Source organism: Eptesicus fuscus, chromosome 12 (genome assembly GCF_027574615.1).
Source record: "Eptesicus fuscus isolate TK198812 chromosome 12, DD_ASM_mEF_20220401, whole genome shotgun sequence".
Taxonomy (NCBI): domain Eukaryota; kingdom Metazoa; phylum Chordata; class Mammalia; order Chiroptera; family Vespertilionidae; genus Eptesicus; species Eptesicus fuscus.
Window position 1 is genome coordinate 2,622,583 of NC_072484.1, and position 121,896 is coordinate 2,744,478.

General features: G+C 50.0%; 3 protein-coding genes across 3 annotated transcripts; 1 reads left to right on the forward strand and 2 right to left on the reverse strand.

Moving 5' to 3' along the window:
- Positions 1-44,227: 44,227 nt before the first annotated feature.
- Positions 44,228-94,805, reverse strand: CDH26 (cadherin 26). Its single transcript, XM_054724236.1, has 16 exons — positions 94,708-94,805; positions 88,715-88,800; positions 87,445-87,553; positions 85,725-85,886; positions 79,996-80,143; positions 76,837-77,003; positions 70,259-70,387; positions 68,419-68,604; positions 67,095-67,366; positions 64,308-64,450; positions 63,359-63,598; positions 62,125-62,349; positions 61,483-61,613; positions 58,492-58,569; positions 47,651-47,725; positions 44,228-44,446 (listed from the first exon to the last, which is right to left on the reverse strand). The coding sequence occupies exons 1-16, from the start codon at positions 94,771-94,773 to the stop codon at positions 44,228-44,230; spliced, it is 2,436 nt and encodes an 811-aa protein (XP_054580211.1). The 5' UTR covers positions 94,774-94,805.
- Positions 94,806-107,941: 13,136 nt separating this feature from the next.
- FAM217B (family with sequence similarity 217 member B) lies at positions 107,942-116,782 on the reverse strand. The gene is made up of 4 exons (XM_008157160.3): positions 116,637-116,782; positions 114,622-114,730; positions 114,439-114,524; positions 107,942-111,732 (listed from the first exon to the last, which is right to left on the reverse strand). Exon 4 carries the CDS (start codon positions 111,726-111,728, stop codon positions 110,580-110,582), a length of 1,149 nt encoding a protein of 382 aa, XP_008155382.2. The 5' UTR covers positions 111,729-111,732; positions 114,439-114,524; positions 114,622-114,730; positions 116,637-116,782; the 3' UTR covers positions 107,942-110,579.
- Positions 116,783-116,888: 106 nt separating this feature from the next.
- Positions 116,889-121,175, forward strand: PPP1R3D (protein phosphatase 1 regulatory subunit 3D). Its single transcript, XM_028133477.2, has one exon. It carries the CDS (start codon positions 117,239-117,241, stop codon positions 118,136-118,138), a length of 900 nt encoding a protein of 299 aa, XP_027989278.1. The 5' UTR covers positions 116,889-117,238; the 3' UTR covers positions 118,139-121,175.
- The last annotated feature ends 721 nt before the right edge of the window (positions 121,176-121,896 follow it).

Sequence of the window (121,896 nt, forward strand, 5' to 3'; positions counted from 1 at the left end):
TGCTGCCTGCCAGGGAGAGAAGGCTGGAAATGCAGGCACCTTATTAAAGGGCCAACACACAAAATTCCCTGTGCAGCCACTTACCTTGTGCTTCAGCAGAGGGAGGGCAGAGTGGTCTGTAGCTGTGTGAGGAGAGTCCAGGGTTGGGGGCTCTGGAATTAGAGCTTAGGAGGCAGTCCCACCAGTTTCCTGTGCTGAGTCATTCCCTCATACTGCAGAGGACAGTCTCTCCAGCAGACCTTTACCATCCAGGCAGCTTTTTGCCGCGGGGGCAGGGGGCGGGGAGCGGGTATGAGGAGAAGAAAGAGAGGAAGCAATTGCCCACCCTATTGAAAAGCCTCTTCCCCACCCTGTGTAGTTTCTGGGGCCCATTAAGAGACTGATAATAACAGTCTGCAGGCAGAAGCAATTGCCCCACACTGTTAGAAAACCCCTGGCCACACCCTGTTGTTGATAGCCTGAAGCTAATCAAGACTGAATAACAGTCAGATTGCAGGCAGAGGCAGGTCTCTGGAGACTTTGAGTCTTTGATCTAATTTGGGAACCTGGGGCTAGTGAAAGCAGACCACGGTGCACATTTTGGTCCTTTCCAAAAGGCACCCAGTCCCAGCAGAGGGAGCCACAAGCAGTGAATTGCTCATAGCTCCAAACAGAGTACTCAGGCCAGTCACAAACAGCATGTGAGACTTTCCTGCACTAGAGATTGTGAGTCATAGCAGATCTACCTAATACATAGTCACAAACCCAAACATGAAGCCAAAATGGAGAGACAAAAAAAAAAGCCCCAAATGAAATAAAAAGAGGATTCTCCAAAAGAATAGCTAAATGAAATGGAGATGAGAAATTTATCAGATATAGAGTTCAGCATAATCATGGCAAGATGATCAACAGCATGAGAAAAGATATTGCAACTATGAAAAAGAACAGTTGGAAATAAAGAATGACATAGCAATAATAAAGAACACATTGGAAGAGATATACAGTAGACTAGGGGAGGCAGAGGATTAGATCAGTGAATTAAAAGATAAGGTAGAGAAAGTCACTCAATCATAGAACCAAAAAGAAAAACAATTAAAAAACAGGAGGACAGCTTAAGGGAACTGAGGGATAATATGAAACCTAACGATATTCACATCATAGGAGAACCAAGAAGTGAAAAACGTGAGCAAGGGATAGAGAACCTGTTTAAAGAAATAATGTCAGAAAACTTCACTTACCTGGTGAAGGAAAAAGTCACACAAGTTCAGGAGGTACAGAGAGTCCCAAGCATAAAGAACCCAAACAGGCCCATGCCCAGACACATCATAAACCAATTGCCAAAAATTAAAGACCAAGGTAGAATTTAAAGGCAGCAGGAGAAAAGCTAACTATTACCTACAAAGGAGCTTCCATAAGGCTGACACCTGATTTCTCATCAGAAACTCTACAGGCCAGAGGGGAATGGCATGAAGTACTCAAGGTAAGGGAAAGCAAGGATCTGAAACCAAGATTACTATATCCAAGAAGGCTATCGTTCAAAATTGATGGTGAAATAAAGAGCTTTCCAGACCAAAAAAAAAAAAAGAAAAGAAAAGAAAAGAAAAAAGCTAAAGTAGTTTATCACCACCAAACCAGCACTACAAAAAAGGCTAAAGAGACTGCTGTAATGAGAAGAAATATATAGAGAGAGAAACATAGGCATAAACATTTAAATGACAATAAATAAGAACCTATCAACAATAACCTTAAATGTAAGCAGATTAAATGCTCCAATCAAAAGACATAGGGTAGCTTAATGGATATGAACACATGACCCAAATATATGCTGTCTATAAGAGACCCACCTCAGAACAAAAGACACACACAGGATGAGAGTGAAGGGATGAAAAAAAAATCTCCATGCAAATGGAAAAGAAAAAAAAAAGGTAGGTTAGCAATACTCATATCTGAAAAAATAGACTTCAAAATGAAGGCCATCACAAAAGACAACAAGGGTCACTACATAATATTAAAGGGATTGATCCAACAAGAGGATATAACCCTGGTAAACATATATGCACCCAATACAGGAGCACCTAAATATATTTTAAAAAAACTTCTAGAGGACTTTAAGGGAGAGATCAACAGCAATGCAATCATAGTAGGAGTGTTTAACACACCACTGACTTCACCAGATAGATCTTCCAGACAAAAACTTAACAAGGAAACAGTGACTCTAAAGGACACACTGAATCAAATGGATTTAATTGACATTTATAGAACATTTCGCCTCAAAGCTGCAGAATATACATTCTTCTCAAGTGGACGTGGATCATTCTAAAAGATAGACTACATATTAGGACACAAAACAAGTCTCTACAAGTTCAAGAAGACTGAAATAATATCAAGCATCTTCTCAGATCACAATAGCATGAAATTAGAAATCAACTACAATAGAAATACTCAAAAACATTGAAGCACATGGAAATTAAATAGCATGTTGTTAAACAATGAATGCGTTACCAATGAGATCAAGAAAGAAATCAAATACTTCCTGGAAACAAATGAAAATGAACACACAACAACCCAAAACTTCTGGGACACAGCAAAAGCAGTCCTGACAGGGAAGTACATAGCACTACAGGTCTAGCTAAAAATAAAAAATAAAATAAAAATAAAAATAATAATAATAATAATAATAATAAACTATTTAACCCTACAACTTAAAAACAAATTAGAAAGAGAACAATAAGAAAAACCCAGAGTAAGTAGAAAGAAGGAAATAATAAAGATTAGAGCAGAAGTAAATGACATAAAAAATACAAAAAATCAATGAAACCAAGAGCTGGTTCTTGAAAAGTTAAACAAGATTGATGAACCTTTAGCCAGACTCATCAAGAAATAGAGAGCACTCAAATAAATAAAATCAGAAACAAAAGTGGTGAAGTAACAACTGACCCCACAGAAATACAAAGGATTGTAAGAAAATACCGTGAACAACTATGCCAACAAGCTGGACAAATTTCTAGAAAAATACAATCTCCCATAACTGAATCAAGAAGAATCAGAAAACCTGAATAGGCCAATAACAACTGATGAAATTGAGGCAGTAATCAAAACACTCTCAGCAAACAAAAGCCCTAGTCCAGAGGGCTTCACAGGGGAGTTTTAAGAAAAATTCCAAGAACTAACATCTGTCCTCCTCAAACTGTTCCAAAAATTAAGAGGAAGGAACACTTCCAACCTCTTTTTATGATGCCAGGATTATCCTAATTCCAAAACCGGATAAAGACACTACAAAGAAAGAGAATTACAGGCCAATATCCCTGATAAGCATGGATGCTAAAGTCCTCAACAAAATATTAGCAAATAGGAGAAATATATTAAAAAGCTCATACACCATGACCAAGTGAGATTTATTACAGGGATGTAAGGCTAGTACAATATCTGCAAATCAATAAACGTGATACATCACATTAACAAACTGAGAGACAAAAATCACATGATCATACCAATAGACACAGAAAAAGCATTCAACAAAATCCAACACCCATTTTTGATAAAAGCTCTCAGCAAAGTGGGAATAGAGTGAGCATAGCTCAACATAATTAAGGTCATATATGACAAACCTACAGCCAACATCATACTCAATGGGCAAAAACTAAAACCATTTCCCCTAAGAATAGGAACAAGACAGGGATTTCTGCTTTCACCACTCTTATTCAACACTAGAGGCCCGTTGCACGATATTCGTGCAAAAATAAGCCTTCCTTCCCCTGGCTTCACTCCCAGCCGCCCAGGAGCCGGCAAGTCCCCGCTCCCTGGCTGCCCGGGGGGCCGGCACCTCCTTGCTCCTGGGCTGCCCGGAGCCGGCAAGTCCTTGCTTCTGTCTGAAGCACCACTATAGTAGCTCCCTCCGTTGCCCCCCTTCCCCCATAGCAGGTTTCACTCTGCTTTGCTTGGCGCCTGCATATGCAAATTAACCTCCATCTTTGTTGGGTTAATTTGCATATTCACTCTGATTGGCTGTGGGCGTAGCAGAGTGATGGTTAATTTGCATGTTTCTCTTTTATTAGGTAAGATAGTACAGGAAGTCCTAGCCATAGTGATCAGATAAGAAGAAAACATAAAAGGCATCCAAATTTGAAAGGAGGAAGTAAAACACTCATTATTCACAGATGACATGATATTGTATATAGAAAACCCTAAAGACTCTACCAAAAATGACTAGATTTCATAAATGAATTTGGCAATGTAGTAGGATACAAAATTAACAGCCAGAAATTGATGGCATTTTTATACACCAATAATGAACTCACAGAAAGAGAAACTAAACAAACAATCCCACTTACCATTGCAACAAAAATATTAACACACTTAGGAATAAACTTAACCAAGGAGGTAAAAGACTTATACTCAGAAAACTACAGGATGTTGAAAAAAGAAATAGAGGACAATATAAACAAGTGGAAGAATACACTGCTTCATGGATTGGTAGAATTAACATAATTAAAGTGTCCATACAACCCAAAGCCATCTACAGATTCAAAGCAGTGGCTATTAAAATACCAACAGCATATTTCACAGATCTAGAACAAATACTCAAAAAATTTGTAAGGGACCAAAAAAGACCCCGAATAAGCACAGCTATCTTGAGAAAGATGAACAAAGTGGGAGGAACCACAACACCAGATATCAAGTTATCTACAAAGCCACTGTAATCAAAACAGCCTGTTATTGGTACAAGAACAGGCATATAGATCAATGGAATAGAACAGAGACCCCAGAAATTGACTCAAGCCATTTTGTGCAATGAATATGTAACAAAGGAGGCAAATGCATACAATAGAGTCAAGACAATATCTTCAATAAATGGTGTTGGGAAAATTGTACAGATACATGCAAAAAAAATGAAACTAAACCACCAACTTACACCATACACAAGAATAAAATCAAAATGGATAAAAGACTTAAATGTAAGACATGAAACCATAAAAATCCTAGAAGAAACCATAGGCAGCAAAATCTCAGACATCTCTTGTAGCAATATATTTGCAGATACATCTTGTAGGGCAAAGGAAATTAAGGTGAAAATAAACAAATGAGACTACATCAAAATAAAAAGCTTTTGCACAGCAAAAGAAACCATCAACAAAATGAAAAGGGATCCCACTGTGTTGGAGATGATACATCTGTTAAAGGGTTAATATCCAAAGTATATAAGAAACTCATACAACTTAACAAAAGGAAGACAAAAAATCCAATTTTAAAAATGGGCAAAGGACTTAAATAGATACTTCTCTAAAGAGGACATACAGATGGCCAAGAGACGTGTGAAAAAAAATGCTCAAGGTCACTGATCATCATAGAGGTGCAAATCAAAACAACAATGAGGTACCATCTCACACCTGTCAGAATGCCTACCATCAGCATATCAACAAATGACAAGTCCTGGTGAGGATGTGGAGAAAAGGGAACCCTAGCACACTGCTGGTAGGAATGCAGACTGGTGCAACCATTATTGAAAACTTCATGGAGTCTCCTCAAAAAATTAAATATGGATCTGCCATTTGACCCAGTGATCCCACTTCTAGGAATATATCCTAAACACCAACCAGGAAGTAGGTATGCACCCCTATGTTCATAGCAGCACAATTTACAATAGCTAAGATCTGGAAACAACCCAAGTGCCCATCAGTAGATGAGTGGATAAAAAAGCTGTGGTACATTTATACCATGGAATACTATGCAGCAGTAAAAAAGAAGAATCTCTTACCCTTTGAGATAGCCTGAGGGACCTGGAGAGTATCATGCTGAGTGAAATAAGTCAGTCAGAGAAAGACAAGTATCACATAATCTCACTCATATGTGGAATCTAAGTAACAAAATAAACTGATGAATGGAGTGGATCCAGAGACATGGAAGCATAAAACAGAGTCTGGAATCTCAGAGGGAAGACCAGGGAGGATGTGTGAGTGGAAGGTGATCAACCAAAGAACTTGTATGCAAATATGCATAACCCATGGGCACAGACAATAGGGTGCTGAAGGCCTGGGGCGAGGAGGGGGCGCTGAAGGGGGCGGGAGGGCGTCAATGGGGGGGAAAAGGGACATATGTAACACTTTCAACAATAAAGATTTAAATTTTAAAAAGTGGTAACTATCTAAGTAGATGTAATACGTGATGCTTCTCCTCCTGAGTTTTTGTTTTGTTTTCTTTTGTTTTTTGGTTAGTCCTCACCAGATACTTTTCCCATTGATTTTTAGAGAGAGTGGAAGGGAGAGAGAAAAACATTGATGTGAGAGAGACATATTGATTGGTTACCTCCTGCACATGCCCGACTGGAGCTGAAGTTTGGACCTGCAACCCAGCTATGTGCCCTTGTCTGGGAATGGAACCCCAACCCTTCGGTGCACAGGATGACACTCTAACCACTGAGCATACTTGCCAGGGCTCCTCCTGAATTTAAAAAAAAAATGTTTGAGGTTGAGAAATAACGACAATTTCTGATGTGTGTCCAGTGCATTTAGATAGCCTATATAATAAAAAGCTAATGTGCAAATAGACTGAACGGTGGAACAACCAGAACAACCGAACAATCGGTCGCTATGATGTGCGCTGACCACCAGGGGGCGTGTGAGGAACATGGTGGGCATTGGCCACAGCGGGATGGTGGAGCAGATGAGTGAGGGCACCAGACCAAGGTGGGGCGCTGGTCGCTGTCATCAGGGCGAGCTTCTGGTGGTTACTGAAAATTCTTTGCTCCTACGTGCCGCGGTCCTGCCCGGTGCTTGCACCTGCTGCCGGTGCCAGTCCTACTCACCCCCACTGCTGGCACTGGAGCCGCCGCTCACACCCACTGCCAGTGCTGGTCCTGATCACTCGGCACCATCAGTGGGTGCGAGTGGCAGCTGCTAGTCCTGATCACCCCTGAGGGCTTCTCCACCTCCCCCTGCTCCTGAGGGGCGATGGAGGCAGCAGCCGCCACTCGCACCCACTGACAGGGCCAGCCCTGCTCACACCTGCTGCTGGCACCAGTCCCATCGCTCTGTGCTGTCAGTGGGTGTGAGTGGGGCCAATGCTATCAGTGCATGGGAGCAGCAGCAGTGGGAGCAGGGCTGCCAGCAGACAGGGGGCCGGGGGCCGCAGCAGGAGGGGCTGGGTGGGGGCACGGAGGATGGGCCGAGACCCACCCCTGTGCCCACCGCAGCCTCGCAGCCCACAGTTCCTTTCAAGGTGCACAAATTCGTGCACTGGGCCCCTAGTCTATATATATATATAGAGAGAGAGAGAGAGAGACTAGGGGCTCATATATATATATATATGGCTAATATGCTAAATGTCTGTCTAACTGGTAGCTATGATGCACACTGACCACCAGGGGGAAGACGCTCAACACAGGAGCTGCCAAGCTGTAGTGACTTGGCAGCGGCGATTCTCGGGTGACGCACCCCGAAACTAGAGAGGAGAGAGTCCAATTTCTCACAGGGCAGTGCAAGTCCACCTTCGGCCGTGGGTTATGTTGTTGCTGGGGCACTGTCGGCCCCGAATCTGGTTCACTGCACACTTGCATTTGCGTTTCACACCCTGTACGACAGCAACTTTGCAGAGTGCCCTGTTACACTCTGGGACCCCTCGGGGGATGTCTGAGAGCTGGTTTTGGCCCGATCCCCACAGGCCAGGCCGAGGGATCCCACCTGCTGGAGGGACCCCGCTCACTCCACAGACACCCTCTAGCCACAGCGTCACCCCAGGTGCGGCCGGCCGGGGAGAGACCATGGGAGGTTGGCTCCAGGGCATGTCCGGCCCATCTGGCCCAGTCCCACCCCGCCGGCCACCTTCTAATTAATTTCCTTTCAATGTGCACGAATCCATGCACCGGGTCACTAGTAATATATAAAACAACTGACAAAGGGGCAGGGGTAAGGAAACCCAGACAATCTTCTGAAGTCTGAGCAAGTCACCTGTTTAGCAATGACTCACCAAAGTATTCTACTGCATTCAACTGCAGGCACGCTGTGCCCTGTCCCAAGCCCCATGCTGGGAAACGGGGAAACTGAGGAACCCACAGGCTGGTCTGTGAAGGCTCAGAGCTCCATCCCTGATGCTTGCCCAGATCCTCCCTGAGGGAATAAAGCCAGGTGCTTCCTGACTGGGAGCCCTGAGTTTTGGAGGGGAACAGCTTTTGCCTCTCCCTTCTCCTAAGCACCTTCCCCTAAAAGCAAGCTCGCAGAGCCCTGGTGGCCACAGGTAGGGCGGGAAGCAGCCGTTTTGTTTATGTAGCCCACTGTGTTTTCGTTTTGTAGATTCTTGGTCAGAGAGCCTTTCCATCTCCTACACCACATCTCAGATTGATTGATGAGCAGAACATATATAGATACAGCACACACACACACACACATGCACACACATACACACGTGTATGTGCGCACATACACATATATATGCACATGTGTGTAGATGTGTGCACATGCGTGCATGTATGCACACATGTACATACAAGCATGCACATACAGAGAGAAACACACACACACACACTCGCGGCTTGCTGGCACTCATTAGCTTCTCTCAGAGGCTAATATCGCTGGCGTGGCCATCTGGTCCCCGGGGCCCTGGGACCAGAGTGTTGCACTCACAGCCAGAGCCTCTGCCTCCCTCCCGGGGAATTTTCTCGCTGAGCCAGCACCAGCAATAAATGATCTGATTTGCAAGCTGTCCCTTTGCTCTTGGGACCATAAGATGCAAAGGGCTGAGCTGTCCCTGGCCTCCCAGCAAGCAGCTGCCCAAGGCTGTAATTCCACCCTCTCTCCCATTAAAAGGCAATTGAAAGTGAACCAGGGAGAATGAGGGCCCTTGAACGCCCTGGTGAAGGGCAGCTGGCGGGCCAAAGGGCCTGTGCTAAGGGAATGGGAGAAAAGAAACCATTTTCAGAATAACAAACTTGCAATAACAACGGTAACAACAGCTGCAGCCACAATAACACAGCTGTGTAGGGACATTTGTGGGTCGTGGGCTCTGTTCTGAGGGCCACAGGTTCATGACCCCGTTGGTCCTATGAGACCTATTTGCAGTGGGAGAATCCGGCTGAGGTCTAGTGAGTCCCGTCGGTAAGGCAGGAACCAGGAGATGAGTTTGGCTCTCCCCGACTCTAAAGCTTATGCTCAAAACTGCTGTGTTTCTACCTGCGGAGCCTGCCGGGGTCAGAGTCACCTGCACTCCCTTCTTAAGATGCAAAAGGAGCCCATTTCCTGCTCGGCATCAGCCTGCATTGCTCCCCTGTCAGCAGGGGACCAGGGTCCCGCCGCCACCAAGGCCCGTGTCCTCTCCACTCCTCCTGCCGCCAGGACTCCGGGGCCCCCCTCAGGTTCCACAGATGCCATCCAAGGAACTCACACCCAGAGCAAGCTCACAGCAGGTGGGGATGCACGTGGGAAGGGGGACTTCAGGCAGGGGGCAGCTGCAGGACAAGTGGGGACAGGGACTGGTGGGCCGCACTGACACCCACGATTCAGACCAGGAAATGTTGGCGGAATTGCCAATACTTACAGACTCAGCTACACCTCATGCTGCAACCATGAAGCAGAGAATTTTTTTTTAATTGATTTTTTACAGAGAGGAAGGGAGAGGGATAGAAAGCCAGAAACATCGATGAGAGAGAAACATCAACCAGCTGCCTCCTGCACACCCTCTACCGGGGATGTGCTCGCAACCAAGGTACATGCCCTTGACCGGAATCGAACCTGGGACCTTTCAGTCCGCAGGCCGACGCTCTATGCACTGAGCCAAACTGGTTTCGGCCAGAGAATTTTTTTATATCAGCAAAAATGTCCAGGAATAGCGCAGGGAGTGAGAACAGGTTCCAGTCCGCACACGGCTGCCCCAACCTTTCTCTCTGCTCCGAGGAACTCACCTGGCGAGACTCTGGGCTCTCACCTGTGAATCGAGGATAGGTACCCACCCAGCTCGGTGGATGTTGTGAGGAGTCGATAAAAAGTGGACATAAAATGCCCTGGCCAGGTGGCTCAGTGGGTTGAGTGATGTCCCATACACCACTTCGGCCCTGGTCAAAACGCTGCAGGTTTGATCCCTGGTCAGAGTGCATATGGGAGGCAACTGATTGATGTTTCTTTCTCATCTTTCTCTCTCTCTCTCTCTCTCTCTCTCTCTCTCTCTCTCTCTCTCTCTCTCGTTCTCTCTCTCAAAAAAAAATCAATAAAAACATAGCCTCGGGTGAGGATCTTTAAAAAGTGCACACACAGTGTCCAACACAGGAAATGGGACGCGTGCGCAGCACCGTGAACGCTAGTGGCCCTTCGGACCTTTCCCCTTTTCTCCCGTCGCAGGCTGGTGAGACACGGCTAGGTGTCCGGTCCCTAAGGAGGGCGGCCCTAGCGAACCCCTTCGCTGTAAGCTGCGCACAGCCGGAGGCGACAGGCCGCAGCTGTCTCTCTGAGGGGGCTGAGAAGGGCGGGGTGGCCTGCAGAGCCCGTGACACCTGCAGCCTTCCCCACAGCCCTCCCTCGCAGGTGCCCGGGTTGGAAGGAAAGCCACCCACCCTTGTGCAGGGGAGAGAGCTGAGGCCCAGGGCGTGGCTTGCTCAAGGTCTGCGAACAAATGAATGGGAGAGGTGGGCACAGGACTGACGTTACTGATGCCAGCTGAGGTCCGCCCCCCTCATCCCGCTGCCCGGGTGACCCCATTTGTGTAAGGGAGACATATCTGTTAAGATGCTTTCTGTTGCAAGTGATAAAACCCAACCTAGACTGGCTTGAGTTTGAAAGGGGAAGCCCCTGGTGTGCATTCAGCGAAGTCAGGAGACCTGTCATCAGGACCAGCCGGGCCCGGTGACAAACCGGGACACGGCTCGGAGGCAGCCCCTGGTCCCCGTCAGGACACCGAGGAGAGGAGGAGAGGCAGCGCCCCGTGATTCAACAAAAGACAGAATCCGATTTCATTGCTTCTGAGCAGCTTCCTAAGTCATGTGTCCTTCCCTGGGCCAATCACAGCTGCTGAGGGGGGTGTGGCTCTTGACTGACAGGCTGGGTCACGGCTCGGCCTGTGGATGGTCAGGGTCAGTTCCGGGAAATGCAACAGCCGAGGTCTTCCTTGCCCTGGCTTCTGGGCAGGCCCTGCCGAGGGGCAGCGGCCTCCACTGTTTCTCTGAGTCGCTCCTCATTCTCTTGGCTCCGCTGCTCTTCATCCTGGGGAATAGCCCTGGGACTAAGGAAACCGCAGGGGGTGGCATTGCCCGGACACCCCCACCGAGGCCGCCTGCTGAGAGAGCGAGCGGAGGGTGCGGCCCCCTCCTTCCTCCCTTCCATTCGCCACATGGCTGGGAAATGGAGCCCCTAGGGATGCCGGTGAGAGCAGGGAAGTGGATCTGAGAGCAAGCAGGCAGGTGGGCAGCCCGACAGAGTGGGGCGTGGGGGCGTGGGTCCCCAAAATAAACTGGGGCCCAGTCTAGAGCCAGGAAGCCTGGGCATGGCCTCCTGGTCACACAGAGGCCGGAGGCGGGGGAGGTCCCGGAGCAGTCCACTGGTGCCCAGACAGTCAGGCCTCAGCGAGCCCCCGACCTCCGGCGGCACCAGGGGCGGGAGACTCCTCTCCAAAGCCACTTCCGGGGACACACCCTGAGGTGCCACTCGGGAGCCAAGCGGCCTGAACTCCACCCAAAGGCACAGCGGGCCTGGGCGTCCTCCTGTGGCTGTCCCATCAGGTTCTGCGCCTCCCCTTGCCTCGTTGCGGGAGTGACTGAAAGAATGACCGAGAGGGTTTCGGTTTGTAACCTGTCTTGCTGAAGAAAGGACACGGTGCCATGAACGTCACTCTGCTGCCAGCGTGGCGACGCCCGCCCACCTCGGAGTCTGACCCAACGCCCGGGGCCTCACAGAGCCGGGCATGTGGCGCCCACCTCCCGCGCAGCAGAGCGAGCCTGGCCCTGCGGCTCGGCCTCCCCTGGCTCCTCTGAGCTCCGGCTCACCCCGCACGCACGTCAGAAAAGCAGCCACGTCCAGCGGCGGGGCTCTCTGCGGTGTGTGCCCGTGCCCGGCCTCCCCTCATCCCTGCAGCCAGGGCACGGGGCCGAGTTGCCATCATGAAAGTCCCCGAGCGAGGGTCCTCGCAGTCCAGAGCACAGGCCTGGCACCTGCAGGCCCAGGCTCCAGCACCCTCTGCCACCTCCCAGTAAGGGGCAGGCTAGGAGACAGCGGGCCTCCGATTCCTCTGAAAGCTGGTGGGGGCTTCCTGCCGCGCTGGGGTCCACCTGAGATGATGGCTACAAGCTCGTAGCTCGGTGCCTCAACAGAGAGCCACCCATCTGAACAGACTTGTCCGGGGAGGTCCCGACAGCCACCCGTGCCCGCAGTTAGGCAACCTCATCTCCAAAGTGCACGATGGCAGACATGAGCACCCGCTGGCTGCGTGCCCCGCTCCGCACACCGGGTGCAAAAGTGGCCTCGGGACAGAGAAGTGCCAGCCCAGCCTTGAGGCTGGTCCCGGCCGATCCGTCTCAGGACTCACAGCAGGCCTTTCTTGTTTTATTTGGCTACAGGCATTGTGAGAGCGCAGTACCGCTACCCCAGGTCACCCGGCACCCAGGCACATACATGAGCTGCATGTTCTAATGAAAGGTGCCTCGGGCCACCTCTGCTCGGCCCAGTGCTATTCATTATCGAGTTAGAGTCTCCTGTGAAGCCGCCCCCGGGAGAGCTGGCTGACTCTCCCTCCCTGTGCACCCCAGCCACCCCTCCTGCACGCCAGCTCTCGCTGGACAGGCTGGGCCGTGTGGCCCTGAGGATGGATCCCCTTTAATTTTATTTTATTTTGGGCTTTTTTTTTTTTTGTCTAAAGTTTTACATACGTCTCCTTTTTCCCCAATTGACACCCACCCACCCCACCCCACCCCCGAGCCATTCCCACCCTGGGCAAGTAGATCCCCTTTTAAAAAGGCACCCACTCTGGGGGTGTCCCCAGGGACTGCAGGGGGGAGGCCAGCATAACTGAATAAGCATGCTGACCACGGTCACTAACAGGGTGACCCCGCCAAGGACCAGCTCTCCCTGTGCCCCTGCCCTCTCGTCACCATGGAGCCCCTCAAAGGTGAATGGCAAAGTGCCCTCTGCTGGGGAGCCGGAGCGAGGGTGGTGCCGGCACTGGCTTCCCCTGAGAAGAAGGGTCCCTGAGGGGACATTACCTGTCCCATCCTGGCCACATGGAACCCTGAGGGAGAAATGGGAATGTAGTTGGATCGGGAGACTTGGAACTGGAAGGAGGACGGCACCTGGGTGAACAGGGCGTGGCCATCACCGTGCCAGCACCTGCTGTGTCCCAAGCCCTACAGAGGCACCGGGTTCCAGAGATGGGCAAACGTCAGGGATCCCCGGACCGCGCCCCAGTGTCCCCAGTCTGCCCTCACATACAGAAGAGCTGACTGCGTTCCCCAGGCGTCGTGGCTGAGCCCGAAGAGCCTGACTTTCCTCCCCTCCTATCCTCACAGTCCGTTCGGGTGCCCGCAGCCTTGGCGCTCGGCTTCTACCCTCGGCCGCCCCGGGAAGAGGGCGACTATTAAAATCACGAGTGCTCTCCTCCAGCTCCATCGCCCCAACTCCATTTCACGGTGGTTGCGACATCAAGGTCAGGCAGGACGGGCAGGTTGTGTGATGGGCAGACCCTCCCAGCTCAGCGTCGGAATAGGCCTCCCTCCGAGAGGAAGGGCCTGGACTGTGGGACGTAGAGTCCTCCGCCGCGGTGCCGTGTGAGTTCACTCCAGGAAAGCAGGCTTCTCATCTCAGAGTGACCCCTGGTGGCGGGGGACACAGATAGGTCATTTAGTACCCCCTCAATTTTCTCTGCTCTCAAGTGAGGTATCAGGAAAGTCTCAAAGAGTCTAGCTGCCAGATGTCCTATCGTATTATTATTGAAAGAATAAGCTTAATAAGACGATAGTTAAATAACTTATTTCTTCCATGTATCTGTTTTTTTAAATATATTTTTATTGATTTCAACAAGGAAGGGAAAGAGAGATAGAAACATCAATGATGAGAGAGAATAATTGATCAGCTGCCTCCTGCACGCCCCACACTGGGGATCGAGCTTGCAACCTGGGCATGTGCCCTGACCGGAAATCAGACTGTGACCTCCAGGTTCATAGGTCAGCCAATGCTCAATCACTGAGCCATGCTGGCCAGGCCCATGTATCTATTATCATGTCATCATCAACTGTTTATTTGAAAAATAACTAATCTTTTTTTTTTTTTTTAAATAACTAATCTTTAGAAAAATAGAGCAACACAGAATTGCTGGGCTCTGGTATATCTTAACATGGACTCTAGATAAAATATTAAAAATTTAAAAATCAATGACACAGGTAGGAACATTAGGTTTAAATGACTAATAACTTAAAACAACTTGTTGCCTTTGGGTAAATTTTACTTATTAAATGGAATTATTTGCAATCTGTTGCAGATAGATAGCCATTGACATCAGTTTAAGATCTGGAACCTAAAATAACACAAAGGATAAGAAAGCCTAAATGAGCAGACCTCCAAAACTTGGTCCCCCGCGGGCTCTGCCACACTGGGTGCTCCCCACCTCCCGGCTGTTCTCCTAACTAATTCCTGCTCACCCTTCTGAGCAGACCATGCATGCGGACCTAGCAGTGTCTGCGACAGGTGAATATCTAGGTGCATTCCTTAAACAAAAACATCAATGACATGAATGACGCAATAACAAAATGTAACATCTAGCGAGTGGCCAGAGCTGCTTCATATTCACGACGGGGGACTCCGAACCCTATTGTAATGACTTCCATCAAGGAGGGACTCTGAGAATGCTCAGCCCCAATCAATCATATCTCATCACCAGCCCTTCTTCATTCTACCCATGCTCTTTGCAACCCTCAGCCCCTGCTTCCACCCAGGCACCCAGAGGACAGTGGCCCACACCTCTGTCTGCCCGACCGGCCCAGCCCTGCTCTGGAGCCACGGCTGCCGCTGCCCCTCTGTCACAGCTCACCATGGCAGGTCAGCAGGTGGGGCCGGTGTCTGCGGGCAGGAGCTGTGGGCACCTCTGCCTCCACCTGGTGAAGTTTCAGACCAGGAGCCTCCCCCAAGGACTTCATTTTAATTTATTTTAACAGCCTCAAACGTGTTCTCTAGTTTCTCTAAGACTTTCATTTGATTAGGGAAGAGGAACAAGAAAGATGGCTTCTCCCAGGACCTCAGTACCCGTACAGGTTAATGAGCTTGGCCCCTGGGGTCAGACAGGCATGTGTTCAATTCCCTGCTCCTTCCCGTGTGCCTCGAGGGACCGTGGGCAGCTACGGCCCCCACGCTTCTGGTCCCTCTGCCGTGGGATGGAGATGAGGCAGGGGAGCTTGTGAGGGGCTGAGACTCCTGCCCACGGGGGGCCCATCAGTGGAAGCCAGCACCCATGATCCCCTCCTGCCTCCTGGGTGGGGCCACGAAAGCAAATCGCATTTTCTTGTGAGCAATAACCCACCTTTCAACCCTCTCGTCCTGGCACCCAGCTCAAAACTTAGACCCAGCAGCCGTTCACACACCTGTGTCTCCCGCACAGCCTCCCCCTCCCCAATTCCCATGTGCTACAGTCCCTCGAAGGATCAAGAAAGTCTTTTCTTTTTCCCAATCAAAAGGGGGGGGGGGGTTCTGTTATCTTAAGTCTGGACGCCGCCTTGAGAGGTCACCTGCTGTCCACCCTTGACCACTTCTCACTGAGCCAGATCAATGGGCTTTCTCTCCACATCTGCTTCATGAGGACGCGCCTGTCTCTTCCTGTGGTTTAGGCAGAGCCTAATTTTAACACATCAGAAGCGATATTTAAAGGACGAGCCGTGCACAGTCAAAGGTGCCCATGACATCTGCGTGTAACTCATGATGAGTGGGCCGCACTTACAGGCGACCGTCTGGGCCGGGTCTTCACAGATCATAAGGGCCAGCCTTTCCTGTTCTCGATTTTGTAAGTCAGATGCTGATATTCTACACGTGCAGACGGGAACCTGAAGGCGTGATGAAACAGATTAGTTAAGTTGATCTGTACATGATACTTCCAGAAAAAGGTCTGGGCATTATCGCTTCCTCATCAAAAGCCCCTCCCTGAGCAGCGAGTGCCCCTTATGCGGATGGCGACCTAAACCCTCACGTAGCTTTGATCTCATTCCATGAGTCCCTTTAAAGCTCACCCCAGTAAAGGCAGTGCAGTAGCGCTGGAGCTCCCAGCGAACAGGAGAGGAACATTTGCCGAGGTCCAGCACCTGCTTCAAAGGGAGCCCTTTGACCCCTGAGCTGAGGGCCTTGGGACTCTCAGAAGAGGGATGGACATGACAGGTGAACTGTCCCCACAGTCAGGACCTCCTGCCCCTGAAAACTGTGCTCAGAAAGGGCTGTGCTCAGACCTGACTCTGCGGCCGGGGGGCCTGTCCGCAGCCGGACCCCCAGCAGCCGAGGGGGCATCTGTGGTGGGGTCAGCAGGGCCTTCAAAGGCCCCTTCCTTTGCCTCAGTTCTTTAGGCCTCTCCTGGGCTGACCTCTCCGAGTCTCCGATTGTGGCTGAACGGCCTGGCTCTCGTCTGCACAGTCTCAACCGGGGGCAGTTTGGACTTCTGGGGACATGTGGTTAGTCTGGGGCATTTTGGGTTGTCACGAGAGAGGGGTTGCTATTGGCATCGATGGGTAGAGGCCAGGGCTGCTGCCCATGAACACCCTACCATGCCCAGGGTGGCCCCGCCGCAGAGAACGGCCCAGCCCAATGTCACGAGGGCTGAGGAGTCCTGACCTGGGTCCGGGAGCCCCCCCTTCCCGGGCTCCTGGCAGTGACGGGCCGGTGGCTGGAACGTTGGCACCAGCTGTGAGTGGACAGAGCTGTGAGCAGAGAAGGGAGGTGGCCAGGCCTTCCTGCTCCCACCACAGGGACCTGGAATCCCACGGGCAGCAGCGGGGATACCGCTCTGGGCTGGGACCGGAGACTCTCCAGCCCCCAGGCTGAGACAGCTCTCTCTCTCTCTCTCTCTCTCTCTCTCTCTCTCTCTCTCTCTCTCTGTGTGTGTGTGTGTGTGTGTGTGTGTGTGTGTGTGTGTGTGCATTCATCTGGAATGGAACAAAGTGGATGGATGTGAGCCCCATGGGGCAGGGGAGAGGTATGATCGAGGCAGGCACGGAGCGCTCCCGGGCATGGATGAAAGCAAGCCTCCAGCGCCGCAGCCCATACCACCCACTGGCCTTGCTCCGGCGCAGGAGGCCAGGTGGGGAAGGCTGGCGCCTCAGGCCTCAGGCAAACAAGCCTGCTTCCTGGTGGCAGCCCAGTCACCAGGGCCCGCGTGGGTGTGAAGCATGGCCGGGGGCACAGGGGCTGCAAAAGCATTTGATGAGGAAAACAGAGCGATGGAAGGCTCTGTGAATCCAGCCATGCTCCCAGCCCCAGCGCCTGGCTGCCAGCAGCTCTGCGTGGGGCGCCTGGGAGGGAGGGGGCGGGGGGGGAGCTCCTGCAAGGGTGAGGCCATGCCTGAGGGGCAGCTAAACTCTGAGCATCTTACCTTCGCATTTAGGAGCCTTTTCATTCCCCTGGGTCATGGAACTGCTCTGTCCTCCGAGTTCCTTGCTGTGGAGGATACCAGCTCCAGGTCAGCGCACCGGGCTCTCGGGTGGCTGCTGACGCCCAGCCCTGCACCCGCAGTGGGGTGAGCCCAGCCACAGCCCGGCTGCAGCAGGATGGCCCTCAGGTGACCATCTGCAGCCACGCTGGCATTAGCCACAGTTAACCTGGCCACGGAAGTAGTGTTACCATTCCCTTTGCGGACGAGGAACTGAGGCCCAGAGAGGCTAAGGCCGGAGCAGGGTCACGCTGCCAAGGCCACCAGTGGGACCAGCAGTCTCGTGTCCAGCGCCACTAAAGCCTAAGCTTTGAAGACTGGGTGACTCTCCCTCACTCACTCACTGAACACACCCCTTCGAGCGCATCCCTTCCAGGCGTGTGCTGGATGCGGGAGACAAGACGTGGCCCTTGGCCGCCAGGCTACACGCGGTGTGGAGCGAGAGGGAAGGTGCAGCAGGAAGCGTCACGGAGGAGAGAAGCTGAGGCCCTGGGCTGGAGCCACCAGGAGGCCGCGGGCAAAGGGAGCCGGAGGTGGAAGCCGAGGGTTGAGCAGCCCAGAGCAGGAGGAACGTCTCAGCGGCTGCAGCAGCCCCGGGAACGTGTGGGAAATAGAGGCTGTGAACACCCAAGGCGCCCGTGGCTGGCACACCCACCAACGTCCCATCCTCTGCTGCGGGAACGATGAGGAGCGCAGAGAGGATGGCACTGGGCAGGGCTGGAGAGCCGGCAGGGCGGTCCCATCTCCTTGTGGCTTAGAACAGAGGCCTCAGGGAGCACACCCCAAATCTTCAGAGGGCGCCATTTCCACCCAAACCTGGAATCGCCACAATCCAAGGGGCGCACCCCAGGTTGTGAGGTTCTACCCAGGCAGGTGGAGCAGACAATCTGGGGGATGGGTACAGAGCCAAAGTGCCGATGCTGATGACACCATCTAGCATTTGTTGAACACCTACTGTGTGCCAAGCACTGTGCTGTCCAACTCCAAGTACAAAAAGAGTAGCAGTGGCCATTATCCGCCTCATCTCCACATCTGAGACAGACGAGGGTAAACGGGAGAAATGAGGAGACACACAGGCGCTGTGGAAGCTGTCCTTCATCCAGAAACCAGGTGAAAACTAACCAAGGCACAAAGGGTGTGGTAGAAAGGCACAGAGGACGCGCGGTCACTGTCACCGATGCCCACGTCCCGTCGCTCAGCCTGTCTGTACGGCACCTTAGGTTTAGCGAATCCAATGCCACCAAGACATTTGAAGCGCCATGCCTGTGTTTCTCCGTCCCGCCCCGGTGGAAATCGGTGAGTGTCCCTCCCTCCCTTTTCTATTTTTGGTGATATATGTGCATCTAAAAATCACAGATAGCATTGTGTCCTGTGTTATTTTTATACAAATTGTATCAAAGTGTTGTTTTCTCATTTTCTTCTTCCTCTCCTGACATTTAGTTGTGGGAATTTTCCAGGCCGGTAGAGGGAGATCTAATTCGATCACTTTACGTTCCACAAATTAGTCTGTTGTGTGAATTGCCTTACCCAGTCTCTTCCTTAACAACATTTAGGTCTTTTCCCATTTGTTAACCAAAACAGCAACTGCAGGGGACATTCTGGAACACACCTCCTATGTGCACAGGAGAGCTCCTATCGGGTACAGACATGGGAGTGGGCTTGTGGGATTACAGGGCATAAATGTTTTCAACTTAACTAGATATTAACAAATTACTTTCCAGCGTGGCTGAAACAATTCGCACTCCCAGGAGTGGGTACGGATTGCTGCTGCCAGAGCCTTCTTTCCTCGCCGCTCTGAGGAACTGCGTGCTCCTGCACGATTTAAACAAGCCCAGCCCTTCCGAGCAGACAGCGTCCCCAGGCTGCATTTATGAAGCTAGCATAACTGGGATGCCAGGGCCTGAAGCGGAATCCCACAGTAAAGGTAGCTGGGGAAGGTGGGTGCAAAAAGCTTAAAGCATTAGCAAACAGAAGCAAATAAGCCACGATAGTAAGTGACCCATTCTCTCCATCTAAGAACTGTTCTGTTTGGGAAACTTTTAAAAATGCCTTTATTATATTAACAGGACAATAAAAAAGGAAACATATAATCTTTTTTGCTTATAAAATACTAGAGGCCCTCAGCCCAGCTTGCACCCTCTCCAATCTGGGACCCCTTGAGGGATGTCCGACTGCCCATTTAGGCCTGATCCCAGTAGGGTTGGGCCTAAACAGGCAGTCGGACATCCCTCTTACAATCCAGGACTGCTGGCTCCCAACTGCTCACCTGCCTTCCTTCCTGATTGCCCCTAACTGCTTCTGCCTGGCAGCCTGATCACTCCCTAACCACTCTGCTGCCAGTCTGATTGATGCCTAACTGCTCTCCCCTGCAGGCCTGGTCCCCCCCAACTACCCTTCCCTGCAGGCCTGGTCCCTCCCAACTGCCCTCCCCTGCTGGCCATCTTGTGGTGGCCATCTTGTGTCCACATGGGGGCAAGATCTTTGACCACATGGGGGAAGCCATCTTGTGTGTTGGAGTGATGATCAATTTGCATATTACTCTTTTATTAGATAGGATAGAGGCCTGGTGCATGGGTGGTGGCCAGCTGGTTTGCCCTGAAGGGTGTCCTGGATCAGGGTGTGGGTTCCCTTGGGGCAGGGGGTGGCCTGGGGGAGGGCCCTGTGGTGGTTTGCAGGCCAGCCACACACACCCCCAGTGACGCAAGCAGAGGCCCTGGTATCTGGGATTTATTTATCTTCTACAATTAAAACTTTGTAGCCTTGAGTGGAGGCCAGGGTGGGTAGAAAGCTTGGCTTCCTCCATCACCAGTGGCAACCTGAGCCTCCGGGTGACTCCAGCTCCATGGCTGCTGCCATTTTTGTTGGGATTTATTTATCTTCTATAATTGAAACTTTGTAGCCTTGAGCAGAGGCCAGGGCAGGCCAGGGCGGGCAGAAAGCTTGGCTTCCTCCATCCTGGGGGCAACCCAAGCCTCCTGCTCTCTCCAGCTCTGTGGCTGCCTCCATATTTGTTGGGTTAATTTGCATACTCACTCCTGATTGGCTGGTGGGCATGGCTTGTGGGCGTAGTAGAGGTATGGTCAATTTGCATGTTTCTCTTTTATTAGATAGGATGTCATAAAATTTAATATCCACTGCTGATACTTGAAATGAAAATGGTGAATGCCTCCTTATAAAGATTTTTAACAATATGCATTTCAATCAAAAAATTACCATCATCATTAATTGTAGAAATCCTAGGAGAATTCCATTGGAGCCCTGGCAGGTGCGGACAGAGCAGTGAGATAGGAATAGAAAAGCAGTTGTGATGCTGAGAAAGGGCAAAGCAATCAATATATAGATGATAAGACTGTACTCCTGGAAAAAGCCAAAATAATAGAAAAGTATTAAAATAATAAAAACACAGTTAGTGCAATCAGTTATAATATAGAACAATCAATATAATTTACAGTCTCATCTGTAAATTATAAGAAGTTAGAAATTCATTTGCAATAGAATCCAAGCCCTAATACACCTTAGAAATAAATTTAACAAGACATCTACGACACACACACAAATATTCTAATGAAAACCATTAAAAATTTTTTAATATGTGGAATTTCTCATGTTTTTTATTGCATAAGAAGACTCATTATGATAAAGATATAATTTTCCTGCCGAAACAGGTTTGGCTCAGTGGATAGAGCGTCGGTCTGCGGACTGAAAGGTCCCAGGTACAATTCCGGTCAAGGGCATGTACATTGGTTGCGGTCACATCCCCCGGTGGGGGGGTGTGCAGGAGGTCGATGTTTCTCTCTCATCACTGTTTCTAGCTCTCTATCCCTCTCCCTTCCTCTCTGTAAAAAATCAATAAAATATATTTTAAAAAATAAAAGATATAATTTTCCTAAATGAGTCTTTAAGTTCAATATGATCACAATGTGGGATATATTTTAACTTGAAACACACACACACACACACACGAATTATGAAGTTTATCTGGAAGAATTATAAGATGTTTGATAAGATATTTATCTTACAATAACCAGAAAAATCTTTTGAAAGAGTGTTACTGAGGAAGCTGTCCTGCCAGAGAGTACAAACGTAGTGAGTGGTGACAGGTGAGTGGGCAGTGTCGTTTGACAATGGGATGAAAGGAGGGCAGGGAGGAGCGGAGGTTCCAGTGCTGGCAGAGTGGCCACTTCTCAGAAGTGAGAAGGTAGATCTGCAACAGCTGAATGGCCACGTAGAAAGTGTAAAACTGGACCTCAGACGTATTCCTTACCACAAAGTGAATTCTTAAAAAGAAAAAGGGTTTCCATTAAAAGAAAATAATAAAAGAAGCCCAAAAAATGCTAGGAGAAAATAGAGGACTGCTGTGAAGGTGACATGGCCGGGGGCGCGCACTCAGAGCCCTTCACGCAGACGCAGCGGCCGACAAGCTCCGGGAATGGTCGCTGGGCCGTTGCTCACCTGAGTCTGGGTTCACGTGTTCACAGACCACCGTGTGCTGGGCTCCCCACCTCGCCCTGTGCAATGTGCGTGTGTGCTTTTAGCCAAGAAGTCTCACCAAGAAATGCCTTGCTCTCTGCAATTAGAACCCAGCCATGACCTGCACTTGGCTTTGCACCCAGAGCCAGTCACTCTGCCCAAGACAGCCTCCTCGCACCGCACACCGCCCAGGCCCACGCCGGCCCACTGCAGGGGCACGGCTCATGAGAAATGCCACATGCCAGGAGTGGATCCTCCCCGACTTCTCCCTGCAGAAAGGTTTTCATTGGTTAACGGGGCTCATTACTTTAAAACCCCTCCAGTGTGGTTCTGCACGTTTCGCTGGCGTTCTTTTCGAGATCAGAAAAAACGTAATTTCTTTCTTGAGGAAAGTGGAATTTCATGTGCACTGACTTTCTCTGGGTAACAAGCCTCGGCCCTGTACTGAAATCCCGCCATCCACAGCCTCCTAACTAGGCATGAGATGCCCAGGACTGGCAGGGGGTCCTGGGAAGCAGGAGGTGAGGCCCTGGGCTGGTTCCGCCCCCCATTCCTCAGGAGCCCAGGGAGGGAGGCCGCAGGGGAACAAGGGTGCCCTGAAGCAAGCCAGAGGCCACCTGGGCCCACTTGATCGTTTATTTCCCTCGGCGACCTGTTCTCCAAGGTGCTTCATGGAGCATTAGGCAGCCAGCGCCAGTGGCGGGAGTCCTTGTGGCCCTGCTCACAGCACACCCGGCGGGAGGAGGCACAGCCACTCTGTCACCCGCGGCGCTCATGCGGAAGGAAACGGGATTTGTCCTGAGTCCTCGCCTGCTGCTCCGTGAACATTAGTTCCCAGAAGTGAGTACGCGCGGGGGGGGGGGGGAGGAATCTAAAGGGAGCTGCCAGGCTGGCTTCGGGGCGTGACCGCCCCCCACCCCCCCCACCGTGGACTTCCAGCTGCTCTGACCTTCTCTCCTCCATCCTCCCACTGGTGCTCAGCCAGCATCCCGCCCACCTCCTCTGTCCCCAGATCCTCTGCAGAAGTCGAAGCCATATGTTTGGGGCCAATGGGCCATGAACAGACGCGGTGTGTGTGGCTTTCGGCTGCTAAAAGGCAGGTGCCTCATTTTTCTCTTGACTCCTCTTTGGCAAGCCTGGCCCTCCACATAGTCCAGACGGGAGGTGACGAGGCAGCAGGACCCCCTTCAACTGGAGTGTGGACAGCACCGGTGCCCACCGTCCTCACCGAGTGGGTCACGTGGTCAGCGAAACCTTCCTGAGCAAGGCCATCGATTCTTTCAGGCAGCGCCATCTACACACAGCCTGTGTGTCCATGTCCAGGAGGTGTTTCCATAGCAACTGCCCTCACCCCACCCCAGCCTCTGGCTTCAGGCTTTAAATGGGTAAATGAAGGAGAGAGGAGGAAATTTGGTGTTTCGTAGACCAAGACCAGGAAGGAGGACCTAAACAGCTCCTACTGGAGGCGTCTCCCCCCCGGCCGGTAGGAAGGGTAATTTCTCACATTAGCTCAGAAGCCTGAGGAGTTGCCTCCCTGGAGCAGGCTCCCTCCCCTGGAGCAGGCTCCCTCCCCTGGAGCAGGCTCCCTCCCCTGGAGCAGGCTCCCTCCCCTGGAGCAGGCTCCCTCCCCTGGAGCAAGCTCCCTCCCCTGGAGCAGGCTCCCTCCCCTGGAGCAAGCTCCCTCCCCTGGAGCAGGCTCCCTCCACCACAGAGGGCCCGGGCTGCACCACTAACCTGCTTTCTGTGCTCCCGGGTCACAGCCCCCCAACTCGGGGCCTTTTCAAATCACTCCAACTTGTCTTCTCGAAGCAGCCAGCTCGGCCGGCCTGCGATGATGCCAGCTCCGAAAAGCCCTCAGCATTCAGGGCGGGGACTTGGGCCAGGAAACACAGGAACGGGGAATCCTCCGTGTGACTAATGGACTCCAGAAACCGCCACTCCCCCGTCACTGCCACGGCTTCCCAGTGAATTCCGGTTGACAGGAGCTGCCGGCTGTGGATGGCTGTTCGCAGAGGCCCAATAGGCTGCACACAGATGCCTGCTCAGCACGTCCCAGAGCAGCTACTCAGCAGTTCCCGATTCTCCCGAAAAGTCTGGCTGTCTCCTGCTTCTCCAGTCCCAGTCCCGGGGGTGGGCGCCTGATCCATGGTCAAGGCCAGGCCCCTCTCCCACTCTGCCTCCAGGCACCGTGCTAAGTGGGTTAAATAGACCCACTTGAGTTCATTTAGCCTTACAGCTTTCCCTGGCCGGGCTGGCCCCATGAGCACCTCCAGAATAAGATTTCTGTGAGGGAAAATGACCTGTTTCCTGTCCCCGAGTGCCGAGGCTTAATTAACAGTATCACCGAGTCTCTCCCTGGCAGGTGGTGGGGAGGCCCAGGGAGGCGCGGGAGGCCGAGGAGGGGGCGCCCCTCCTGCGCATGCCCGCATCTCAGACAAAATGCCTGACGGAGCTTTCAGGCCGGCCAGATTCTGGCGGAAACTGGTCCACGCCCCGAAGCACCGGCAGGGCCGAGGCTGATCCCTTTGCTGCGGGAGAGGCTGCGGCGAAATTCCGGCCACAGCGGCTCCCAGGTGAGCCAGCGGCACTTTGGCAGGACAGACCCACCAGGCCCCCCGGCGCCCAGCTTGAGTGCCAGTCTTGAGAACAGCAAGCAGTGGCCGCTCTAACTGGTCACACGCTCTGCTCACCCGGCCACAGGCCCCCAAGAGGCAGAGCACATGCTGGTAGGCGAAGCCTCGGCCATGGGGCTGCCACCAGACAGCTGTCAGGGGTTCCCTAAGAGAGGGTTCCATCAGCCACTCATCAGGCAGCTTCTTGGGGGCGTTCATCGTTTATCTGGTTAATGACAAGGGGAGGCAGACTCCTGCCAGCCTGGCCTCTCCCTGCTCCCAGTCTGCTTGACGCTGACCCCTCCACCAGCTGTTATATCACATGGTAGGCAGACACCCCAGTATCCACATGCTGTCCATCCCTGGAAAGGCTTGAAGAGCACATTCTCAGAATGTGATGTGATGATGTGATGAAGAGGCGGGTTAAAGACAGGCCAAGTTAGATCCAGGCGGGGATGCCGCCGGCACCTGGTGGGGGGCAGGGTGCTGAGGAGGGCTGACCCCGCAGGGAGGGTGGACAGGGAGGCCCCTGAACAGCCCGGACTGTGTGGCCCCGACGGTAGGAGAGCAGCAGGTCTCTGCAGGGTGCGCCCAGCCTCACTGCCACCCGGGGCCTGTGCTGTGTTCTTTGGGACGTCCATACAGATACGTTACGGGACATTTTTATTCTATGAGTAAATATGGATAAAATGTTTACAAACATTTATATATGGACATGTATATGTGTATAATTATATGTATGGACATGTGTGTGCATATGTGTAGGTCTCTGTGTGCATGTCTATATCTCTATGTGTGTACCTACATACCTATGTGTGTGTATGTATGTGTATAAATGGGTTCCCATTTCCTCCGAGGCTGCCAGGACCTTCCGTGTTTCCCGTGCCACATCAGGGCCCACAGGAGGGCAGGAGGAGCAAGCCCGGGAGGCCAGGCCTGGGAACAGAAGCTGCCTCACAGCCGCTGGGTGGCAGGAACAAGGCCGCTGGGAGGAAATGAAATCCCCTCACTTAACAGCCTAGTCGGGATTTGAACTTGCGTCTGCGGGGAACTGTCAGTTCAACTGTTTGTCAGGTGTGAAGAGCACATGTCAGCTCTCAAGCACCCGGGGGAGAAGCTGCGACAAGCAGGACATGGGAGGTGGAAGCCTCCGGCACTGGCCGCCCGGCCTCGGTGTCTGAGAGGCCCCAGAACCAGCGCCGGCCTCCCCAGACCTGGGCAGGCCTCCGGGCAGCCGGGCGGCACAGGAGGCGAAGCCTGCCGGGGACACGATGTCGGTGGTGCAGCTAGGAGTGGGCTTGAAGAGGTTGCCAGCTGCAGTGGGCAACCTGATGTTGGGGGGCGGGGAGGGGATCGGGGTGTCCATGAAGCTCATGAACCACGTCCTCAGGGACACACGTCCACGGTCAGGTTGAACCGTGCGCCGTGGCTGCTTGGCCATTGGTGTAATTTACATTCTCTACCACATGGGATCCCAACTCCTGACCCTGCTCACAGCGCCCGGCCCTGGCGCCCGCCCTCCCTCCCATGTATTCTGCTCAGCCACAGGGTCTCCTTCCTAGTTCTTCGGTCCTGGCAGCCCACACTCCCTCTGCATGATGCCCTCGCCCCTCCCTGTGCCACGCAGGCCACTCCTTCTGCTCATGCTGGCCCCAGGCTTCCCTGAGGTGCCCCTCGCGTCCCCCTGTCACCCTCTTCCCATGCCCCTCTCTGGTTTTCTCTCCTGCACCGGGCACCGTCCTCCTCTAACTTCACTCCTTCCCAGACACTCTCCTTCTCTCCCTGGCGGCCATAGTGCATGCCATTCTTGCTGCACCCTCAGTCCGGAAGAGCCCGGGCAGATGGCCGCAGCTCCCTAAGTACCCCCACCCCCCGGACTGGCATTGTCAGGAATCCCTTACTCAGTGACAGGGACGCCTGTCACCACGTCCATCCCTGGGCCTTGAGCAGCCCTGGAGCAGAGAGAAGCGGCAGCCTCCCTGCAAGCCGCCGAGTTGTGGGAACAGGTGGGCACCAGTGCCCGCTGGCGCCAGTGGGAGGCCCTGGCGGCCGTGCTGAGTTTACTGAGTGCCCTGCCGGGAATGAAGGTTGGCTCTTAAGCTGCTCATCTCCTGATACAATCACCAACACAAAGGCACTGTCACCACACCCAGGTGTGGTCCAAGCTCCAGTTCCTGGCTGACGTCTGCCATCTGCTGGCCACTCATTAAAATGCACCGGAGAAGAGTTATTTTCCAGTCTAGCACATGCTTTTGTTTCCTTCTGAGGACTCATTGCCGCCTTTACTGATCTCTTGGCAAGAGCTGCCTGGCTGACCCAGCCCTTAAGTAAGGCGGACTCTAGACCCCAAGTGGGTTAGGGAAAGTCACCTGGCCTTACCTTATGCATTTCCTGGATTTTATATAAATTAACTCTATTAATGCTCGATATGAAACTTGTAAGGGACAATTTTCATCACTATTTACAGATGAAGACATTAAGGCACAGAGAGGTTAAGTAAGCTGTTCAAAGTTGCACAGCACAGGTGGTAGAGCCACAATTTGAACCCAGCAGGAAGGCACCTGAGGGCACGTTCTACCAACAACTGTGCAAAATCGCCCAGGTGCCCCCTCAACTCTGCTTGGGGTGTACCACACCCCTGCCCCAAGGGGCTCCACCAGAGCACCCAAGAGAGATATTGAGAGAGTGGGTCAATGCAAAGCTTTTGGCACTGTGGCAGCTTGGACTAAGTGCTTAATAAATGTCAGCTGTCATTATAATGACACTAAAGGCCAAGAGAAGCCCTGCAGGAAAGAACCTGCTAAACTTTAGCTCATTCTGCTCTAGCCGGTTTGGCTCAGTGGATAGAGCGTCGGCCTGCCGACTGAAAGTTCCCAGGTTCAATTCTGGTCAAGGGCATGTACCTTGGTTGCAGGCACATCCCCAGTAGGAGGTGTGCAGGAGGCAGCTGATGGATGTTTCTAACTCTCCATCCCTCTCCCTTCCTCTCTGTAGAAAATCAATAAAATATATATTTAAAAATAAAAAAGATAAAATAAAAAATAAACTTAAGCTCATTCTTTCTCCAACCTGGCTGTCGCAGAACCCACTGGCCCCCTCAGTCTAAATGCTTCCTCAGAGGGATAAGAGCCTCAGGGCCCACCGAGGCAGAGTGAGGGTGCGAACCCAAGAGGCCTGGCCCCCAGCTCTCAGCTCTGCTCTTGCTTCCACAACCTCTCTCTACCCAAAAAGCAGCTCTTTTTTCAAAAACATTTTTTATTGGTTTCAGAGAGAGATAGAAATATCAGTGATGAGAGAGAATCATTGGTTGGCTGCCTCCTACACACCCCCAACTGGGGATGGAGCCCACAACCCAGGCATGTGCCCTGACCAGGAATTGAACCGTGACCTGCTGGTTCATAGGTCAATGCTCAACCACTGAGCCACGCTGGCTGGGCCAAAAAGCAGCTCTCCTGGCTCCCGGGACTAAATATCACATTTGAATTCTGCAGTGCTAATCTGTCAGCTCTACAGACCAGAGGCAATGAAGTCTGAGACCAGGAAGACTGTTTTAAAATTCCGTCATTATTCTCAGTTTTCACCACCACCACCATGAAAGTCCCATTTCCCTTTTCTTTAAAGGTGCTAAATGGCTTCACACTGTGTTGTGAACGTTTACATCAGCCCAGTGGTTGCAAAACAGGCTTGGTCTCCAGGCCCTGGGACGTGGCAACACCTGGGCAACGCTCTCTCCGTGTTTCATTCCCAGACAGGTGATTGCTCATTGAGAACTTCTGGGCAAGTGTTGCTGTGTGCTGCCGTTCACCGGGATTTCACCAGCCCTGGGCGTCGTGCCTGGGCCGGGCCGATGCCCCGCAGGAAGTGAACAGGAAACCAGGCTTTCCTGCTGGGTCAACACCCCAGAAACTGATGGAGAAACTCGGTGACCGGCCTCCCTGACAGCGAGCAGAGGCGAGAGGGGGGAAGTGAGTCGGCACCTGAGGTGGCGGCTGTAAGGAAGGCACACGGAGAAGGCAAGGTCAAGGAGGCCAGGCCCTGGAGGCCACTGCGGGGAGCCATTCCTTTTCAGGGCATTGAAGCTCTGGGACCAAAAACGGAGCTTTTACAAGGGCCAAAATCTGGGAAAGTCTCCAATGGGATAAGGAAGCCAAGTGTTTAAGTGAATGAATGAATGAATGAATGAATGAATGAATGAATGAACAGTCTGACAAAGAAGGAGCAAAGGGGCTAGGCTCCAGGGCCAGCCCTGCAGCTGCCTTCTGAAGCAATTTCCGTGTCTCAGCCAGTGTTCCCGTCACTCGCCCAGTGATTTTAGAAGCAGAACGTGCACAAAACAAGGGCTTGCTGTGCTGTCGCGGCGTGTGTTTGCCTTCGGGATCACAGAGTTGACGCATTAAGAAATAGAGTGAAAAGGAGGCAGCACCTCTATCTGGTGACAAAACAAAGTGAAGACTGAAAGATGAAATAGGGCCGGAGACCATGGGATACCAGGACACAGGCTTTATTGGAGATCACCCTGCCGGCCGCCTTCCAGAGGGGAAAAGGGAGAGGGAGAGGGGGAGAGAGAGAGAGAGAGAGAGAGAGAGAGAGAGAGAGAGAGAGAGAGAGAGAGAGAGAGGAGAGAGAGAGAACGTGCCAGGGTGAGAGTGCCTTTTAAGGGGAGGACAAGAGGGGACGGGGCTTAGGGCACTTAGCCCGTGCTGATTGGTGGTTTCATGTAAGGTTCATGGTTAGGGGCCTAGGGATTTAGGAATTGGGGGCTTAGGGTATTTGGCAGGTGCTGATTGGTGGTTCAATGTACAGTCCATATAAGGTGTTCAGGAATGTCCAGCTGCAGGTGGAGTTTACGTCATACTCCGTCCATCAGTTGGGGGAAGGGAGGATCTATCAAAGAGAGGGGAGGATGGCCAGGGCACCTCATTCCTGCTCACCGTCTTAAAGAAATGACTGGTTTTCCTCCGATGATTTTTTCCTCCTTTTACTCCTGTCCTTAGAGACAAGGGACATGGCTGATGTCCTCTGGAGTGTCAGTGAGCTTCCTGGCCATGTCCCCCTTTCCGCCCCCTGAGTCTGTGTGGGTGCGTCTGCAGCTAACTTGGTGTAGCCTGATGTGAATTTATTTAATCCTCAGGACACGCCTTCGAGGTTGGAATTGTTATTGTCCATCTTACCCAGACGGGGAAGCTGAGACCCAGAGAGGTGATACATGCTGTTCAAGGTCACACGGCCATCAGTGGCAGAGCCGTCAGAGGCAGGGCCTGGATTTAGATCTGACAGCCTAACTCCATAGCCTGGACCATCAGTTAGTCCTCAAATGTCAACGTGCTGACTTCTGAAGAAATTTCAGCACTTTCCTGCCATACGTATTGCACCTGCTATTTCCAGGGGTCAAGTGCCTTTAATTTAGTGAAACCTGTTATTGGAGAAAATACAGCAAGATCATCAAGTCCAGAAATGAGGAGAGTAAGGCCACAGTCACAGTATTGCTTGAATCAGGGGTTGGCCTTCCTGGAAGTGGGGGTGCTAGTGAGTGGAGGCTCTGAGAAGACAAGGAGCTAGGGAGGATGGCAGTTTGAGGCTGCAGTGGGCCTGGGGGTTAGGCATGCAGATGTGCAGGCATGCAGGCGTGCAGGTGTACATGTGTGCAGAAGTACAGGTGTGCAGGTTTACAGGTGTGCAGACATGCAGATGTGTAGGTGTACAGGTGTGCAGGTGTACAGGTGTGCAGACATGCAGATGTGCAGGTGTACAGGTGTGCAGGCATGCAGGTGTACAGGTGTGCAGGCGTGCAGGTGTACAGGTGTGCAGGCATGCAGGTGTACAGGTGTGCAGGCATGCAGGTGTACAGGTGTGCAGGCATGCAGGCGTACAGGTGTACAGGTGTACAGGTGTCGGGTGGGTCCAGGATCTCTGCAGACAGAGGGTTCAGTGAGCCTGTGCCTGTAGGCTATGACGTCACCACTGTTTCTCAGTCCTTTCCTTCCTGCTCAGGTGGGACAAGATGGGTAGAGAGGCTGGAGTTGGGTGTTTCCCTTCCCAGTGAGGATCTGATAACCCCCAGGTCAGGCCCAGGTTCACTAGTCCGCTGAAGGCACGCCTGAAGAACAGAGTGCTCCGGGGCAGTTCAGAATACTCGCTGGGCAAACCTGCTCACGCTCCTGAGGTGAAATGCACAGCAGTGTCAGGGCGTGGGTGACTGGGTCCTCCTGGAGCTCTTGTTTCTTGGGCTGGTCCCCGCTGAGCCTCCAGCCCAGCATGGGTTACGTTTGGGTTCTCTGCACAGGCGCTGGTTCCCATGGACATGCTGCTTCGTAAGTTGTGATTCTCTGCACGTGTGTGTTGGGCTCTCTAACTGGGGAGCCATGGTTTGCCCGGCGACCTCACTTCTCTGGTGGGTCTAAGAGAGAGTGGCATCTCCCAGCTTCTTGCGTGCCTGACCAGCAGCCACAAGTCTCTGGCTATATTCTTTACGGTTTCCGCCCATTCTTAGCGTGTGTTACTAGGTTTCCATTTACAAGAGAGTTGGGAGGTCTACTTTTAAATACATTGATTTTAAAAAGATAAATAAATTGGTTTGTTTTAATGAAGTAATTAAGAGGACCAGCATTCCACAGACATGGCAAAGATCTTGAAAGTGGTTTGAGTGACAACAGTTGGGGAAGCAGAGACAATCGTTGTCGTGAGGAGAGGCATGGTGGGTGCCTGTAAATCCGCCCTGTCATTATTCTCAGTAACCCGTTAGCGGCCCAGTGCGAGCACAGGGCCCTTTGTGCTAATGGACCTCCAGCAGGCACCCTTGCCCTCCAGCAGGCACCCTTGCCCTCCAGCAGGCACCCTTCGGAAAAGAGACCAAGAGAGTGGCTCTGACGCAGTGGGGATAATTACTCGGACCCGAGCTGCTCTACCTGGCGACTAATCACCTGCTCTCCACAAGCTTCCAAACGACCCCTGCTAAGGGTTGTAATCAAACCCCTCAAGTGGGGCTTCCTTCCAGCCACAAAAAGTGCCCCTTGTGGCGCAAATGATGCCCCTTGGGATTCAGACTGAGGTGAATTAGTGGCCTAATCCATCCAGGTCCTCCGAAGAGAGTATTTCAGTCCTATCAACAGCCACAAACTCCGCTGGCAGGTGAGACCACCCACTGCTCATGAGAGCCCAGGAGGCAAATGACACCCTTTGCCTGTGATTGTTGAGTGGAACCCTGGGTGCCAGAGCCCGAGGGGGGGCAGGCTGAGATCAGGCTAAGCCCGATCTCCAGGGCTCAGTGCCAGCCAGGTAAGCCCTGCAGCCCTCAGCCAACTCAGCCACAGGCAGGAGCTCGACACGAATTCAAAGCACAGCTGGGCAGGGGATCAGCAAGGCTGGCTCTCCTGACACTGGAAAACAAAATGGCTTTATCTAAGTGGCAACAAGAACGAGTGAGGCGAATGCAGCAAGGTGAGGCGTGCTTGGTCTGGGCTGAGGGATGCTTAACCCCATCACTGCTACTCCAGCTGCGCCCAAGAGGGCTGTATGCTGGCACTCTTGAAAGGGTCTTTTCATTATGATTTTTAAATGGTCCAGGATTCAGTATGTCAGTTATAGGAGGATGCCATTGAAGCAGTGAATGGACAGAAATATAGACAAAAATAAAGACAAAACTGGGATCCAGGCTGGGAATGAGAAAAGTGGGTACTCCAGGCGAGAGAGAAGGAAACCCTGGAGTGGGTGAAGGAAGGGAGCGCGCAGGGGAGAAAGGAAGGAAGAAGACAGGAAAGAAGAGGACCCTTTTGATTGGAAGTGACAAAAACAAATTAAACTGGTTAACAAGAATTAGAGGAACATCAACTCATGAAATGGAGAAAGAAAAAGATGTACAGGCTTCAGTCGAAGCTGGTTGCATACATCTCCTCATCTCTCCACTCCGTGTCTCCAGTAGGCACCCTAGGGCTGGCACCACCCACTTCATGGGCCTGTCACCCACTGCCCAGGGACCAGGAAGGAGAGAGACCCAGCATCCCTACCAACCCTCTCAAAAGACTCATTGGCTCGCTCGGGTCATGTGCTCACCCCCGGACCAATCATGGGTCATGGAACAATGGGGTACTCTGATTGACCAAGTTGGGCCAACTGATTAACAGTCCCACCAGAAACATGGAGAGGAGAGAAGGGAAGTTCTCAAAATGAACAAGTGCTTTGAAATACTTTCCCCCAATTTAATCCTTATAATCCCACCAAGTAGGTGTTTTATCCTCATTTTGACAACATTAACTCCATGTCAAACTTTGCTGCCCTCAGCTTTGCAGACAAGTCAGGGTCTGAGATGGGACAGTTGTGGATGGATCCATGAGGTCTCCACCCTCCACCTACCCAGGAATAGTCCTGTTCATGAGCCCACCTGGGCTGCTGGTCGGTGGTCAGACAGCACTCCTGCTTCCCTGGGGCCCCATGCCCTGCCTTAAATCTTCTATTTCTGGGACCTTCCCCCTTAACCATGTTCAGGAGCCACTGCCCAGACGACTGGGAAGTGTGAACTGCAGTGGGGGGCATTTCCCTGCTAGAGAGAGAAATCCATTTCACATTGGAATTACGTGACTTTCTTTGCCAAAACATCCGCATTCCAGGCAATGCCCTGTACTTTGCCTCTGGTGACAAATAAGCCCAACAAAATGTTTTCTTAGACAGAAAGCCGTTTTGTGGGGCAGTGAGCTCTATTTCCACTCCCTGGGGCACCAGCAGGCATTCCCTGCAGTTCTGCATGGGCCTGTTCTGGTCCCGCCACACAGCCCTGCGGCCCAGCGCTCTGGCCTGTCACATCAGAGCATTTCGGCGACCTCAGGCTGGTCTTTCTCTGGGAGACTGCACAAGAAGCTGCTAACCCCCTTGACTTCAGTCACTAATCCATCATCTCCTACGTTGTCCTTCTTGAATGATATTCAAAAGTATAGGCCTGGTGCATGAAATTCATGCACAGATAGGAGCCCTAGACCTGGCTGGCGACCAGAGCCGATTGGGGCCTTCCAGCTGCTGGCCAGGGCCTCCCCTGGCTGCCTGCTACTGGCTGGGGCCTTCCTTTGTTTCATTCCACCCCCTGGTGGTCAGTGCATGTCATAGCAAGCGATCGAACTCCCAGTCTCCCAGTGGAACTCCCGAGTGGAAAATTTGCTTATTAGGCTTTTATATATATAGATGTGCTGAATTTTAAAGCCACGTTCTTTTTGGTGTGCAGTGTGCTGTGGGTGTGCTGGGTCGCATCAGAAACCAACAGGTGAGGCTGTTTGTTTTCTGTTTCTCCTGACATTCAAATAAGACTTGGAAATCTGTCCCTGAAGTAGAGAAAAAACTTTTATGTGTGTTACGCTTTTGACCCAGAGTGATGTGGCTGGGTGGCTGGGCGAGCTGTGGTCCTTGTCTTAACACATGGCATAACCTCGAAGTTAACCAATCACCACCACAGGAAGAGAAAGCTGCGAGACAACGACACCGTGAGATCGAACACAGCCAGCCGTCCGCCTTGAACGGGAGGAGCACAGGTGCCCAGAATTCACGCCATGTTCCCCGCTCCCCACGAAGTCCCATTCTGTGTGCACTCACTCAGGGGACTGAAGTCAGGCCCTGCTGCCACCAGGCGTGGCCCCTGGACGGAGGACCAGCCTCCTGAGGACCAGCGAGGCTGTGCTCCCTGGTCTGTCACTTTAACACACTGGTGAAGCGTCTGCCTCATGCCAGGTACCGTGTAAGTACAGAGGCCACAGGAAAGGATAAGAAAACTGCCCCAAAGGCCTCGCCTATAGCTGGAGGGGAGGCAGAGGCCAGGAGGAGGCAGATGCCCAGCGCCATGCAAGGGGGCATGGGAGGAGCTCTGGGGTTTAGAGGAGAAGCTGACCTAGTCCTGGATGCTGGCCGAGGCCACCCCAGCTGCACGTGCAGGTGGCAGAAGAGGGAGCCCGGGAAAGCTCAGCATGACTGGGAGACACAGGCTGGAGGGGCATGCCCGGAACCTGCTCTTCCAACTGAGAACACACAACGCTGTATCCCCGTTGAGTTCTTGGGAAATGGGTGTGAGTTGCCCACCTCCTGTGAATAAGGCGCCAGCTGCCCTGGGAAGTGCTGGAATATCACCCAATCTTTAGAACCTGGATGAATATCCATCTGAAGCCAGTTGGCAATAAAATAGTCTTTACACTTATTGAGAGTTTGTCCTGATCCTGCCAAGCCCATGCTTGATTTAAAATCCTTCCATCTGGAATTATTAGTTAAGGGCAGTTTTCAAAGTGAAGATGGATGGGGTAAGCAGATTTCACTGCTGGCTTTCAGGGAAATGTGGCATACCCCAGCAAAAGTTCTTTAATCATGGTTGATTGAAGATTAGAGGCCTTGAATTATTAGCGAATGGCATCTCTGCAAAGGAATGATTTATTGGGCCAGCAGACTCTGCAGAGGAATGCAGATCCTGAATCGCTGGGAGTTTCATCCTAAGCTGAAAGGCACATCATTTCGACTCTCTGTCTTCACAGTGGAAGCTAAACCCAAAGCAGAGGCTAACATTTAGCCTTGATTTCAGATCTCTGTGCATTTGCCATGTTAAGGAGACAGAAACCGGGGCACGGAGAGTGCCCCCATTTGCAGGTTCGCCTGCACCCTGGAGAGCTCCCATGCAGCAGGCCTCACCACCTTGGAGCGGCCTCCACGTTCCGGATCCCCGAGAGGAGGAATCAAGCTTGCAGCAGCCTTCACAAGGGGCCTATCCTGAAACACCGGATGGGCCAACGCCACTCACTGGCCCGGGGCCCACTACCACCCTCTTAGTTCATTTGCTTGAGAGCAAATTGTATTGGTTCCAAGGGAACAGAATGTGCTGCTTTTGTGACTGACATGCCCTACTTCTTCCCCTCCTGCTTCCGTGGTTCAGACTCCAATGCTCTGAAGGGCAAGGTCATGGGGAAGCAGCATGCTGTGGACGTGGTCAGCCCGCTCCCTGCCCTCTGGGGCCCATGGGAGGCACCGAGCTCACTCCTGCCCTGCTGGGCTCCCTGCCCGGGGTGCTGCCTCCCTCCCGGTCACCATCACACTCACACTCAGCTCTGACAACACTCACTGGGGCCGAACCCAGATAAGGTCATCCCCCCTTTCCTATCAGCACCTCCTTTCCCCCTCACTCACAAATCAATGTCCTCTTTTTTCTGTTTGTTTTTTGTTAATCCTCAAGTGAGGATATATTTTCCATTGATTTTTACTGAGAGTGGAAGGGAGGAAGGGAAGGAGAGAGAGAGAGAGAGATCAGTGTGAGAGAGACACATCAATTGGTTGCCTCCCTCATATGTCCCAACCAGGGGTAGGGCTTGAGCCTGCAACCTAGGTCCATGCCCTTGACCAAGAATCAAACCAGAGACCCCTCTGTGTATGGGCTGGCACTTTAACCACTGAGCACCACCGGCCAGAGTATCACTGTCCTCTTAAAACCATAAAGGAAATGCCTAATCTATATCTATATCTATATCTATATCTATATCTATATCTATATCTATATCTATATCTATATCTATATCATCTATATCTATATCTATATCTATATCTATATCTATATCTATATCTATATCTATATCTATATCTATATCTATATCTATCTATCTATCTATATATATATATGACTACATGATATTTTACATTTCACACGGAAAAGGATATCAGGGAAAGGTATTTCTAACACATATGGCTGACAGAGATAACATCCTCACGTATAAAGAGCGCTCAAAAACAAATAGAAAATGGGCAAAGAACAAGTAGGCTGTTCACATGGAAAGAAAAGACTCAGAAACAGATTTTCCTGTGCTCAACTAATTTCATTTTTAATGGCCGACATGGAAGTGAAAACTACAATAACAAACCCTTAAATTTTTTTTTACATAGACTGGCAAAAATTAAAATATTGGTAATAGCCCTAACTGGTTTGGCTCAGTGGATGGAGCGTCAGCCTGTGGACTCAAGGGTCCCAGGTTCTATTCCGGTCAAGGGCATGTACCTTGGTTGTGGGCACATACCAATAGGGAGTGTGCAGGAGGCAGCTGATCGATGTTTCTCTCTCATCGATGTTTCTAACTCTCTATCTCTCTCCCTTCCTCTCTGTAAAAAATTAATAAAATATATTAAAAATATATATTGGTAATAAACACTGTTGATGGAGTGTTGGAGGACAATTGTTGGTCTAGGTCAGTGGTCGGCAAACTCATTAGTCAACAGAGCCAGATATTAACAGTACAACAATTGAAATTTTTTTTGAGAGCCAAGCTTTTAAATTTAAACTTCTTCTAATGCCTCTTCTTCAAAATAGACTCGCCCAGGCCGTGGTATTTTGTGGAAGAGCCACATTCAAGGGGCCAAAGAGCCGCATGTGGCTCACGAGCCGCAGTTTGCCGACCACGGGTCTAGGAAATTCACTTTGAAAAATATCTATTTCCCCCGAAAGTATGAATGATTCCCACAAGGACAAGAATACTGGCAGCAGTTCGGGCACCAGTACCAGGCCGGAGAGATGGCTGGGCTAGAAGGAAGATGTGTGCAGCTCTCAATCTCACCATGGAGAGTCCGCCTGCCCATCTCTCTCAAGAGGCAGGACGGCGGGGCAGGTATGGAGGGCTTCCGGAAAGCCCACCTGTCCGCACTATTGGGGTCACAGAAAGACAGCCTGCTCCAGCGGATGGAGGGTCGCTGTCACTCACAGCGGCACGACTGGCAGTCTGAGTAGCCGGCCAGCTTCACAGCGCAGAGCTTAGCTACGTGCACTGGGACCTGAGACAAGCCCCGTCCCGGAGCCCCTCGCCTGGACCCACCGCAGGCTGCCGGTGCCGCTGTTCTCGGGACGGTGGGAAAGGAAGTGAGGGGAACCTGTCACCTCTCTGGCTGTGGTTCTCGGCCTTCCTGGGTGTCAGCACCCTCAGGAGGGCTTGCTGGGGACCACCCCACAGTCTCTGATTCTGTAGGTCGGGATGGGGCCTGAGAATGTGCACGGTAGCAAGTCCCGGGCGCTGACGCTGCGGACCACAGCACCCGCTGGGAGAACACTGCTCGGATGGTGAGTCAGAGCTTCTGATCTGGGGCAAAGGGCACCAGGAGCCCTGGAAGCGGCCCCCCAGGGATCACAGGTGCAGCTCCTATTTCAGCCGCAGGACCCTGGCCAAATCCTACTCTGAAAATAACCAATCCCAGGTCACGACCTGGCCTTTGAATGGTGGCCCAGAGAGCAGGTGCCATGAGGTCACTAGCCCAGTGCCCAGGGCTGCCTCCTGCCAGTCCAGGAGCCTCCACCCTGGCAGGTCAGCAGAGTCCCGGGTCCAGTCCCCACTCCCCTGACCTGCTGTGTGCACCTCAGCAGCTCCTCTGTCCCGAGTGTCAGGGCCCTGGTCGGAGAACAGAGGCCGCGTGTTCCTGCCGGGGGCATCGAACAGGAGGGCAGGGACTCCGTGCGCAGTGCCCAGCGGGGTGCGAGCTCAGGAAGAGCAGCGCCACAGGCGTGGCGACAATAGAAAGGGCTGCTGGACCAGGTGTGCCCTTGGGCAGCTGATCAATGGTTCTCTCTCGTCATCGATGTTTCTCTCTCTCCCTCTCCCTTCCTCTCTGAAATCAATAAACATATATTTTTAAAAAGAAGTGATCGTTTCCTGCTCGCATCTGCCCTTCCTCAGAAGCAGGGACACGAAGCATGAGCTCTCCTGAGACGCACAGAGATTTAGGGTGGAGCTGGCCCTGACCTCGCTGAGGGGCATGACTGAGGACCCTGGGTCCGAGCCCTGCCCTCCACGCCTGTGGTCAGTGGCTACCTGACCAGCACAGACCTGCTGTTAGGACAGGGGACAGAGGGCCTCGGCGGCTCTGGAAACCTTGTAAGCAGAGAAGGTGAAAGGAGCCTTTCGCTCGCTCCTGTGCACTGCGGCGTAGCTCAGATCTCCAGGTCCAGGTCCAATGCCCCATTGACCCGCTGGGTCCGGGCTGGCTGACCTTCACAGCCTGCGGCCAGGCTAGCACCACATGCCCATCAGCAATCCCCAGGCGGCCCCTGTAAAGCGGCTTCCTCCGTGGAAGCCCGGCCCACGCCCAAGGCATTGTTAGCCTCTCCGAGGGGGCACGCCCAGAGGTGGCGCGGCTCTGAGGCTCTGAGCAGAGACAGACGTCACGGCAGCGCCAGAGAATGTCCCTCCGCGGGTCGCAAAGTGTCCTCAGCTAACGTGGAACCTCACAGCTTCCTCGTGACCGTTTCTCCAGTGCCCAGAGCTCTTCCTGACCAGCGCGGTTTCATGAATTTGAAGTCAGTAGCTGACACTCCAGGAGGCTGTATTTCAAATATATATTTTTATTGATTTCAGAGAGAAGGGAGAAGAAGCAAGGGATAGAAACAATGGTGAGAGAGAATCATTGATTGGCTACCTCCTGCACGCCCCACACTGGGGATCAAGCCTGAAACCAGGGCATGCGCCCTGACCAGGAATCGAACCATGACCTCCTGGTTCATAGGTCGATCCCTCAACCACTGAGCTACAGTGGCCGGCAGGGGCTGCATTTTAAAGGCTCACTCCATTTGCCAGTCTTTCAACCAGGGCGACTTGGCCCCAGGGACACCCAGCAATGTGTGTGTGGAGACGTTTGTGGGTGTTACAACTGGGGGAGGGTGCCCCTGGCATGAGTGGGTGGAGGCCAGGGATGGCACCCACAGGGCACAGGAGGGTACCCACCACGGAGAGTTATTCAGCCCAGAGGGTCCTAGTGCTGAGGGGAGACCCCCATAGACCCACTCACCCACTCGGAAACCTGCTCAGAGGCCAAGAGGCTCCTGGCCTCTGTTTTAAAGACCTGCCCTCAGCTGGGCGAGGGCGGCAGTCCCAAGCAGCGGGTAGCCTGTGGCTCTGGAGCCAGGGCCCCGCTCTCCCACGTGCCCGGCCTGCCCACCACCGACTCCGGGTGACGCTGCCCTTTGCCTGGAGCACTGCTGAGCCCGTGCAGGGCTGAGAACAGAATGAGGATGACTACAGAGGAGTTGCTTTCCCTCATCGAAGTGGCCGGAGCAGAGAGAACCAGCACAGTGGCCCCGAGTGCCCCGCGCTGTGGGGAGCAGGAAGTCTCTCCGGACCCAGCATTGGCAGAGCCCAGAGCAGGCACGGGCCCGAAAGAGGGTCCGTCCTGACAGAGCCCAGAGAGTAATGGCCTCCTCACCGCCTGCCAGAGCTTCTGACTGCCCCGGGTTTACTGTATGTTCCCTGGGGGAGGCAGGACCCTAACGATGTCCCCAAGACCAGTCACTCAGACACACTCTAACCTGGCCCTGCTTGGGGTCCGACATCCTGTGAACTGGACAGCAGGTTCCCGGCCCCCTGCACCCGCCACGGGGTAGAGGTGTGGGAGCAGCACGCCTGCTACAAACACTCCTGTTCCCATTAACTCGTCACCACAGCAAAGCGGAAGCGGAGGGACCAGAGAAGTCCGAGGTGGCCCTCACGCCCTGCCGGCGTCCTGCCCTCCCCGCACCTGGCGGACGCGGCGCCACAGGCCGCCCGCGCTGGTTTCGCTCCGTTTCCCAGGCTGGTGGCTCCAGGGTGGCTCTGGGTTGGGCAACCACAGGTTTCCTCAGACCAGGCGGTGGTTTCATTTGGAAGAACAGTGTTTTTCCCCAAAACGTAGACTTCTGCTGCATTTGTGTGCAGTGGCCGAGCCCAGCGCTCTCCCAGGGCTGTGCTGCGAGCAGCGAGCAGCAGGATGCATTTCTCCATCACGCGGGTCTTCCCTCATCCTGGCTCGGAGCATGAACTGCCTTTCAGAAAGCACAGAGGCTTCGTCTGCGTGATAAGGGCCACCAGTCCGCTGGCCGCGATATGTGACGCCACGCATTGAGCCCACGCCACATTGCAGCTCTGCTACTTGAGGCTTGTTTCTCTTGGTCCTGTATTTTGTATCAGTTAAGATTAGATTTGGCCACAAGTGACAGAAAATCTGAAATAGCAGTGACTTAAACAGACATTTTTAATTCTCCTTCATCTTGAGACTAGAGTTAGGAGGGCCAGGGATGAGCCCGTGGGGCTCCTTGGTGTCAGAGACCTACACCCTTTCTGTCCTGTTGATGCACCAACATCCAGAGCGGCTGCCCCAGCGCCGCCATCACATCTTCACTCAAGCAGCAGACCTAGGAGACGTGGACAGACACAGCTCCCCCCTTCAGGGACACTTCCTGGGAGGCACCTTCCTTTGGCCAGCACTCAGTCACTTGGCCATACCTGCCTGCAGGGGAGGATGGGAAGTGTCACTCGAGTTCTTGATGGCTGACAGGGGTCTGTTTTTGAGGAAGGAGAAGTAGCAGATGTGACTCGCAGTCACTGCCACCTCATGTTCGTGTCAGATTCCAGGATCAGGGTCCGTGCTGGGAAAATTAGGGAAGTGTCTTTGCTGTGGCCTCAGAAGTCTTTATCCTCCTTCTCCTTCTCACGGCAGATTTGTTTGGCCTATGACACATTTCGGAGGCGACGTTGACCAGACAAGGTCTGTGGCCCCCTGCGTCTCTGAGGGGCCTATGACTCCACCTGCTCTGCGGGGACACGGTGAGGTTTTTCCGGTGCGAGTTCACCTTGGTGCTATCTGTGTTCACAACTTCTGTGTTCAGCAAATCACAGGAGTACGCAGGACAGACACCGCTGATGGAAAGCTCCACGCAGCAAACGAGATTGTTAAAGAGAACGGAAAACCACAATTGATGAAACACCAAATCAATACTTAACTTAGGAGACTGCAGCTATCCTTGGACTGCTAAGTAATTTGGAGACTCCTGTTCTTAATACAATCACATGTTCCTTGAAAATCCTTACTCTTCGGTTATATTGCATAATAGACTCGGTGTAGTTCACAGGTAAACCCCACTGGAGGCTTAGACTTTCACCAGCGGTTTCCCACGGAAACCCTTTAAGCATGTGGATAGACGTGGGAATGAACTTGTAGGGAGACGCAGCCACATCCATGAATGTTCAGTGCAGATATCAGCTGGGGAAGGTGATGCTATGTCACACAGACTGGCATCTACAGGAACGCCTGACGCCTCATATGCCAGGTGAGCTTCAGAAACATGCCCACGGGGCCCCGCTACCCCCTGGTCACGACCATCCCTCTGAGGCCGTGAACTTAGCCAGGGGCTGAACTATGTTTCCTTATTGGCTCCAAAACACACGAAGGCTTCAACAAAACAAAAATTAATCGATGTCTAATTCAGTGTCCACAAAATGTAACGTTTTGTGCTCCTTGTGAATTAGCTTGGGCATCCATGACTTTTTCCTGAGTCTTTTCTTACTTTTGAAAACAATCGGTTGGAGAGTGTCCTAGGGCAGGAATTCACCAACATGCACAGCGGCCAGGATTCACCCCACCAGCTGCCCGCGGCCAAAGCAAACTTCCTTCTAACCTCCCATCTGACTGGCCATGGGTCTGTTTGTAACACAGGGCTGTGGGTCCGTCCATCTGCATCTGTTGATTCCATGTGAGGTTTCCAAAAAGCATGCCTTCAGCAAGGGTCGGCACTCTTTGTTTCTGTGAAGAGCCAGAAAGGAAACAGGTCTGGCTCTGTGGGCATATAGGGTCTCTGTTGTGACTACACAGCCCTGCTGTGACAGCACAGAGCAGTCATAGGTGGCACATAAATGATACACAAGCATGGCTGGGTGCCAATAAAACTTTATTTACAAAACAGATGCGGGGGGGGGGGGAGCAGATGGTTTTCTGTCCCTTGCCTCAGATCCAGGAAGGCCTAAGACCACCTATTGATCCCTGCCAACACTTCACACTCAAAAACTGTACTTTTTTAAAAAGCGCTTTTATCATGAATAACCCAGAAATGTCCTTGATTCTCCTGGGACCCCCCAGTATTCGCACAGTTGCTCTACTGTCCCTTGGAGATGGCTCTTCTCTTACAACCGCTCAAAGCCCCAGGTGAGGAGTGAGGAAACTGTGTACAAACACCGAGGCTTTGCAGTAAATGTTTTCACCCCTTCTTCATAAGAAAGAGGAGGTTTTAACCCCGAGTCTGCTAAAACGACGTTCAACAGACTTCACCCGTTCATCCCAGGGTGGCCCTCCGGCCACTCACAGACCATGCTCATCCATCATGTAAGGTTTGCCGATTCCCTGTAGCCTTTTAGGTCCACAATATGTGCATGCGAGTGTCCTGACAGCATTTAGCACTTTGCTGAACCAGGCTCTCATCTATTGCTCAGGCCAGGAAACTGACTTCATAGAGCACATGTCCTACTGTTAGCATTTTTTAATTTTTTTAAAAGAAACCATCCTCTCCCCCACACTTATCCTAACAGTAAGTGTACAAGTAAAAAAAATCAATCAAAGCTTGTGATTTTGTTTAAAAATACGATGTAATTGGAGTAACATGAAATGTCTTCTTTAAGAAAAAGAAGAAAAAAAGATAAAACATACGAACAATAAAATGGCAATAAATACATATCTATCAATAATTGAATCTAAAAATCAAAATAAATTAACAAGAAGAACAGGAAGAGACTCCTAGATACAGAGAGCGTTTTGACAGTTGCCAGATGGGAAGGGAGGGGAAGGGTGGAAAAGGTGAAGGTATTTAGAAGTACAAATGAGAAGCTGTTGTGTAGCCATGGGGTGTGGAGTGCAGCACAGGGAATACAGTCAGTGATATCTGATACCTAGGTATGGTGTCAGATGGGCATGAGAGTTGGGGGATGGTCACTTAGTGAGTTACATAATGTCCAGTCACTGGGGTGTACACCTGAAACAAACATAGTATTGTATGTCCACTGTAATTGAACATAAAAAACAAGTTTTAAAAAGATACAATCTAATTGGAATTTTTTCATTAAAGGCTACTAAATTATTTTGCGTAAATAATCCATGCAAGTTAAATTATGCCTGTTCATTTTTAAAGTATGCACTGCTTATAAAGTTGTAAGCATAATCATTTCTTTCATAATATTTTACTTATGTGTACTAAAAAACTGGAAAGGATTACTATTTATTTTTTAATCACTAAAAATACTGAGCACTAATCTAGAAAACATTTCCCTATTTACCTATTTTTTCACTTAAACTGAAACAGAATCATAATTACAGAAATATGTATAATGACTAAAATGTATTTTCATTTCACCCCTAATATTACCTGTTATTAACAAATTGCTGGTTAACCTATAGATTATATTTCATCTTCCCTCTGAGCTGGGCTGCTAATGAAAGCAAGAAACTACATTCAAGTTTAATTTAAAACTTTCTCTGGAAAATCTATCTGACGAATCAAATTTTTAAAAAAGCATAACCTGCTATTTTTGTTCAAGATGTGTGGCCTGAGGATATCAAAGCATCTCATCTGAACTCAGAGTTTATCCTGAGTCTACGACTAGGAGGGAAGGAAGGAAGAAAGGGAAAGAGAGGGAGAGAGAGAAGAGAGAGAGAGAGAGAGAGAGAGAGAGAGAGAGAGAGAGAAAAAGAGAGAGAAGAGAAGAGAAGAGAAGAGAAGAGAAGAGAAGAGAAGAGAAGAGAAGAGAAGAGAAGAGAAGAGAAGGAGGGAGGAGGGAGGAGGGAGGGAGAGAGGGGAGGGAGGGTTAGTTCAATGGGCCATAAAGCCTTGCACTGGCAGGAGATGTGCTGGGATGCGTTTCTTCCATGCTGGGCCCCAGCCAGTCCAGCAGGCTGGGCAGCGGCGTGTGTTCTGAGAAGGCAAGTGAGCTCAGACTTTCTGCCCCTTCCAGATCCCCCTCCTCCATGTAGATGTGAGGCAGGGACCCCGGGTCTGCAGCCAGCTCGTGGAGCCCAAAGAGCTTCTGGAGAAAAGCCAAGGAAAGCGGAGGTCAAGGCCAGGTTCTTCCCCACGGGGCTCATTCCTGCAGCTCCATGAGGGACGCCTCAGCGCCAGGTCACGAGGATACGGTGGGCCGCCCCTGTCCCCAGCCGTAACAGAAGGTGCTATGGACTCAGTGGACTCAGTGGTGGCAGCCAACTGAGGGGACTTAGCACCTTACACTTTCCAGCTAAGTCCTGGGAGGAAGTATGACGGCCCTCGGCAGTGCCGCGCCCTCTTGCGGATTTATTTTGGGGGCTCATCTCTCCACCACTTGTGCCCTGACACCTGCTGTCCCCTCCCCAAATGACCACCCCTACCTGCCAGCCTCCTCAGCAAACTCCAGCTCCTACAGGGCCCACGTCACCTCTCTGTGAAGACTTTTCTGCGTTTTTCTGGTCTGAGTGACTCCATAAGTGTTTGTTAGATGGATGGACCGAGGTTAAAGGGCATCGCCTTAGGCATCTTCAGACACCTCTGGGAGGGGCTGGTGCAAATCTGAGCCAGTTACCGCACCTCAGGGGCAATGGGTCGGCAAGACCCTTCGGACCATCACTAGCTAACATGGTCCCTGAGGGGTGAGCTCACCCAGGGCCTGAAGATGCTCAGAATCAAACATGTCAGAGCTGGAGGAGGCAGGCGGTGGGGGCAAGGCCTGGAAAGAGGAAGCCGAGAAGCCCCGGAGCCAACGGAGCTCTCAGCTGTGCCCTCCTCTCGATCGGCTGCTGGCTGTCCCCACCTTCCGCTGGCTGCAGGAGCCACTCCAAGGCTCTCTGTTTAACGGGAAACACCATGGCCCTGTGGTTACCGGTGCCCACAGGTGGACATGGGAGCCTTCCCCATGCCCATTGCCAGGGTCCACTCATTTGGGGACTGAGGCCACTGTGGCATGTACCCGGAGGGGGTGGGGCAGGAGAGGCAGCTCTGGCCGGTTGGCCAATGGGTGCACGCATCCCGGCCCATCCTTGGGTGCAGTGGGGTGGATCATTAATGACGAGGCTGAGGTTCAGAGCCAGACACACGCCGCAGCGGTTGTGCCTGGCAGATCCCAGCTCAGCATCCTGGGCTGATGACAGTGCTGGTTTCTGCACCAAGTCAGCATTTTTAGAGTCCCCCTAAGATCAATAATTCATCATAAACTTCCAACGAAGTAGAAAGCTCCTCAGGGGAGACCCAGGCCTCTGCTCTGCTCTGAGGCCAGCAAGTCCCGGCCCCGCCTGCTGCAGCCTCTCCTTCCCTGGGCGGCCCCGCTCCTGAGCCACCAGGCCCACCAGGCTCAGCTGCACGGAGGTGCACAGGCGTGAGGAGGGGCAAGCCAGGTGCCATGGGACAATGACGTCGTGCTGGCTTATGCGGCTACCTCACACCCGGTGCACAGAATCGCCCCTGATTTGGGGGGCTGTCCCCACCCTCCTTTACAGATGGGAAGCTGGGGCCAAGGGACTGCCCGACGCTGAGGTGGGATCAGGCAGGCAGGTCTGCAGCCGGCTGACCCGAGTGCAGCCTGGCTCTGCGTCCTGGTGGCCTCACCACTTCGAGCAGCCTCCGCGAGCCTCCCCTCTGCTCGTCTGCCTCATCTGCCCAGAGCACAGCTTGTTCATTCATTTGGTCTTCAGCCACATGTCAGGCACCAGTAATGACATGGCCTGTCCTCCCGGAGGCGACAGTCTGCTCCAGGAGAGGGCAGACGCCCCCCTCTGTGCGGCTGTGTCTGCCTCGCCAGCGACCAGGACGCAGGGCCCGTCCACAGAGCCTGGGATCTCTGGGTTCAGGGTTGACTCTGTACTTGGGGACAGTGGTTTTTTCGAGCAGCCACTCAGCACTGTCCACTCTGCAGGACTTGGGAGCAGGTGCCAAGGGTGGGGTCCTTGTGATGAGGGACCAAGTCCACATCGATGTCAGGGCTGTCACTGAGGCACAGAGCCCCCTCCCCCCAGCACCGGGACAGGCCCAGGAGGAGTGACATGGGGGCTCTCTACCCTGCCATCATCTCATCTCGCTCCCTCAAGCTGTACCACCTGCCACCTGTCAGTCGCCCACTCTGACAGCCATGGGAAGTGTCCTTGGATTTCACAAAATGGGTCCCAGGACCTCAGGTCAGACACTCCGCTGAGCACCCAGACCCACAAATGCAGGGTCTGGAGAGTTGGGCCCTGGGAGCAACGCTCTTGAACAAGCTCCCCAAGTGCCCACACCCTGGAGCCCAGCCCCCTGCATTTGACCCCATTTCCACCACCTTCTATGGCTGTGACCTTGGACATGTCACCTAATTCCTCCATCCCCGGCTTCCTCCTTTTATAGTAAGGAAAAGGATAGTTCCAGCCCAGGCGGGCTGATGCGAAGACTGAATGAGTTACTATCTTTCAATCCCTTAGAGGTGCGCTTGCCAACTAAGTCAGTCTTGGCAGATGGCACTTCCACTTCCACGGGGCTGAGCCCCAGCTTTCCTGCAACAACACATGGAGCCCCTGGGATTCAGAAGTCGCATCTGCTGCTTCTGTGTGCTCCCCGCCATCCCCGAGTGGGGAGCTCACCCTCAGAGTCACGGTTCTACTCGGGCTCCTTCCGCTGGAATCACCCATGGCTTTGCCCAACTGCCCAGCTCCTCAAGAACATACAGGCCTGTGCTGAGGAGCCTTCCAGGAGAGCACTAACGTTATCACCCAACAAGCCTTAAGCCTTGTCAACCACGTGGTTCATGATTCCACAGAAAGAAACGTTCGCTCTTGTCTTGGGTTGTGTTCTGTGGAAATAGCCCCTGGAACGAGGATCTTATGAAAGTGCTTGCTCTGGACCAAATCGTGCCTCCCAAAGTCCTACGCTGAAGCCCGCCCACCCTGGGATGGTATTTGGAGGTGGGGCCTTTGGGAGACAATTAGGTTTAGATGAGGTCATGATGGTGGGGTCCTTGTGAAAGGATTAGTGCCCCTTTAAGAAGAGACAGGTGTCTCTCTGCCGTGTGAGGACACAGCAAGAAAGTGACCATCTGTGGAGCAGGAAGACTCTTACAGCACCTGCCCATGCTGGCCCCCTGATCTCAGACCCTAGGCCCAGAACTGTTAGAAGCAGGCCTGTGTTTAAGCTTTGGCCTTTTGTGGCTGCAGCCCCAGCTGACAGAGACAGTGGTTTAGGAGGAAGCATCCCCAGCTGGGCCCGGATGGGAAAGCCGACACGGGGAAGCATCTACCTGATGCAGGATCTCCGCCATCACTTCCGCTCTCACGTCCAGGGATTGTCTGAGCACCCCGGTACCCAGGTAAACCTGCAAAGCAAAGGGGAAGAGCCTTAACACCTCTGAGGAGCCCTCCTTGAACTCCATATCAATGGCCAGAAGATGGGGGACCAACATCCAGGTGGAGGGTGGTCAGAGCTCTCCTTGAGAGTGAGTAGGGCAGCTTGGTCACAAGTCACCTGCATGTGGCGGAAGAGAGAGGAGGAGACCCTGCAAGCACATAACTATAAATTCTTACAATCACATTGCCTTTTCTTTCTGCACAAAATATATAAGTTATAAAGATCATGTAGGTAGTCTTAGCAAAGATCCATGGGCAAGCTTGACAGTTGCTTTATGGGGATGGAGCATGGGAATGTGATTTGCAAGCCCTGTTTTGAGTCCACAAAAGCTTAGTAAGACTCCTTGTGTGCCATGGGCATGGCCTCAACATTTGTGAATGAGGCACATCCACCACTAGGGCCCAAGATCAGCTACATAATTTGCAGGACCTTGTACAAAATGAGAATGTGGAACCCAATGTCCCAATATTAACAAGTTCAAGATAATGACAGTAGAGCATTAAACCAAGCACAGGGTCCTTCTGAACTCAGGGCCTGTGCTACTGACCAGGTTCCATGCCCAGAACACTGGTCCCACCAGGACCAGAGGGACACACCTCTCAATGCACAACCCTTGAAGGGTGGGTTAGTAGCATCATCTCTGTGCAAAACAGAACAGTACATTTCTATCTTAGCTCAAACACAGGCTGAGAAGTGATAATGAAATTATAGAGTACCAGAAGCCAATTCCAGCATGTCATAATTGCAAGAGTTTCATTGAAAGGTTGATGGAACTTGGGGACTCAACAAGGGCTGAGTCACATATGTTATCGCCTGTTGGGAATGGCTAAAGGCATTTCCCCAAACCTGAAAAGGATGCATTAAATTAATTGCTTGCTGCAGGCAGCTCAGGGCATCTTAATCTACATGTAATTGCCTCCTGTTGGCCAAACAGCTGAACAGCCAAAGGCAATTCCCCATTCTGACAATGTTTCTGTACGAAACCCTACCCTTTGATGTGTACATCTCCACCTTGCCTTAGGACAATTTGTGCGAATAAAAAGCAAGGTGTCCTGAGAAAAGGAAAACTTGGTTTCTTTAGCCAGGCTCCTCTGCCCCCCGAAAATGCCTTTCAAAATTATGTTTCGTCTCTGGACTCTTATTTAATTTACTCACAGCCCCTTCTCCAGATTCTTAAACCTTCTAGGTGCCGGATCAAGACCACCGGTGTTAAATGGCACCCAATGTCTGGCATTAATTGGCGCCCGAAATATGAACAATTTGGAGATGAAGTATTTGCCTGAGTGGATAAAACAGTACCAGTGATGGTGGTAAGATTAACTGTGTATAGAGCCCATGTCAGCTTCGGAAGCCCACATAGCTGCAAGTGCATGGGTGATACTTTTTGTTTAAGTCAGATTATAATGGGGAAGAATTTGGTTAAAAGGCAAAATTATAAACAAATTGGAATATCAAAAAATACTTTTTAAAAATGTGGTTTCTTGTTCAAATTAAAATCCTAATTCATATTTGGAATCCAAAATCTGTAATAAGAAATAAAACCCTGCTGCTGAATCCGACGCTGATGCAGAGAGATTCAAAGGTGGCTGGATATGGGCAGAGCTATCAGCTTGAAATAAGGCTTTGAGAACATTCATACATTCATCTCGGGTAAAAACTGCTGTTTAAACTTTAACCCTGCTATTTTGACGTCTGCACATACTTACTTGCTTAAACAATAGGGTAGTTACCTCAGCCCCCAGATCGAGGCCTGGAAACTCACATTAATCCATACCCCATCACAAAGGTCATTTTCCTGTGCCTATGGACCAGAACCACAGGAGATGGATTCCCACTGACTCAGTGGCTCCAGGAGTTGACTACCTTTAGAGATTATTAGCCCTGCTCAGTCCTGCTTTTGTACAATCTGCTTTCGCAAGGGAGGTTCGCATTCCAATGTCTAGAATTTAGAATTTAGCGTTTAGAACAAAGGAAAATTCTTGTGGTTTAGACTTTAAAAGGACTGCCTGCACCTGGGACAGTGCGGTCGTGAGGGTGGCCACCTGCGTGTGGTGCCCTCGCGGCCGTCCTGGCCAGTTCAATAAATCCTCACCTGCTTTTTTAATCAATCAGCAGCCTCCGGTGGTCTTATTTTTGACTCCAGGGTTCGACCCCACAACAAGCTCTCCCTCAAAAAGACTACTTAAAGCTTTGTTTAAAAATTATAGAAGAACTCGTTGGGAAAAGCAAAATTTGACGAAAATCACCTTAAGTGCCAGTCATTACTTTGGAAAGCGAAATAGGAAAAAAATTAAAATCTGTCTTTATCTATTAAGCATGCCTTTAATTGGGAAAAGAAACACGGACAGGTCAGTTGCTGAAATCTCCCCCAAACCAAGCAGGAGGTGGGGGAAGGGAGACACGTGGCGATCCTGCAGTATGGATGCCCACTCCCCAAGTATGCTAATTTAAAGTCTCCTTCTCACCATGAAAAGTTTTATAACCTCAGAAAGATGGCGGATTTGACCCAGGGAAAAAAGACAAAAACTGGTTCTAGCAACAAAATTGGTATTTCCGTAATAAAGAGTAGTTTGAACCGTGTTCAAAAATTATATTTAAGGCTGCCAAGAAAACTAGTAAATTGTCTCCGTTACAAAAATTTGCCAAAGAAAATGCCTTAAAATAATTATAATTGACTCTAGAATCCTAAAATTGTTGAAACATAGATTAAAAAATATATTAATTATAAAGATCTAGCACAGGTGAAAACTGGCCATGCCCTTTGTTAATTAAGAAGGCAGGCCAAATTCCCGCCAGCAGCAATTTTTAAGGAAGGAATGTGACAATTTTGCATTTGAATACCTACAAGTTTGCTTCTCGACTTCCTCGAGCAGAAAAAATATGGTCGGTTTAAAGGCAAGCGGCTAGGCCCTCACTAGCCAAAAACAGTGTTTCCCTCGGTGGCGAATGCTTAAAGAAAAAATGTAACTCTTTTGAAGTCAAGCAGGTAGGCCAAGGCTTCCCACAGCAACTTCTAAGGAAGAATGTGGTAATTTACATTTGAATAGACGAAGCCTGTTTCACCATCCAGAAACTTGGTTTTGGAACCCTAAAATTTTGGATGTTTGCTTAATTACATAAATAATAAAATTTATTAAATATCTAGGTATTTTGAAATGACATAATACTGAAATACTAATCTGAGTATGCCTCGTATGAAATCTATAGGGCAGAATTGAATCTATTAATTATGTCTTGTATTTTTGAAATTTATTCTTAAAAATATACTAATCTAGAAATGCTAAATATTTGACTTGCCAGCTCTAAAAGTTTAAGGTTCAAATTAATTTGGGAGAAATTATATAGTTGTGGTAACTAAATGCCTAAAGTATAGAAATTTATTTTTTATTTTTCTCTGAAAAATTATGAATTCAAAATATGTTGCTTATTGGCCTAATTAAAAAAGAGGATTAATTCTGTGATCTGAACCAAATTTTAACGCAAAACCAGTTTAAATTTAATATCTTAAGATAATTATAAAAATTACTATAATCTTTAAATCATATTATTTGATGGTCTTTCCAAGTTAAATTTCAAGGCTATCACCGAGGGATAATTTTTGGCAAACTCCAAGGGCCCAGAGTGATTCAAATAATTTGTTCTCTCTTCTTAAAGAAAATATTTTTTTTTAATTTAGCCAATCTAACATACTTGAAATCACATGGAAAGCTTTATCAAATAAAATTAATAACTATATTTTACTTATATACATATACTTTAAATGTTATGAAGGTTTGGCCTCTAAGGAGGGCAAAATAAAGTAACAAAATATTTCTTAAAATCCAACAGCAAAATTTTAAGATGGAATTTTAATAACAAAAGCCTCTAGCCGCCTGCATTTTAAACAGGCTGGAGGTGGGGCAATGTTTGTGCCTTGTGAATCAGACATATAAGTTTACTAAATATTTTTGCTTTGCTTTTCTAATAAAGATACCTACTTTAATTACTTATATAAATTAGCTTTTTAAAATATAATCAAGGTCTCATATAAATTAAGCTAAATGAAAAGCCAATATTTTTATAAACAATTAAATTCTAGTAAAGTCTAAGAAAGTTACTGAAGGCTTCCCATAATCCCTCTGTATATGAAAATAAGCCAAAGGAGATACTCTTTAAAATTATAATTCTAAATTTAATAAAAAGTAGAAAGTTTAAAATTTTGAAATCTCTTTCACTAATATTAACAGGGTAAACTAAAGATTGTTGTTAAAGTACCAAATCTGACAATAAATAGTAGTTAACATAATGTAAGGAGAGTCATTGTAAAGCTATTCAGCCACATGACTAGTCATTGTAATATAGTTATTTGGCCACATGACTCAGTATCCAAGCAGCAGCCCTGTGGGTTGCTTGGTGTAAAAAAGAAAGATGAAAACCTTTAAATGAAACTCTCTAATTATGACCTGGGAGGAAATAAAAAGATTTCCTTAAAATGTCTGGAAAACTATAATTAAAAGTATATATATTTGGCCTCAAAAAAAAAAGTAAGTAATTTGTGTTTTTGCCTCTCTGACAAAATTTATATAAAGTTAACCAAAGACTAGTAGCAAAAACTTAATTAATGTCATTTACTGTCCATAATCTAGGACAAGTTAAAAAATAAACCTTATTGATAGATCCTCCCTTCCCCCAACTGATGGACGGAGTATGATGTAAACTCCACCTGCAGCCGGACATTCCTGAACACCTTATATGGACTGTACATTGAACCACCAATCAGCACCTGCCATATACCCTAAACCCCCAATTCCTAAATCCCTAGGTGCCTAATCATGTGCCTTACATGAAACCACCAATCAGCGTGGGCTGAGTGCCCTAAGCCCCATCCCCTCTTTTCCTCCCCTTAAAAGGCACTCTCACCCCAGCAAGCTCTCTCTCAAGCTCTCTCTCTCTCTTCCCTTTCCCCTCTGGAAGGCGCCGGCAGGGTGATCACCAATAAAGCCTGTGTCCTGGTATCCCATGGTCTCCGGCCCTCTGTTTCATCTTTCACTTATTTCAGATTGATTTAAATTGGCTAATTGTAAATAAGTGAATATTCAAGAAAACTTAGTTGTACTGGGCAGGAAACTGTTCCTGATGCATTAACTAATTTTTTTACTTATGGTTAATCTCATAGTAAAAACTGCTTAACATGCAATGAATCCAGAGCAGTCATATTTCTATACAGAAAAGAAAAATTAAAAGTTATCAAGACTGCATTGTAAAATTTCCAAAAGCCTCCTAATAGTTAAGTCAAAAAAAAGGGGGAGATTGTGGAAAAATATCCTGTAAGTAAATTTCATAATTGCTTTAAATTTTTTACTTTGAAAATTAATTTTCATTTGTAATGTTGATAGCAAGACACCCATGAAAACACACATGGTGTCAAAATAAGCCAAAGGAAAATTGTTTGGGCAAAAATAAAAAGGATCCCAAGTCTAATTTATAGAAAAGATTCCTTTATTAACCTTTGGTCGAGAATATGTTTGTATATTTTCAGAAAACTCCTCCAAGCCCATGTGGATTCCTGCAACAACGGATCCCAGAGAGAAACTGACCAGACTGCTCTAGCCACAGAAATAGCAGTGGCCCCCAAGACAAGAGGAGAAATAGTACAGAAATGAAGATGGTGAAGATGCCTTGCCATATTAGCAGGCAGCAGTTCACACTCTATATACAAACAATGGACCTGCATTGCCACCATTGTCCACCATCCAGAACTGAAATATCATTGCTGATATGTACACATAAAGTTCGGAACTGTTGGACATTGAAATTGGGACTCAGAGAACTGTTGGCCCAGAAAGAAACTGACTGCAGGCTAGTTCCTTTAATGCTGACAGCAATTTAAAAGGACTTGATAGAACTCTATCCTTTCCACTAAATTTTAAAATCTTAAAACATGCATTCTTGTTAAATTTTAAAAAATCAAAAAGGGTGAGATACCAGAAGCCAATTCCAGCATGTCATAATTGCAAGTGTTTCATCGAAAGGTTGATGGAACTTGGGGTCTCAACCAGGGCTGAATCACATATGTTATCACCTGTTTGGAATGGCTAAAGACATTTCCCCAATCTGAAAAGGATGCATTAAATTAATTGTTTGCTGCCAGACAGCTCAGGGCATCTTAATCTACATGTTATTGCCTCCTACTGGCCAAACACCTGAACAGCCAAAGGCAATTCCCCATTCTGACTATGCTTCTGTATGAAACCCTACCCTTTGATGTGTACATCTCCACCTTGCCTTAGGACAAATTGTGTTAATAAAAAGCAAGGTGTCCTGAGAAAAGGAAAACTTGGTTTCTTTAGCCAGGCCCCCCGCCAAAATGCCTTTCAAAATTATTTTTTGTCTCTGGACTCTTATTTAATTTATGTACAGCCCCTTCTCCAGATTCCTAAACCCTTCTAGATGCCAGATCAAGCCCACCGGCGTTAATAGAGGTCTTGAATTCTTTTTTTAGAAGCTTTCCATCATAAAAACTGTGAATACCTCTTCTAGTTTTTGTCAGAAAAAGTACTCTTTTTTTTGTTGTTAAAATAATAGCTAGATATACTAGTGAAGTTGGAGATCTGTGTTTGAGACCTGCATTAAGAGTATGGTACCCAAGTCAACAATCAGGGTTTGGTAATGTAGTGTGGTTATGTAAGAGGCTTCCCTGGTGGTGGGGGGAGGGGAGTTTGCACAGGAACTCTCTGAACTGTGTTTATAAGTTCTTATGAGTCTGAAAATTATTTCAGAAAAATCATTTTACAAAGAAAAGCAATAGTTCTAGAATTGGTACATAGACTACGTGAGGATATGGAGTTGAGGGACTCAGGGCTCATTTTGGCAGCAGGTGTGAAGTCAATGGGCTAGACTTGGATCAGGCCCAAAGCCATGAGCTCTTACTCTTGGAGATGATCCCTGGCGCCCTTCGGTGGACACAAGAAAATGTATTCATTTCTGGATGTTCTAAAAGGTGCCACATTTGATCAGGACTATTAAATAATTCAACAATCAATGATGACAATAGCTACTTAGATAGATGATAAGATCTTCCCTGACTATGTGTTCATTCCACCAATATCACAGAATCTTCTAGAAAGGCTGCTCATAAGGGAACAGTAAATCATTAGTGAGATGACCACAGCAGGGAGTGAACTTCTGTAACTCACTGGAGTCCCAGGACAAAGTGTGCTTTGTCTGATGCATATGTTGGAGGTGGTAGCACTTCATTTATATCCTACTAGAGGCCCGATGCATGAAATTCATGCACGGAGGGGGGTTGTTCCTCAGCCAAGCCTGTACCCTCTCCAATCTGGGACCCCTCAAGGGATGTCCGACTGCCCATCGGACAGTCAGACGTTCCTCTCACAATCCAGGACTGCTGGCTGCCAACTGCTTGCCTGCCTGCCTTCCTGATTGCCCCTAACCGCTTCTGACTGCCAGCCTGATCACCCCCTAACCACTCCGCTGCCAGCCTGTTTGCCCCCAACTTTCCTCCTCTGCTGGCCTGGGCACCCCTAACTGCCCTCTCCTGCAGGGTTGATCACCTCCAACTGCCCTCCCTTGCAGGCCTGGTCCCTCTCAACTGCCCTCCCTTGTAGGCAGGGTGCCTCCCAACTGCCCTCTTCTGCTGGCCATCTTGTGGTGGCCATCTTGTGTCCACATGGGGGCAGGATCTTTGACCACATGGGGGCAGCTATATTGTGTGTTGCAGTGATGATCAATCTGCATATTACTCTTTTATTAGATAGGATAGAGGCCTGGTACAGGGGTGGGGGCCAGATGGTTTGCCCTGAAGGGTGTCCCTGATCAGGGTGGGGTTCCTTTGGGGTATGGGGCAGCCTGAGCGAGGGGCCTGTGGTGGTTTTCAGGCTGGCCACGCCCCCTGGCAACCCAAGCGGAGGCCCTGGTATCTTGAATTTATTTTCCTTCTACAATTGAAACTTTGTAGCCTGGAGCGGAGCCAAGCCTGGGGCTCCCTCTGAGGCTGGCAGCCATTTCTGTTGGGGTTATAATTGAAACTTTGTTGCCTTAAGCGGGTGGGCCAGGCCAGAGTGTGTGGAAAGCTTTGCTTCCCCTGTTGCCAGGGGCAACCCTGGCCTGCTCTCTCAAGCTCCATTCTGCCGCCATTTGTTTGAATTTGTTTACCTTCTATAATTGAAACTTTGTAGCTTGAGTGGAGGCTTAGGCCTGGCAAGGGCAGGCGGAAAGCTTGGCTTCCTCTGTTACCTAGGAAACCTTGCTCTCTGTGGCTGTAGCCATCTTGGTTGGGTTAATTTGCATACTCGCTCTGATTGGATAGTGGGCGTGGCTTGTGGGTGTGTCGGAGGTGTGGTCAATTTGCATATTTGTCTATTATTAGGTAGGATGGGGGGGATGACCTTTTACCCAAAAGACAATGCATTTCCCTCCCATTGGAAACAAAGCAGCTGTGTGTGTCCTTCAGCATGCTTCCCTTGCTCATACTCCATATGCAAACAAAAATGAGCATTATGACAAGGGGGATAGAAAGCAGGAGTAAAAAAGGAAAGGTGGAGAGATGCAAGAAAAAAAAAGGCTATAGCAAAATGGAAGTGTGTGACCTAATATGACTTGAAAGTGCAGGTTCTAACTTCCAACAGTGATGATAGAGGTACCTGCAAGTTGAATGTGCACATGGATCAGGTCTAGAAGGTGACAGTGAAAATGTTTCAATTTAGGGATGTGAGGTTTTTGTTGAGGTTTCTATTATTTTCATGGAGGCCCTTCAATCCTACCTAATAGGATTATAGAAGGTAAACAAATTCAAACAAATGGCGGCAGAATGGAACTTGAGAGAGCAGGCCAGGGTTGCTGCCGGCAACAGGGGAAGCAAAGCTTTCCACACACTCTGGCCTGGCCCAACCGCTTAAGGCAACAAAGTTTCAATTATAACCCCAACACAAATGGCTGCCAGCCTCAGAGGGAGCCCCAGGCTTGGCTCCGCTCCAGGCTACAAAGTTTCAATTATAGAAGGAAAATAAATTCCAGATACTAGGGCCTCTGCTTGGGTCACCAGGGACATGGCTGGCCTGCAAACCACCACAGGACCCTTGCTCAGGCTGCCCCACGCCCCAAGGGAAACCCCACCTGATCCGGGATGCCCTTCAGGGCAAACCAGCTGGCCCCCACCCCTGCACCAGGCCTCTATCCTATCTAATAAAAGAGTAATATACAGATTGATTATCACTGCAACACACAATATAGCTGCCCCCATGTGGTCAAAGATCCTGCCCTCATGTGGACACAAGATGGCCACCGCAAGATGGCCAGCAGGGGAGGGCAGTTGGGAGGCACCCAGCCTGCAAGGGAGGGCAGCTGGAGGTGATCAACCCTGCAGGAGAGTGCAGTTAGGGGTGACCAGGCTGGCAGAGGAGGGAAGTTGGGGGCAAACAGGCTGGCAGCAGAGTGGTTTAGGGGGTGATCAGGCTGGCAGGCAGAATCAGTTAGGGGCAATCAGGAAGGCAGGCAGGCAAGCAGTTGGCAGCCAGCAGTCCTGGATTGTGAGAGGGATGTCCGACTGCCCGTTTAAGTCGGACATCCCTTGAGGGGTCCCATATTGGAGAGGGTACAGGCTGGGCTGAGGGACAACCCCCCACCGTGCATGAATTTCGTGCACCGGGCCTCTAGTAATGAAATAAAATTTCAAAGAAAATAAAGCAGGCAATGGACCCTAGCAATGGTGTTATTTAGGATAGCTTGTGTTTTTGCAGCCGGTCATAAGATACCAGGTTGCCCAATAAATCATAAAGACAGTGTAACTTAGGAAGGTGTGTGAACGCTGTTTATTTAACCTGTCACCACAGGTGCACATACTATTTGCAGGACACCATGAAGGGAACCCAAGGACACATCAAAAATGGAAGCCACAGGCCTTGTCTCCTCCTCTGTAAATGAAGAAACAAGGTGTCCTCCCCAACAGGTTCTGGTAAAAATTCTGCAGACTTGAGCTTGTAGAGTGCACATTAGGGCATGGTCAGCAAACAGAGCAAGCACTGTGCTACAGGGGCAGGCTGCTGGCCTCGGGATGCTTGCGGGTGGTTAAAGAGAAAGGAGAGAGAAGGCCACCAGCCCCTATGACATCTGTGCGTGGATGAGGAAGGGCAGCCCTGCTCGCCCCCAGCAAGCACCTGCCCCATCGTTTATGGCAGCCCTGCACTGAAGTGCTGTTCCACGGACAGGGCCATCTACCACTTAGAGAGGGGAGAGTTAGCCAGTTCGGAGACAGGGTTTAAAGTGACATGGAATCTTCTGGTGAGGATATAATTCCCTTTTCAATTCTCCATCCATTATCCTAGCGACGTCAAGAGGAAGTCTCTGTTTGGGGCCAGCATGGATTGGATGCCTCCCTTTTCACAGAGAGAGAGAGACACTTTGGCGGGCTGCTATTCCTATTGCATCTATTTTCCACTCCACAAAAAACACTGGGTTTTCATTGACAATTGAAACATACCAGTTCCTATCTACAAGAAATTTACTTTATTTGGATGCCAGTCCATTTAAAGAAAAATATTTAAAAGTACACTAGTATAAGCAGCAGATGCACGTGGCAAAAAGTCACAGAGGTGGCCCTGGACAGGTGTGGAGTGTCCTTGTGGTGGGGCGCGACTGCATTGGGGTGGGAGGAACAGCCAGGCAGTTCCTGCCACGGAAACCATCTGCGAAGCCACCTCTCTGCTTAAACCCAAGCAGCCCAGCAGCCACGCTTACCTTAGCACCCAGCTCGGCACCTTCCTCCGCCGTGTGGATTGGCAGGGCTGGCATCTGATTCCTGACCTCTGACCCAAGCTGTGAGATACAGGGCTGAAATGAATGATGGCAAGCATAAAAGCACAAAGCAAGGAATAACATCTCCCCCAAATATGAACTTACACCATCCCAGAAAACATCCAACAGCTGGCCTGCAGATGAAGTGCAGTGATTTAGGGAAGGGGGCTTCTGTAGCTGACAGGAGGGAAGTGGGGCTTCTGGTTCAGTGTTTCACGTCAAGCAATGGTAGAAACCTTCACTTCCACAGAGCCTCGTCATCAACAAGGTGGTCCTCTGAGGCTTGCGACGATGGCTCTGGTTGTGCAGCGTGCACCATCTCCTTCATTCCTCATCCAACAGCTACTCGCTGAAGGGCTCAGATGCTCCTGAGAGCCCACCTGCTTCCCCTAGATGGGAAGCATCTATGCAACCTTACAGACCTTCCTCATCCGTGTCCAGAGGCCAATGGAGACCCTCAGCAGGCGGGAATCGGGCGGCCCGTGTTGGCAGAAAACCTGTGGGGGGAACTCGATGGTAACAACGGCCCGCACTTTGCTTCCACTTCCTCTTCCTTCTTCTCAGTCTCAGGGCCTGCACAGGCAAGGCTCGCCAGGACTGCGCTGTGGGGTCCTAATCCTTTTTTTTTTTTTCCTTTTTCCTGATGGAATATGTGACCAACTTTTGTTTGTGGTCGACAGTGGGTGGAATCAACGGTAGGCATCTTGGATGAGGTGAGTCCTCCCAGGAGCACAGAAGGCCCAGGTGAGTGTGCGCAGGTGCAGGCAGGTACATTCAGTGAGGTGATAACGGAGAAGCGTGCACTCATGGAGATGGCCTTACTTAACCAGTGGTTACAAAGACATAATTAGTAATGGCTGTCAGTAATTCTAATATTGGCAGTCACTGATGATTGCGTGTCTGCCACGCCCTAGTCTGTACTAAAAACTTCACCTGTGTCTTTTGTTATTTGGTTAAATTGTCCAATAAATTTAAGTCAGAGAGAACATTATTAATCTCACTTTATATGTGAAAGTTGGGGGTCACTTAGCTTATGTATCTAAAGCACAGTTTTGTGATCTAAACCCAGGTTTGTTGTGTCCCCTGTTCTCAGAGCCCTAAGGGTACCTTGGCAGAAACGGGGGATAAAGCCAACGTTAATCAGAGGATACCTGAGCTGTGAGTTAGAGACCAGGGGAAGGATGTCCTGGGACTAGACAATGACAGAGAACCTTTGTCCTGCATGCACTCCTCCCTCCGACAGCCAATGCTTGACCAGTGCCATTGGCCACCAGACTCCGTCCACCTGCCTGGCCTCAGCGCTGCGATGACAAGCTTCCCTTGCACACGCTCTGCTTCTGCAGCTGCTTCCTCCTTGCCGGAGAGCACCACGAGCTGCTGGCCAATAGGAACAGCACCCGGGGCACCGCCATTTCCCCTTCCACCTTACCGGTGTCAGCATCCAGTGCGTGCGGAGGCCAGTTCCCCCAGCTCCTCCAAGCTCAGCAGCCTCAGCTCCACCCCACCAAGCAGGACACTACGCACAGACCCTGTGGGGAGCCATTTCCGTTGTCCTGGGGGGTTGAGCTTCAGAGCAGAGTGCAACTGCCCGGGACAGGGTGGTCTCTCTGTTACACAAAGCACTGCTGGTGGTCAAGAGAGTTTCCTCCTTCAAATGACACAAACTGAGTAACAGCTGCTCTTATTGTTGGGGTGGGGGACCCAGCTACGCGAATAGTTTGGACCATGCCTCCTGCGTTCTCATCCCTGTACCAGGAAGGGCTCAGTGCGCCTGTGTGGAGGTACAGGCATGTACATCTGCGGCATGACCCAAGGCTGGTGCTTCTCCCTTGCTTCATGCCAGTAGAGAGAAGAAAGCGGGAAGAATCCAAGGAGTCTGGGCGGACCACCAGCTTCTCCAACCACCAGTCCCTTTGCAGAGTGTCTCCCTCTCTACTCGAGCATGAAGCCAACATTAATCAGCAGATCTTTTCCCAAGAGCATGTCGTGTTGCAACCAGTCTCCTCCCAGGAGAAACCGCGGGTGAGGTCTAAAACCACAGGAGGTGGGCCGCCTGTGGCCTCTGTGAGCGAGAGGTGTTGCCTTTTGACATTTGGCTTTTATTTTTTAGGTCAGCCACCTTCGTTCTTGATGAGGACGGGCAGGGGAGTTCACAGTGCTTTCAACTCATGGCCACCTTCAGCCCAGGGTGGCTGTGAGAACAACTGAGATATGGCAGGGCCGGTGTCAGGGCGACTGTGGGTGCTTCCATGGGCATCGTCTTCTTTGATCCCCCAAGAAATCCGTGGGGTGGATTTTTATGCCTGATTCACAGTGGAGGATGTGGGGTTAAGTGATGTGCTCAATACGGCGAAACTAATAAGATGGAAAGCCGGGGTCTTGTCCCTTACAGGCCAGCAAGCTGTGCTCAGCCCCTGCCCTCGAGGAAGGGGTGCGGGGAGCGGCTCTGCCTTACTTCAGGCCACAGCCAAGAAGCCAGTGTGGCCTCATTGAATCAGTAAGCCCAGCAACTGTCCATTGAGAAAACTGCCTGGTCAAACTATTTTCTCCCAGACAAGCTTTCTCAATCGCAGCACTGCAGACCTGGGCCACCTACCCCTCTGTTGCGGGGCCCTGCCGGGCTCTGGAGGGTGTTTAGCAGTATCCCTGGGATCTACCTGCTGGGTACCAAAAGCATCCTCCCCCCCTCCCCCCGCCAAGTGTGACCATCAAAATTGTCTCCAAATGTCCCCTGGGGGGCAAAACCACCCCCCATCGAGAAACAGTGACCTAAAACAATAAATCAATTCAGTTAGGTTGGACAACATTGGGGAATGGTTCCCCTTTTGCTACTCAGACAAGAGTGAAGACGGGAGAGGCCGGCACAGTGAGTGGGAAATGGGTAGGTTTATTATCGACGTCGTCGTCATGAAACACGAAGTGCGGTTTCCTCACCTGGCCTGAGATGGCTCTGCTCTCGTCGTTGTACCTGATCAGGGTCTGCTGGCCCTCTTCGTGCAGGGCCGGGCGTCTGTGCCTCTTGCCTCCATTCACACAATCGCATCGCAGCAGGAGAAGCAGAGCAGCTGTGATGAGACAAAGGGGAGTGAGACAAGCTCAACGGGGCCTGTCTGTTAACGTGTACCTCAGTCATGAATGACAGGGTGGGATGCGCCTTAATCATCTCGGTAACTGCAGAGCTTTGCACAGCCTGGGCACAGGTGCTAGGTAACTACTTGTTGACTTGATGACTAATGCCACGTGACTGGAAATATGGTGTTTCTTTGAAAACCTCGTTTCCTTATTTGCCTTCCCCAAGCCCAGGAGCCCAGACAGACATCTGTGTATTGCTGCCTGGTTTACAAACCTCGGGTCGCCCTGTGGCTCCTTTACTGTAGATTGCTGCTCACTGACTAGAAGCTGCTTTTGCCAGACAGACAGCCTGTCTGACCAGCTCGGCCACCTTTGATCTGAGTCTGGGACTCAGTGAGCCTCCAGGTCATTCTCGCGGCACCCCACTGCTGTCGGCCATCACCTGCTCCCCACCCCGGAGGGCTCCATTCTCCTGGCTTACGGCCCGGGGCCTGGCCCGCTGACCTGCCACAGCCAGGAACACCAGGCCGAGAGGAGCAAGGACCCCCACAAAGGGCCGTGGTTCTGCCGCTAACGGCTCCGCCGCACACGTGGCTCCGCCAGGACAGGAACAGACGCGCACGTGGACAGTCTGCTTCTGGGAGAGCCCCTGTCTGCCTCCGATGGAAAGCGGCACTGAGTAATGGCCACGAGGCAGGCTTCTCAGCATTAAAAGTTCAACCGACCGACCTGCAAGGGAGGAGGATCATGAGTGCAGGGACTCACACGTTTTTCAGCTGCTGCACAGACATTCACAAAGGCCTCCAGGTGCCGGGGTCTATGGAGCGTTAGCCAGATGCAGGGGTAGAGGGGCAGCTGCCAACACCACCCTCACTCCAACAGCAGTTGCAAAGTCAGGGCTTCCATGCTGGTCAGCCAAGGGCAGAAGCACGCAGGGCAGAGCCCGAGACATGGAGCCAGGACACCGGTGAGTGACCATACACATGGACCGTTGTCAACCAGGGTCTCTGCCTTCCTGAGTCTCTATTGGCCTCGGTCATATAAGCCTGGTTGGCTGTCCATGTGACACAAAGCCCCATCTAAGACACACTGTTCTGTTGATTGACACAAACCCCCAGGGCAGCCCGCTCATCAGGCAGGACATTCCCAGGAGCCAAGGCCAGGCCAGACCTCTGGTGGGGAAAGACACACTGGGTCTGGGAACGCAACTGAAAAGACAAGCTGCACCCCACAGGTCCAGTCATCTGTTGGCAGATGCCAGTGGCTCCTCCTGGCAACAGCATCTCAGTTCTCCTTTGGAGAAGCCCACATTCCTGAACTCCCAGCCCATGTGGGTGAGGAGAGGCTAAGGCCAGATCCCAGCCCGCTCCCGGTGGGCTCAGTACCAGCCAGTAAGTGTGTCTCCTCCCCACTGCCACCCGCAGTGATGGGCAGGCAGGTGACCCACACCATGCGGGGTACGCTCCCAGGTGCTGGGATGAGCCTCCAGGACTCCTGGCGGCCATCCTTCAGCCCCCAGAGGAGAACCTTCCCGAAAGTGAAGGGACCCAGAGAGCAGCCGTGCCAAGGGAGGGCCGGGCAGCGCCAGGATGGCTGGAGTACCTGGACACAGCCCAGCGGGGACACAGGAGGCCTGCCCCTCAGTTACATTGGGAGGCCTGCCCCCCAATCCCTTTGGGCCCAATTCTGAGTCCGGTTTCTGTCACTGCAGCCCTTTACCCCCAGCCCGTGCACTCACCCCGATTTTCCCCCAGTTTCCACGTGTCTCCTGCATGTCCCTGCGTGGTGTCCAGTTCAAAAGTAAACGGGTCCGAGGAGGGCTCCCCGCCGCCGTCCTCTGCCTCAATGAGGAGGGGCTCGGGCTCTGAGGACTCGCAGACCACCAGGTACCGTGAGCGCGGGTGCAGACGCGGGGCGTTGTCATTGATGTCGGCCAGGAGGAGCGTCAGTGTCCCGGTCCCCGTCTGCGGCGGGTGGCCTTGGGGGGGTCCAGAAGGGTTGCTTATCAATTAAAGAGCCGGCTGCATGCCCACAGCCCCTGGCAAAGGAGAGCTCAGCCTCCGAGGGAAAGAGCCGCCCGCGGGGCTGCCGAAGCCGTGTCCTCGCCTCGCTAAGACTGGTGGGAAGCAGATTTACTATTTTCCAACCAGCACCTGCTGGCCAGTTATTCCGAACAGGAATCACAGCTGCACATCCTCGCAACTGGGGTTTGAACTCACAGGTGCCCTGAATACAATTCCTGAAGTTACTTGGAAGCTGCTTTTTATTCAGCTTCCTGTCCTGGCAGTTTAAAACTTCAGCCCCGGGGGCCCCAGAGAGAAGTGCTGACACACGCTCCCCAAACCAACCCTGGTTCCTGACAGCTCTGTCCTGAGCGCTGCTCTTACAGCCACGCCAGGCGCAGGGGACTGTGCTGCATGTCACAGTGCCCGTCTGGGGGCCCGGGTCTCAGGAGCAGATGGCGGGCGCTGGGCTGCCCTCGCTTCCTCGTGGGCTTAACCTCCCCTCTGAGCGCTCTCCCCCATCCCGCTGCGGTCCCCAGTGTGCATTGCAAGAACTCTGTCATGACTGCGTGCGTGCACAGCGCTGAAAGGTTTGCCTTTCCCATGTGCGCTGAGAGCCCCTGACCGTGCTGTTTTCCCGCAGGAGCAAGGACACACTTTCCCCCGATTTGGGTGAGCACTTACCCTCATCAACAGCGTGTACAATGATGACATACACGCCATTGTTCACGTGAGGGGACTCCCGGTCCAGCCGCTGCCTGGCGACGACCACTCCCGAGTGCTCGTCCACCGTGACCCAGTTTGCAGGATCGTGAACCAGCTCGTACCTCAAAGAAGGAGACGCGCAGTCTTTAAAGTTGCAGCTACGTCGGAAGTCAACTCCCTTACCTCTCGCGGACACCAGTCCTATCACAAGCCACGTGGGGATGCGGAGGCCCGCGACGTTGGGGCTGGGTTGACACTCACTGCGGATTGAGTGTGGGGTCCTCGGTGGGCTGAGCGTGGCTTGTCCACCTCAGGGAGAACTCTCTGCCTCTGAGCAGGACCCCGCTCCTCCCACCCCAGCCCTGCAGCCGCCATCTGCTCTCTCTCTCTTTACGATTTTCTGTCTCTGACGTGGACTGAGGTGAGGAATCACACAGTACTTGTCTTTTTGTGACTGGCTTATGTCACTTATATCGTTATCAATTATTCACAAAATGTGGAAGCAGCCTAAGTGTCCATCAGCCACCAGGGGAGTGGGTAAGTGAAACGTCTCTCCGTGCAGTGGAGGACAGGGTGAGGCAAAGCAGGTCTACCGTTGCTCGTAAGGAAGGTGAAACAATAAGTAATAATTATGCAAGAATAAACTCTGTTTCGTGTACTCACAACTGTAAGCCTGCTTTTGCCCCTCTGTCTTGTTCAACCTTCAAAAGAAAGAGAGGTTGATGCATCATGGGTGGACCTCGAGGGCATCAGGCGCCATCACATAAGCCAATCCAAAAAGGGCAAGCTCAGTGGGCACCTAGAGTCCTCAGATTCATGGAAGCGGAGTGGAGTGGTTGGGCCAGGGGCTGGGGAGGGGGAAGAATGGGGGTTATTTTTAACTAGAGGCCCGGTGCACGAAATTCGTGCATGGGGGGATGTGTCCCTCAGCCCAGCCTGCACCCTCTCCAATCTGGGACCCCTCGAGGGATGTCCAACTGCCCATTTGGGCTTGCCCCTAACCACTCTGCCTGCCAGCCTGATCACCCCTTACCCACTCCCCTGCCAGCCTGATTGATGCCTAACTGCTCCTGCCAGCCTGTTTGCCCCTAACTGCCCTCCCCTGCAGGCCTGGTCACCCCTAACTGCCCTCCCCTGCAGGCCTGGTCCCCCCCCAACTGCTCTGCCCTGCAAGCCTGGGTCCCCCCCAACTGCCTTTCCCTGCAGGCCCAGTCACCCCAACTTCCCTCCTCTGCTGGCCTGGTCACCCCTAACTTCCCTCCCCTGCAGGCTTGATTGCTCCCAACTTCCCTCCCTTGCAGGCCTGGTCCCTCCCAAATGCCCTCCCCTGCTGGCCATCTTGTGGTGGCCATTTTGTGTCCACATGGGGTCAGTCATCTTTGACCACATGGGGGCAGTCATCTTGTGTGTTGGAGTGACAGTCAATTTGCATATTACTCTTTTAATAGATAGGATAGAGGCCTGCTGCCCGGGTGGGGGCCAGCTGGTTTGCCCTGAAGGGTGTCCCGGATCAGGGTGTGGGTTCCCTTGGGGCATGGGGCAGCCTGGGTGAGGGGCCTGTGGTGGTTTGCAGGCCGGCCATGTCCCCAGGCGACCCAAGTGGAGGCCCTGATATCTGGGATTTATTTATCTTCTATAATTGAAACTTCGTAGACTTAAGCAGAGGCCAAGGCAGGCCAAAAGCTTGGCTTCCTCCATCGCCGGAGGCAACTCAAGCCTCCTGCTCTCTCCAGCTCCATGGCTGCAGCCATTTTTGTTGGGATTTATTTATCTTCTATAATTGAAACTTTGTAGCCTTGAGTGGAGGCCTGGGCCAGCCAGGGCAGGCAGAAACCTTGGCTTCCTCCATTGCCAGGAAAACCCAAGCCTTCTGCTCTCTCCATGGCTGCAGCCATCTTGGTTGGGGTTAATTTGCACACTCGCTCCTGATTGGCTGGTGGGTGTGGCTTGTGGGTGTAGCTGAGTGATGGTTAATTTGCATATTACTCTTTTATTAGATGGGATGGGGGCAGCATTCCAGTTTTACAAGATGAGAGGAATTCTAGGATGGATGTGGTGATGGTCATACAACACTGTGAATGTGCTCAATGCCACTGAACTGCACACTGGTAAGCAGTTGAAATGGTAAACCTTATGTCGTATACATTTTACCACAGTTTTTAAAAAAACAACACTCTGTTGTCCAGAAGCCAGAGGCCGGCCAATTCACACCCACTGGAATTGGGAAACACAGGAGCAAGTATTCTAAGACAAGAAAAGGACTTTTCAAGAGTCTATTCCAGCCCTGGCCAGCATGGCTCAGTGGTAGAGCGTCCGCCTGCACACTGGTTTCGAGTCCTGGCCAAGGGCACGTACCTGGGTTGCAAGTTCGTCCCAGGCCCCCATCAGGGCAAGTGCAGGAGGCAACCAGTCAGTTGTGTCTCACATCGATGTTTCCCTCCCTCCCTTCTTCTCACTGCCCCTGTCTCCCCCTGCCCACTCTCTAAATCAATGGAAAAACATGCTCAGGTGAGGACCAACAACAACAACAGAGTATATTCTAGGTGCAAAGGGAATGAGCAAGTGAGTCCCCTGGTGGGTCAGAGAATGCCGTGGAAGGAAGTAGGCATGGAACCTGGGCCAGGGACCTTCTGGGGGCTTCTGGAATTTTCATTACAGATAGAGTCACCCCAGCACCACACCAGAGAAACTGGTTTTCCGACAGGACTGTTCCCAGCTGCGTGGCTGTTCTGCTTCAACAGCCACCTTTCTCCTTCCTCTTCTCACCTTATCTGGCTGCCGCTTCCCTCTGGGTCTGTAGCATTAAACCTTCCCAAGCGAGTCCCAGGCCTGGCGCCTTCGACCTCACTGACAACCAAGCTCCTGGGGTGGAAGACTGGCGGGTCGTTGGTGTCTGTCACCTGCACGAGCACCGTGGCGCTGGCTGCAGTCCTCCTCCTGGGCTTCCCCAGCTCGCCGCCCTCGCAGGGGATGAGCAGCTCCTCGTTTTCCACGGCAATGACCAGGCTGCAGGTGGGATGAGTTTCGTAATCCAAAGCCTGCAGCCCACAGAGAGGGTCTCATTAGCACCTGCTGCTCCTCGCTCAGCCAGAGGCCCCTCTGGCTCTGCACTCCACTTACTATTTACCTTGTCTTTGATAATGATCAAGACAGACAGTCCTCAGCCCACTGTCAAATCACTTATGCAGTTCCCCCCCTCCCCCATGCTGGCTGGAAAGAGCCACCATCCGTCAGGGGGTAATGAAAAATGCAACAAAAACTGTAGCCTAATGAAACATTAATGTGACAGCCCTGGCGCGAAACCAGTCAGAGGGCCTGGAGGAAATACGCATATTAACGACCATAGTTATTCAGGGCACAAGGTGGCCAGTGACCTAGAGGACTGAGAGGCTGGGGTCAGTAGGCAGTTCAGCCGGCATGTGGTGTCTCGCCTGAGAGCCTGTCACACTGACAGCCCCAATCCCACCCAGCCTGACCCCCAGTGGGCTCACCTGCCCTGCACCAGAGGCGCTGGTCATGCTGGGGTCCAGCTGAGAGCAATTCAGACTAAAGGCCTGGGAGTCAGACTGCCCCAGGCAGAACCCTCCTCCTGCTGGGTGACTTCCCAAGAATGGCCCAACCTCTCTGGTGTCCTTGTCAGTAGAGACAATGACACGTCACTGCAGGGCCAGCTCTGTGAGGCACAGCAGGCCGAGTGGCAGCGCCTTCGATGCTCTTGGGGGCTTGTGGAAATGTTCTTATTTGTTTAGTCTCGAAGGAAACGGATGAACTCGGGGTGAGAGAAAATGTTTCAGATATTTTTATCAGAAAGAAAACATTTAAGGCCTATGTAAGTCTATTAAATTTTGTTTAAAAATATTAAATGTCAAAGTACTTAAAGTCTTATCAAAAATAACTGTTATCTTTGATTTGATATTAATTTGGTGGGAGGAGCCAGGAAGGCAAAGGGCCAAGGGCCTACTTCAGAAGTCCTGGGCCAGCCGGGCCCCTCGCTGGGGCCTCGAGTGCTCCAGACACTGCGAGGTCCCGAGACTGGCTCCCGCCTCAGCATCCTCGGCCACCAGCCCGTGTGTGCTCTGTGCTGCTTTACCTTGATAACATGTAGTATCCCTTCGTTGGTCTCAGGGTCAGTCGAAATGTCAAAATGTCCCTCTTCGTTGCCATTGGATATGTTGAACTTTGCTCTCCAAGCTGACGTGAATGGCGAGTCACGGTCTTGGACCGGGAGACGCAGCACGCCCGGGCTGACTCGGCCTTCAGGAACCTGAATCTTGTACTGAGAGAGGAGTCACCATTTCCATGTCATGGCGGTGAAAAAACGCAATGGAAAAGGAGAGAGGAAAGGACATGTCAGCCCCCACACTGCAATCTGGATGTTTCTCTTGCTGGTGAATTTAACCTCAAGGGATTTGAAACTGCCTGACGCAGCAAAGAGCATGGATGACAAGCAGCTCGCCCTCCTCCCTGGGCCTGGTCCTCCTTCCCATGCAGCGGAGGGCTTTGCAAGTGCACGCTCTTCAGCCCAATGCATGCACCACTTGTCCAAGAATTTTTAAAATGACAACACATCCCAGTTTATGCTGCTCCCAAATCCTAGCTCTCCTAAAACAGCTCCTTGGTTGCGTAGGTCCTTTCTAACGCAGACCTCTGGTGTTTGTAGGTCACTATTTAACACTTCCGGGGGCAAGACACTGCGCAGGCGAGCCCATCCCAAGGCAGGGCTTGGTTCTGCAGCCTTGCTTTTGAAAGCACAGCTTGCACCAAGCCAGAGAAGAGCCTGGAAACAAGGCTCACACGTGACCAATATGACTTTTCAGTTTTTCTGTACTATTTGGTGAGGTGCTTTCATTAAAAACAGGTCAGTTCTAGTTCATACAATTTTTAAAATGTTTTAAGTGACGTATTTTAAAAAGTTATTTGTAGCTTTTTTTCTGTACCAGATTCTGTTTTAGGTGCCATGAGCAAGATGAACAAAAACCCCATCCCCAGGGAATGGATGATTGGCGGGGGGATGGGGGGGTTCTTGAGGGGTGCAGGTGGGGGCTGGGGGAGAGGCCAGAAGAAAATAGAGATACAGTGGGTATTTTCCTTTATAAATTCATATGGAAAAGTAAAAAATGGGGACGAAAGGAAAACAATGCTGGGCAGTTCTCACTCCCCTCCCGGCAGTCCTGCAGTGCCCGCAGTGGTGTGGCATTTCCACCGGGGCCTGGGGCAGGGTCCACACGTCCAGCCTGGGGACTGTGTAGCATGTCACATTCTACCTGGAGCACCAATGATAAACCAGGTGACGGAGGCCGGGCTTGGCACACCTGCTCGTCTTCCCCTCCAGCCCTGAACACGGGGAAAGCCCAGGTTTAGACTTCTCACCGGGGCAGCTCTCCCCTCCAGGGGACGTGTGACAATATCTGCAGACACTTTTGGTTTCCATGACTTGGGGTGGGGGGGGGGGAGGACTGCTGGCATCTAGTGGGTAGAGGGCAGGGTTTCTGCTAAACATCCTACAATACTATGGGCAGCCTATTCCCCCCAATGAAAACTTCCCACCCCCAAATGTCAATAGTGTGACCTTGAGAACCCCTGGAGGGGTTCTCAAGGTCACACTAACTACAGTGAGTGTGGCGTCTCTGACCTCCCTGGAGGCTTTGGTGTCTGCATGTGAGGAACAGAAATCACAGGTAGTTCTGCAATTAAGAATGAAATTATGCGCAAAAAAGTCCTGAGCACAGTTTCTGGCACAAAGTAGCAAAGCATGCCAGTTCATTTGACTAAATCAAACGAGTCTCTAGCCACGTGGTCACTTCTTGACTCTCGTTTCCGTTACTTTGGAGAACTACAGGATGCAGGGCGATACAGGGACTCCCTCAGGGACTGAGCCTAGGACTTGGGCCGTCATGACGGGACTGGGGCCAGGGGCAGCCGGGTCTTACGTTCTCCTGGGTGAACGTGGGCCTGTGGTTGTTGCCGTCCTGCACGCTGACATGAACCGTGGCCGTGGCCGACAGTGGCGGTTCCCCGCAGTCCCTCGCTCTGATTAGTAGTGTAAACCGAGGAGCAGTCTATATGGGGAGGAAAGGGAAGTTAAGCTCTGATGCGGGAAAGGAAGGAACATGTCTTTTTAGAATTTCAATAAAGGAACATGTCATTTTAGAATTTCAGTAGCAAGCCAGCCAGAAGGTTTCCCAGCGCCACATCAATCCTGTGCCCAGGGTCAGAGACATAACCATTTTGTTGTTTTAAAATAAAATCCAGGAATAGAAAGATGGCGACCGGCAGGAAGGTAGGGAGAGAGAGAGTGTGAGTGAGGAACCCATAGAGGAGAGTGTAGACGTGTGTGGTGTGTGTGTGTATAAGCTAGGGTCAGTTAGATTCTGCACGTCTTCCAAGGGGCTGCCTAACCGGGCAGTCCTAGACAGCGGAGCCCCGCGCACAAAGCGGACACATCTCTGCGGCTGTTGCGGACGCGGAGACCACGCCATCTTGAGAAACAGAGCTGCCTGAGACTCGGATCCTGGCTTCTGACACAAACCAGGACCCTGCAGCCACTGGGGACAGAGAACTGCTATCACAGCTTCAGACCAACAAACAACAAGAATCCAGACATCCCGGCAGAATTCCGTGAGTCAAAGAGCCTACCCCCTCCCCACAGGCGCGCGGATAGCGCCATAGTAACTGATAGACCCGCCCCTTGCCCAAGTCGCAGAGCTTTGCGCAGGGACTCGCTCCCCCTCAGGGAATTTGGCGCGCTCCAGCGCACAGGAGAGAATCAGCTCCCTGTTGGGGAAATCTGTCAGTGCACACAGAGGGCTCCCCTTCGGAGAATTTGGGGGAATTTGGCTTGCGGGTCACGGCTCTCCCTTCAGGGAATCTTAGTGCTTGCACAGAGGGGCTCCCCTTTGGGGAATTTGGTACGCAGGACAGACTCCGCCCCCCTTCCGGGACTCCTGTAGAGTGCACAGAGCCAGCTCACCTTCAGGAAATCAAGAGTGTGCGCCCTAGCCGGTTTGGCTCAGTAGAGAGAGCACACACAGGTCGCAGCTCCACTTCAGGGAATTTGGCACGCCGGACACAGCTGCCTAGGATCCCTGACTCACAGCGCATTCACACTAAGAGCCAGCGACCCCAATTGTTGGTGCATGCACACATAGGGACCCTGAGTCTCAACGAGAAACCGCACAAGGCAACAGAGACTCTGACACTCTAGTCTTGGTGCAGACACAGGGAAACTCTGACTCCTGGCACATGCTAAGGATCTCATTTTCGGCACATACCAACAGTGTGGTGCAGACAGGGCCCCTGAATATAAGTGTGCACACGAGACCACACGGAACACTGGGGACACTGACCCTGGGCAAGTCTGGTTCCCACCAACCAAAGGCAGCCACACGTCCTAGTGTCAGAGCACTTCAGTGAAACTCGGGTGGAGTGAAGTCCCCACAGCACACGGCCCAGGTGCACGCAAACGGAAGCTTGAGCTTTCTGGTGATAGCCAGAATGGGGAAACGAAATAACTCACAGAGGAAAGAAAATGTGGAGTCGCCAAGAAAGGAAATCAGTGAAACTGAAGCTTGCAACATGACCGAAAAGGAGTTTAGAGTAATGGTCGTGGAATTTATACATCGGATGGATGAGAAAATCAACAACTTATGCAAGAATCAGGAAGAAATGAAAAGTGATATAGCTACAATCAAAAACACCATGGAAAGTTTCAACAGTAGACTACAAGAAACAGAAGACCAAATTAGTGAGTTAGAAGATCAGGTACAGAAACAAGCTCAATCTCAACAGCAATTGGAGAAAAAAATTAAAAAGCAGGAGGAAAGCCTAAGGGAGCTTCGGGACAACATGAAACGAAGTAACATGCATATAATAGGGCTGCCAGAAGGACAAGAAGAGCAGCAGGGATTAGAAAATCTATTTGAAGAAATAATGACAGAAAACTTCCCGGATATGGAAAAGATAAAAGTTACGCAAGTACAGAGAGTCCCAAGCAGGATCAACCCCAAAAGACCCACACCAAGACATGTCATAATTTCAATGGCAAATATAAATTATAAAGAGAGAATCTTAAAGGCGACAAGAGAGAGACAGAGAGTTACCTACAAAGGAACACCCATCAGATTGTCAAATGATTACTCAACAGAAACACAACAAGCTAGAAGTGAATGGACGGAGGTATACAAAGTGTTGCAAAGCAAAGGACTGAATCCAAGAATACTATATCCAGCAAGACTATCAATCAAAATTGAAGGGGAAATCAGGAGCTTTGCAGATAAAAAAAGGCTTAAGGAGTTTATCACCACCAAACCAGCAATGCAAGAATTGCTAAAGGGAATACTGTAAAAAGAAGAAGTAAACAGGTAAGAAGGAATATAGACACAAAAATAGATATGACCACAAACAAATACCTTTCAGTAATATCTTTAAATGTAAATGGACTAAATGCTCCAATCAAAAGATATCGAGTAGCTGAATGGATAAAAAAACACGACCCATATATATGCTGTCTACAAGAGACCCACCTCAGAACAAGAGACTCACACAGATTGAAAGTGAAGGGATGGAAAAATATCTTTCAGGCAAATGGAAATGAAAAAAAAGCTGGGGTAGCAATACTTATATCTGACAAAATAGACCTCAAAGTAAATGCCATAACAAGAGATAAAGAAGGCCACTTCATAATACTAAAGGGAGAAATCCAACAAGAAGAAATAATTCTGGTAAACATATACGCTCCCAATATAGGAGCACCCAAATACATAAAAAAAAACTCCTGGAAGATTTCAAGGGAGAGATTAATAGCAATACAATCATAGTAGGAGACTTTAATACCCCACTATCACCACTGGACAAATCCTCTAAACAAAATATCAGCAAAGAAACAGCAATCCTAAATGAATCACTAGACCAGATGGAATTAATTGACATCTTTAGAACATTTCACCCCAAAGCCACAGAATATACATTCTTCTCAAGTGCACATGGGTCATTTTCAAAGATAGACCATATGCTGGGTCACAGGCAAAGTCTCTTCAAATTCAAGAAGATAGAAATTATATCAAGCATCTTCTCAGATCACAGTGGCATAAAACTGGAAATCAACTACAATAAATACAATCCAAAGAAATCAAACACTTGGAGACTAAACAGCATGCTATTAAACCATGACTGGGTCACCAGAGAGATCAAGGAAGAAATAAAAAACATCATGGCAACAAATGACAATGAAAACACAACAATCCAAAATCTATGGGACACAGTGAAAGCAGTCTTGAGAGGGAAGTTCATAGCTCTACAAGCCTATTGCAAAAAACAAGAATCAATGGTAATAAATTACTTAACCCTACAACTCAAAGAGCTAGAAAAAGAGCAGAAAGAAAAGCCCAGTGTAACCAGAAGGAAGGAAATAACAAAGATCAGAGCGGAGATAAATGACATAGAGACCAAAGAAACAATACAAAAGATCAACAAAACCAAGAGCTGGTTCTTTGAAAGGATAAACAAGATTGATGGACCTCTAGCCAGGCTCACCAAGAAGCAAAGAGAGAGGACCCAAATAAACAAAATCAGAAATGAAAGAGGTGAAATAACAACAGACCCCGCTGAGATACAAAGGATTGTTACAAAATACTACGAACAACTCTATTCCAACAAACTGGACAACCTGGAGGAAATGGACATATTCCTAGAAAAATATAACCTTCCAAAAATCAATCAAGAAGAATCTAAAGAGCTCAATAGGCCAATAACTATGGACAAAATTGAAGCAGTCATCAAAAAGCTTCCGGGAAACAAAAGCCCGGGGCCTGATTGCTTCACAGGAGAGTTTTACCAAACATTCAAGGAAAAACTAAAACCTATCCTCCTCAGACTATTCCAAAAAATTCAAGAGGAAGGAACACTTCCAAGCTCCTTCTATGAAGCCAGCATCACCCTAATACCAAAACCAGATAAAGACAACACAATGAAAGAGAATTACAGACCAATATCCCTCATGAACATAGATGCCAAAATCCTCAACAAAATTCTAGCAAATCGGCTCCAGCAGTACATCAGAAAGATCATACACCATGACCAAGTAGGATTTATCCCAGGAATGCAAGGATGGTATAATATCCGCAAATCAATAAACGTGATACATCACATAAACAAATTGAGAGATAAAAATCACATAGTCATATCAATTGATGCAGAAAAAGCATTTGACAAAATCCAACACCCTTTCTCGATAAAAACTCTCAACAAGGTGGGAATAGAAGGCTCATACCTCAACATAATAAAAGCTATATATGATAAACCCACAGCAAACATCATACTCAATGGACAAAAACTAAAAACATTTCACCTAAGAACAGGAACAAGACAGGGATGCCCACTCTCACCACTCCTGTTTGACATAGTACTGGAAGTATTAGCCATTGCAATTAGACAAGAAGAAGAAATAAAAGGCATCCAAATTGGAAAAGAACAAGTAAAGCTGTCTTTATTTGCAGACGACATGATATTGTACATAAAAAATCCGAAAGACTCCGTCAAAAAACTAATAGACTTAATAAATGAATTTGGCAATGTAGCAGGATACAAAATTAACGCCAAGAAATCTATGGCCTTTCTATACACCAATAGTGGACTTACAGACAGAGAGACTAAAAAGGCAATTCCATTTACCATCGCACCAAAAAAATTAAGATACCTAGGAATAAACTTAACTAAGGAGGTAAAAGACCTATACACGGAAAACTACAGGACACTGAAAAAAGAGATAGAGGAAGACGTAAACAGATGGAAGAACATACCATGTTCATGGATTGGTAGAATCAACATCATTAAAATGTCCATACTACCCAAAGCAATCTATAGATTCAATGCACTCCCCATTAAAATACCAATGGCATATTTCACCGACCTTGAAAGAACTCTCCAAAAATTCATCTGGAATGAAAAAAGACCCCGAATAGCCACAGCAATCCTGCGAAAGAAGAATAAAGTAGAAGGGATCTCAATACCAGATTTCAAGCTGTATTACAAAGCCACTGTTCTCAAAACAGCCTGGTACTGGCACAAGAACAGACATATAGATCAGTGGAACAGAATAGAGAATCCAGATATTGACCCAAGCCACTATGCTCAATTAATATTTGACAAAGGAGGCATGAACATACAATGGAGTCAAGACAGTCTCTTCAATAAATGGTGTTGGGAAAATTGGACAGATACATGCAAAAAAATGAAGCTTGATCACCAACTTACGCCATACACAAAAATAAACTCAAAATGGATACACGACTTAAACATAAGATGGGAAACCATAAAAATACTAGAGCAATCCACAGGCAGCAAAATCTCAGACATATGCCAAAAGAAATTCTTCACTGACACTGCCCCTAGGGCAATGGAAGCTAAAGAGAAAATTAACAAATGGGACTACATCAAAATAAAAAGCTTTTTCACAGCAAAAGAAACCATTAACAAAACAACAAGAAGGCCTACTGCATGGGAGAACATATTTGCAAATGGCATCACTGATAAAGGTTTGATCTCCAACATCTACATGCAGCTTATACAACTTAATAAAAGGAAGATAAATGATCCAATAAAGAAATGGGCAACAGACCTAAATAGAAGCTTTTCAAAAGAAGACAGAAGGAAGGCCAAGAGACACATGAAAACATGCTCAACGTCACTAATTATCCGAGAGATGCAAATCAAAACAACAATGTGGTACCATCTCACACCTGTCAGAATGGCTATCATCCACAAATCAACAAACGACAAGTGTTGGCGAGGATGCGGAGAAAAAGGAACCCTCGTGCACTGCTGGTGGGAATGCAGACTGGTGCAGCCACTGTGGAGAACAGTATGGAGCTTCCTCAAAAAACTGAAAATGGAACTCACATTTGACCCAGTAATCCCACTCCTGGGAATATATCCGAAGAAACTAGAAACACCAATCAGAAAGGATATATGCACCCCTATGTTCATAGCAGCACAATTCACCATAGCTAAGATTTGGAAACAGCCTAAGTGCCCATCAGCAGATGACTCGATCAGAAAACTGTGGTACATCTACACAATGGAATACTATGCTGCCATAAAAAAGAAGGAATTCTCATCATTTGCAGCAACCTGGATGGAATTGGAGAACATTATGTTAAGTGAAATAAGTCAGTCAATGAAAGAAAAATATCACATGATCTCACTCATTTATGGGTAATAAAGAACATTATAAACTTGAACAAAAAGATAGATACAGAGACAGTAAAGCATCAAACAGACTGTCAAATTACAGGGGGAAAGTTAGGGAGAGGTGGGGGAGATAAGAGATCAATCAAAGGACTTGTATGCATGCATATAAGCATAACCAATGGATGCAAAACTCTGGGGGGTGAGGGCATATATGGGAGTGGGGTGGGGGGTGGCAATGGTAAAATATGTACACATATAATACCTTAATAAAAAAAAATTGGAAAAAAAATAAATAAATAAAATAAAATAAAATCCACATAACCTCATAATCTAAGCATCCCAAGAGTCGGATTTCTCCACTCTCACGGTCGATCTCGAAGCCACTTTCCTTCAGTAACGGTGTTTGTGAAATGAGGAAGTAAAGGACTTGAGAATTTGGAGTGTTTTCTTCATCCAAGTCAACCGTTAACATCTGAAGAATAGGCTGACCTGGAAGAATTTTTAAATTGTTACTATTGGCTAAAGGCAGCCTATCGGACCCATAGGAAGGTGACACTTTGCTGACCAGCATTGGGGCATACACCAGAGTAGCTGAAATATTTGCATATAAAATTAAACTGTAGGTGGAGCAGACAAAACAAAAAGGGATATTCACATCATCATCATATGACCATGATTGCAAATGCAGAAGACTTAAAGGACAGAATTGATAGATAGGCTTTTAACTGCATGGCTAACAAAAACTACAGACAAAATTAAAAAGGAAATGATAAACCAGAAGGACATATTTAAAATATTCATGGCAGATATACACATTCTTTTTAAAAAAATATTTTTAATTGATTCCAGAGAGGAAGAGAGAAAAAGAAACATCAAAGATGAGAGAAAATCATTGATCAGCTGCCTCCTGTATGCCCCACACTAGGGATCGAGCCCATAACCTGGGCAAGTGCCCTGACCAAGAATCGAACCCTGATCTCCTGGTTCATAGATCGATTCTCAACCACTGAACCATGCAAGCTGGGTGACATAGACATTCTTAAAACAGAATGAGGAGGTTAAAATCTAAAAGAAAAATGAGAAACATACTAATGGAAATGAACAAAGAAAGGAACAAGCAAGGGGAAGAAGAAATGGAAACAGCCAAGAAACTTACAAAGCATGCAAGCACCTAATCATCTAAGGTGAACCGTCCACTCCCATAGATGCTGGTGGAGAAGTAAATTGGAACACAAACTGTGGGTGCACTTCCCACCACGTGAGAAATCACAGTGATGTTCAGGAACTCACTGCCCAGCTCTGTCTTTCTCCCTCATTTGGCTTTATTTTAGACTAGTGCCCTGGTGCACAGATTCTTGAACATTGAAAGGAAGTTAATTAGAAGAAATATGTTAACATTGCTATTTGCCCTTTCTCTATAATAGAAGTGTCAACCAAATTCACGATCGACAATGACAGATCAAAACACACGTGTGCAATTGGCACCAATGAGAGTTTTATATGTATCACACATGTGTGAGTCAATTTAGCCTTTTATAGATATAGAATAAACTTGCTTAATTAGACCTGCTTTCTGACTTAGCTAAACTTTTTCCAGCCCAGTGAAGCACCTCAACTTCTCTTTCAGGTAATTGTCAGCAACACAGCAGTAAATATCAACATGAAGCAGATTATTATTATACTAGAGGCCCAGTGCATGAATTTGTGCATGGGTGGGGTCCCTTGGCCTGGCTGGCATTTGGGGCTGATTGGTGCCATCTCGACCAGTCCTGATTGGGGCCAGCTGGCCAGGGGGAGGGGGGGGGCGGGGGAGGGGGAGGGACCACAGGAGGTTGTCCGGCCCCAGGAGGTTGGCTGTGGGAGCACACTGAACAGCAGGGAGCAGCTCCTTCATTGACCATCTTCCCCCTGGTGGTCAGTGTACATCATAGCTACTGGCCAGTCGTCTGGTCATAACAGTTGCCTAGGCTTTTATATATATAGATATCACACAGGGAGAACAACGGGTAAAATATTTAACTGTAGCAGTGTTTGACTATATTCTGTGCAGTGAGAAAACCTGAAGTCATTTTTAAGGTCCACCATTTCTTACTTATTTTCAGTCTGGTCAAGTTTCTAAACTTTCTAAATCTCCATTTTCTGGCTAATGAAAAGAAAATATGATTCCACCAAGTCTCCTATCTACCTACTCTAGGACTTTTGTGAGGATCAAATGAGTTGAGGCATGGGAAAACACTTCACAGATATTTGATTACAGTGTAAAATGTTTGAACCTGGCTATAAAGCAAGTTGTGTTCCTGGGCTCACACCCACTTTGGCCTGGCACTGCCTGCTCACCTGCTCCACCATCCCACCACAGTCTGGCTCTCATTGGGGCCAATCAGTGCCGGCAGCGCCTCCACTACTGCCCACTGCCAGCCCCGCATTGCCAACACCTGCCATGTTCTGCGCCACCCCTTGGTGGTCAATGCTTATCATAGCAAACAGTCAAACTCCTAGTCTCTGGGTCGAATGACCGCCCAAGGGGACAGTTTGCATATTAGGCTTTTATTATATAGGACTAGTAGCCCTGCGCACCAATCCATGTGCCAGTAGCTTGCTGCCACCCTCCAGTAGCTCTCCGCCTGCTGCCCCACCCTCCTGTAGCTCCCCCCGTCACCCCCTTCATAGCTTGCTGCCCTGCCTCCCTCCTGTAGCTCTCTACCGCCCACTTGTAGCTCGCTGCCCCACCCTCCTGCTGATCCGTGATCGGTTGTTATATTGTCAGTCGTTACGCTTCACGGCGTAACGACCATTTGCATATTACATCTGTATTATACACTGAGTGGCCAGATTATTGTGATCTCTGAACACATAATAATCTGGCCACTCAGTGTGGATAGATAGATAGATAGATACATACATACATACATACATACATACATGCATATACATATACATATACATATACATATACATATACATATATATATACATATACACATGATAGATAGATAGATAGATAGATAGATAGATAGATAGATAGATAGATAGATAGACACACATATTAGAGTCCCTGTGCATGAATTCATGCATGGGTGGGGTCCGGCCAGCCTGGCCAGGGGGAGGGGACATGGGTGGTTGGCCGGCCTGCCTGCTGGTCAAACTCCTGGTCGAGGGGACAATTTGCATATTAGCCTTTTATTATATAGGATATACAATGAGTGGCCAGATTATTATGCATTCAGAGATCATAATAATCTGGCCACTCAGTGTATAGGATATTTGTATTTACATATTGACTCTTCCAGAGAACTCAGCATTGTATCGCCAACAAAAACAAGGCTGCAGACCTCAAGCATTCATGCTGATCAAGAGCCTGGGCCCTCCGGATGTGGCCAGTGAACTGCCTCCCTGCAGACAACTGGGAGCAAGTGCCCCAAGTATTGGCAGGAGAACCTTCAGGGGACAGGAAGGGCAGCCCACAGACCAGCACACACACCTGCTGCGTGGCTCTCTCTCACACTGATATTGAATTCATTCTCGGGGAACTGGGGCGCATGGTCGTTCACATCACTGATCTTGATGATGAAGATCAAGGAGTTGTCCACGTGCTTTCCTGTCAAACGACTCACAACATCGAAGTAAATCTGGGAAGCAGAGAACTGTGTTAATGTGGAAGAGCCCCTGGCTTGGTGACGCTAATCAAATAACCACCAGAATCACAATGGAGAAAGGAGACATCAGGGATAATTCCTGCATATGGAAAGGGCTTTAGCCTTGTGTTGTAGCTGGAAGATTGCCATCCTCAGAGAAACATGGTGCATTGACATGGTGGATTGGCATCTGGCTATTTAAAATTACACATGCAAGGTCTATGCTCTTAGACTCAAATGAGCAAAAAGAAACATCTTATGTGCCAAACACATACAATATCACTTCGATGCACAGATTATAAGTAGGTCAAGATAACTGTTGGGATGAAGATCAACAAAAAGTTATTTTGAGGAACATAAAAGGATGGATTTTTTTTTTAGTTTTTTGCATCCTATGAAATTGAGCATGTTTTGATATGAATAGATAGGATTCCTGCACAGAAAAAAAAAAAAAGATCTTTTCCCTTTTCAACTTTATTTTAAATCTTACAGCAGTTCTAACCTGGTGTCACTGCTTCTCGTAGGTTCATAGAATTAACAAGAAGTTAGCACCCCCCATCCCACACCCAGATCCTGCCACCTCCCAAACATGACTTGGAAGTGTTGAGGCTGGTTCTGGTGACTCCTTCACTGTCCAGTGCCACGAGAAAGGTCTTTTTGCCACTGCATTGAGCTTACTTAATGTTTAACAGCACCTGTCTTTGTGGGCAGACAATGATCAGCATTCTTCCACCAAGGCAGGTGGTTGAGCCCAAACGCTCAATTTGTATAGTGCTCCCGTGACACTTGGCTGTCCCACTTTTTTTTTTACATCTTTATTGTTGAGAGTATTATAGATGTCCCCCCTTTCTTCCCCTCATTGCCCCCATCACCTGGATCCTGCCCCACCCAAGGCTTTCACCTCCCTATTATCTATGTCCATAAGTTATACTTATATGCATATGAGTTATTTGGTGGATCTTTTCCCACTGCCTCTCCCCACTTCCCTCTGAGATTCTTCAGTCTGTTCCATGTTTCCATACTTCTGGTTCTATTTTATTCATCAGTTTATTTTGTTCATTAGATTCCTTGTTCTTTTTTTTTTTAATTTTTAGATTCAATTGTTGATACATATTTATTGCCATTTTCTTTTTCTTTTTTTCTTCTTCTGCTTAAAGAATGTCCTTTAACATTTCTTATAATACTGGTTGGTGGTGATGAACTCCTTTAGCTTTTTCTTGTCTGTGAAGCTTTTTATCTGACCTTCAATTCTAAATGATAGCTTTGCTGGGTAGAGTAATCTTGGTTGTAGGTCCTTGATTTTCTCATCACTTTGAATATTTCTTGCCATGCCCTTCTGACCTGCAAAGTTTCTGTTGAGAAATCAACTGACAGTTATATGGGTGCTCCCTTATAGGTAACCTGCTTTTTCTCTTGCTGCTTTTAAGATTCTCCATTTGTCTTAACCTTTGTCATTTTAAATATGATGTGTCTTGGTATGGACTTCTTTTGGTTCTTCTTCTCTGGGACTCTCTGAGCTTCCTGAACTTGTATGTCTATTTCTTTCACCAGGTAAGGGAAGCTTTCTGTCATTATTTTTTCAAATAGGTTTTCAGCTTCTTGCTCCCTCTCTTCTCCTTTCAGCACCTCTGTGATGGGGATGTTGGTACGCTTGAAGTCCCCCACTGTCTTCATTTACTTTTTTTTATTCTTCTTTATTTTTACTGTTCTGATTCAGTGTTTTTTGCTTCTTCATATTCCAAATCACTGATATGATTCTCGGCATCCTCTACTCTACTGTTGATTCCCTATAAATTATTCTTCATTTCAGTTAGTGTATGCTTCATTTCTGACTGGTTCTTCTTTATGTCGTTGATATTTCTCTAAGTTCCTTGCAGTTATCACTAAGTTCCTTGATCATCTTTATACCCATTGTTTTGAACTCAATATTGGTAGTTTGCTTGCTTTCATTTCATTTAGTTTTTTTCTGCAGATTTCTTCTGTTCTTTCATTTGTGAAGTTTCTTTGTCTCTGCATTTTGGCCATTTCACTGTTTATTTTTATATATTAGGTAGAGCTGCTATGTCTCCTCGAATTGGTAGAGTGGCTTTATGTAGTATGTGTCCAGTAGGGCTCAGTGGCTCAGCCTCCCCAGTCACCTGAGCTGGGTACTCTAAGTGCTCCCCTTTGTGGCCTATTATAGTTGAGCCTTACTTGCTGTTTGCATCACTGGGAAGGATTGACCCCCAGGTCAATCAGCTGTGTGGACAACCTGTGCAGGAGATGCCCCTGTGGAGCAGGACTTGCTTCAGTGGGGCTTTGGTACTCACCGAGTCTGCCCCTTGAGTGTGTCACTCCTAGATGTGGTAGGGTTGTAATCTGGCATGGTCTGAAGCTGATCACTAGGTCCCCTGGCTCTGAGGTCTCCTAGGAGTTTCAAAGTCAGCTACTTCCTGAGCCCTGCCTGGGGCCACCCAGCACAAGCTACAGAGTGATCTGCAGATGGCTGCTATTTGTGTTGGGCTTGCCAGTGCCCAGGAGAGGCCAAGCTGTGAACCAAGGCAGGCTGCTGCTAGTGCTGGGCCTGGGGCCTTCTCTTGAGAGGTATGGGGCATTCTGAGGCCAGCTGCTGCTTGTTTGAGAGATTTTAGAAAAGTCTGAAGCCTGATCCAAGACAGGCTATTCACATGGAAAGACCACTGAAAACAGCTTGAGTGGGACTTCAAATTGGGTGGGGAAGGGCCTCAGGGAGTTACCAGGATGGGGTGCACAGTGTGGGCCAGGTTGATGGAAACTCAGACATGGTGCCGCCAGTCAGCACTGTGGTATGGGAGGTCTCAGCATAGAAACAGTGACCTCTGCCAGCACTTTTGTCTGGGAGAAAGCTTCCTCTTAGTTCTTTGCTCTTATGCCAGATAATTTAGTTCCTCCCCATATGTCCCTGGTTCCTTTCAAGCTGCTAGAGCTCAGAGGGAGTGAGTCTAAGTAAGTCTGTGTGCTGGCCCTTTAAGAGGAACAACTGAGACTCCAGTAGTCTCTGTGTCGCTCAGCCACAATTCCCACCTGAAGTTACAGGAACTTCTCTTCCCAGCACTTGATCCCTGGGCTGAGGGGCCTAGTATAGAGCTGGGACTCCTTGCTCCTCATGTAAACCTATGCAGACAAGATATCCCTCCCAATTAAGAAAACACCATAGGTGGGTGTTGGACCAGCCTGTTCCACATGTCTGTCCCTCCTACCAGTCTCATTATGCATTAATTCTCTAGTTGTAGGATTTCTGTTCAGCCAAATTTCAGGTTGTTCTGAATGATGGTTGTTCTGTGCTTTAGTTGTAATTTTGATGTGGTTGTGGGAATATGTGAGTATTGCATTTATGTACACTGCCGTCTTGACTGGAAGTCTCTCAGCTGTCCCACTTCTGAAGGTTGGCATCTTCCTTGTCAGCCACGCCACATCTTCTAACCCGTGTGTGTTCATTTCCTATGACCGCTGGAGCAATGGACTACAAACTGTGTGGCTTACAACAAAAACTCAATCTTTCACAGAACCAAAATTGAGGTGTGGGCAGGGCTGGTTCCTGCTGGAGGCCTTGAGGGAGAATCTGCCTCCGGTTTGTGGTGGTTGTCAATAGTCCTTGGTGTTCCCCGGTCTACAAATGCCCCACTGCAGTCTCTGTGCCGAGCTTTACATGGCCTTTCCCCGTGTCTTTCTCTGTGTCCAAATCTCCCTCCTCTCATGAGGATGCCAGTCACTGAGTTAGGACCCACCACAACAGTAACCCAGAATGACCTTGTCTTAATTTGTTTACATCTATGAAGACTCTATATGCAAGTAAGCTCACATTTACAGTACCAGGGGTCAGGACCTGAACCCATCTTTTTGGAAGATACAGTTCAACCCACAACACCCTGGAAGGCAGAGCCTACATTTTTCTGTGTGCATTTATTCATCCAACATGATTAACTGAGGACCTACTATGTACAGGGCTCTCTTCTTGATGCTGGGGTCATGGCAATGAATAAGACAGGTTCTCACCGCTCTTAGGACCTACATTCTAATGGAGATTGAACTTCAAAAGGCACTCAAACACAGAAGTACACATTTCATGGAATGCAGAGAATTGGAGAGAAAAACCAGAGTAATGGGACAGAGAGCCATGGGGGCTGGGATGGGGGGGCACGCCTTAGAGTTTCTAACTGTATCTTCCTTCCTGCAGGTTTTCAGTCAAATAAGAGGACCGACTAGCCAACTGTCGCAAAAATCCCTCTGAAAGGACACCTGTGAGCAGGTGGGTAAATGGGTTTGATGAAGCCAGGGAGGTGCAAGCACTGGGCCTGGAAATCTCCATGGGAAGAACCATGGGGATGTCTTTCGTGTCCCCACATTTTCCCTTTCTGATCTAAATGGTGCCTGGGACCCATCTGCGACATGCCAAGCTTTTCCATCTGGACCTCAAGTTTCAGAAAACAACCCTTAAGACTTCACTAAAGCTATTAAAAGCAAACAATACCCAGAAAAGAAAAACCACGGGCACTAAATGTGTGCTCTGCCCTTGCACAGGTCACTATGATTTTAACATTCTAGGTCCTCTGTTCTCAGTGTCTAGACACATCTACTGGAGGGAGCCTGTCAGAGATGCAGTCTCAGGCCCTGCCTCACCTACTGGCCCAGCGTCTGCATTTAACCAGCCCCCTGGGTGATCTGCACTCATTAAACACGAGGACTCCACCGTGACCTGTTTTCCTTCTCTTACCAGACTCTGCAGGTTATGTGGATGGGACAGGGTTTGTGTGGAGTTGTCTTTGCATGTCTTTCAGAATTTGGGGATACTTTCTGCCTGTTTATAAGTTAGAGATGCAGAACCTGCCAGTGAATTAAGGGAATATATTTTCTTATGTATATAAATATGTTGAGGTCACTGAAGAAAAGCTACTTATATCGCTTCTCTCTGATGTTAACACCTTCCCACCCCGAAGGAGTTAATATATAGCCAGGCAGGTGGAGGACCAAGCCCGGTTTCTAGCCGAAGGCAAAACAGAAAAAAGCCATCTTGCTATGATTCTCCTAGAAGGTTAAGCAGCAACTGTGATCCAGCCCCTTGTGCTTCAGGCATTTCCCTTTCCCATTGCCTTTCCTGGTTTAGAACCTGAATTTCAAGGTCACAGTGGACCGTGGCATTGGGGTGGTGGGAGCATAAAAAATACCTGGATTCATGCTAAGAAACTGTCATCAGGTGTGCAGTTGCTCACTCATCAGTTATCAGGCAACCCAGGGGTCTGACTGTGCCTCTCTCCATAGATTTTAACTGTGACTCCTCAGAGGATAAATTCGCTCATTTAATGCTGTGAAATCCTGATCTCTTGGGATACTGGTCAGTAGAAGGCATGAGGGTAGCAGTTCACATAGACACAGAAATCGTTACAAAGCCAACGTCCAGACTAAAGAGTACAACATTCACCTCTGGGTCCGTGCACACTTCTAAAGCTCTCCGAGGTGTATAATAACGCATCCAACTCCCGGAACCTGACACACAGCTCAGATAATGCTACACATACATGATTCCAGCCAGAGATTTACAGAATCAAATTTTAGGTACCGTAAAAGATGGCGTTGTCTCTCGGTCAACAGGGCGGTGAACATAGATTTTTCCATTCGCATGATCTTCTATAGAAAACAAACCAATCTCCGGATATTTATCCACACCAGGTCCACTGATTAAATACATTAGTGCCATGTTATCTGACATATTATTTAACAGCTGGAAGGAGAAAAAATTAAGAAAAACAATGAGCATAAACCACTTTGCATGTCATTTACCAAGGCCGAGACTCAGAGGCATCGGCGAAGAGCCACACACAGCAAAGGTGCAAGAACAAGGAACAAGGTGACTGTTAACTGTGAGAAGTCACAAGCAGCATCAATGTGCAGCCACATGGAAAGAATCATGTGACCTGGATGCCCATGCTCCTCCCCAGGTATGGGCGTGGCCCATGGTGAAGCAGAAGCTGCGTGCAGAGTGTGACCATTCTGCTAACACAGATTCCTGTGGTGAAACTGTAGAGAAGTGTCTGAAAACATGCATACCCATTCGTGGATGCCGGCTGTCCGACCAGGGAAAGACAAGTCATAGCCACACAGCTGACATTTAGAAGAGAGCAGAGTGAGCCCGCGCACTGCAAGCCTCACCCATCCTGACCTACTTCTTCTCAGAACAGCCCTTAACGGAGGCAAGTCATTGACCCTGTAGTACTCTGAGGAAACAACGAGGGTTTCTAATAGAGGGAGCACGCGGTACGTCTGGGACATGCGCTCCGACCCCTGGGAGTTTACACTTTTAACCACTGGGCCTTGAAAACTTCCCATAGGTTTATCATAGTAGGCAGATGCTGTTTTTATAAACATTGTGAAAATGAGTTACTCTCAATTTTTTTCTAGGAATCAGGCAGAGGGGACTCAAGCACTCTGTGTAACTCAGAAGCCCATCACGGCCAGGAGGCGGTGGAATACACGCCCGGGCCATGTGTAAGAATTCTGGCATTCTGACAGCACTGTATGTCTTCTTTGGTGCCTCAGTTGATCCTCAACTTCAGAGTGGGAGACAGTAGGGAGTGGTGGGGACTGTGGCATTCTGGATACCTCAAGCCCCATCTCATTGTTGCCATGTGAAAATGGCTCCACGTGGTCAGGTTTTACGGTTTTTAAAAAGCCTCTAGAAAACAGAACTTCTAATACAGTCTCCCTATGTTTTCTAATGTTTTCACTGTGCTAAAATAACAACAAAAAACTTACTATCGTAATTGTTTTTCAGTGCGCAGTTCAGTGCTGTTAAGTGCATTCATGTCACTGTGCCGCCGTCAGCACCATCATCTCCAGAACATTTTCATCTTGCAAAAGTGACACTGTCCCGATTAAACACTCTCCCGAGATGCCCTCCCACACCCCTGGCACCCACGGTTCTACTTTCCTTTTTTTATTTTAATCTCACTTTTACCCCCACCCCCCAGCTTCTGGTAACCACAATCTCCTTGTTTTTAAATAATGAATTTTTAAAAAAGACTCCACATGGGTTAAATAAAGCAGGTCTGCAGGCTAGAATTAACCAGCCCATTGACATATGTGACCCTCACTTTCTCGGCGACCTTCCGTGGAGAAGTCACCACTCAGGCAGAGGCAGGCATGGGGAGCACAGCCCAGGGTCTCTCCGAGCACCACCCCCGGCCTCATGGCCACCTGGCTGCCACAGCTTCATCCTCCCGCCCGGGCCCCGCTTCATCCAGGCCGTCGGGGCCTTTCCCGAGGAGGAGCAGCTGCCTTACCTCTCCAACTAACTTGGGAAAGGGTCCGGGATCTTCCTCCTGCAGCTCCAAGGTGGTGACAACCCATCTCCTCTTGCTTCGCCGCAGAGGCCGGTGGCTCTCCCCCTGGAGACGCAGTGACAGTGCTTAGGGCAAGGCAGTGATGCGGTCAGGCGCTGGCAGTCCCTCCACGCATCCTTTCTCATCCTCACAACAGCCTCGGAGGCTTAGAAATGAAACGCGCCTGTTCTCTTACCAACCTCGGGGCCCTTCCTAAACTGCGAGGCACGGCCACCAGTGCCCCCAGGGTCCATGCGGTCATTTTAGGGGCCACAGAGACAGAGCCTGGGAGACCACTGCCTGTCGTGTGCCTAGCCCTGGCCTGTGGCAGACCAAACAGAATGAACGAGAAGGGTGCTCCGCTCTGTCTGAAATCACTGAGGCGGAAGCCTCCATCCAGGGCTACCTCTCTCTCTACTGATCCCCCTGGTAACCCAGACAGAGAGAGCAAGACGTAGGCACAGCATTAGGGTCAGAGACTTGTCAGGCAAGAGAATACAAGTAGAATTTAACACTGCGGTCTTGTTTGTATTACCTATATATTTTACAGTTACTGCCTACTTGTGACAAGTGAGCCTAGTTTATCGCCACGTTAATCTTTATGCAGAAAAATGTACTTTTCTAAAAGCCTCACTCAAGGATATTTTTCCATTGCTTTTAGAGTGGAAGGGGAAGGGGAGTGAGAAGGAGAGAGAGAAACATTGATGTGGGAGAGACACATCGACTGGTGGCCTCCCAATGTGCCCCTACCAGGCCAGGGATCCAGCTTGCAACCGAGGTACATACATGCCCTTGACCAGGAATTGAACCTGGGCCAAAACACTCTAACCACTGTGCAAAATTGTCCAGGGCCAGAGAAAAGTACTTAAAAAAGAAAGAAAGAAAGAAAGACCTCATTAGAAAGTGAGTTGATCACAAGAACAAGAGGAAGGACATGACCCTGAGGTGGCCTGAGCACCGGTCTGCAGCCCTGTGTGCCACACCATGCTGGGAATATCAGTCCCCTCTGTGTAAATGCCACAGAGAAGATGGCGTGGATCGCCTGACCTCTGATGTTCACCACTTGCTCATATTCTAATTAGACATCAAGGCCCCATCTGCGACCCTTGGGCAGTCCCTCTGATTCTGAAAGCCCACACTGAGTTACGAACTCATTTCTGCCAACCAAACAGCACATGGGTATGAGCAGCGCAAACCACGCTACCTCCCAGGCCAGGGGAGCCTGGTGGGGTTGGTAACGGCGCTGACTTCCAGGCCCACCTGTGTTTGTTTAGCCAGGTCCACGGTTTCTTGTCGGAGGCTGTTGATGAGGCTGACCTTAGAAATGAAAATGACATTGATTAGCAGGGGACATGCTTACTAGAATCAGGTCAGGTAGAAAGGCAAATCATGAAGAATTGGGGGGTGGGGGGAGAGAGAGAACTGATTTTAGTTGATAAATATAATTTCTTGTTCATGACATCTCAATTTATAATTACCACTTTCCTTATGTAATTACAGGAGAACTGACCAAAGACTTCTGCCCTCGTGTCACCAATGATGGGGACATGTAAGCCATGAAATGAACAAAGGGGTCACACTGTCTGCTGAGGCCAAGCACAGATGCACTGACGTGCACATGTGTGTGATACACCAAGTGTTAATGGGTGGTGGGATTCCCAGGGGCTTCTTTCTGGTTTTTTTCGTTTGTTTGTTTTTCTCTCTTTTTCCCCCCTTATTTTTGGACTTTATCTTACAATCTATACTAATAAAAGGGTAATATGCTAATTAGACCAGACATCTTCCGGACAAAGCCACAGTGGCAGAGGCTGAGGCAGAGGTGGTTAGGGATGATCAGGCCTGCAGGGGAGAGCAGTTATGGGGCGAACAGGCTGCCAAGGGAGCAGTTAAGGGGGTGATCAGGCCAGCAAGGGAGGGCAGTTAGGGGAGATCAGGCCAGCAGGGGGGAGCAGTTAGGGGGTGATCAATTCAGGAGGGGGGAGCAGTTAGGGGGCAATCAGGTCAGTGGGAGGGGTAATTAGGGGGCAATCAGGCCAGCAAGAGGGGGCAGTTAGGTGGCAATCAGGCCGGCAAGGGGGGGAGGGGGCAGTTAGGGGTGATTAGGCCGGCAGAGAAGCAGTTAGGGGGCGATCAGAATGGCAGGCAGAGGCGGTTAGGGGCGATCAGGCAGGCAAACAGAGCAGGTAGGAGCCAGAGGTCCCGGATTGCAAGAGGGATGGATTGGAGAGGGTGCAGGCAGGGCTGAGGGACACATCCCCACCACCCCTCCTCCCCCGTGGATGAATTTTGTGCACTGGGCTTCAAGTCCTATATTATAAAAGGCTAATATGCAAATCGACTGAACAGCGGAATGACCAGTCAATATGACACGCACTAACCCCCAGGGGGCAGATGCTCAATGCAGGAGCTGCCCCCTGGTGGTCAGTGTGCTTCCACAGGGGAGCACCACTCAGCCAGAAGCCGGGGTCATGGCTGGCCAGTGTAGCAGCAGTGGTGGGAGCCTCTCCCGCCTCTGTGACAGTGCTAAGGATGTCCGACTGTCGGCTTAGGCCTGCTCCCCAGGAAGAGTGGGCCTAAGCCATCAGTTGGACATCCCCCAAGGGCTCTTGGACTGTGAAAGGGTGCAGGCCAGGCTGGGGGACCTCCCCCAAGTGCACAAATTTTGTTCACCGGGCCTCCAGTCTATAATAATAAAAGCGTAATATGCTAATTAGACTGGGCATCCTTCTGGATGACCTTCAGGATGAAACCGGGGCTGCAAGGGAAACCCAGGTCCTGGGTGCCAGAGGAAAGCTGGTGCCGGCAGCCTGGGGGAAGGAAGGCCTGCTCTTGCACGAATTTCATGCATCGGGCCTCTAGTAATCAATAAAATAATAGAACTTGGTACTTTGTGTTTACACTAGAGGCCCAGTGCATGACAATTCATGCACTGGAGGGGGCTTCCCTCTGCCTGGCCTGCCCCCTCTCACAGTCTAGGAGCCCTCAGGGGCGGAAGGCAACCAGACAATCAGGGGAAGGCAATGCTCCATCACACCTCTGCTGCTGCCACTGCCGGCAGTGCAAACCTCAGCCGGCCCTGGTTACCTGAGCCTTGGGCAGCTCTGGACAGCTAGGCAGCCACCATCCAAGGCTTGCCTGCACCTCAGGCCGGCCCTGGGTGGCTGGGGGACTGAAGGGACTGGGGGACTTCAGAGGCAGGTGTGCAGAGCCACCGGGCCAACGTGGGGTCAGGCCTTGCCGTGTGCCTGCCACCCCAGCAGGGCTGAGGGGACTGGGCACCGCCATCTTGTGGCTGTGGACGCCGCCATCTTTGAGGGCAGGGCAGTCAATTAGCATATTCCCTCTTTAGTAGATAGGATTTGTTAGATAGGATAATGATTTACATTGAGGATTATGTATTATCCATCCCCTCAAGAAAAACACATGTATATAGTAAAACTATTGAAAATGAAAGACATCTCTGCTGTGTCTGTCAAAACCAACACTAAATGTATGTTTGTGTGTGTGTGTGTGTATGCATGTGGGAGGTGTGCATGTGTGAGTGTGTGTGCATTGTGTGTGTGTGTGTATAATCATGTGTGTGCCTGTATGTGTGTGCCTGTGTGTGCCTGTGTGTATGTGTATGTCTGCATGTGTGTGCTGACACCTCTAGTTCCAGATCACCCATTTTCACTGCTGTATAGCAGTTCCCTAATGAACATGGGAGAGTCATTTATCTGTTCTCCTGGACATTTAGGTTATTTCCAGTTGTTGTTATTACCAAAACACAGCCTTGGCAACAAACATCCACATCCTCTGGAGCAGCCGTTTCCAAAGGATCACCCACCGGCTCTTCTCAGAGTCCTCAGGCCAACCACTCAGACGCTACTGGGTGCTTGTGAACTGTACCGCATGATGTTGGCACTGAGGGCACCAGGGCGCATCTGTGGAAACCGCGGAGCCGCAGCCCCAGGGAAGGCAAAGGCCCAGACTCTGCTAGCTGTCGTGAACTCTTCAGGAAAGAGACAGAGCGATAGAAAAGAATTCCAGTGTCGAAGAATAAAGCCATTGGTGCATTCACGGAATTATTGAAATCCCTAGAGAAACAACTGAGCTGGGAAATGATAATTTATTGCATTGCAGCTCTGGAGTGGACGTCTTATAAGCACCCCATGGCAGATGAGAAGTTTGCACAAAGCAGGACTCTGCCCGTGAGCATAGGCTGTGTTGGGGGGGAAGCAGGGTGATGGTTAGTGTGGCTGACGAGGCCACTGTGTCTGTGGAACAGCAGCTTACTTGACAGAATGAGAGGCTGTGGCTGTTCAGGTGGGTGTCTGGTAGGCAGGGAGCAGACTGAGCCCGTCACTAAAGAATAACAACGGGCAGTGTCACGTTGCTAATAATAAAAAGTAAGCTTCCAAGGAAAAAAATAGGATTTTGGAAAACATGTGTCTGCTACTATGAACTTGACAGCTTGCCTGATACTTAGCAGTTTTTCTGATATATCCATTAAGACATTAATAAATGTGATTTTTAATTGATTTGAGGCAGAGAGAGGCAGGGAGAGAGAGAGAAACATCGCTTTGTTGTTCCACTTATTTATTCATTCACTGGTTGCATCTTGTATGTGCCCTGACCAGGGACTGAACCCAACACCTGGCATATCAGGATGACACTCTAAGCAACTGAGCTACCTGGCCAGGGCAACGAGTGAGTTTTTAACCTTGTGGAATGTAATATGTCCACCTTTGGAAGAACTGCCTGATTCAGTAACCAAGAGTTTCCTAGCGATGGACACATCATGTTCCAAAACCCTGCCAGGGCAGTCATCCAGAGCTAAGAGGCCACTGGTGTCCCTGTCACAGTCAGTGCATTCAGATGCGTTCATGTCCACATTGCAAGCAAGGGTAAAGAAACCACTGCTGCTGGCCCGTGCGGCTCAGTGCGTTGGGCATCATCCTGTGCACCTAGAGGTCACAGTTTGAATCATGGTCAGGGCATGTGCCCGGGGTTGGGTTGCAGGTGTGCAGGCGGCAGCTGATGGATGTTTCTCTCTCATCAATGTTTCTCTCCCTCTCTCTTTCTCTGTTTTTCTCTCTCTAAAGATCAATTAAAAAAAAAAAAAGAAAAAAAACACACAAAACTTGTCAAGTTCAAGGCTAGTAAACATTCCTCCCTTTGTAGGTACATATCTGAGTGAGCCAGGATTTCTTCACGTGCTCTCCCCCAGCCACGTTTCCCGAGGCCAAACGCAAAATCAGGAGAGCCCCGTCATCTGCTCCTAAGCCGGACACTCAAGAGCTTTGCGAAAATATGAAACAGTGCCACTCCTCAAACCAAATGGAATGTTTAAAAATGGGGTTGTTTTTCATAAAATATGTGATTTATATTGACTTGCAATCAGTTTACCTTTTTTTTTTTTTTTAATAAACTGAGAAGTGTGTTTACAATTCTCCGGTGAGTACTGGCCGCACAGGCAGAAGCCCTCGGTTTTGTTCTCAGGAGCGTCCTGAGTGCAACGCAGACCTGACGGAGAGCCACAGCTGCGGCCCTCGCTTCCTGCCGGAGCCACAGGACCAGGCTGTGGGGCTTCCTGGAAAAATGGGGCTTCCAGGGAACACGGCAGCTCTCTGCAGAGTGGGTCCCAGTTCCAGATTTGGAGATCAGAGGGGGCAGTGGAAAGCAATGGTGACAGAGCTCTGTTTCGGCAAGAGCACTCACAACTCGCGGTGGCAAAAAGCGACCAAGAGAACTCTCCCAACGCCACAACGGCAGCTTGTGCCAAACAAGGGAGCCCTTTCAAGTCCAGTTCCCCTGGAGGGTGAGTGCCAGAGAGGGGGTTCTCCCGTTTTGTTTATGGTTACATCTCAGTGCTTCCAGAGCGAGTATCCAATAAGCAGTTGCAGCGTGGATACAGAATCAACATCGCCAGCCGTGCCCGGTGGCTAGGAAAACAGAGATGGAGACATACAGGCTCGGCGGCCGAGCCAGCACTGGGCTGGCCCTTCTGTGCATTTCCTCGTTCCCTCCCGCAACCTCAGGTCAGGCAAATTCTGATAACATCTTCCTTTTCAAGGGGAAGAAGATGAGGCTGAACAGGGTTACATTCAAACCCTCCCTGATGCCTGGGCCAGACCCCATATCAGCTCATAATGGGGCTGGCATTGGGAGTTTTACGGATCCCTGGAATAGTCTAATCTAGGCCAAGGTGAGGACCAAGGTCAAGTAATTAATCCAGTTCTGCAGCCTGACCTGGATAAGCCAGGGAAGGACAGGGAGCAACCCAGTCCAGCCCCACAATCTTTGCCCCTGGTGACTGCGTGGCTGCCCGCCCTCCGTCGGTTTTTAAGGGAGAACTCAGCAGCAGTAGCCTCGTAACTCTTCCTCCCTCTACAGAAAGCAGAGTGAGCAAGTCACCCTCGGCAGGCCTGTGCAGTGCTAACCCACCCACTAGGTACAAACAGAACAGCCGTGCTTGCCGAGTTCATTCCACCATTTGTATTCCACCATTTGTATTTATGTTCATTTGAGCAGTAGTAATGGCGGTGGGGAGGGGATTGACCTCCACTCCCCTTGGTTTGCTCAAATTGTTACACTCAAACAAGAGACAACAGGCCCAAAATGGAGTCACTTGTGCTCAGTCCTACATCACCAAATGAAGGCTCAAACCGTAATACCTGTAATACTGACTGACAACCCTCTCCCAGGAGTGGACCCTACACGCTGGTCAGCACCCTGAGGCCAGCTGCCTGACGGAACCCTGGCCCCTAGAGGAAGCTGCCTTGCCTCAGTCAGCCCTTTGCCAGCCTAAGTCCCCTGCTGCTCCTCGGCCTGTAACAGTCCTTCCTTACGCTCAGCTCCTGGAGCTCCTGTCTACAAGATGGGTGCTGCCTGGTCCAGCAATTGCTCCATGAAGCCAGTAAGATCTTTAAAATGTGCCCATTCGACTTTTGTTCTTTAACAACCTACACAGTTGAGATTGTCTCCGTCTCCAGTAAAGCGTGACCAGAAGCATCGTTGGAAACGTTTGTGTTGATATAAATGTAAATGAAGTGGTGTGTACAGTATAACCCAGTTTTGAATGGAGTCCCCTTAGCCTGGCTCACCATCCTTCAAACAGATCGTGACCTGAGCCTGGCTAGATCTCTGCAGCCCGCTCCTGCCCGCCTCGCCAGCGCACACCCAGGCTGGTCCCTGACCCAGCACGGAGATCATCGCAGGTGCCTGGGGCCCCAGCCAGCTCACCTGTAGCAGCAGCAGCGACAGCAGCAGCTTGAGGAGCAGCAGGGGGGCAGGGGCCCTGGAGCTCATGGCAGCAGGGGATGCCGAGACGCCTGATACTGAGCCTGCTGGTGGTAGCAAGTGCTCCTGGGCTGTGGTCTCACCCAGCCAGGTCTGGTCCTCCCAGCAGAGCCTTCTCCCCAGTCACTGGGTCACTTGGTCCCAGCCACTCTCTCATCTCAGTCATCTCAGCCCTGCCCTCCTGGTCCCTGGCCACTCTTGTTGTATCAGGGTGGGGCTGGCTGAGCCTTGACCTCATAAGCAACGAGCAGACTTCCTAGGAAGGGTGTGGAAGATGAAATTGCCATAGTCACAGGCCACAGGCCAACACCGATGGGACCTGCCTGGGAATGAGGACTTGGTCAGAGAAACTGAAACCAGCATCTCAGGGAATGTGGGGCTTTGTTTCTTAGTTGGTGTTAAGTTTCCAAGTCCAATGCCCCACAATTGACCTCTTTCCCGTAGCAGGATATTTTAAAGACTAATTCCTATGGCCCCTCTCCTTTGTAACAAAAGAACTAGAAAAGAGCTTCAAGAAAGAATAACTTTATTCAGAGGAGAAGAAAAACAGAAAGGACAAGAGGAGAGAGAGAGAGAGAGAGAGAGAGAGAGAGAGAATTTTTCTTTCCTGAAGCACTAAGCAGCTTCATCCTAACCATGTCTCAGGGCTCTGGGGTTTACATGCATTTTCTACCGAAATCTTTTTTAAGCTTAGAAGGATATGCCTTTCGGAGTTTGAGATTAAAGAGTGAGGAAGAGAGATGGGAAAGAGACTCCCTGTGGGAGGGCCTCTGTACCAGCCGGAGCTCTTGCATCTTGCATTGGAATTCTGGGAAACAGGAGAGTTGGGGATTCTACTGCATTGCTATTTAAGTTTGCAGTGGCCAAGCTTGAAACAAAATCTGAGATCCATTCACCCTGATTATCTTAGCATATTTCCCTGTTATCACATTGCCTCATTTAAAATAGCAAACAGTTCTTTAGCAGGTGAAGCAGGAAGTAAATTCTCCTACTTATACATCCTTGCCTCTGAGGTGCTGCCAAACACTGCAATTTGAATAGGTTATTATCTTAGTCCAAATCAATAGCTTATTATGTTTTTAAACTTCTTTGTTGATTAAGGTATTACATATGTGTCCTTATTCCCCCCCCCCATTACCCCCACACACACACTCATGCATGCCCTCACCCCGCTGGGGTCTGTGTCCATTGGTTAGGCTTATATGCATGCATACAAGTCCTTTGGTTGATCTCTCCTCCTTACCCCCATCCTCCCCTACCTTTCCTCTGAGGTTTGACGGTCTGATCTATGCTTCTCTGCCTCTGGATCTGTTTTTCTTCATCAGTTTATGTTGTTCGTTATATTCCATAAATGAGTGAGATCATGTGATATTTATCTTCCTCTGACTGGCTTATTTCACTTAGCATAATGCTCTCCAGGTCCATCCATGCTGTTGCAAATGGTAAGAACTTCTTTTTTATAGCAGCGTAGTATTCCATTGTGTAGATGTACCACAGTTTTTTAATCCACTCATCTGTTGATGGGCACTTAGGCTGTTTCCAAATCTTAGCTATGGTGAATTGTGCTAAGGGGTGCATATATCCTTTCTAATTGATGTTTCTAGTTTCTTGGGATATATTCCTAGAAGTGGGATCACTGGGTCAAATGGGAGTTCCATTTTTAGTTTTTTGAGGAAACTCCATACTGTTCTCCATAGTGGCTGCACCAGTCTGCATTCCCACCAGCAGTGCACGAGGGTTCCTTTTTCTCCGAATCCTCACCAGCACTTGTTGTTTGTTGATTTTTTGATGATAGCCATTCTGACAGGTGTGAGATGGTATCGAATTGTCATTTTGATTTGCATCTCCAAGATGATAAGTGACTTTGAGCATGTTTTCTGTGTCTCTTGGCCTTCCTTCTTTTTTTTTTAAATATATTTTATTGATTTTTTACAGATAGAGAGTTAGAAACATGATGAGAGAGAAACATTCAGCTGCCTCTTGCACACCCCCAACTGGGGATGTGCCTGCAACCAAGGTATATGGCCTTGACTGGAATCAACCTGGGACCATTGAGTCCGCAGGCCAATGCTCTGAGCCAAACCGGTTTCGGCTGTCTCTTGGCCTTCCTTCTGTCTTCTTTCAAAAAGTATCTATTTAGGTCCGTTGCCCATTTTTTGATTGGGTTGTTTATCTTCCTTTTGTTAAGTTGTATAAGTTCCCTGTAAATGTTGGAGATTAAACCCTTATCGGTGATAACATTGGCAAATATGTTCACCCATGCAGTGGGCTTTCTTGTTGTTTTGTTGATGGTTTCTTTTGCTGTGCAAAAGCTTTTATTTTGATGTAGTCCCATTTGTTTATTTTCTCTTTAGTTTTCATTGCCCTAGGAGCAGTATTGGTGAAGAAATTGCTTCAGCATGTGTCTGAGATTTTGCTGACTGTGGATTCCTCTAGTATTTTTATGGTTTCCCGTCTTATGTTTAAGTCCTTTATCCATTTTGAGTTTATTTTTGTGTATGGTGTAAGTTGGTGGTCTAGTTTCATTTTTTTTGCATGTATCTGTCCAATTTTCCCAACACCATTTATTGAAGAGACTGTCTTGACTCCATTGTATGTTCATGCCTCCTTTGTCGAATATTAATTGAATAATGAACTTACAGAAAGAGAGACTAAAAAAGCAATCCCATTTACCATCGCACCAAAAAAAAATTAAGATACCTAGGAATAAACTTAACTAAGGAGGTAAAAGACCAATATGCGGAAAACTACAGGACACTGAAAAAAAGAGATAGAGGAATACATAAACAGATGGAAGAACATACCGTGTTCATGGATTGGTAGGATCAACATCATCAAAATGTCCATACTACCCAAAGCAATCTATAGATTCTATGCATTCACCATTAAAATACCAACGGCATATTTCACAGACCTAGAATGAACTTTCCAAAAATTCATCTGGAATAAAAAAAGACCCTGAATAGCTGCAGCAATCCTGAGAAAGAAGAACAAAGTTGGAGGGATCACAATACCAGATATCGAGCTGTATTACAAAGCCACTGTTCTCAAAACTGCCTGGTACTGGCACAAGAACAGACATATAGATCAATGGAATAGATTAGAGAACCCAGAAATCGACCCAAGCCACTATGCTTAATTAATAGCTTATTACTGAAAAGAGTAACCAATGCTATTTTAAGGCCTGTGAATATTCCCTATGCATAAAGAGAAACAGATGAATAATTACTGAATTTATGACCTTCTGCTTATTTTTAAAGTGGATATTTTTATTCCATGGTAGTTTATTAGAAAATTTAATTGAGAATCACCGATTCAGAATGTATAGATCAGGCAAGCTAAGCCATGTTGAATGTGTGCAGCGGGGGTGAGGGAGAATACAAACACGGATTGGAACGATGATGAGGATGATAATATTGAGCAAGACTGTGTGTTAACTCCAGAGATGGGGGCACTGGGGAATGCTAGGGAAGGATTCAACTTTACATTTGCTAGAAGTGGAAGGAAATTGGTATATTAAAAACAACCAAGACCGGCCGGTGTGGCTCAGTGCTTGAGCATCGATCTATGAACCAGGAGGTCAGGGTTCAATTCTCAGTCAGGGCACATGCCCAGGTTGCAGGTTCAATCCCCAGTGTGTGGCATGCAGGAGGCAGCCAATCAATGATTCTCTCATATCATTGATGTTACTATCTCTCTTTCTCTCTCCCTTCCTCTCTGAAATCAATAAAAATTTTAAAAATAATAATTTTAAAAAACACACCAAATCGCCCTGACCTGTTTTTCTCAGTGGTTAGCGCGTCGGCCCACAGACTGAAGGGTCCCTGGGTTTGATTCTGGTCAAGGGCAATTACCTGGGTTGCAGGCTCGATTCCCAGCCCAGGTCGGGCGTGTGCGGGAGGCAGCCAATCAATGTGTCCCTCTCACATTGATGTTTCTCTCTCTCTGTCTCTCCCTCTCTTTTCCACTCTCTCTAAAGATCAATGGAAAAAGATCCTCGGGTGAGGATTAACAACAAAAATAACAAACAAAAAGCCCCACCAAATTTTCAACATCCTCAAACAGCTAAAAATAACTGAGCAGGAAGCAGTTTCCCATAAGCATCCCTTCTCGGTTAGGCTGTGACCCCCTCCGCTGGTGACTCTGGGCTTCCCCCGCCCCACGTCTCAGGTGAGAGTGAACTGGAGGAGGTCAAGGTTCCCTTTCTATCCTGAGCACCTGGGATTCCAGTGAAGCTGCCTCCGGTTCGGTCCGCAGAGGTGCAGTAGTGCACTGCGGCCACCAGGTGGCGGCGCCCGGCTCGGTGAGCTGATGGTGGAGCCGGCTGCTGGTAGGAAGCCGTCCAGACTCGCATTCCCGGCTTGGGTGGCGAGGGGTGCCCAGCCGACCGCAAGTTCTCTGTGTTTTTTTATGATGGTAAACGTGTCGGGCTGAGAAAGGGTGAGTTTTGTCCTGAATTAACCAAGGTTCTCCCAAACAGCAGGGACTCGCTGACTATTTTTCACGGTTGTTAGTCAACACAACGGGAACAGGTTCATTTGCCATCTTTCCAGGGGGAAACATGTTTCCTGGAAGGTAGGGGCCTTAGAATGAAGAAGCATTAAAGTCACGGCATCCTAAAAAGAAACACACCAGACTCCTCAGGACTCCCCAAAATATGGCAGCAGGATCCTGTGCCCCAAACCTGCATGGAGCCCGGAGTCCCGCCGCCCTGCTCCCACCGCCACCTGGGGCAGGGCCTGGAGGGCAGGGGGCGCTGCCTCCTGGCAGCAAGGGCTGGTCCCCCCTCCCCCCCGCACTGGGGACACGTGGCAGCTCTCCCCATGGGGGAGAGCCCTGCGCCTGGACGGGAACCTCGAGGGAAGCCCCGGTAAGAACGGGGCGCAGCGAGGCTGCGGACCTGCCGCCTGGCTGAAGGCGGGGGTGGCGGGGGGGCGGGGGCGGTGGGACCCCAGGCAGGATGACGGGGAAGATGACAGGATGGCCTGGCGAGGAGACACCATTCTCGTGGGTCTCACCTACACGTCAAAGAAGAACATCCAGGAGAAAATCGCGGCTTGCGCCTTCTCTGCCTGGGAGGGCGCGGGGCGCTGCGGGGCGGGGGGCGCTAGCGGGGCCTCTGGGGGCGCTGCGGGGGATGGCAGAGGGCACGGGTGCTGGGAGGGGGCGGGACTGAGGGGGGCCTGCGGGGGCGGGAAGTCCAGGTCCAAATTTGGGCGCCTGTGTCCCACGTGATTGCCACAGTGGCCTCCTCAGAGTGGCCTGTTACAGGGGCAAAGACTTCCCTCTCTTTTCTTTCTCCTTCCTTCCTTCCTTCCTTCCTTCCTTCCTTCCTTCCTTCCTTCCTTCCTTCCTTTCCTTCTCCCCTCCCCTCCCCTCCCCTCCTTTTCTCCTTTCTTTCTTTCTTTCTTTCTTTCTTTCTTTCTTTCTTTCTTTCTTTCTCTCTCTCTCTCTCTCTCTCTCTCTCTCTCTCTCTCTTTCTTTCTTTCTTTCTTTCTTTCTTTCTTTCTTTTTCTTCCTTTCTTCCTTCTCTTCCCTTCCCCTTCCTTTCCTTCCCTCCCAACCCTCTCCTCCCCTCTCCCTTTCCTCCCCTTGGCTTCCCCGCCCCTATCTTCCCTTCCCCTTCCCTATCTTCCCTCCCCTTGCTTTCCCCTCCCTATCTTCCCTTCCTTCCCTTCTTTCCTTCCTTCCTTCCTTCCTTCCTTCCTTCCTTCCTTCCTTCCTTCCTTCCTTCCTTCCCTCCTTCCTTCCTCGTGGCCCCTCAAGGAAGGGAGCCAGGGAAGGAGCAGGGGTGTCCTGGTGGCTCAGCCACGCCCTCCCTGTGGGGGTGCAGGGCACAGCAGGGGCGGCTGAGCCCTCTCACCCTGACCTAGGACCAGGGACAGCGGCCTGGGAGGAAGGGGGAAGTGATTTAAATTGGGCTGACAGGATAGTTTAACCAGGATGGTTTCCCTGGCAGAAGGAAAGGCCTGGGAACCGCCGATGGGGCAGAGGGTGGGAGTGCCTGGTGGAAACCCAAGTTAGGAAAATTAAATGGCTCATGGTCAGACCTCCCCTGGGTGGAGACCTCCCATGTATGTCTACTGAAAACTCATCTCCCAAATACAGCAGGTCCTCGGTTACCTCGGAGATCCGTTCCTACAGCACGACTAACGCGATTTTCGCTGTAAGTCGGAACCCACCTACATAAGCACCTACGTCACTCACATGGAGCACACACACAGCAGTAATGAAGTGATACAGTAAAAAAAAATTAAAAGAAAGATAACAATGCCTGACCTTTACTTGTGGTAAATAAATTTTAAAAAAAAACATAAAGTACATATGTACAAATGTCAAAATGACAGAATTTTTTTTTATAAATACTTTAAGTGGGAGATGGCGACATAACCACGAAACAAGGTACGTCAAGTCCGACATAACCCGAGGACTGTCTGTAACCCTGAAGTCAGGTCCCCAGACTTCATAGCCACAAGAGTGAGGGGTCATTGTGAGAAATGAGCAAAGGAAGAGAAACGGGGGGGGGGGGGCAGGGGGGGCTGTGCCAGCTGGAGGAGGGAGGTGGGGCCACAAGTGGCCCTGCCACACCAGGGGAGGCCCTGAGGGACCAGAGGTGGGTGGGTGGGCAGACGGACAGACAGGCCGAGATAGCCAGCATGTGGATACCCACCATGCAATTCTTTCAACTCCTCTGCATGTTTGAAACGTTTTATAACAAACTAGTGGCCCAGTGCATGAAATTCATGCACAGAGGAGGGAAATTCCTCAGCCCGGCCTGCACCCTCTCCAATCTGGGGCCCCTCAAAGGATGTCCTACTGCCGGTTTACAGGGATCGGACCTAAACCAGCAGTTGGACATCCCTCTCGCAACCCGGGACTGCTGGCTCCTAACCACTCACCTGCCTGCCTGCCTACATGATTGCCCCTAACCACTCTGCCTGCCGGCCTGCTCGCCCCCAACTGGCCCCCGCCACAAGCCTGCTTGCCCCCAAATGCCCTCCCACTAGCCTGATCACCCCCAACTGGCCCCCCTTTCAGTGTGCTCGCCCCCAACTGCCTCCCCTGCCACCTTCCCTCCCCACTGGCCTGCTTGCCCCCAACTGCCCCCCTGCTGGCCTCCTCACTCCAAACTGCCCCCCCCCCGCTGTCCTGATCACCTCCAACTGACCCCCACTGATGGCCTGCTTGCCCCCAACTGGCCCCTCTGCTGGTCTGCTTACCCCCAATGGCCCCGCCCCCCACCAGCCTGATCACCCACCAGCCTGATCACTGCCTTCCTCTCTTGGCCTCTAACCACCTCTACCTCAGCCCCGCCACCATGGCTTTGTCCAGAAGAACATCCGGAAGGTCTCCTGGAAGGTCTCCCAGTCTAATTAGAATATTACCCTTTTATTAGTATAGATAGAGGCCTGGTGCAAGGGTGGGGGCTGGCTGGTTTGCCCTGAAGGGTGTCCTGGATCAAGGTGGGGGTTTCCTTGGGGTGTGGGGCGGCCTGGGCGAGGGGCCTGTGGTGGTTTGCACGCCGGCCACTGCCCCCTGGCGACCCAAGCTCCCAGCCCCTCCTTTTTTTCTTTGTTTTTTTCAGCACCTCCTTGAGCGGAGGCCAGGGCTGGCTGGAAGCAGGTATCTGGGATTTGTTTATCTTCTATAATTGAAACTTTGTAGCCTTGAGCAGAGGCCAGGGCGGGCAGGAAGCTTGGCTTCCTCCATCACTGGGGGCAACCCGAGCCTCCTGCTCACTCCAGCTCTGTGGCCGCCGCCATCTTGGTTGAGTTAATTTGCATACTCGCTCCTGATTGGCTGGTGGTCATGGCTTGTGTTCATAGTGGAGATATGGTCAATTTGCATGTTTCTCTTTTATTAGATAGGATGTTGGGGAAACGAGAAAAGTGGACCTGACTCCAGCGACAAGAATGCAAGTCACTGCTGATCGTGGTGCCCGCTCTCTGACGTGTCAAAGTTGAAGGCTATTGACTCACATGACAAGAAAACGATTCCTCTTATCTCCAGGCCTGTTTTCAGTGACTCAGACATTCTGCCTCATCTGATGCTTCAGTGGCCCACTGTTTGATCAGATAGTGTGGTTCCTTATGGCTTAGTATTTTGAGTCAGCAACCAAGAGTTGGCCAGAAATTGTTCTATAAGAGATTTTAATCTTTTTAAAAATATTTTTAATTTATTTTTAGAGCGAGAAAGGAGAGGGAGAGAGAGAAAGAAATATCAAAACATCGATGTGAAAGCAGAACATTAACATCGCTGGGCTGCCTTCTGCATGCTCCCCACCAGGGATTGAGCCTCATCCCAGGCAAGCGCTGACCAAGAATGTAACTGGCAACCCTTCAGTGCAAGGGCAACACCCAACCAATTGAGCCACACCAGCTGGGGCAAGACTTTAATCTCTTGCCCCTATTAATTCAACTAATTGTTATAAGTGAGCAATTAGGGGGCAAATGCTGCCAAATATGACAGATTGGCGTGCTGTTCACTTTTTGCAGGTGTGGTGTAAGGCTAATAATATTGATAATAGAATTACCAACCTCATTCTTCAGTTTTTCATGTAGCTGAATGGTTTTCTGCTCATTTAAGGAAGGAGAGGGAAGATATGGAGGAAAAGAGAGAGATTTGAGGCTGTTTCGGTGTCTCCTCCCACACCTAGGCCATCCTGTGGTGGTAGAACATCCGCCTCCTATGGTTAAGCCCCTCGGTCAGCGCGGGGACCACTTATCCACTGTGTGTGAAACGGCGAGGCGAGAGGGAGAGCAGGTGGCATTGGTGCCGCAAGGCTGGCTACAGGCAGAGCCCGTGTGGTGGAGCCGGCAGCCTGGTTCAGCCCAAATGGCTGAGGCATGAGGAACAGACTTCATTTTCCTGAACTAGCCGAGGGACGCGCACCTCTGAAGTTTCCAGGGCTGCAGCGATGCCTGGAGCTGTAGCAATCTCCTTGGATAACCCTCGGAAGGACTCAGAGAAGAACGCTCATGAGTTCAGACCCCCTGACACCACCATCCGGGCCCCTGACACCACCATCCGGGCCCCTGACACCACCATCCAGGCCCCTGACACCACCATCCAGGCCCCTGACACCCACCATCCAAACCCCTGACATCCACCATCCGGGCCCCTGACACCCACCATCCAAACCCCTGACACCCACCATCCAAACCCCTGACATCCACCATCTGGGTCCCTGACACCCACCATCCAAACCCCTGGCACCCACCATCCAAACCCCTGACACCCACCATCCAAACTCCTAGCACCCACCATCCAAACCCCTGACACCCACCATCCAAACGCCTGGCACCCATCATCCAAACTCCTGGCACCCACCATCCGGGCCCCTGACACCTACCATCCGGGCCCCTGACACCCACCATCCAAACCCCTGACACCCACCATCCTGGCCCCTGACACCCACCATCCAAACCTCTGACACCCACCATCCAAACCCCTGACACCCACCATCCAAACCCCTGGCACCCACCATCCAAACCCCTGACCCCCACCATCCTGGCACCTGACACCCACCATCCAGGCCCTGACACCCACCATCCAAACCCCTGACACCCACCATCCAGGCCCTGACACCCACCATCTAGGCCAGTGCACACCTGGTCTTTAAAAATAAAAGTGTGAATGTTAAGAAAATGGTGGACATGAGAGCCCTCCACTCAATAGCACTCACTGCAGCAGTTTATCAGAGTGCCCTGTTCTGGAGCCCAAGCCAGCGGATGCCTCAGGCGGGAGAAAATAGCACAGATAAGCGAGGCTGTTCAGGGCCAGGTGAGGGTGACACGCTGTCAAAGCAGTGGGCCCAAACTTGCAGACGCTGAAGTGCCAGAGAAGCAGGTTTCTGGACATTCAGCCCCAGGACCCTGTGAAATTGCACTTAGATTCTGCAGGGATGGAAAACCCCTTTCCTTGGGAGGAGGTGATTTTCCCTCTACCTGTGGGTTCTTGGCTGAGAACCGCACCCCTGTCATAAAAGGCAGGTGAGCAGCAGAAGAGCAAACAGGATTAATCACGTGTGTGCATCCTGTGCGCCTGGGAGAGACCCGGGACACTGAGCAGCCGGAAGTGGCCCAAGCTCCACCTGGAGAAATGGGGAGACTTGTTGCTTTTATGACGTTGGAACAGAGGCAGCTGTGGAAAAACAAGCCGTGTGGTGAGGCGAGAGAAAGATAAGGATTCTTTTAAAATAAAATCTGTGTGGAAGTCTCCTGTCCCAGCGCCTCAGCCCTGATGATAAGGATGCTACTTTCTTTCTGGTACAGGGGAAGCCTTTCATATAGAGTTTTCATCCGCTCCTCAGAAAAGGAGAAAGGTAGGGGGTTTCTTGCATTTACTGCTATGCAGGTGCCTTTTCCTGAAAACAGCCACTGCGCCCGCGTGGCAGGTGAACATGGCCCACATGTTCTGAGCTGCCTCCCCTGGCGGAGCCGCGCCGCAGCCGGGCTCATGGTCCGAGCAGCGCAGCAGGAGACTGTGAGCTGGAGAGGCTGAAGGTACCTGTGCGGCCTCCGTTTCCTCTGGAGTATCACTCAAATGGGAAGAGTTCTATTCATGACTGTCCCACCTTTAACATTCCATGTGTGCTTCCCAGTGTGATCACAGTTAATTTCTTAAGCACGGGCTTTATGAGGAGTCTTAGCAGCTGGTGATTTAGGATGTGTGTTACTTCACTGAGCATTGCTCTGTGCCACATAGTTTTGTGGTGCTAAAGCAATCAGAGGAGGCGGCGCTGACTGATGGGGTTCCGATACCTGGCCAGCCTAGTAAGCACCCCCGAACGAACGCAGTCCAGGCAACTCCCACCAACGCAGGCAGCCAGTCACAGGCAGCCAACAGGCTTTCCCAACAGGGCAGCCACAGAAGCTGCCCCCAGCCGAGGACTTTCCCCGTCTCTATGAAATCCTAGCCCCAGCTCCTATCTGAGGCCTCCTAACCACTTGGGTTTGGTGCTGCCCGATTTGAACCAATTTTTGCCCCAGTAAACTCAAACTTTTTAATATCCCTCAGTTTAACTTTTAACAGTGGTATGAGGTGTTCAGCACCTGCTGGCACTGAACAACCATTTAATTCTTAGAGTGACACTAAATGAAGAACACGCTTTGGGGCTGAAGTCACACAGTCCTTTTCTCGTGCGTTTCATTTTGGTTACAATCAAAAACTTTTCCTTTGACTAGAAGGTATTAACAGAACACATTCAGTGCTATTGAACAGGTTTAATCGCCACCTCGTGGAGAATAAAATACCAACATCCAATAATAATCTACCATTTTCTATACACACTAATGATTTAAAACCTTTAATATGGTAAGTTTTCAAACCACCAAAAACAGTTTTTTTAAAAGCATGGTTAAAAACAAGACAACAAGTCTAAAATGGAGTTGCTCTTGCTAAGCCCCAACTTCATTAAATTGACACTTAATTACAGTTCCCGCTCCCCCAGAAATGGCATCTTCAACCAGCCAATCAGGAGTCGCCTGGTCAGCACTGACATGTCATCTGCCTGATAGACCCCTGTGGGTGAGCTGGCAACCACCAACCACGGAGCTGCGCAGTGTAACTCCCTTGTTCCCGCCCTTTCTGCCTACAAGTCTTTCCTTCCACACAGCTCCTCGGAGCTCCCTTCCATCTGCGAGAAGGGATGCTTCCCAATTCATGAATCATTGAATAAAGCCAATAAGGTCTTTAAAAATTACTCAGTTGAATTTTGTTTAATGCCCCCAAAGCTATGAGCAGCCACTATCTGGTAGACTCAGAAGCAAACATCTCTTTGTCAGAGGCGAGCTGAGAAGAGGAGCAAAGGGCCCCTCATGAGGACTGGTGTGGTAGCTGCTCAAAACTGCCGGCCGCCTGGCTTCCTGTTTGAGTGTCAATCCACGAACCAGGAGGTCACGGCTCATTCCTGGTCAGGACACATGCCCGGGGCTGCAGGCTCGATCCCCAGGATGGGGTGTGCAGGAGGCAGCCGACCGATGTTTCTATCTCATCATTGAAATGCACAGCCCGCCCTGCTGTTGTGGATGCTGCTTCGTGTTAGAAAGGAGCTGGGCCAGCATTTCCTCCTCAGCTCCTCTTTGATGCAGCCCAGGAGAGAGGAGCCAGACCCTGCAGGAAAACTGCATTGAGAGCAAAGCAAACCATCTCAGAAAAGTCCAGACAGGATTTTTCTACTGTCCACTGATCTCAGGGGAAGGAAAAATGCAGATTCACAGAGACGCAGAGTATCTGTTTTATTGTGTACAAAAGCAAGCACACAATAATGATCCTAACAGCAAATAACAAACATGCTGAATGTTTTCAGGCTGTTTGGAATGGTGCTCTGCCCATGTCATGAATAAATAATGCTGCTTCTCTGTTACATGAAATACAGTACCACCAAGAGGTGTATATTTTTATGTAACTGATCAAGTAAGTGAGCATAAAGGAAAGCATAAATGGGCAATGTTTATGTCGTGGAAGGTAGAAAGTCTTACGTGTTTTTGGAAACTAAGAGGCCTGGGACCACTCCGAACATCTTCCTGTAGCTGTTAGCTATCATAAGGCCCACACTAGCCTCTCCCCCATCTTTCTGTCTTCAGCCCCCAATGTCACCCAAACTTTACTGACTAAACCTTCAGCCAATTTAGTCAGTAAAATTTTGAGAAACCATCGAAATGTAAACAATTGTAGATAATACTGGTATATTTTTGTAGTTCACTTTTGTTTTTAAAACGTTCCCCACTGACTGGTTCTAAGCCTAAGTCAGTCTTCTTACACTCCCTCAACTTTCTGGTTACTTTGTTTCCCTTCGGGTTGTTTTAATTTGTTTAAATGCAACTTGTATGTAAACAACTCCCCAGATACGAGAGGCGCTTCTTAGAAACACATGACTATTCACTAGACGAGCAGGAAACTCAGTGGCTTAGACTTGACTGAATGAGCTCACACCTCCACTTTCCCACGTCACCCGCTTGAAGACCACGGCAGGGCATTCATCTGTGGCATTTGGTGCATTCAGACGTGTTAGATCTGTGATCAGAAATCAGCTGGTGTGGCTCAGTGGTTGAGCATTGATTGACCCATGGGCCAGGAGGGTGCTGGTTCGATTCCCAGTCCGGGGACATGCCCAGGGTGTGGGCTCCATCCCCAGTGAGTGGCACGCAGAAGGCAGCCGGCCGATGCTTCTCATTGATATTTCTATTTCTCTATCCTTCTCCCTTCCTCTCTCTCTAAAAATCAATAAATACATTTTTTTAAAGAAATCATAAAACCAGAAGTGTGCTCATGTTCGCTAATCACCTGCACTATTCATTAGGAGCTCTGACCCCATTACAACAATAATGATTAAAATAAACCATCAACCTGAGGCAAAAGGGGAAGCAAGCTAAACCACTTTTTCAGTCTTTAAAAACTGTCCTGTCATGTGACGTTATGACTGCTCCCCAAATTAAGTAACCACCTTCAATTCAAAGCACAAATGTAACATCCGCGGTGTTACCTCTAAATTTCTTAAGTGTGATGGACCTCAGCTCAGACCACAGGAGGCCAGCACAGTGAAGCAGGTTGGCCTCCCCCTGCAGGTGCCCCGAGGGCACCCACATGGATGGACACCATGCCAGGCTCGGCAGCAACTCTGCGTGGACCTTTCCGTGTTAGCATCAGGAGCACACGTGTGTGTGTAATGGGCTTACAAAGATTTATGGGCCGGAAACTACTAAAGAGCTGTGTAAAAACCTGGCAGAGAAGGAAGCATGAGCGCCTGCCAGCGTGTTTAAAGGACCCACCTATGGTGCTCACAAGGAGCAGGGCAGCCAGTGAGGCATGGGGTGCACTCAGGAAGCCCAGAAAGAAAAGAAGAGTCTCTATGTTTGCAAAACACAGCACTTGGACTGGAACAGAAGGATACTCTAGTGACGACCGGGGAAGTTATACGTATGAGATGTCCAGCTCCTGTCTGTGTAAAAAGGTGTAAGATCTCAGGGTAAGAGCTTGCTTTCTCTGGGGGGTAGGGGATGGGAGGGATGGGAGGTAAGGAATGTAAGAGAGGATCTGGAAATATGTGAAAATAAAGTCTGGGAAGAAAAAGACTACCATAAAAATTTTATCTGTTATTTAGTATGACTGAAATCAGATTTAAAACAGGATCTTAATATTTAGCATTTGCCTCTTATTTTAATTATGTGTATCTTGTCCTTATGCTGTTAACTTAGAAAACACCTTGGATGACATTGACTGCTGAGGGAAAAGTCTGCAAACTATTAGATATTTTCAAATGAGAGAGCCACGTTTTTCATCTGCCCCAAAGGTGAAAACATAGAAACTTGTAAACAGAATACTCTTTTAAAGGGTTAAAATCAGCTACCGTCATTAAACATACCTGCACAGTATTAGACTAAGTGAAATAAGCCAGTCAGAGAAAGACAAATAGCATATGATCTCACTCATATGTGGAATCTAATGAGCAAGATGAACTGGCAAACAAAATAGAAACAGAGGCATGGCTACATGGAACAGACTGACAGCTGCGGGAGGGGAGGAGGAAAGGGACTGGATGAAAGAAGGTGAAGGGCTTAGCCAAAGAACACATACGCATAACTCATAGACACAGACAACAGCGTGGTGATGGCCAGAGGGGAGGGGGAGGGGGCAGGGCGGAAGTGGGCAAAGGATGAGGGGAATGGGGACATCTGTAATAGTGTCAACAATAAAAATAAAGATAAATTTAAAAACATACTGTACAGCAAAAAGTAGTCAAACAAAGGTTTGAGAGCTATTCCCATGAACATCAGCAGAACCTCACGGCACAGCCCCAGGGACACGTAGATGCGACGGAACTGCAGTGAAGCAAGAAGCCTCAGGAGTCAGCAGCCACGGGGCCAGCAAGGCCGCCAGGAAGGCATGCAGGACCTTCATCCCCATCCACTGCCCACTCTGCCCCCACCTGAGCAAGATTCTGAAATCCTGCTCTTGCGAACTAAAAAGATCATTATTCTGACGTCAGACAGCAGGATCTGAGCCCCAAATCAGTAATGTAATAGTTGTTACATTCCAAGTGGTTCCATGTGTTTCTAGCTCATAGGCCCTTCGTCCACAAACTCTACCCCATGGCGCCTCTTCAGGGTTGGGGTGCCACGTATTCCATGCTGGCCCTCCAGACAGCACATCACGCTCACCCACTGACTTCCCACCCTCAGCTTAGAGAACACAAATTTAAGATGTTGCTTTTTTTAAACCAACATCCAGGAAAATGTATGAAAACACTAGATTCTGTGGTCTCTGTATAGCAGGTGGCTTTGCGATAAATGATTTTGTTCAAAATCCATGCTCCCCAATTTGATGAGGAGCCAGAACTTCTAGGGCTGAATCGGACAGAGCTTCTGCTTGGAGGGCTCATGATGGGGACAAAAGAGAGAACCCTGACCATCTCGGACACTGGCGTCTGGCACTGACCATCTAGGACGCTGATGCCGGGCAGTGTTAAACTGCGGGCACTGTTCTCATGAAGGGAAAGTGCAGCTCAACATCCTAGTTCTGCTCTCCACAGCCGCCCACCGGCTGTTACCCCTCCCCCGGGGGGTTGTCACTTTGCTCCTTTACACGGCACAGACCTTGGTTGATTTTATCCAATGGCTATCATTTGCTTAAGACTATCAACATGAAGAAGGGCTTCCCACGATCCCTTTGGTGGAAACACCCCGGTGGGGGTACTGAAGAACCAGGCGGCCGGAAGTGGCAGTCATAATGTTTCCTGACATTCACATCTTGTCACTCTCGGGGGGCCTCCATATTTAGGGTTCTGCGGTCTTCGCAGTTCACCATTTCGGATGTTATTTGAATTTACGTGGGTTCTGCTTTCCTCCATTCGTTTTGAGTTTTTTCTCACTGGCCAGGGAGGCCTGACTACAGTTATCTGCGTTTCCCTTTTTCCTCGGATTTGCGTGTGCTTGCGTTCTGGAGGCCTTGGGGGGGTCTGCTGCGTCCAGGCTCCCGGGGGGCGCGGGGCCGCGGAGGTTACTGCTGCTCTCCATCCTGCGGCTGCTGCCGCTGCCGGCCAGGTCCCAGCGCGGCCGCGGGCTCCTGCCGCTCCGCTTCTCCTCGGCCCGCGCGCCCGGGGCGTGCTTCTGAGAGCACAACCTGCCGATGCCCAGCACTTCCAGGGGCTTAGCGGGTGTCTCCGACCAGCAGGAGGGCGGGTGGCCTTCGCGGGGAGCGCCTTTCTTCCGCGAGGAGCCCGACCTGGGGGCGCCGTCCTGGTGTGGCCTGGACCCGGCACTGCCCGGGGGCTTGCTTCTCCCCGGGCTCTTCAGAGGCCCCGTGGGCCCGGGCGCGGTCCCGGGCGCGGGGGGCAGCCGGGCTTTGGCCGCCTTTGCTCTCTCGCCCTGGACAGTCAGGATTTGCAGCCACTCGAGCTGCACCAGCCGGTCCACGTACTTCCCCAGAAGCCCTCCGGCTCGTGGCCCGGGGGCCGGCCTGGGCTCCGTGTTCGCGAGCACAGCCATGTCCCGCAAGTCCCAGGAGTTACAAGGCGGCGGGAGGAAGTCGGGGTAGCAGTATTCCGGTCTGGCGTGGCCCTGACCTGGTTGAAGATCAAGGTCGAAGCAGACCGGGTCGATTTCCTCCGCTCGCAGATGCAGGTCTGGCGGCGAGCGCGGGGAAGGGGGGACGGGGACGCGCTCCGAGTCGGAGAGGTCGCTGGCGCTGTCCTCCTCGGAGTCCTCTTTCATGAGTCTCAGCGACTGGAAGTCCAGCAGCAGCTTGTTCCCCGCGGGCCCGCGACACCCGGGCCCCAGTGGACTCCTTTCGGCTTTACCTTCTGGGGAAATGCGTCCTCCAAGCTCCTCCCCAGCCGGAGGGGAGACGCGGGGGAGGCTGCCCTTTGGCCTGGAAGGAGCAGGGAGGCCTCCGGACTCGCTCTGCCTTTTCCCTGAAGCGTTCTTCCAACGTGGCACTTTATTCCAAGACCGGCCGGCATCCATGCTGCTGTGAGACACAAAACTGCGATTCTTAGTACCCAGTACCGGACAGACACTGTCCCCCTGCCCCTCCCCACAGAACCACCTGGCCGGCGGCCTCCAGCCAGGGCCAGGGCCCAAAGGCAGGCCTCGCAGCTCCCCCGCAAGCAGGCCTAGTCAATCTACATCCGGTTCTGGAAACACCACACAACCAGCACAGGTGCCAGACATGCCTGCACAGATTCTATTTTATATCATTTACCAGAATTTCTTAAGGGCTCAGGTTATTATCCACTGTGTGTACTTTGAAAACCACTGGTTTGGAAAGAATCTGTTGGAGAACTCTCAACCTGTTCTGTTAGTGATAAGTGATGTTTAATAACATTCATGAGGAAAATCCATGGCTTCCTCTTATATGCCTGTTTTAAATGAAGTGTAAACAAGATGTAAAAGGCATGTTTTGTAGAATTTACTAGCTGGTGGGGATTTTGAGCCAACTAAAATCTATAATAATAAAAGCATAATATGCTAATTAAACCAGACAGCCGAATGACCTTCCGGGCATCATTCCAGATGTCCTTGCAGACGAAGCCGCAGCAGCAGGGGCCAAAGCAGAGGCAGTTAGGGGTGATCAGGCAGGCAGGCAGGTGAGCAGTTAGGGGCGACCAGGCAGGCATGTGAGTGGTTAGGGGCAATGAGGCAGGCAGGTGAGCAGTTAGGGGCAATCAGGCAGGCAGATGAGTGGTTAGGGGCAATCAGGCATGCAGACAGAGGGGTTAGGGGTGATCAGGCAGGCAGACAGAGTGGTTAGGGGCGATCAGGCAGGCAAGCAAGTGGTTAGAGGGGATGAGGCAGGCAGGCAGAGGTTAGGGGTGATCAGGCAGGCAGGCAGAGGGGTTAGGGGCGATCAGGCAGGCAGGCAGAGTGGTTAGGGGCGATCAGGCAGGCAGGCGAGTGGTTAGGGGGGATGAGGCAGGCAGGTGAGTGGTTAGGGGTGATCAGGCAGGCAAGCGGTTAGGGGCAATCAGGCAGGCAAGTGAGTGGTTAGGGGTGATCAGGCAGGCAGGCCAGCGGTTAGGAACCAATGGTCCCGTATTGTGAGAGGGCTGTCCGACTGGCAGTCAGACATCCCCCGAGGGGTCCCAGATTATGAGAGGGTGCAGGTCGGGCTGAGGGACCCACCCCCCCCCCCCCGAGTGCAAGAATTTCGTGTACTGGGCCTCTAGTCCTATATAATAAAAGGCTAACATGCAAATAGATTGAACAGCGGAACAACCGAACAACCACACAACCAGTCACTATGGTGTGCGCTGACCACCAGCTGGTGTGTGCAGAACATGGCAGGCATCGGCTGTGGCAGGATGGTGGAGCAGGTGAGCAGGGGCACCAAACCAAGGCGGGGCACCGGTCGCTGTCATTGGGGCGAGCCTCTGGTGGTTGCTGAAAATTCTTTGCTCCCACACACTGCAGTCCTGCCTGGCACTTGCACCTGCTGCCGGCACCAGCCCCGCTTGCACCCACTGCCGGCGCCGGAGCCACCACTCACACCCACTGCCGGCGCCCAGCGCCAGCCCAGATTGCTCGGCGCCATCAGCAGGTGCGAGCAGCAGCTGCTGGCCCCAATCGCCCCTCAGGGCTTGTCCACCTCCCCTTGCTCCTGAGGGAAGATCGGGGCCGGCAGCCACATCTCACACCTGCCGCTGGTGATGGCCCCGCTCACACCCACTGCCAGCACCGGCCCCGCTCACACCCACAGCCAATGCCAGAGCCACCACTTGAACCTGCTGCCAGTGCCCGGCGCCAGTCCCAATTGCTTGGTGCCGTCAGCAGGTGCGAGAGGCAGCTGTTGGCCCTGATCACCCCTGAGGCCTTCTCCACCTCCCTCTGCTCCTGAGGGGCGATCGGGACAGCAGCTGCCACTCGCACCCATTGACGGCTCTGGCCCTGCTCACACCCGCTGCTGGCACCGGCTCCAATCGCTTTGCGCCTCAGCGGGTGCGAGCAGGGCAGGCACCATCAGTGCGTGGGAGCGGCAGCGGGGCTGTTGGCAGACAGGGGACCAGGGGCCATGGCAGGAGGGGCCGGGCGGGGGCACGGACGATGGGCCGAGACCTGCCCTTGTGCCTACCACAACCTCAGGCCCACAGTTCCTTTCAAGGTGCACGAAGTTGTGTACTGGGCCCCTAGTCTTAATATGAAGAAGTGTAGCTATACAACCTGTACCTTTAACCAAAAGCTCATTAGCATTTTGAACAGGAAACAGGAACTCTGTATTTAAAAGGATGGAGTTGCATGGTGTCTTAAGATACAATAAGAATGAAAAAACGGTTAGCACTGTCTGGTCGTGGTGGGTAGAGGGAACTTCTGAACACAGTGTGCTTGGCTAGAAGAGCACCTGATTCTTCCCAGGGTAATTCATTCTGAGAAAGGATCCCATATCCGCATTGACAATATTTTCTTTTCAACTTACTTACCAAGGACATAGCATTTCACTAAGAATAATACTTCTCAGCACCAACATCAGATGGGGAAAAAAAAAAGGAAAAAAGGGTGGTGGACATGCACCTAGTCATGTTTAACGCCACTTGCCCACTCATTTCTGCTAGATAAAAATATAGGTGCATGTTTCTTATCCACAGACATACTATTTCCTTCCCCAACCACACACAGTCAGTCTGGAGGACCAATATAGCACAATTTTACAAAATACAGCAGTTATATGAAAACTGTTTACCTGCTCTTCTGGTGAGATTCACTCACCCTACTCCCTTTCTTGAAAAAATCACAGGGCTGGTCATCATCTAGGGTTGGACGCGCTGTCTAAAAACCAGACAAGCAGTAATAAATACCACAAACACACAAGAAACAAGCAAAAACCAGAACAAGTCTAAGTAAGATCCTCCACCGGTTACATCACCTTCTCTGTTGTGCTTGAAATATTCTTGCTCAATCTGTTAGATGATGAAAGGTGGGGAGGTGACTTCTTTATTCCTCTTATATTTTGAAAAGACTCCTTACCACTGGAACTATAAGCAACAGAAATCAGTCAATAAGTACTTTTTAAATTCATTTTTCAATTATAGTGGACATACAATATTGTATTAATTTCAGGCATATGACATAGTGATTTAGACATTTATATAACTTATCAATCAAGTGATCAGCCCAGTAAGTCCAGTACCCATCTGACACCAGACATGATTAGGATATTATTGACTATATTCCCTATGCTGTACTTTATATCTCTGGAACCAATTTTATAACTTGTAGTTTGTACTTCTTAATTTCTTCCCCTTTTCACCCATCCCCTCACTCCCTTCCCATCTGGCAACTATCAATTTGTTCTCTGTATCTACAAATTTGTTTCTAAAAATATGGAACGCTTCATAAATTTCAAAATTTGCATATGATCCTTGCCCAGGGTCTATGCTAAGCCTCTCTGCTTCAGTCCGCTTGGGGATGTATGCCTCCAAAGCCAGCACAGTCAGTATTTATTGCACATGGTCCGGTATCCAGAGTTGGGTTGGTTTTCACTAGCTTGTTTTTAAAACTTTGTATAGCATTAAAATATTGGTGGGAGAGATTGCCTTATGTTTAAAGTTTAATTTTTTCTATTTTATTTTCACAGTGGATATTGGATACAAGATCATACTGCTATAAATGCTGCAAATGGACACACACACACACACACACACACACACACAGTCTCTTTGGAAATAACATATTGAGGAAATCTGTGAGGCTAAGGTCAGGTGTCACTCCAAAGCTCCCATATCCAATCATTCATTCATTCACAAATAATTATAGAAGTGCCTAGAAAATGACAGGATTATGGCAATGTCCCAACTCGCATGGAGCTTAAGCTCTATTGGGGAAGCTCCCTTTCAATTCTCACTAACACATCAACCCATTAAAAGCTTATCAATCTATTAATACAATATCACATCATCTTATCTCTTTGTGAAATTCTGTTGACTCAGATCACACAGTGCTGCTATTGCCTCTTATTTTGAGTGGCCTAAAGTGCCCTGATTTGAAAGTGAATACTCTAATAACAGCCACCTGCCTGGAAGGAGGTGGGATATAGAAGGTCTTTATTTTCTTCCTGGAACTTTGCTGTGTTACATTTCACAATAAGTATGTATGCATTTTTGGTCAGTTTACATGTGATGGTAATAAAAATCCCATCTGGGCTCTCACAATTAATGAGTTATGCCAAAATCAACAGGCTTGATTGATTTTAGATATACAGGATGTTCTTTACCAACCCTCTTGCATTAGCTTGGTGTTCTTTCTGCTCTGGACAGTAAAAAGGAACCCTTTAGATTTCCTGGCCCCAAACTGCTCCAGGCTTCTGCGTTTTTTGCACAAAGTTAAGGAGACACATACCCACAGGGCCCTGAGGATGCAGAAAACAAGCTCGGGTTGGTTCAGGCTTGCCTCGGAACAAAGCTAAAAGTCCAAGATTTTGGCTGCAAAAATGCTTCCGAATAAGGATAGCTGCATAATTCATCACAGGGTATTAACTCTAGTTCCCACATCTTCCTCTAGGCGAGGGGCTTGGCGCCTAGAGAGGAACAGCAGCAGGACCGCCCCGCCCCCCAGAAATTGGCTGGCGGTCCTGGGCGGCAAAGCATTGTGGGTGATGTGTGGATGAGACGCTTTACTATACAGCGAGGCTCCCTTGGTCCAGCCGAGGGTCCAGGCAGCAGTGCATATGTACAAAGAGCTGGCCAGCCTAGAGGCTTAAAATGAGCTTGGGGGCCAGCTCCTGGAAAGGCCAGTTTTTGCAACCCCTCCCTCCCTGCCACCAGTAACCCATAAACCCAGGGACCCACAGCATGCATTTTCCTTGTCTTCCGTTTGTGCAGACACGGATCTATGATCTATAGACGCGCGGGCCGGGCAGACGCAGACAGAAATTGATCAGACCTGTTTCTCGATCGCCGAGGACACGTGACGAGGCCGCCAGTCTTCCTTCCCAGCGCCCTAGCGGGGAAGCCGTTCAGCTGTGCACGGCCGCGGGGGCGCGCAGCTCGGCCCGGTTCCCGGGCTGCGCTCTGGACCGCGGGAGCCCGCGCGAGGGCGGCGTCACGAGGGCCGGGGCGGGGCGGGGCGGAGGCTCCTGGGGAAGTTGCACCCAGACCGTTGCAGCCATGTAAGTAAAGTCGCGGACCGGGAAGGTGGGAGGGGCCGCTCCACCAATGCAGCCTTCCACTAAGAACCTGCCAGGAGACAGAGCCGCAGTCCGCTCCCCGGAAGGCCCCGAAAAGCTTGCTCTGGAGACAACATTCGTCTCTTGGGGAAAAAAGCTCTGTTTTCGCTGCAACTAACGGAAGACCTGGGAGAGGACTCGAGGGGGCGAGGCGGCAGAGGAGGGGAGGCGCAGCGGGGCCAGGTTTCCCTCGCGTTGCAGTTCCAGCGGACCCTGGGGCCTTCTGAGCACGGCTGGGGACGCCGCCGAGGTATTGGAGGCGGGGTCGGGAGGCTGCCCCTCTGATTCGTACCCCCATCACCGGGGGGCCTGCTGGGCCATGTCCAGAAGCTCGGACCCCGCGGTCCTGCCCCGCGCCTTGGGGTCCCGGAAGTCCGCCCCGCGGAGCCTCAGCTGCCTCTCTGACCTGGACGGCAGCGCGACCCCGGAGCAGCGGCCTTGCCGGCCCCACTGGAGCTCGGGTCGCGCGCGGCCGCCGCCATCCGCACCATCAGGCTGCGACCCCAGCCTGCGACCCATCATCGTGAGGCGGGCGCACTCGCTGCCCAGCTCTCCGGAGCGCCGCCAGAAGGCAGCAGGCGCCCCTGGCTCTGCGTGCCGGCCGGACTGCAGCCGGCAGCACCGTGTGCGCTTTGCCGACGCCCTGGGCCTGGAGCTGACGCAGGTCAAGGTGTTCCACGCGGGCGACGATCCCTCGGTGCCACTGCACGTGCTGTCGCGGCTGGCCATCAACTCTGACCTCTGCTGCAGCCGCCAGGACCTGGAGTTCACCCTGCAGTGTCTGGTGCCGGACTTCCTGCCGCCCATCGAGGCAGCCGACTTCGGCGAGCGCCTGGGGCGGCAGCTCGTGTGCCTGGAGCGGGTCACCTGCTCGGACCTGGGCATCAGCGGCACGGTGCGCGTGCGCAACGTGGCCTTCGAGAAGCAGGTGGCGGTGCGCTACACCTTTTCCGACTGGCGCAGCACACACGAGGCTGTGGCCAGGTGGCGGGGCCCCGCGGGTTCCGAGGGCGCTGAGGACGTCTTCGCCTTTGGCTTCCCAGTGCCACCCTTCCTGCTGGCGCGAGGCTCCCACGTGCACTTCGCAGTGCGCTACCGTGTGGCCGGCGCCGAGTACTGGGATAACAACGAGGGGCGCGACTACAGCCTCACGTGCCGCAACCACGAGCTGCACATGCCCCGAGGGGAGTGTGAGGAGAGCTGGATCCACTTCATCTGAGCTCGGGCCAGGGACCTGGCGCTGCTGCTCCCAAGCCACACCTGCGGTCACTTCGTAGCTGGGCGCTCACAGCAGAGGCAGCTGCTCTTCCCTGCACTCCGTCCCCACACCTAAATCTGACCTCACGTCCTGCTGCAGGGACCCCTGGCAGTGGCCATCCTGCCACCTACTTGAAACGTCTGTGTCAGTTGTAAAATGTAGCCTCCGGTGGCCAGAGGCCTAGTGTGTGACAAGCTGGGACAGTGCGGGTGGGTAGGTGCAGGGGTGTTGGGCTCTCCGAAAGGGTTCTGACTGGGTTTCTGGAAAAGGCCTGCATCCTCCCGCTAGGAAGGCCTGACTGCTTTTGCATGTGTCCTGATGGGGTCTCTGTAAACGTAGGTGTTACTTATTATTGTGATGCTGGGAGCTTGATCCCTAGTGGATGCCTTCCCCAGAGCATTCTGGATTTAATAAGCTCAAAGAGAAACCAGTTTGTGTATTTGTGCCCCAGTGTGACTCCCATCATGGTTCCTTGAGGCATTCCTGCCCTGGGACCAGGAAAACCTGAGCTTGCCAATGTTTGTGGACTTCTCACCGTGGAAAACTATTAATAGGCAAGCAATGTATGCCTCATCAGTCATCACCACCATTCCTGGGAACTCAGGCTGCCCTGGGGAAGCTGTCTCCTACATCACAGCTGAGAAAGAGAAAAAGCTTAGAATGTTAGCAGAACAACCCCAGTGTCTCTTCTCACATCTCACACTTCTCTCGCACCTACTTGATAATTATGTATCCGCATGTTATCAGGCAATTCTGTTTAGGGTTGAAACTACCTAAACAGGATAAGAAACTCTGCCTTAAGTTATTAAAAATTTCAGACACATGCCCTTTCAAATACCTTTTTGATGATCAAGATGACTCTTTGTCTTCTTAAGCATCAGAAGATTCCAGCAGTCATCTTTCAGAAGTCAGGATGCCAAGTGGAATTAGCAAGTTTGTTCAGCAATAGCCAGAGCACTAGAGGAAAAATAATTCACAAATATTTATACTTTTTAAATGTTTTAAATTGTACTTATATATGCCCAGGTTTTATTTTAAATTGTATTTATATGTACCTGGTTTTATCAGCTACCTGCCAACTTAATTCTTTGTGCCTTCAGATCAGAGAGTTTCTAACATTGTGGGGACTTGTTTCCCAGTTTTAAAATGTTAAATGCTTTCTTCCTTTTTTTTTTTTTTAAAATATCTTTCTTTTTAAAAAAAATCTCCAACCAAGAAGTCAAGGCCATTGTCCCCTGCAGAGTGCCACAATGACTTAAAACTCCCAGCAAGGGGCTGGTGATTTCTTTTGGTGCTGAGTGATGGTTTTTCTGATAACAGGTGCTAGCTCTCAAGTGTGAAAACCCAGCCAGGATGGACAAGGCCTCCACTTGTGGAGTTTAATTATGGCACAATTGAAATCTCTGAGGTAAATTGTGACAGCTGTCACCAATTAATAACTGAATTTGAAATGCTTGTTAAAATTTGTTAAATCAGTATGTAAAGGGTGAGTTTTGCCTTTTAACCAGTTTGGTTTTTACAGTGACAACTTTTGTGTTTTTAAAATTCCAAGAGGAAAAACGCTTTCTGATCTAGAGGGAGTACTTTCTGATTTAAGAACACTGAATTTTGATTTAAAATATGGTGATTAAATTGAACAAGCTTTGGCTATTAGCATTGTTCACTCCATTGACTTGCAAGAGAGAGAGAAGCCTGGTTGCATTTCCTGTTGTTTAACAGACTGTCCAATTAGGTCAGTACGCCTGTGAGGGCCCTGGCTGCTATGTCCTTGGCCCCAACCCAGACTGCAAGAAATTATCCAGAGTATTCATGTTACGAAGGTTAGGGCTGCCAAATATATTGTATAAAGGCATGTAGACAATCTTATAATCCATGTAAAAATTACTTGGCAAAAGGTTCTAATCATGGAGTATAAAGTAAATATTATATCTTCAGTATTAAAAGAACCTCGGTGTGCCTTTAAAAAAATTAAATATACTTGCCTAGTTGATAAAGTTCAGCTTAACAAGGACTTTCAGACCCTAAAACAGTTATATTGCTTAAATGTTAACATTTTGTAGTGGGTTGTGCAATTGTTGGGTTGTCTCCCCAAATATATTTTAATGTTTATACTTTGAAGCTATTTCACCCAGACCTAAAATTAAATTGTATGTGCACAAATTGCTAGCTGGAATGTGTTTTCCTTGTAGTCTCATTACAGAAACATGTTAGAAACTTCTTGATTGTTTAAATAATTTCATGGTTAAGTCTTATTCTTACCTAAATAGTCAAACTTAGTGCCTTGCCAAAAAAAAAAAAGTTTTCATTTTTTATTTTTATTGTATGCTAGTACCTCAGTTTCTGTAGCACAGTTGTGCATGTCTTTGAAAAACTGAAATGCAATATTTTGTGCCAGGTCACATACGAAGAAAGCTCTAGGGCAGTGGTCGGCAAACTCGGTCAACAGAGCGGCAAACCGAGGCTCTCTCGAGCTGCAGTTTGCAGACCACTGCTAGGGCATTGCAGGGGGTGAGACAGTATTGTACTCTTGTGTGTCTGACTCCCCTTTGATTGTGCCTTGCACACAGGGGATGGAAGCTAACATTCACTGTGTCCTCTCTTATTTGCCTGCCCACAGTGCTAGGTGCTGTATTTGATTTCATTTAATTCTGAAAATTACACTATCTGGTAGATAATATCCCCATTTTTTTAGTTGAAGAGAGTGGAGCACACCTAGAATCCCACAGCTGGTAAATAGCAAAGTCAGTATTCAAACCTACCCCAGAACCCAATTTTGATATGATTGATAGACAAGATTTTTCATCTAATATTATGATCTAAAAACCTATTTAACAACAATTCGAATAAGATTAAAAAGAGTGATTGACTTTTTTCTTCCTTGTGGTAGTATACTGTTTACTAAACAATTCCTATGCTTTTTGTACAAATGGAACAATAAAAGGACTCTAACTTTTCTCCTCTGCTACAAAGTGGCAAATTGAGACATCACTACTTACAATTTTTGAAGTGTCTGCTATATCCATTTCTGCATGGCTTGTGTATTTTACACAAGCATGATTGCTTTTATCTTCTAAACTGATACTTTAAATGGAAACATTGTAAAAAGCCCGGAATATACTGATGCTCCTGCTCAGTATCACGCACAGAGGGGCTAAGCCTGATTTCCCGTAGGGACCTGGGTTCTGCCTAATGGAGGAGGCCGCCACTCCTGCTTCTAGGAAACCCGGGCAGGAAACCCTCCCGGCAGCACAGAACCGGGGCTTGGCAGCCTGGCGGGGCGGGGCCAGCCGGGGCGGGGCTGTCGGGAGGAGGGGGCGTGGTCAGCGGAGAGGGAGCCCGACTGAAGGAGACCGTCACGGAGACGCCGGAAGCCTGGGCAGGGCGCGGCAGTGAGGCCTTGAGGTCGGCGGGGACTTGGCCCGTGTGGCTCTGCTGCCCTCTGCCGGCCCGCAGCGGGGGACTCTACAGAGGGCGTGTAACCCATGCATCCTCGCAGGTTTGGCTGGTGCCCCTAGTCTCCTCGGCCCTGTCTAGCCCTCCCGGGTGGTTGTGGGGATAGCAGGGGCCCTCAGAGGCGTCCGCACCGCGGGAGGAAGGAGGAGACGGAAGAGAAGCGGAAGAGAAGCTGATGCCTCTTCTAGCTGCGCATCCCTGAGGGGCAGCCTTCCGGCAAGGACAGCACTCGGGAGAGGTCAAGGGTCGGGGTTGGGGTCAGGGTC

Coding starts and splice junctions, on each gene's coding strand:
- FAM217B (XM_008157160.3), bottom strand. CDS start 111,728: ATGGATGCCGGCCGGTCTTGGAATAAAGTGCCACGTTGGAAGAACGCT.
- CDH26 (XM_054724236.1), bottom strand. CDS start 94,773: ATGAGCTCCAGGGCCCCTGCCCCCCTGCTGCTCCTCAAGCTGCTGCTG. Junction 85,887..87,444: donor TTCCCAAGTTAGTTGGAGAG/GTAAGGCAGCTG, acceptor TTCTCCTTCCAG/CTGTTAAATAATATGTCAGA. Junction 77,004..79,995: donor GAGAGAGAGCCACGCAGCAG/GTGTGTGTGCTG, acceptor AAATTCTTCCAG/GTCAGCCTATTCTTCAGATG.
- PPP1R3D (XM_028133477.2), top strand. CDS start 117,239: ATGTCCAGAAGCTCGGACCCCGCGGTCCTGCCCCGCGCCTTGGGGTCC.